Source organism: Carettochelys insculpta, chromosome 5 (assembly GCF_033958435.1).
Source record: "Carettochelys insculpta isolate YL-2023 chromosome 5, ASM3395843v1, whole genome shotgun sequence".
In the NCBI taxonomy this organism is placed as follows: domain Eukaryota; kingdom Metazoa; phylum Chordata; order Testudines; family Carettochelyidae; genus Carettochelys; species Carettochelys insculpta.
The window spans coordinates 55,921,774-56,047,362 of NC_134141.1; the positions used below are offsets into that span (position 1 = coordinate 55,921,774).

Below are 125,589 nucleotides of genomic sequence, written 5' to 3' on the forward strand. Positions count from 1 at the left end.
CAATTAGTACTGCTGTGTGTAGTATTATTATTGCTGTTTCAGGCCCAGGATAAGACAGACAAAATGGGTGAGGTATCTGTTGAAACAACCGCTACAGGTTGAACCTCTCTGATCCAAAACAGTCTAATCCAGCAAACTCTAATCCGGCATGATTTTAGTCAGCCTGATGACCACTTTTCGGGTGTGGCCAAGGTTCCTGTGACTCCATGATGTTTGTTTATAACCACTAGTCAAGGCTCTCAATGTTCCGTGCTGTTATTTGGCTGTAATTTACCCCTAAATGTTTAAGAGGCCAGTAAGCAGTGTAAGTGTTGGTAATGTGCTAGAAAATATTGACTTTCCGTCACCCCACAAATTCTCTTTTCTGGCCACCGGTCAGGTTCTGCAGATGCTGGACAAGAGAGGTTCAACCTGTATTAGTGAAAAGTACATGCTTTCAAGCTTAAATGGAAGTGAAACGGAAACTCTATAATGCTCAAAAGCTTCTCTCTTGCACCAACAGTAATTGGTCCCATGAAAGATATCACCTCACCCACCTTCACCAATTACACTACAACTAGTTACTCCAAGAAATTACACAAAAAATGAGATGTGAGGGTTGCAAAGACAAGCACTGAAGATGTAGGAAATGCCAAAATCGAGGGTCCCCTTCTATGTATGCATTATGATTCTGTCTTTAATTACATAATCCCTTACTCTTTTTCCACAAAGCACCCCTAATTTACCCACTGCACAGGATGCATTCTGCTCTGGAAATGAGTAAGGCTGTTGTATAGAGGATCATTTCCTTAACTGATGGAGGAATTGAAAGCTGTGCAGTGAATGAGGCAAGGGATCGCAGGAAGTGAAAGGATGGTCTTGTAGTTAATGTCACCTTGGACAACTGAATTCTATCCCTGCTTCTGCCAATGAATTCCAATGGGATAACGGACAAGCCACCCCAACCAAACTTTTTACAGCTAGCCACTAATGGTGTGATTTTTTTTTGAGCACACAAAGTGACAGAAGGACCAGACACACAGATATGCTGAGCACACAAATGCAACTCAAGTCAATGGAAGATGAGCACTGAACCTATTAAGAGCTACAGCAACCCTAAATATCCTTAGAACAATTTAGAGCATAGGTGTCTCAAGCTGAGTCTCCAAAATTACTGGTCAATTGGATATTTTGGCAACCTGTGCTTCAGTTCCTGCATATATGAAATGAGGGTAATACCACTACTCAATCCAGCCTGGAGATTGTGAAGATGAATTCAATTATCTTTATGAAGCTACTCAGATACCACCAGTAGGGCTGTGATACATGGCCAGAAAAATTTAAGCAGCTCACAGGAAACTGACCCATATTTATCATTTACAGACATACTACAAGAGAATGTAAACAGTACTTAGGGATGTTGTGTCAGACAATAACTTTAAAATGCAAACCTGTATAATTGAGAATTAGAGGTAATACTACTTGTATCTATCTACTTCTATTGTGTTAGAGGTTAACCACAAGGACAGTTCCTGCTTATTAGTCAGCTGTTGATTCAGAGATCAAAAGGCAATATTAACAGATGAATCTTGGGTGAAATAATGTCATTGTCTATATGTCTCTGAAGTTTGTGGTAAACTGTATATTAACTGCTTAATGAATAGTCACAGAGAGGCAGCCGTGTTAATTTGTATCTTCACAAAAACAAAAAGCCATCTTGTAGCACTTTAAAGACTAACAAAATGATTCCAGAGCTGAAGAAGTGGGTCTGTCCCACAAAAAGCTCATCGCCTAAAAAAACCATTTAATTAGTCTTTCAAGTGCTACAAGGCTGCTTTTTTATGTTTTGCTTAACGAATGTTAGCATTAATTCAAAGAGCTATTAATCAATAATGTTTAGAAAATACAGTAAACTATTTGATATCCAGCATTCAAACAACCAGACTTCACTATTAACTGGCATTCCATTGCAGCCTTCACTCACACCAGAGCAGGACCGAACTGCCCAGAGCATATTGGAAACTCCTGCATATCCAGCATATAGGAATATCCAACAACCTCCTAGTCCCAGGGTTGCCAGATATCAAAGAGTTTACTGTAGAAGGTTACTTTAAAAACCTATTTACCCAGGAATGCATGGTCGAGAGGCTGCTATAAAAGGCTTTTGAGACCTGATCCTTTCATGTCAGACCTTTATGATAAAGGTGATACTTTATGCATGGGGAGGTTGAGTCTGTAAAATGGTCACCTCCAGTCACACCTGGATCACCCTAACTATGAACAATGGCCTATCAATTACTGACTAATTCTAAAAGAACTCTTTGCAACCACAAAGCTCACCACCTCTACTATGAAACTGATATCAGAACTGTAGTGCTGTCTGCAATATTCACTCTTACTTAATGAATTTTAATTCAGTCAATAAGAATTAGCCATAAGCATGTATTCGGGTAAAATCTTGAGCATTCATTCACTTGGAAGGTAACATGGACTTTCATATTTGACTTGGCTGCCTGGGTTGTTTTAAGAAACCTGTGTTTTGGGGCCCAGTTAACCAATAAGGTATTATAAAAGCTGTTTTATGCTAATTTGGTAAATAAAAGTATTGTAATATCCACCAGCTTTTGGGAGTTGTCTGCCTCATTCTTTACAGCTTGCCCTCAGTAACCTTGGGTGGCCCATCCCCAGGGTCCCTGGTCACAGGGCAATACAGAAACATACAGAAAACAATGGGAGCAGTGTAGGGCAATGGTGGGCACCCCATGTGGCCTACTGGGGCACCGCCTGCAGCCCAGTGACCCTCCCCCACTGTGCCTCTTGCGTCCTGGAGCCCCATACTTCCTACTTCTCCTTTTGGAGTGCCACAAACTGCCTGATTCATGCTCTGTCCCTGCCTCTACCACTCTGTCCCAGATCTGGAATGCCACAAATCATTGAACTCTTTGCATTCTGAAAGTGCTGGACGGGTGGCAAAGGAGGAAGAATTGGGGGGCTCCGGAGTCCTGGTATGGAAGCGCATGAGGCTGGGCAGCAGACAGGGGTACACAGGCTGCAAGTGGAATCCCAGTGGGACAAGAGCTGCTGCAGCCCACTGAGATGAAGGAGGGCCATTAATACAGCCCATTCACTCTTCTTAACTGCCCAACCATGGGCAGGGTATGAATCATAGAATGCTAGGACTGCATGGCAAGTGTTAAACACCACCTGGGCACACTGAACAAAGCAGGTAGGGGTCCCATGGAAAAAGGCCACCCACAATCATATAATTCAGGACTTGTGAAAGTTCCAAGGGTGCCATCTTCATCAATGGTAGCTTACTTAAAGGAGTCACATATTCCTCAATAACGTCCACCTTCTCACTTTTGCGCAGCTGACACATGCCATAGAAATTTATGGGAGTTCTCAAAACCTTCCATAAGGGAAATATAATGCATGGCAGTACATTGAAAATTAATGCCCCAAATTAAACTATGAACTCTACACAAGTTAGCCTTAGATCAAACATTGCATGTTGTCTCTTTCCTACAGTACTGAAAATTAAAACAATTTACAAACTGTATGTAAACCATTAGCAAAGTGCAGCCATCACACCCAAAATTATATAGACAGTAAGGCTAGGTCTACACTATAGCGATCTATCAACAGAAGTTACTATCAGAAGTAATCTTCTGACAAAACTTTTGTCGACAGATTGCAGCCACACATGAAAGAAGATTGCTCTATCGACCTGCTCTATCGACACAGAGCAGCCGGACTACTTGGCCTCTCTCTCAACAGAATGGACAACTGGAAACACAGCAAACAGGGCTGCCTGGTGTCCCAGAAGTCCAGTCTGTTGACAGAGGGTCCGGCTGGATTGCCCACACTGGCTTTCTGTTGACAGGGCGTTCTGCGTTCTAGGGGTACGGCAGAAGGCTGCTGACAGAAGGGCCGTGTTCTGTCAATTTGCTGTCAACAGAATGCATTTGTAACATGGACGCTCTGTGAGTTTTGTTGACAAAACTCTCTAAAGTAGACATAGCTTAAGTGAAGAACACTATCAACGTGAAACCAAAGGGGAAAATGTAGATCTGTAGAATATATTTAGTAATGTCACAGCGTAACAAGAAAAAGTTAATATTCCTTACCTAAGCCAAATTGATTGTTAGCATTACAAAGGACAAGTGATCAGAGACACTCTATGACATCCCATCTGAGTGATTCCACCACCAAACTTAACACAGGACCATTTATATATATATATAATGATTATGACCATATAAACTGTCCCTCCCCATCCATAGATTTCAACTTACCACTAAAATGAAAACTGATTCTGAAACAGTTAAAAACTTGGCACAAGTAAGACACAATAAGTCTCTAGCTTTGTGTAAAGAGGGTTAGCTTTCAAAATGTTAACTGATATGGTTGTGTAAAACAACTAGCTCTGATGGGAGTCAGATGCCCCACTCCTCCCACTGAGCTGTTGAGATTAAATCCTAATGTTAAGACTGGCAATACATAGCTTGAGATTTCTTCAGAATTGGTCAGCAGTGGAAAAAGCTAACAGTCCACTGCTCTTACATGTAGTGACAGATGTTAAGAATGAATAGAAAAGCAACTAGTTGCTGTCATGACTTTAGAGTGAGGGAGGGAAAAAAGGGAAATTAAAATCCAGTTGTCTAATGCCTCAAATGCCTTCTGGTTATCAAAACAAACAAAAAAAAAAAAACAACACCCAAACTTAGCAGGTGTCCCAAATCCTACCCTCCCACTATTTCTCACTCAGCGGTCCAAATATTCAGCTATTTTCTCTCTCTCTCTGACCCCAGGTCTTCAGAGCCATTTTAAAATGTAAAATTTGTATCACACACAATTGGAAGCGTAATACGATGAATTTAAATATCAAAGCAAAGTTACTGTCTTGAATGAGAAATGGGAAGCAGGGCAACAGCGATCTGCTCCATAATTCAAAGGTCACTGGTATAAGATATGACACCATATAAGATGTTAACGCATTAAAGATTCAGGAAGAAGCATGGTTGTAATCAACAGAATTTTCTTTTCATATTTCCCTTCAAAAGAATAACAAATTGCAAAAAAAGACACTAAAAGGCTACTGAGGTTGCATTTTTAAGTTTCCATGCACAACCTGCATTCTGCATTTCCTGTCTTTTAAATGCTGAACTCTGCAATCTTCATAAATTTATATCTTGTATGAAAGCTGCAATACAAAGTCAGACTACTTTTGATATCTACTTCATTCCAGATAAACACCATGAACTAAATGGACACAAGTAGCTGTATTAGCCTGTAACTTCAAAAACACAAATCAGGCCCGTGGCACCTTAGAGCAGGGCTGCAAAGGCCACTGATCCATCAAAACAAAAACAAAACAAAAAACAAAAATCAGTCAGGGGCCAAACAAATGAGAAGTTAAAAAACCCCAATCCTCGCTGACATGGTGCCCAACTGGTGGGGGGGAACTCCCCTCACACCCAGACCTAGGGGGGCAAGGGCTAGTACTTATGGTGGGCCCCTCCAGACTCTGGGGTGGGGCCAAAAGTGAGGGGTTCAGTGTGGGAGAGGGTAGCCAAAAAGTTTGCTTGAGGCATGGAATGTGGGTAGGAAGGAAGGCGCAAAAGCAGGCTGGGGGTTGGGAACTGAGGGTTTGCAGTGGGAGGGGGTGCAGAAGCAGGCTGGGGGTGGGGTCTGACCAGGAGGGTTGCACGAGGGGTGGGGGAGCACGAGTGGTCGAAGAACACAAGGTCTGAGCAATGGAGGTGCAGCTTACTTGTGCAGCATCCCCACAATGCATATGGCTCTGCACCCACACCCTCTGCTCTTAGACACTGTCAGAATTCCAAGCAGAATGGAGGAACAGCAACGAGCAGCAGCAGCATTGAGTAGAGCTGCTTCCTGTTCTCCCCAGCCAGCGCTCCATCAGAGCCCATGGGTCAGAGCTGTCCCTGGCTTCGGCCTGCGAGGCTCAGGCAATCCCAAGCCTCAGGAGCTGGATCCAGGGAAGCCACAGTCTGGATCTGGACCATGGGCTCCCCACTCCTGAGTTAAAGACTAGCAAATTTATTAAGTCATGCACTTTCGTGGGTTTACAAAAGGTAAGTCTTATAAAATGAGATAAGTCTTCCAGCTTTTGACCTTGTGCTTTTAATATGCCAGTATTTTGTAACAATCACTTGCAGCAGTTTTCCACTGCACAGCCTTATGCCCGTGTATCTGGAATAGTTACAGTAGACACTTTCATATTTTGCAGCTCAGGGAATGGGAAGTTGCCAGATATTCAAATATTCTGGTAAATAGAGAGGTATACCTAGCAGTGCATAACACTAAAGAAAAGCAAGATTAGATATTAAGATACAAACAAAAATGTACGCAGAGTACTTTATATGCCAACCACAGTAGTACTGTGTGCTGAAAACTTACAAATAAATGCAGCACACACAGTATATGTACTTTCCTTATACTGTACTTATAGAAATTATTAACTAAAATGTACTTATGGTTAAAATATCAGTTATTTGAGAGTTTTGGATGATATAATGGCTGATATGAAAGAGAGTTTACTGTATATTGAAGTTATTCATTTGAAAAAAAGACACACCATGTCCAAAGCGCACTTGCTAAAGACAAGAGAGAATAAACTAAAATGTCCGCAATAGGTTTAAGAGATAAAATGGACAGAACTTTTTATTACTGCAGGATCAGCAACTTATTTGCGTGGACTGGAATGCAAGCTCTGCATTTCACTGGGCCCTTTCAACAAAGAGCTGGCAAATGAAATTTGATCACTGTTCTAAAAAGTGAGTGAGCTTAATTAACAAGAGAAACAATTACAAAGCTTCCATTTCATACTCTTTTCCCTCGCCCTACCACCTGACACATAAAAAGCTCAAGGACCAAAAAAGCCAGGCGTTTACTAACAGTACACATCCATCGCTATTCTGACAGAGTAAGAAAGCATCACAAACTTGGCTGCTGAAGAATGGATTTTTTTTTTTTTTTTTTTAAAAAAAAGGCTAGAGGTCAATGAACTACTTACAATAGCGGTGCTCGTTATTATCTCATTTAATTTGCAACCGAAAGAGTACAGTAAAGATTTTACGGACCCAATTTAGTGGGCTTTGGGAACAATGGAAGTCCACTGGGATCTGTAAAATCCTAAATTCCACCAGCCCCCCCCGCCCCCCCCAAATGTTAAGGAGCTTACCGCTACCACAGCTGGGAGGAGCCACTGCCTCCGCTGCTGAAGCTGCCCCGTGTGGCATGCAGGTAGATGGCACTTGCGTACACGCTCCACCTCTCGTGGGAGGAGTGCACGGCAGCTCCAGCCACGGGCGGTGGCTCCTCCAGGCCACATGGCAACCACTCCAGCCACACAGTGGTCTCCAGTGGTTCCAGAGGCAGCAGCCCTGGTGAGTCGCTTTTTTTTTTTGGGGGGTGGGGGCGGGGGCAGACCGGGGATGGGTGGGCAGTAAACCCTCTTAACAGACTTTCAGGAATAACAGACACCCCTCCTGCCCATTAATCCATTCAGTTGAGGGTTTACTGTATTCTGGATTCAGAAGACTTAATACTGAGCTATACAAGACCAACAGCTAACAGACAAATGGACTTATGACTGACATTTGCTTTACAAACTGCTCACTTCCAAGTGAGATCCACAACAAGTGGTAATTCAAAAATAAAAATTGAGAACTAGACACAAAGGAAAAAAGGCAGCTGATTTACAATAGTACACAAATACAATACATCTCAATTCAAACCACCAGAAAACATTGAGCATTAAAAATATTGCACAAAACTTTGAAGCCAAAACCAAGAGAGAGAATTTTAGTAGCGCAAGAACTCAAGTCTCAGCACTGGCCAAAAAAGGGGTCAGCCACCTCCAGCACAGGTACCAAGAGTAACATGTAAGTCAATTTGCAACAGCAGGCAAGGTGGGAGCTCAGCCCTGCCACTCCTTCCCCATGCAGCTGGGAGCTTGCTCAAAGCCATGCTGCCTGTAGATTAACAGAAGACCAGTTAATGCTACCAACCACTGCCCAAACAGTAAAGCCTGCATCTTAATTTACAGTAGGGTCTCAACATTCACAACGGTTCAGAATCCTCACAAATGTTGATTTTTGCAAATGGGGGGGTGATCCCCACCCCAGAGCAGCAGCGGTTACCAGTGCCCCCGGACCCAGAGCAGGGGGGAAATGGCAGCTACAGGCACTCTGGCCCAAAGCAGCAAGGCCATTCACGAATAACTGAATTCATGAATGGTGAGACCCCACTGTATTTATTAATAGATCGGCTGTAAGAAGGACTATTAGTGACTTTAAGAAGTATCACTGGCACTCAGACCATACATAGAGGTTAAAAGCTCAAATTTCAGCACACCGCCTCAGAAATTATGTCTGAAAATATTCTGAGTTTATATTCAGGTTTTACATGTTCCAAGAAAACTCTTCACAAGCATTGTAACAAAGAGATAGCCATGTTAGCCTATAGTCTATCAAAACAAAAAAGGAGTCCAATAGCACTTTAAAGACTAACAAAATAATTTATTAGGTGAGGCGCTTTCGTGGGATAGACCCACTTCTTCAGATCATACCCACACCAGAACAGATGATGGTCTGAAGAAGTGTATCTATCCCATGAAAGTGCCCCACCTAATAAGTTATTTTGTTAGTCTTTAAGGTGCTACTGGACTGCTTTTTTGTCTTCACAAGCATGTTTTTCTAGTCTAACTAATCTACATAAACTAATGTAGATCAAGCTATCATAATGAAAATTGCACATGAACACTTTAACCCTGATACCAGAATCGGTCTTGGCTGTTGAAGCACTATACTGGGTCCGGTAATAGCCTTTTAGTCAAACTACATCCTGGCAAGGCTCCAAAGACCCTAATTGCTCATTAAGAAAAAGTTTGGATTTTTGACAGCTTACCATGAACCCCACTGTTAGGAATGTCTCAATGTTCATACAAATCAGTCACTTAAAACCCTTCAGAGTGCTGTTCTTAATCAGCTGATTTTTCAAGTAAGATACACTGGTAGTCAATAGCTGGACTGCAAACTAAATCTGGACTGCCAGACACTTTAACAACAGACCCCAAAATTTTTTTAATTACTTATCATCGTTATTACTGTTTTCTCTGGAGTCTGGATCTTGACGCTACACATAGAAATACTTCCTGAGCACTGAAACAAAGCCCAGAGTGCCACTGAAGATTGTCCCACCAATCTGAGCTTGTTTCATGGCACCGGAACTGGTGCTCCACTGTGCACAAAATACTGAGTGGAGCCAGTATCTCTAGTTCCTTCTCCCCAGTGTTTCACACGCATATACAGTCTTCCCCCGCCTTACGACGGTAATTCGTTCCTGAAAAACCCCTCTTAGGGCAAATTCTTGTGAGTCAAAAATGTAATTACCATTAATTTCAATGGGAAAAAATTGTATGCGTTCCTGACCCCCAAAATTTACACCCATTTATGCTAAAACACCACCAAATCTGGTGCAAGCGGGTGGGCAGGGCAGAGCAGGGCTCGAGGAGGTAGCCCGGCCTTAGCGCAGCTTAGGTTAAGCGGGTAGTGGGGCACTGCCAGGGGCTGGCTGCATGGGGAGCTAGGCAGGCACACGGGGCCCCTGGCTGGCGAGGGGCAATGCCTCACTTGTGTGGGGCTGCGTGGTGGAGAGGCCCTGCCAGCGACAGCCAAGGCGGCAGCAGCGGGCGAGCCAGGCGCTAAATGGGAGGGAGCACCACAGAAAGCGAGCAGCACCCAAGGCACAGCTTGCAGGGCAGGCAGCGGTGGCCCCCTAGGTGCCCAGGGGGTGAGCGGCAGTGGCAGAGCCGGGATGGGCTGCGCGCCCAGCATCCATGTCTCACAGAGCGGCATGATCTACTGCCAGGACTCGGGCGAGTCTATCTCCCCACACCAGACCACTGCCCTCTCGCAGGGCGCTGCCACCCCACTGCATGGCCTCTTTGTCAAGACCAATGCAGCTGACTCCTTCCCCTCAGCGCTTGCCTACCAGAACCGCCAGCCTCCAAATTGGTCCTCGTAAATAAGAAATGCCTTGTAAGCTGAAGTAGGGGTATTAAACGAAACTCCTTGTAAAGTCGAATTCTCATAACTTGAATGGGCTTATCCCGGGGTATGACTGTATGTCCTTGTCCTCTTTGGAGTCTTCATGGCTCTGAAAGTTGCTTAGGCTCTGCACGTACTGCAGGACAATGTGTGACGTGCTCACAGTCCTTGCCACAACAGCTCAAAGCTCTGCAGGTTCCATACCAGCCCTGTAACGGAGTCTACATGGATATGATAATAGGGCACAAAAACACTTTTTGCCATTACTTTTCAAAGGAGGGGGAGGAGACAAGTACGCTATGGGATGCTGATGAGACACTCCCAGAACCACCTGTGACTTTTTTTTTTGCCCCATCAGACACTGGGACAGAAACCCACAATGCAATGGGGCAGCACAAACTGTGGTATATGTACCCACTGTGCATTACTAACAAAGTTGAAGGTGCCCCCCTTAATGAGTATGCAATCAACTTCACGTACCAGTGTGAACATGCACCCTTGACTTTACCAAATAGGGTACTACAAAATCAAACTTGACAAATTTGACCTAATTTCCTAGTGTAGACATGTCCTTAGAGTAACTGTCATCCACTTCTCTTTGACAACATGCTAATTTAGTTCCCTGTAATCTAGCATGTGCCAGAAATTCTGTCATTTTGATTTAGCAGGAACTATCTGGAAAAACTACTCACATACACCCTCCTTCCTTTTTCCTCTTTTTTCTGGTGTCAGGGCCTAATGGGCTCTCTGTTTTCTCACAAAGGGTCTTTCCAATATTCAAGCAGCAGGAAACATCCAGGGACAAAGCAGAGAGAAAAGATACCTTAGAATAATAGAACACTAGATTTGGAAGGGACTGCAAGAGGTCATCAAGTCCAGTCCTCTGCCCTCATGACTAGATCAAGTACCTTTTAGACCATCCCTGACAAACGTCGATCTAAACTGGTCTTAAATATCTCTAGTGATGGAGACAGGCTTCTGAAAACCTGATCATAACCCACTCCTCGTTGATCAGGACCTATGCATCTAAGGTGACTAGAGTACAACAGGAGGCAAAAAGTTCCTCAACCTCTTCAAACAGGATAGTCCTGGCACAGATGTCTCCCAGTAAAAGAAATTAGGAAACGTACTGAATGGTGACAAGTTTCAGAGGAGTACATTTTTTAGACCATTTCAGCAAAAATGAGGAGTCCTGTGGCACCTTACAGACTAACAAGATTTCATGGGCTAGAGCCCACTTCATCATGAGGTGCCAAAGAACTGCTTGTTTTTAGGAAGCATACAATCATCCTCTCTGGTGGTCCTCACAGCTACTATATTTGGAATCATAATGCCTATTACTGCAGGGGCCTCAGACACTGGCATATCCCCTATTGCACATAATAGGTTTGTTTCTTGTGGGTTGTAGTACATTGATCTAATTCAATGGGCAATCTACAGGCCATCGAGGTTCTATGCCTAATGTGTGAAACATTTACTTTACCATTATCCACACACAGGGTTGCCAGATTCTGCTTGTTTCCATTCACATAGGTTTTTTTCTATGGTATTACTAAAGTGACACACGCATAAAGCGTGTGCTGACTACACACAGCACTGACTTGGGGAGCCACATGCTCTCTTTGCACATAAACAAATCTCTGCTTCAGTTCAACTGACACACCTGCAAATTAAGGTATACAAGCACAATTAGCAAAACTACCCTCTCTCAGGAAGCCCGCTTGGATTACGAGCTGGGTATGATCTCCCTTCCACGAGCAGCTCCGCATGCCTCCCCAGCTGTCTGAGGGACTTCCTTTTCCCCTGCACAGCCACTTATACCCAATTGCAGCACTTCCTCTGGCTTAAAGAAGTGCTGCAGCCATGCTACTTTCAGAGCTGGACTCTGACGATACCAGCTGTGGAGCTTACAGTAGTCAGGAGAAGTTGGGTCCCAAAGTCACAAAAGGTCCCAAAGTTGGGTATGATCTTTCTCATGGCCTCAAGAATGACCCAAGGAAAGTCCAGTTCCTCCCCAGCCTGGCTGAAACGAACAACTAGAAACCTCCAGCTGGGGTTTTCCCAGAAGCTTGGAGGAGATCAGACTTGGGATGTAAAATCCCATTTAATGCATTTAACTAGTTAAATGCTAGGGTAACCCTTAAATGAGTGGTAGGGGGAGGTGAACCTGCCATGGACAGGAGCTGCTCTAGCTGGGCTGGAGCGACCCTGCCCACAGTGCAGCAGGGATCAGGGCTGCTCTGGCCTGAATGGAGGTGCTGCTGGGGGGTGGGGATGGGGTCACACACTTCAGAGCAGCCAGAGCAAGGTCTGCCCAAGTTGGGCTGGGCCCAGCCTGCCCCAGGTAGGGGCACTCCAGCCGGGCCCGACCTGCCCTGGACATAGGCATTCCAGCCAGGCCCGACCTGCCCTGGACATAGGCATTCCAGCCGGGCCCGACCTGCCCTGGTCTGCCGCAGAAGGGGGCTGCCCCTGCCATACTGGAGCATCCCCCACCTGCAACAGCCTGATGGGGCTGAAGCAATTCGCTGCCCACTCCAGGCAGAGAGCAATTCCAGCCCCTACCAGTTACCAGTAATCATTATTTAGGATAAATTATAGACTCATGGAACACTAGAACAGTCTATGTCCAGTCCCCTGCCCTCACCAAGCACTGTCTAGACCATCCCTGATAGAGGTCTATTAACCTGCTCTTAAATATCTTCAGTAATGGAGAGCCCATGACCTCCCCAAGCAATGTATTCCAGCGTTTAAACACCCTGACAGTTCAGAAGTTTTTCCTGATGTCCAACCTAAACCTCCCTTGCTGCAGTTTAAGCCCATTGCTCCTTGTCCTACCTTCAGAGGCCAAGGAGAACAATTTATCTCCCTCCTCCTTGTAACCCTCTTTTAGGTACTTGAAAACAGCTATCATGTCCCCTATAAGTCTTCTCTTTTCTAAACTGAACAAGCCCAGTTCTTTCAGTCATTCCCCACAGCTCATGTTCTCTATACCTTTAATCATTCTTGTTGCCCTTCTCCAATTTCTCCACATCTTTCTTGAAATACAGTGTCCAGAACTGGACACAATACTCCAGTTCAGGCCTAGCCAGCACTGAGTAGAGTGGAAGAATGACTTCTTGTGCCTTGCTCTCAACACTCCTGTTAATGCATCCCAGAATTACATTTGCTTTTTTCTGCAATAGCATCACACTATTGACTCATTTAGCTTGTGGTCCACTATGACCGCTAAATCCCTTTCCGCAGTACTCCCTCCTAGACAGTTGCTTCCCATTCTACTTGCATGAAGATGATCGTTCCTTCCTAAGTGGAGTACTTTGCATTTGTCCTTATTAAACTTCATCCTGTTTATCTGAGACCACTTCTCCAGTTTGTCCAGATTACTTTGAATTCTGACCCTATCCTCCAAAGCACTTGCAACCCCTCCTAGCTTGGTATCATCTGCAAACTTGATAAGCCCAAGGCTTAATAAAATGAGGCTTACCAGTTAATTGTGAACATCCCTAGATGTGACCCAAATCTGGGAACCTCCTCCAGCTGGAGTAAACTCAGTAGCTGCTACCTTCAGAGTCCAGCTTTAAACTTAGCAGAACAATGAAGCTTTGTGCAGCTAGAGGCGGGGGTGGGAGAGTACCCAAGTGGGGGTCTGATGTCCCAGAGAGTGATAATGCACAGAAAGAGGAAGTTCTGTCTCTCTCCAGCCCAGCCGGGCTTAGTAGCTGAAGCCCTTGCACAGTAGGAGCCCACAGCTGTGTAGAAGAGACTAGACCCACCTGCCCCAACCTCCAGCTACAGGAAACTCTATGATTGCTGCATTCAGAGTCCAGCTGTGAAGGCAATGCAGAAGACAGAGTGACAATTTCACAACAGCAGCTTTGAAACCCCTCCAATACCCACTAAGGGGTTGGAGCCGTGCAAGGTTAAAATACCATAAAATTTCAGATGTAAACATCTGAAAACGTGAAAATAATTTTAAAACATTCTGGCTGTGAAGTTGACTAGTACTGAACCTTATTTTGGTAGAGCCTTAACTATTAGCTTCATGGGAGCCTTGAACAGTTGTGAACAAGCATCCCCTTCTGTTCCTCGTACAGGAATGACTGGGAGGAAGGCTATAGACTACAGTGCAGAGGTACAGAGCAGTAGGGTGCTGCTAGATACTTCTTAGTAATGTCTCCTGTGACCTGAAGAGCAGTACCAGAGAACACAGATGCCAGGCAGAGAACCTCAACTTTGAAGATGACATCAAGTACTTTGATAGAAAAGCTGCTCTGCCAGACTTAATAGAGAAGAATTGAGCCTGAACTGTTCAAGCAGCTCTAGTACCAAATCTTATCATTCAGTAGTCTTTACCAACTCAAGGTTTAGTTTAGCTTCCAGGAGTTTCCCTTCAAAGTAGTCAAAGCCAGCTCAGTATCAATCACACTGTAAACTCTGTGCTCAGGGTGACACTGCGCTCTTGAGCATTTTGGTCCATCTCAAGGCAGACAATGCAACAGTCACGTTTCAGTGCTGTTCGGCCACAGACAAGGTTTAAACCTCATTTAAAATTGCACGACTAAGAAGAGAGATGTGCTGTTTACCCTTACCCGGAATTATGTGATAGCACCAATGTAGGCATGATATGAACAGAACAGTTTTCATAAACCAGTTGCTCCTGGGCTGTTGAAAAGTCCATGCTGATGCACAGAAAGAAAAAAAAAAGCCACCCATTTCGGGAGTGTCAATGTACAGCCAGTACCAAAACATTAAATACTGGCCAAAACACAGTTTATTAATCCCAACCCCCCAGAATATATCAACCACTACTATAGTGCTCCGAAATATACAGAAACCTAGAACTCAACACACCATATTTACAGATGCACAGTTCACTTTGTATAAGAAACTGACAACATTCTTGGTAACCCTGTGTCTAAAGCTCATCTGTACCCCATGTGCTTAGAGGCTACAGAACTTAAAGCAGCATAAGAACTAATAGATAAAAGAATGCTGAACTTCCACATCCACACTGTTCTGGCAGGAGTTCTGCAACACTTGTCACTTTTTGTGTCTTTCTGCTCCCATAAACGGTTCATATTCAACTGATACTCTGCAATCTGAGTATAGGACCTACAAAAGCTTGTGATCAACTTCATTATTTAGTAAAACTAACACTCTTCTTCTAAGTGACGTTACACACATCAAGTGTCTTTTTATTTAATGAGATCTTTAAATCCTTGTGCTGTGTTCCAACATCATCCAGGCTCACCTCCAAAATGCTAAAAAGACAACCTCAAATGTTCGATGTCACTACTCTCCTAAATTATTTTGGCTCATATACATGAAACACTCAGTTTCAGTGCTATTAAGAATAATTTCACTGCATTTCTTCCAGAAGCATGGCAGCTTTCAATGAAAAGCCGAGTACACAATGAAAAAGATTTAACCTGTGCATTGCATTACCAGTTGTCTAAACAATTTTCAACAGAACATGAAAATAAAAACCATGAAAGTTATAAGCTAAGTTTTACAGCAATTTCAGCCCTAGCTGTTTCAGCTATTGCTAGACAATGGTACAATTTTGTTTCCAACTTAACTGTTTTAATTTTGAACCAAAGTAATCACGAGATGTAACTGGACTTTAATATACCCTCTTTAAAAAGTTACAACCAACAGATCCCCGGAGAAGGTAAGAAGCAGCGAGGGAGCTGGTGGAGAATAGCCCAATCCTACGGTTAGGGTCGGAAGAGCCAGAAGTCCAGAGGCCTGGAGACAGATCGTCAGACTCACTGGGTGACCTGGGCCCAGTCCCTTACCCTGTGTGGGAAGCGAGGAGAAGGCGGGCTCCTGCCCACTGCAGTCTAGGCGGGCCGACAACGTGCTGAATCGCTCTAGAAAGGCCAAGGGCCGAGTGCCCGCCACAGGCCAGAGCAGCGCCCCGGGCACACAGCTGCTGCCGGAGCGGAGACCCCCGAGCTCAGACAGACCCGGCGCCGCACGGACCCAGGCGGCAGCCGCTGCCAGCCTTACCGCAGAGACACCGCCACACACTCTCCCGCGTCCCGGCTCACCGCCCCGCTCCAGCCCCGGGCGGAGCTCAGCTGTCTCCCGCCCACCCCCATACCCGGCTGCAGTGGGGCTCCGGCCGCCGCGGCGCTCTCGGCCTGCAGGACCTTGCGCTCTTTCTGGGACTCTTTCTTGCCGGCGGCGGGGCCGGGTCTCTGGCCAGCCCCGGGCTTCCTGCCGGTGGCGGCCTCATCGCGCTTCTTGCGCTGCTGCTGGCGGCGCTCGGCCTCGCGGAGGACGTCGAAGGGGTCGGACTCGTCGTCCAGCAGCTGGTGGAAGCGGTTGGCGACGGCGCAGCCGAAGCTCTCCTGCATGGCGGCGGCGGCCACCGGGCTGCCCAGCGCCCCCTTCATCATCGCTGCGGCCGCCCCGCCAGCCCGGGCGGCCGCTGCGGACGCAGCCAGGGCTCAGGGCTCAACCGAGCCGCGCGGCAGGGAAGGCATAAGGGACGGGCACAGCGCCTGGCCCGGCTCAGCGGGGCCCACACAAGCAAACCATCACCGCTCAGCCCCGCCCCACACCGACGCCTAGAACGCCAATGGCCAACCACCGCGCCGGCTCTTCCGGCGACCGGGATCGCAACCAATCAACGCTTTTGGTCGCGCCCTCCCCCTCCTGGTTTAGACCGCCAATCCCAGCCGCGGTAAGCATAGTAGCCAATCACTACATACAGTCCCGCCGACAGTGGCGTGAAAGCCAATCAAATCCCTGGGAAGACATCCAGTCAGTCGCACGCCACCGACATAGCGACTGTGTCGTCACCGCAGGTAACTTTGCTTCAGCCCCGTGCGTGTGGCTCATAACTGTTTCCCTCCCCCGCCCTGCGGGGCAGCGTCTTATTAATTATTTGTGATGCTATTGACTATGCATGAGCAGAGGCGGCCGGACCCAGAGCCCAAGTGGCTAATTTTGCGCCTGAGGCAAAAAATATACAGTTGCGTCTCCTTGTGGGTTCGCAGGGGTCCCTTGGTAGGGATAGGGACAGTGCATCCATAACAGTTATAATAGCAACGTACTGCTTGCGGGGGCGGGGGGTGCCCAGCTCTGGGCAGGAGTGGGAGGGCGTTGTCCTTCATAAGCATTCTGAAAATCTGGCACCCTTAGAGTAGCCTGGCTTCCCACGCAGCTGCTGGGGTTGCCCAGGGGCTGAGACACTCCTTAGAGCTGCCCAGCACAGACACAGGGTAGCCCCAGCCAGGCGCCACCATGCGCCTCGTGGTAGCCTCATTTAAGTGGTTGCTACTGGCCTATTCCCCCCAGGGAGTGCTGGGTGGGCAGTAAATACACCCAGCTTGGCTGTCAGTGGGCCAGGAGCCCTGCAAGTTTGCTCCCTTGCACCTGCACTGCAGTTGGGTGGCAAGGGTAGCCCATTCAGAGCACCGTGGCAGTGGGAAGGTGCTGGGTGTACACACAAAGGTCAGAAGGGATAGGAAGCTGTTACCACCCCTCACTTAGCCCTACAGAGGCCAGACTCTGGGGTTCAAACCTGCAAACTCCTCCACTTTCTGTGCCAGCTGAGCACTTAGGCCTCACCTAGGACAGATTCAGATACCATCCAACCGATTAGCAGAGTGCCCAATGCCACTCCCAGCTGGCAGCATGTGTTTCTACTGGTGGTGCATCCACACATGCCCCTGTACACAGCACCGCCACACTCCCTGTCCCAATGCACAGCACCATCCACACACCTTGTCCCCGAACAGTACCACCACATACCCCATGCCCCTGCAAACCCACCCGCCCTGCCCCTGCACACAGCACCATGCACACCATCCCCTGCGCACAGCACCACTTAGACTCCCTCATCACAGACACACAGTACTACCAGATGCCCTGCGCCTGTGCACAGCACCACATTCACCCCTGTGCCTGCACACACTTCCACTGCCACCAGCACACCCTATACACAGCATTAGCAGTGCTCACACACACACTGCCCCTACACACAGCATCATTACCCACATCTATCCTGACACAGTGCCACGAGCACACCCTGCTTCTGCACACCCTCAATCTCCACTGCCTTGTGGGTTATCCTGGAAAGGAGCAAGGCTAAGGGAGTAAACCCTGACAGAAAACCCAGAGGGGAGTCCTAAGGCGGTTCTGTGCCAGCTTCTGGCATTGACCCAGCAACTCCTGCAGCTGAGCTGGTACCAAACGTAGAGGTTATCCTCTCCTTTGGACTATATCAGTAAAGCCGAGAGGGGAACACTGGCGTCTGGGCAGCCCAGGATCCCAATGATCACCCAAGCTCGCGCCTGGAGAGGTACTCCAGCATCACTAACAGCGTTGAACCAACACGGGAGGTAACAGATACCGGTTATAAGCTCTTGCTTGATTAGCATAGAGAACGAGCGCCGGGGTTGCCTCCGACGGTGGGAGAGATCCTCGCATCTCACTGGACAGTCACCGACTGCCTCAAGCTGGGCAGCCCCCAGCCAATAGGGTACTGTCCCGCCACAGTTCACCTGCCTCACTGGGTGCGTGAAGCTTAAGGTTCCCAAACCTGACAAGTGACCTGAAAGCTGAGCACCAGGCAAACCAATAAGAAAATCAACAAGAAAAGGAAACCATCAAAGTTTTAAGCTTGCTTGCTGGAATGTGCGGACCATGCTGACCGGTTTGACTCAAGATCTTCAGGACATCAGCGACACCCGAAAGACCACTGTCATCAATGAGGAACTGAAGAGGCTCCAAGTTGACATTGCTGCTCTGCAAGAGACACGTCTCGCAGATTTGGGATCTCTAAAGGGAAAGGACTACACCTTTTTCTGGCAGGGTAAAGCCCGAGAAGAACCCAGGGAGCATGGTGTTGGCTTCGCCGTCAGAAACACCCTTCTACAAATGGTGGAATTAGTCATGGGTGGATCAGAAAGACTCCTTCAGGTCATACTTCAAACTCGCGCCGGTCCTGTCCATCTGATCAGCGCTTACGCCCCAACCCTGTACGCCACACCAGAAGTAAAAAACAAGTTTTATGACGTGCTTAGTGCTGCCATAGCACAAATACCTGCTTGCAAACAACTGTACATTCTGGGTGACTTCAATGCGAGAGTTGGAGCCGATCGTGACTTGTGGCCTTCCTGCTTAGGCCACTTTGGTGTGGGAAAAATGAATGAAAATGGTCAGCGTCTTCTCGAACTTTGCACGTCCCACAATCTGTGCATCACAAACACATTTTTCCAAACCAAGCCACAGCACAGAGTGTCATGGAGACACCCACGCTCAAAACACTGGCACCAACCAGACGTGGTCATCGCTAGACGTGATAACCTCAAAAACGTCCTTCTGACACACAGCTATCATAGTGCTGACTGCGATACAGATCACTCGTTAGTTTGCTCCAAACTCAAGCTGATTCCCAAGAAGCTGCACCGCTCCAAACCAACTGGAAGGCCCCGCATTCATGCCAGAAAGACGGCTAACTCAGAGAAAGCTGAAAAGTTCAGAGCAGCCCTCAAGGAGAATCTGTGCAGCAACCCTGTGGGTGCCGATGTGACATCCAGATGGCAGCATCTGAGGGATACAATGTACAACACAGCCTTGTCGGTGTTTGGAAGAAGAGCTAGAAACACAAATGACTGGTTTGAAGCTAGCTCCGATGAGATGATTCCAGCCATCGAAAAAAAGCGCACTGTGCTCCTGGAGTACAAACGTTCACCAAGCCAGAATACCCTGCAAGTGCTCAGAGCAGCCAGAAAAACAGTACAGGAGACGGCCAGGCACTGTGCCAACAACTACTGGCTCGAGCTATGCAGCAGCATCCAGACCAGCGCTGACTTTGGTAACCTCAGGGGAATGTACGAGAGCATCAAGAAGGCATTAGGACCCACCCAGAACAAGATGGCACCTCTGAAATCCAAATCTGGTGAAGGCATCACTGACAAAGCCAAACAGATGGAGCACTGGATCGAGTACTACTCCGAGCTGTACTCACGCAAGAACATTGTGATCGACTCAGCCCTCGATGCCGTTGAACTCCTACCAGTAATGGACAAACTGGACCAGGAACCAACCGTGGATGAACCGAAGAATCCCATGGACAACATTGCAGTAGGAAAGGCCATGGGCCAGAATGGTATACCACCAGAGGTAATCAAGTGTGCCACAGACACTCTCCTGGAACCCCTACATGAGCTACTGTGCCTGTGCTGGAGAGAGGGAGGGGTTCACAGGACATGCGCGATGCTAACATCATAACCTTGTATAAGAACAAAGGAGACAGAAGCGACTGCAACAATTACCGTGGAATCTCCCTCCTAAGCATCACTGGTAAACTGTTTGCTCGCATCATCCTCGGCAGACTCCAGAAGATTGCTGAGAGGGTGTATCCTGAATCACAGTGCAGATTCCGCACAGAGAGATCTGCCGTCGACATGGTCTTCTCCCTGAGGCAGCTGCAGGAGAAATGCAGGGAGCAGAGGAAGCCACTCTACATTGCCTTCATCGACCTAACCAAGGCCTTCAACTTGGTCAGCAGTGATGGACTGTTCAAACTGCTCCACAAGATAGGATGTCTGCCACGGTTACTCAAGATGATCCAGTCTTCCCACGAAGACATGAGAGGAACCGTCCAATACGATGGCACATTATCGGATGCTTTCAATATCAGGAGCGGCGTCAAAGAAGGATGCGTCCTTGCTCCGACATTGTTCGGGATCTTCTTCGCACTCCTCCTTAAACACTCCTTTGGATCTTCAACAGAGGGCGTCTTTTTGCACACAAGATCTGACGGGAAACTGTTTAATTTTGCAAGGCTGAAAGCTAAATCTAAGGTGCGGGAAGTCCTCATCAGAGATATGCTGTTCACAGATGACACTGCTGTTGTGTCACACACAGAAGACCAGCTTCAGAAGCTGCTGGATCGGTTCTCCAAAGCATGCAAGGACTTTGGGCTCTCCATCAGCCTAAAGAAGACAAATGTACTTGCTCAGGACGTTGCTGTTTCTCCATCAATCAGCATTGACAACTATACGTTAGAGGTCATCCACGAGTTTGTTTACCTCGGGTCCACCATCACTGACACCCTGTCCTTGGAGACTGAGCTAAATAGGAGGATCGGTAAAGCAGCCACAACTCTGTCCAGACTCAGCGAGAGAGTGTGGAATAACAACATGCTGTACACTCATGCCAAAATGCAAGTCTACAGAGCCTGCATCCTCAGCACCTTCCTTTACAGCAGTGAGACTTGGACCCTGTACGCCCACCAGGAAAAGAGGCTGAGCGTCTTCCACTTATGCTGCCTCAGGCGCATCCTTGGAATATCGTGGAAGGACAGAGTGTCCAACACTACCGTCCTTGAGCAAGCTGGAATCCCAACTATGCACACCCTCCTCAGGCAACAGTGGCTCCGCTGGCTTGGCCACATCCACAGGATGAATGATGGAAGGATCCCAAAAGACATCCTGTATGGCAAGCTAGCCTCTGGCAAAAGACCTCCCGGATGCCCCCAGCTGTGCTACAAAGATGTTTGCAGGAGAGACCTCAGAGAAGTAGACATCAAGCCAGACAGCTGGGAGGAGCTGGCAGACGATCGCAGCTGATGGAGGCAGGAACTATACAAGGGCCTTCAGAAGGGTGAGTTGAGATCAGACAGCTAGCAAAGGAGAAACGAGCCCACAGAAAGCACAGCAAGGACCTGCCAGACACCCATTACATATGCAGCAGATGCAGCAAGGACTGTCACTCTCGTGTGGGTCTGCACAGTCACAGCCGATGCTGCAAATGAGGATGCCAAACGGAACTACAAAGGGCGCGATCCATAGTCTATATAGACTGAAGGATGCTACTACTACTACCATCTCCACACTGTTCCACTTCCACATACCCTGCTCTTCTACGGTGCCCCACCTTCACACACCCTGTACCTGCACACACAGAACCACCAGCACTTACATACACCCGCCTCTCGGTACAGCACCGCCACCATTTACACCCTGCCTGTGCACTCTTCACTATCGCTACACAGAGTACCACCAGCATCTACGCACACACTACCCATAGGCACAGCGCCATCATACACGCCCACACACACACTGCTTGCACACAATACTACTAGTACCTCCACACATACCCTTGGCCCTACTTAGTGCACCACCTCCCACGTTACTGGGCTGGCTATGCACACAGAGCCATCAGCAGCTCCACCCACCCCCTGCCTGCCCAACATCCTGCATGGCCCCACCACAGCCTGCCGTGAGTGGCTGCTGGGGGGTGGACCCCACTAAGATGGAGGAAATGGGGGCACAGCGGATCCACCACACACAGCTCCTCTGCCAGCAAGCCCAGGGGAACCAGACACAGCCCTCACCCTGGCTCTGCCTGGGCTACCCCCACCCCCTGAGTCCAGTGTGGGTACAAGGAAGCAGATCTGCAGGGCTCCTGGCCCACTCGCAGCCAGGCTGGGTGCATTTACTGCCTGCCCCGCACTCCCCAGGAGAACAAGCTGGTAGCAGCCACATAAACAAGTCTACCCCCAAGGTGCACGGAGGCTCCCAGCTGTGGCTCCCTGTGGCTGTGCTGGGCAACTCTGAGCAGTGTCACTCACCTCGGGGATCCCAGGGAAGCCAGGCCACTCCAGGGGTGCCATATTGTCAGAATAATTATGAGGTGCAACGCACCCCCTTGTCCCAAAACCAAGCACCCCAGGTCCCTGTTCTAACTCCAACCTCCTCCCCTCCCCCAGCTCTTACCCCAGTCCCCCTCCCCAACAGGCAGACACCCTCAGCCTCCTTCTCTAGCCCCAACCCCACTCCCCTCTCCTTCCCAGAGCCAGACACCACCAGGCCCCTGCTCCAACCCCAGCCCCAACCCCCATCCCTTCCCCCAGAGCCAGGAACCCGCAGCCCCCTGCCATAACTCCAGCACCATCACCTCCTGCAGTGCAAGACACCTTGAACTCCAACCACCCCTTCCCTCCCCCTGCTCTATCCCCAATGCCCCCACCCCCCCAAGCCAGGCACTCCCAGCCCATCCCCCCCAACTGTATATTCTGGCAACTCACCGGAGCCACCACCAGTGCAGTCGAGGACAAAGGCGCTGAGCCGGGCCTGCCACCCCAAGCCGCAGCCTCCCAGGCACAGGCAGCATCGGGCTGCAGGGGCCATCTCTTTGGCTGTCACTGCTCCTGCTTGTCCCACCATGTGGTGGGATTCGTGCATGGAGCAGCAGGAGGGGCACCCCACGTGTGCGGCTCTTCTGGCACCGCGTGCCCAGGGGCTGGGTCAACACACAGCTGGACAGCACATGGCTGTCCAGCACAGGCTTGTGCTGCGCTGCATCCACTGCCTGCCCACAGCCGAGCCCCACTCCCCACCAGGACCTGCCCTGTGGCCCCATGACTGGGGCTTAGGGTGAGGGAGACACTTGCCTGTGCCCCTTCAGTCCTGCACCTGAGGCAAGTTCCTCACTCACCTCCCCCTTGTTATAGCCCTGCGGTTGCACCTCTAGAACGGGGGTCTGCAACCGAAGTAGTGAGAAGAGCCATTTTTCAAATTCAGTTACAAAATCAATACTTCACAAGCCACAATGCATGTGAATACGAGACAGTCCTTAATAAATAACTGCAAACCGTGCTTTTTGTCACCCCATTATAAGCACAGCGCTTATGCAGTTAGAAAGTTGTTACCCCCATCTCCAGGCTTTACCCACCTCAGCCCCCCAAATCCACCCCCATCCCCAAGCTTTAACCCCCATCCACAGGCTGAACCCCTCTGAGCCCCAAATCCACCCCCACCACCCCCAGGATTAACTCACCTCAGCACACGCAGCTCCTCTGCAGCCGCCAGCTCCCCCCCACCTCCCACTGCTGCTCCCTGCCACCTTCTTTTCTCAGTGCAGGCAGGCCAAGCTGCCTCTCCCGCTAGCTCTCCTGCCAGCTTAGACATCCCCCATATGAGGCAGTTCCCTGCCCTGACAGCTTTCTTTTCCAGTGCTCTCTGAGCTGTCTGCTCAGCAGCTCTGGAGGCTGCCACTGCTTAAACAAAACAACCTACATTAAGTTGATTTAAGAGCGGACAACTGAAGTTAGTTGTTTTGTTTAAGCGGCAGCCTCAGGAGCCGCAAGACGAGTCAGTGGCAGCAGCACTCAGAGCTGCAAGTCGCTCCTTAAAACCTGCATGCCGCTCTGGAGGCGCAGGTTGCCAACCCCTACCATTGGGCATGGTGGAGAGTGCCTAAAACTAGGTCAGTGTCTCTCTCCATCTCTGGGTTGTTCCCAAAGCACCATAGGTAATTCCAGTCCTCAGTGAGGTGGCATGATGAATTCTTCCACCCACCTTTGGAGTGGATGGTTATTATCATGCAGCAGAAAATCCCCTCCAGGGCTGTAGTAAAACATCTGTATTACAGCACACCACCAGAAGTGGGTCACTCACTGCTGCTAGTCCTTAGGGCTGGATTTTCAATTAGGTGCAGCATGCACATGCCTAGAGGTGCCTAAAACTTAGGGTTACCATATAAAAAAGAGGACACCCTTAGAGGGAGTGTATCTGAACCAGTATCTACCAACTCACGTTGTATTAATGTGTTATAGTGTATATATAGTACATTAATACAATGTAAGTTGGTAGATACTGAAACAGATACACTCGCTCTCAGGGAGGTCCTCTTTTTCGAAAGGTCAGATGTGGTAAACCTACCTGTGTTTGTCTGTTTGTATGTTTGAAAGACCAGATGCTAAGCTGTTTATTTGAAAGACTATGTGCTGAGGCTGGCAATTAGGATTTGAAATCTAGAACTCTGTGTTCATTGTAAAGCTGTAGTTGGGGTGGGGCTACCAATCAGGAAGGCCAGAGCTGTATAAAGCCTGCTAGCAAGGGAGCACATGAGCTTGTGAACAGGGTGATTGCAAACAGGAGGGAGTTTTGAGAGGAGTGTTGAGAGGGAGCTAGTTACTTTTATACTAAAAATTATATCCCAAACTACCGAATTTGAGTAATAACCCAGTATATAATCTAATTATCCATAGAAAATGCAGACAGAAGCCCACCAGCAGATTGGGGGCTATCTGTTTATTGCATCCAATGTAACATGTATGATTACCTGCCCCACAGTCAGGTGGCCTATGTATGCAAGGGCCTCCTGGCCCTCTGAGACAGAGTGCAGGGTTTGGAGGCCAGGTGGCTGAACTGCAGGAGCTGAGGGAGGCAGAGAAGTATGTTGATGAGGCTTTCTGGGACACTGTAGAATTGTCCCACCTCCAGTAAGACAGCCCCTGCACTGTTAAGGAAGATGCAAGGCTCAGGGAAGGAGAGCAGTCAAAGGAAGCAGAGGGAAACCATCCCATAGTTGGAACCCTCCTTTCAGATGATGATGTGGTATCCCCCTGCACTGAGGATGCCTCTCTGGAGGAGAGAACTCCAGTCTGTAGGAAAAGGCAGGTGTTAGTAACAGGACATTTGATCATTAGAAACGTATCTGGGAAAACCATATGGTGCCTGCCTGGTGCAAAGGTTGCAGCTCTCTCAAGGCATATAAAGAGACTTGTAGGCTATGTCTACACTAGCACACTACGTCAAAGTAGCGTATTTCGAAGTAAGGACATCGAAATAGGCTACTTTGACGCGTATCGTCTACAAGTCCTCCAGGGGTGGTGCCATCGACATTCAACATTGAAGTAGCGACAGGGAACATCGAAAGGAGCTGCCCCAGAAGGAAATGTGGAGCGTCCACACACGCAAGCGCTCCCCGTCAAAATAAGGGGCCAGCAAAGCCCCAAGCCACTTCCTTAAAGGGCCCCTCCCAGACACACTTGCCCTGCGCAGCACAAGATTCACAGAGCTGACAACCGGTTGCAGACCCTGTGCATGCAACATGGACCTCCAGCTGCAGCAGCAGCAGCCAGAAGCCCTGGGCTAAGGGCTGCTGCATGCAGTGACCATAGAGCCCCGCAGGGGCTGGACAGAGCGTTTCTCAACCCCTCAGCTGATGGCCGCCATGGAGGACCCCGCTATTTCGAAGTAGCAGGACGCAGATCGTCTGCACATGCCCTACTTTGACGTTGAACGTCGAAGTAGGGCACTATTCCCATCTTCGGATGGGAATAGCAATTTCAACGTCTCACCACCTAACGTCCATTTTTAATGTCAAAATAGCACACGGTGCGTGTAGACATGATGTGTGCTATTTCAACGTTGTGCCAGCTACTTCGAAGTAGCTGGCTAGTGTAGACGCACCCGTAGTGTTGGGGAGGAGCCGGTGGTCATGGTACATGTAGGTAACAGTGACATGGGGAAGGGTAGGAGAGATGTTCTGGAGGCCAAATTTAGGTTGCTAGGAAAAAGACTGAAATCCAGGGCTTCTGTGGGGCATTCTCAGAAGTTTTTCCAGTTCCACGTGCAGGGCCAGGTAGGCAGTCAGAAATTCAGTCTCAGTGCGTGGATGAGATGATGGTGTAAGGAGAAGGGGGTTAGATTTATTAGGAACTGGGGAAAATATTGGGATGGGGGAGCCTATATAGGAAGGACGGCCTTCACCTAAACCAAAGTGGAACCAGACTGCTGATACTTACCATTAAAAAGGGTTTTAGAGCAGTTTTTAAATTAAGATATGTGGGAAAGCCAATTGGTGCAGAGGAGTACATGGATTGGACAGAGACTTCTCTTAGAGGAGAGTCTGTTGGTACAGATTTTTCTAGGTTTTAGTCAGGAGGAGAAGATGGAAAAGGATAAAGTATGGGATGGATCAGAAAAGGAACAATTGCTTGAAAAAGAATCTAGTGCATCAGGAAAGGGCAGACAAATAAATAGTGACAAGTTTTTAAAGTCTTTATACACAAATGCTAGAAGTCTAAATAATAAGATGGGTGAACTAGAATGCCTTACATTAGAGGAGGATATTGATATAATAGGCATCACAGAAACCTGGTGGAATGAGGACAATCAATGGGACGCAATCATACCAGAGTACAAAATGTATCAGAAGGACAGAACAAGTTGTGCAGGTGGGGAATATTACTATATGTGAAAGAAAATATAGAATCAAATGAAGTAAAAATGTGAAACGAATCAAAATGTTCCATAGAATCTCGAGGGATACAAATTCCACGTTCAAATAAGAATGTAGCAATAGGGATGTATTATCGACCACCTGCCCAGTGCAGTGATAGTGACTATGAAATGCTGAGGGAGATTAGAGAAGCAATCAAAATAAAAAACTCAGTGGCTATGTTGAATAGTCAGTGGCTATGGTTACACTGACCCACACCACTGGCAGCAGTATGCAAATGAGTGGTTTCAAATATGCAAATAGTCACTTATTTGCATATTTGCTCACCGGCTGATGCTGCTGCTGGCACAAAAAAAGCTGTGTAAATGTGGTTCTGCTGATTTTTTTCCAGGCATAAGAGGCTGCCAACAAAGGGAGGGGGGGTTGATAGCAGAACCACGTTTACTCAGCCTTTTTTGTGCCAGCAGCTGTATATGCCAATCAGTGAATATGCAAATGAGCAACCATTTGCATTTTTGAGACTGCCCATTTGTATACTGTTGCTGACAGTTTGGGTCAGTTTAACTATAGGCTATAATAGTAGGGGATTTCAGTTATCCCCAAATTGGCTGGGTAAATGTCACCTCAGGATGACATGCAGAGATAAAATTTCTCGGTACCTTAAATGTTTGTTTCTTGGAGAAGCTGGTACAGAAACCCACAAGGGGAGAGGCAATTCTTGACTTAGTTCTGAGGGGAGTGCAGGATCTGGTGCAAGAGGTAACTGTAATGAGACTGCTTAGAAGTAGTGACCATAATGTAACATTTAACATTCCTGTGCTGGGAAGAACATCTCAGCAGTTCAACACTGTGGCATTTAATTTCAGAAAGTGGAACTGTGCAAAAATGAGGAGGATAGCTAAACAGAAATTAAAAGGTACAATGACTAAAGTAAAATCCCAGCCAGCTGCATGGTAACTTCTCAAAGACACCATAGTAGAGGCCCAACTAAATGTATACCCCAAATTAAAAAACAGAGAGACCCAAAAAAGAGCCACTGTGGCTGAACAACCATGTAAAAGAAGCAGTGAGAGATAAAAAGGCATCTTTAAAAAGTGGAAGTCAGATCCTAGTGAGGAAAATAGAAAGGAGCATAAACACTGCCAAATGAAGTGTAAAAATATAATAAGAAAAGCCAAAAGGGAGTTTGAAGAATAGCTAGCAAAAAATTCCAAAGCAATAATGAAGTGTTTTTTTAAGTACATCAGAAGCAGGAAGCCTGCTAAGCAACCCGTGGGCCCCCTAGATGACTGAGATATAAAAGGAGCACTCAAAACCAATAAAGTCGTTGCAGAGAAACTAAATTAATTCTTTGCTTCAGTCTTCACGGCTGAGGATGTTAGGGACATTCTGAAACCTGAGTCATCCTTTGTAGGTGACAGATCTGAGGACTTGTCCAAGACTGAGGTGTCATTAGAGGAGGTTTTATAACTAAATGACCAACTTAACAGTAACAAGTCGCCAGGACCAGGTGGCATTCACCCAAGAGTTCTGAAAGAACTCAAACGTGAAAGTGCAGACCTCTTAACTGTGCTTTGTAACCTCTCCTTTAAATCAGCTTCTGTATCCAAGGACTGGAAGATAGCTAACATAACGCCAATATTTAAAAAGGGCTCTAGAGGCAATCTCGGCAATTACAGACCAGTAAGTCTAACATGGGTATCAGGCAAACTAGTTGAAACTGTAGTAAATAATAACATTTTATGTCAGATACATAAAAGAACATAATTTGTTGGGAAGAAGTTGAAGGCTGTGTCTACACATACCAAAAACTCTGAAATGGGTACCCGTCTGGCTTTATCCATCTGTTTCCTCAATTCCTTAGGTGGTATTGTAGTTTGAGGAAAGCTTGGTAAAGGTCTTGTAGATATTTGTCTCTGTCTGATGGATCAGAGCAAATATGGTTGTACCTTAGTGCCTGGCTGTAAGCAATGGAGCGTGTAGTATGCCCTGGATGGAAGCTGGAGGCGTGTAGATAAGCATAGTGGTCCATGGGTTTTCGGTATAGAGTGGTATTTATGTAACTGTCGCTTATCTGCACAGTAGTGTCCAGGAAGTGAATTTCTGGTGTCGACTGATCCGGGCTAAGGTTGATGGTGGCATGGAAACTGCTGAAATCACAGTGGAACTCTTCAAGAGCTTCCTTCCTTGGTCCAGATGATGAAGATGTCATCAGTGTAGCACAGGTAGAGAAGGGGCACTAGGGGACGAGAACTGAGAAAGCATTGTTCCAGGTCAGCCATAAAAAGCTTGGCATACTGTGGGGCCATGTGGGTGCCCATAGCAGTGCCACTGATTTGAAGGTATAATTTGTCCCCAAATCCAAAATAGTTGTGGGTGAGGACAAAGTCACAAAGCTATGCCACCATTTGTGCCTCGGTCTCATCAGGGATAATGTTCCTAACAGCTTGGAGTCCATCTTCATGTGGGATATTGGTGTACCCAAAAGCCACCTGCTACAAGATGGGCCTCGCAAGGAAAACAAGAGAATACCACTGACCGTCACATACAGCCCCCACCTAAGGCCTCTCCAGTGCATCATCAGTGATCTGCAACCCATCCTGAACAATGATCCTTCACTCTCACAGATCTCGGGAGGCAGGCCTGTTCTCACCTACAGACAGCCTGCCAACCTTAAACAAATCCTCACCAGCCACTACAAATCATAAACCAGTGGCTCTAGCCCTGGAACCAGCCCCTGCAACGGTTCTCGCTGCCAACTCTGCTCACATATCTACACCAGTGACATCATCACAGGACCTAACATCAACCATACCATCAGGGGTTCCTTTACTTGCACATCTACTAATATATTATATGCCATCATGTGCCAGCAGTGCCCCATTGCAATTTACATTGGCCAAACTGGACAATCTCTATGTAAAAGAATAAATGGACATAAATCAGACATCAGGAACAGTAATGTACAGAAGCCGGTGGGAGAGCATTTCAATCTCCCTGGACACTCAGTGGCAGATTTAAGGGTGACAGTTCTGAAACAAAAATATTTCAGAAATCAAATGGAGAGAGAAATCTCTGAGCTGCAATTTATTTGCAAATTTGACTCCATTAACCATGGATTAAACAGACTGGGAGTGGCTCGCAGCTTACAAAGACAAAATCAAAACAAAAAGCAGTCAAGTAGCACTTTAAAGACTAGCAAAATAGTTTATTAGGTGAGCTTTCGTGGGTGTTGATAGCTCCCCATTAGATGCTGACAATGGCTCACATCCCCCTGTCTGATCTGACTTGTTTTTTCCTCTTTTGATAAGTACTGTTGATACTGGGCCATTTCCACCTTGCTGAATAGACCTTGTCAGCTCTGGCCCTCCCTCTTACTGGGACCCCACTCTTTAAATACCCCTCTGAAACCACCCCCCCACTCATGCATATGATGAAGCGGGTCTTTGCCCACGAAAGCTTATGCTCCAAACTGTCTGTTAGTCTATAAGGTGCCACAAGACTTTTTGTTGTTTTCGAAGCTACAGACTAACACGGCTACCTCTCTATAAAGTGAATAGGGTTTAGAACGGTTCCCATAAGAAGAGAGATTAAAAGACTTGGACTTTTCAGCTTAGAAAAGAGGAGACTAAGGAGGGATATGATAGAGGTGTATAAAATTATGAGTCATCATCATTATCATCAATAACCGTGGGCTCAGCACCCGTTCGTGTCTGATGCCTCTCTCACTATTTCCTTCCATCTCTCCCTATCCAGTGCAGAGTGGCTTAGTTTTTGTAGACTAGCTCCACACCAATCTACTATGTCATGTATCCATTCTCTGTGGGGTCTGCCTCTCCTATTAGAACCATCCATTATGCCGAATACTAGGGTCGTGATTTTTCATTTGTCGTTCATTCTGCAAATATGTCCAAATAGTTGTAGCTTCCATTTTATAGCCTTCCGTTTTGCTCTCGATCCTTGGGGGGAGATATCTCTTTCAACTCTTCAATCAGTCTCTCTGAGACACTCTGGTCCAACTGTGCTTTGTATAGATCAGTACAATATCTCTTCCATCACTGCACGATATTCTCCCTGTTCATGAGCACTTTTGTTCTCATCTTTGATCGCCATCTGTCTCTGTTGCCATTTCCTATTAATTTTCCTAATTGTTTTATACTCCTCCCTGGTCTTACATTCTCCATAATACCTCTCAATATCTTCACATTGCTCCTCTAACCATTTCTCCTTATACTTTCTGGCTGCTTTCCTTACCTCATTGCATTTCATCCTATATTGCTTTCCTGCCATCTCAGAAACACCTCTTCTGATCTTCAACGCTCTTTTCTCTTGAACCAACTTCAGTGTCTTCTGGGTAATCCACTTCTTATTTATCTTTTCTTCTTCTGGAACAGTCTGCTCAATTGCCTCTTCTATAGCGATAGCCAGCCCTGTGACTCTCTTATCTAGGTCTTTCTCCATGGTGATATTCTTAATCTTCTCTTTGAGCGCTGTTCTGTATGCATGCCCTGTTTCTTCCTCGCATAGCCTCGCCATATCTCTTCTTTTCTTAGACTGTGTCTTACATTTTCTTTTGAGTTTTATCTTGATGTTTGCAATCACTAGACTGTGGTCTGAGTCTATATCCACTCCTTGGAAAGTTTGGTACTGCTGTACTGATGTTATCCATCTTCTTCTTATCAAAATCATATCTATCACGTTCTTGAACGAGAAAGTGAAAATTGTTCCTGTAATGTAAGAACTAGGGGACACCAAATGAAATTAATGGGCAGCAGATTTAAAACAAATAAAAGGAAATTCTTCATCACACAGTGCACAGTCAAAACAGGGAACTCCTTACCAGAGGAGACTGTGGAGGCTAGGACTGTAACAGGGTTTTAAAAAGAGCTAGATAAATTAATGGAGGTTTTTAATGGTGCATTGTAGGGGTTTGAGTTGGGGCTATAGGTGATGACAAGTGGTGTTCTATTACTGATCTTCTGGGGCATATCTTGAAGTAGCTGGTTTCACTTGTCATCACCTGTAGCCCCCAACTTAAACTCCAGCAACGCATCATTAAAAACCTACAACCTATTCTAAATTGTGATGCTACACTCCAGAAGGCCCTAGGTGACGGGCCTGTCCTTTCCTATATACAGCCTCCTAACCTAAGAAAGATTCTCACCAGCAATCACAGGCTACACCACAATACTAATCCTGGAACTTTTCCTTGCAGCAAACCCCAGTGCCAACTTTGCCCATATATTTATTCTGGGGATACCATCACTGGATCTAACCGTGTTAGTTACAAGATCAAAGGCATATTCTCGTGCACTTCCAGCAACATTAAATAAGCCATTATGTGTTATCAATGCCCTGCAACTATGTACATTGGACAGCGTGGGCAATACCTGCACCAAAGCAAACATCAAGAAACTTAATAGACATAAGGCAGACAGTGAACACTTCAATGGAGTGGGCCATTCTGTTAAAGATTTTGTGTCCTAGAGCACAGAGGATTTAAAAACAGGTTATAGCGAGAAATTTGTGGATTGGAAGTCATATTCAAATTTGACATTAACAGTTGGTATGAACAGAGACATCAATTACCTCATGCATTACAAGGACTGCTTCCCTTCCTTTGATGCTTATAGTTATCTCAGGCAGGTTACTTAATATTCCCCACCCCCCTCCTCCAGTCCTATGTACCTGATCTGTCAATTTTATTGCAAATTTTTTTTGGTCTTCTGTACTTATAAATGACAATCTGCATTGGAAATGGGATTGATCTGCTGAAGTGGGTCTGTCCCATGAAAGCTCATCACCAAATAAATCATTATGTTAGTCTTTAAAGTGCTACATTTCTGCTGTTTTGTTTTGTTGGAGTACAGCATAACACGGCTACCTCTCTGTTACTTTCCAAAACAAGTTCTCTCCTATCAGCTCACCCTGGTCAGAGATCCTGTGGTGTTCAGAGGAAACATTAAGAGGACTCAGAGGAAGTGTATCTTAACAAAACTGATGGGGATATCACAAGCTGGGAGGAACAAGTCACCAACCAACCCCAATGTCAATTCCATCAGGCAATGGCCCACTTTGAGGATCGGTGCCTTACCCTCAAAGCTGAAGAGAGAGAAAGAAGGAAAGGAAAAGGAAAAATCTTTCTCCTAGCAGGTAGCTGACCTGCCACAAAATGTCTGTACCTACTGTGGGCAGAGTTGCAGGTGCAGTATCAGACTCCTGCATCACCTCTGGTCCCATACTTAAATCCATGGTAGAAATTATACTCAAAGCGAGGGATCACCAGTACCCCGTGTAATAATAATTAGGCTGATACTAAACTGATGCTGCTCATCTTATAGTACATTATACCCTCTTGTATTGCTGTCCTTAACATCTGTAGTAGATATTTGCTTTAGTTCAAAAATTATGTCTGTAATATGTCATAGATAAAGTGGGAAGGGAGGACTCACCTATGCAAAGACAGAAGTTTCCCTGGTACCCTTTCATATTAGGTAACAAAACAGTACACATTAATTGAAGTCAGTGGAGTTATGTTTGATTGTGCTATGGCTGAATTTGACTGTAAAACTTTTACTATTCCTTCTTACTTACACCTGTTGAATATTATGATGCCAGAAAATCCACTTACAGTGCATTTCTTGATGAGTTTTTCTTTACACAACAATCTCAGCACACTGACAAATGTGCAGACCCAGCCAATGAGAAAATACTACTTCAGGTTGCACCTCCCTTGTCTGGCATCCTCAGGACCTGAGCAGTCCCAGATGAGGGATTTTGCTGAATGTGGGGTGGTCAATGTCCTTGGGGCTCCTCTCATATCTCCCAGCCCCAGGCACTTTCAGGGCTTTCCACTGGCTCCCTGACTGCAGTGGCTGCCATTTGGCTCCCTGTCCCCACAGTTCCCTGGCTGCTCCCTGACCTGTGACTTCCCAGGTCCACAGCTGGCTCCATGCCCTCCCCTCTCCTGCCCCCTGCACAGTTCCCTGGCAGCTCCCTGGCCTCACAGCTGCATAGCTGACTCCCCAACAGCACCCTGGCCGGCTTCCTATCAACTTCCCAGCCAAGGTGCTCCCTGAGTTCCCCAGCTCACCACTGTCTCTCCAATCACCAGGGCCCTCTGTCTTCTGCTCTATCCTTCTGTGCAGGCTCAACAGAAGCTTCCAGCAGGGGCTCTAACCCCAGTCCCACACTCCAGCAGAGGCTCTACCCCACCACCCTTTGCTGAAGCAGGGCCAGTGGGGGCTCTGGCGCAGGCCAGGCTGCCAGCCTCTGCTATGGCCCCAGCCCCTGCCCCACTGATGCATGCCGTTTCCCAGCCCTGGGACTCTCTGGTCCTGCAACATACATGGACATGACAGACAACGGATGGTGCCAGATGAGAGAATTCAAATTTAAGAGGTTGAACTTGTATTATTACTCAATAAATCAGTCATTTTGGTTAGAGGGTGGTTGGCAGAATCAGAGAAAAATAGAATGCTTCAAAGTTGCTTCAAGCACCTTTGAAATCCTCTGGGTGTCTTAACACAGTAAAGACAACTGAAGTGCTGAAAGTAGAAATTAAAAGGAAAATATAGGGATTCCTAGTAAATATTCTGAATGTTTCTTCTGCCTTTTGTGTGATGAACACACAGGGCTTGTCTTGGCCTAGGTAATACCAGATTGGAGACTTATTTGCAGTTGAGAACAAGAAGTCTTGTGGCACCTTATAGACTAACAGATATTTTGGAGCATAAGCTTTCATGGGCAAAGACCCGCTTCATCAGATGCATGAGTACAGGGTGTGATTTCAGGGGGGTATTTAAAGAATGGGGTCCCAGTAAAAGGGAGGGCCAGAGCTGACAAGGTCTATTCAGCAAGGTGGAAATGGCCCATTATCAATAGTAGGTATGAAAAGAGACAAAAACAAGTCAGGTCAGACAGGGGGATATGAGCCATTGTCAGAGTCTAATGGGGAGATATTAACACCCAGGGCAGAGAACCTGCTTTTGTAAGATGCAAGCCACTCCCAGTCTCTATTTAATCCTTGGTTAATGGAGTCAAATTTGCAAATAAATTGCAGCTCAGAGATTTCTCTCTCCTTTTGATTTTTGAGATCTCTTTGTTTCAGGACTGCCACCCTTATATCTGCTACTGAGTATCCAGGGAGATTGAAGTGTTCCCCCACAGGCTTCTGTACATTACCATTCCTGATATCTGATTTATGTCCATTTATTCTTTTACGGAGAGACTGTCCAGTTTGGCCAATGTAAATTGCAGTGGGGCATTGCTGGCACATGATGGCATATATTATATTAGTAGATGTGCAGGCAAAGGAGCCCCTGGTGGTATGGTTGATGTTAGGTCCTGTGATGATGTCACTGGTGTAGATATGTGAGCAGAGTTGGCAGCGAGAACCGTTGCAGGGGCTGGTTCCAGGGCTAGAGCCACTGGTTTGTGATTTGTAGTGGCTGGTGAGGATTTGTTTCAGGTTGGCAGGCTGTCTGTAGGCGAGGACAGGCCTGCCTCCCAAGGTCTGTGAGAGTGAAAGATCATTGTTCAGGATAGCTTGATCACTGATGATGCACTGGAGAGGCCTTAGTTGGGGGCTGTATGTGACGGTCAGTGGTGTTCTTGTTTTCCTTGCAAGGCCTGTCTTGTAGCGGGTGACTTCTGGGTACCCTTCTGGGTCTATCAGTCTGTTTCCTCATTTCCTTACGTGGGTATTGTAGTATGAGGAAAGCTTGGTAAAGGTCTTGTAGATGTTTGTCTCTGTCTGATGGATGAGAACAAATACAGTTGTACCTAAGTGCCTGGCTGTAAACAATGGATCGTGTAGCCTGGATGGAAGCTGGAGGCGTGTAGGTAAGCATAGCAGTCCATGGATTTTTGGTATAAAGGGTGGTATTTATGAAGCTACAGACTAACACAGCTACCTCTCTGATACTATTTGCAACTGGCATCTCAGAATTGCTTTCTTTCTAAACATAATAATAACTGAGTTTTCTACATAGAAAAATTAACGAGACTTGCTATGGGATGTGAATTGATATAAACTGAAAAAAAAAGCCCTTTCTGCTATGTGTCTACATATGGAGCTATTCTGGAATTGCACTTTAATTTTCCCTCTTGGAGATGAATAAAATAAAATCTAATACCGGCCCTGGGTCTGTAACACAATCTACTTGTATGGATTACTGGATTCATATGGAGTTAAATTAACTGCGGTGAGAATCTTCTGGAGTCTAAGTGCCTATGCTAGCAGATCCCAATGTGGTATTAATTGTAAGGGATATGTTGGATATATGTTGGAAATTACAGTGTAAATGAGTAGATCAACCAGTTTTTTAAACAAGTGTAATGCTGTTTTGTTCAAGAGTAATTCCACTGTCCAGCTTCAGACAATTTATTATAATAATTCAAATCAGATGCACCTTTCTGATATTTTAGGTAGTACAGAATCATGCACTCTCTTGTAAAAATGGAACTTGTTACTGTATTTCCAAACATAAATTAGTCTGTACATTGTGCATGTGAAAGGCAAAGATCCCAAGTACTTTAACCATTGCTGGAGCACTTGTATTCAAAATGACATATGTTTCATGTTCAGGACACATCTACTTATTACTCCTTATTGTGATGTCTGAGTAAGTAACTGAATTAATACATTGGATTAGAACCCGTCAATACATTGTGTTACTGGGGAGATATGTCAAATGGACAAATACCAAGAAATTAACTGCAGGCTGTTACTTGGCAAAATGGCACTGGAATAAATTGGCTGTATGCCCTAAACTCTTTAAGCATCACACAGTGAAACTCATCTCTACATTGACTGTTAGAAAAGTTAACTGACTCAGCAAATAATTCCCTTCATATAGAGTACAAATGGTCACCTTTGCACACATGAAATGGTTAATGTGTAAGGAAATTCAATACTAATGAAATAATATTGCTGTTATGGGTTCCTTCTGACTTAGGTCCAGATTTCTGAATCATTTAGGATTAGGTCTCTAACTACGCTTAAACATCCCAGTGGTAAGCTGTCCCTGAGGTATCATGATGGCTTGTTTCTGATTTTTGAAACTGACTTGTAGAGCTTTAGAAGCACATTACTTGAAACAGAGGAAGACAGGACGATCTGACAAGCCTGATGGAGTATGTAGGAAATTATCCTGACTGGAGCTTGTAGATGCTATTGCAATATCAGGAACACATGAAAACACAATCTCTGACTGTTGTGCAATATTTGACTTTTTAAAAGCATAGGTGAGGTTTTTTCGGTATTTTGGACACTTGAAAAGTACACCGTGGAAGCATCCACAACCGGCCTGGGCAGTTACCATTAATGTATATTGATGGTATTAATGTATATTGATGGCATTTACTCAGCTAATTAACATTTTTAATCGTAAACGGGACCATGGCAGCCTTGGGAGGCGCACCCTCTGTGTCTCTGAAAAACAACATTAACAAAATCCCCTTCCTTAGGAACTGTCTTCTAGGCAGAGCGGGGAAGTCCAGCAGTTCCGCCCCGCTCTGGGGCCCAGGGAATCATGGGAGGCTCAGCGCCCCTTTTCGGTAGCCGAAGTCCGCTTCATCCTTGCGGGTTGCAGACCGCCCGCTTTGCTACAGCGCCTGCTGGGGGGTGCTGGCCATGCTGCCTGAGGCCCGAAGCCAACAGATCCCGCCGACCCTCCCAATCCGCAGCTCAGGACAGGCCTGTGGCAAAGTTCATCCTGGCGTCCAGCCCCGCGCAGGACAGCCAGGCTACTCTGGCAGCCGGTGTAACCTCGGACCCGAGCGGGAGTCGGGGGGAGCTGAAGGGGTGCACCGAGGCAGGTTGGGAAGGAAGGGCGGGTAAAACCGTGGTGGGAAGGGGGAGGAGAAGGAGACGGTGCCGACACACCCCCAGCTGAATACCACAGGAGAGGTGAGAACAGGCAATGTGACCCCGTGCGCTGCCGCCGCCTACCCCTTTAAAGTAAGCAGGTGACACTCTCAAAGAGACGTCACAAATGCTTGAAGTGCGCGGGAAGATAGCGCCTGCGTCTATGATTGGTTGGGGGACCAGGACTACAACAGCGCGCGCCAAACTAGAGGACCAGCCCGGTCTCTTCAGGCCACATTAGCCCCGCCCCTTTCCTTCAGCGGCCCAATCAGCACGCGACCAGCTTCCCCGTGAAGGCGCAACTAGTGCTGGGCGTGGCTCACAAGCTCTGGACCGCGACGCCAAGAAGTTTCGAATTCTGTGAGCTAGAGAGCGCTCCAGCCAATAGGGGGGCAATGATGTGGCGGAGCCCCACCCACGCCCCGCCTCGAGGGGCGAGCCCGCCCTCTTTCTCACAAGCGATTGTCTACCGCAGCTGTCACTCCGCCATGTATCAACGGGAATCCGTGATTGGTTCCGCCCAGGCGCGAAATGTAACGCGGGAAAATCTTGGGCTCGGTTGGGGCCGGGCTACCTGCAGCTTCGGAGGAATCGCGGCGGCGGCGGCTCCGGCTGTATTGCGATCTAGGCCAGGTGGGGGACCCGACACCGCCGCAAACGAGAGACGCGCACGTGCGGCCGCTTCTCCACGAGCTGCTGCCATGGCCGGCGGCCACCGCTGACACGGCGGATCTGCTGTTCGGAGGCCGGAGTGGCAGGGGAGATACCGAGGCCCGGAGAGGACCAGCCGCCGATGAGTGGCTGAGGAGGATCGGGGGCGACAGGCGGCTTTGGGGTGAGATCACCGTGCCCGGAAAAGTGGGCCTGGGCCGCCGCGGAGGTTTCCCCGTCCCGCTGCCTGCCAGAGGCTCGCGATGGCGGAGAGGCCGCCCCAGGTGATCTTCTGCCAGGACTCCCCGAAGCGGGTCCTGGTCTCCGTTATCAAAACCACCCCGATTAAACCGTCCCGGGGCGGCGAGGAGCCGGCGCCCGCCCCGCCCGTCCCCACCAGTCCCGGCTTCAGTGACTTTATGGTGTATCCCTGGCGCTGGGGGGAGAACGCGCACAACGTGACCCTCAGCCCAGGTAGCGCCGCCACTCCCTCGGTCCAGCAGCCCCGAGGGGCAGCGATCAGAGCCGCCAACGGGGAGGACGAGGAGGCGGGCAGCCCGGATAGTGGAAGCGGCAGCAGCCATCTGAAGGTGAGTTTGAAACGGCAGCGTGCCGGGGACCCGCCTTCATAGCGTGGGGGGAACAGGCGGCAATGCTAATGCTGGGCCCTTGGGAGCACCGGGAAGAGCGAGCGTCTGTCGAGTTTAAAGGGTGAATCTGTGGCTGGCAACCTTCCAGATTTAAAGTGAAGTCACTTCCGGATGCGGCTCCTGCGCTGGTGACGACACCTTCGGGCGCCAAAATTATACCGGCCGGGAGTTCGTTGGTCTGTGTCACGTGTTGGCTGGGAGGGGTGGCACAGTGTAGTGGCTCTGCTGTGCGCAGGCGCGGGGCGGCTTCTGTGGAGGGCGGGGCGGCTGGGCCACCCAGCGTACGAGGGGAGGCGCTTTGTGGAACGCTGTCTGTAGGGTGTCTGGAGCTCCTCTCGGCAATCCCTGTGGCGTTACAGACCTTCACCTGCGTGCAACTCGCGGTCCTCCGCAGAGCCGCGCGCCCCGTGACGTGCCTGTGCAAGGGCCCCGTGAGGCGCCAGCCGTGTCTCCCTAATCCCGGGCCACGCGCTCTGTTTCTCCAAATGTTTCTGTGAGCTGCTGCCCCGCAAAGTCGGCCTAGCCCAGGAAGCCCGGCTGTGCGCCTTACTGCCGTCTCAGCCCCGGAGGCAACTGATTTCCCTAGAGGGGCTTAAGGAGCTCGCCGTTGCGGGGACCCAGGTCAGGTGCCCGGTATGAAGTGCGTGCGAGGAGGTTGGTCACTTGGTCACTTTCAGACTCACTCCAAACTACTGGTTCCAGTTGATGGAATGTATTTAAATACGTGAGTCCTACATAAATCAGGTAGCTGGCTGAGTTCTTTTAAGACCTCTCTGACACAGTGTTTTCTTTTGTGTGTCCCAGTGTTAAAATAGGAACCATCCAAAATCATCATTACTAAAAATGTGGATTACTGCCACAGTTCTCAAGCTGTGCAGTTTGACCCCAAAGGGGGCTGTAACCAGGATTCCATCTAATTTTTTGCTGTCTGGGATGGAATAAATGTTATGTTCTCCAAGGCATGGGGGGGGAGTGTACTACCAGCATAAACATGTGCTGCAGGCACTCTGCTAATCAGCTGCATTGCACCCTCTTTCTTTGTCAGCTACCCAAGAACTCATCTTAGAACAGTGCTTGTGATCCCATTTTAATAGGGTTGCTTTGGCTGGTGTGAGGCTTGCTGGAGCTCACAGCTGAAGCCTAAGTCTGAGCCCCCTGCCTAGGACTGAAGCCTTCAAGCTTTTGTGCTTCTCAAGGTGGCAGGGCCCTAGCATTGTCACCTCCCTCTTGCCCCCATCTAGAGTGGTAGGGTTCACACTTTGGTCCCCTTTTGTTGGGTCATATACTATCTTTTGCCTGCAGAAAGGGGTTGTGGTGCAAGGAAGTTTAAGAAGGCTTGGATTAGTAAATAAAAATTTAGCTGTGTAAGTCTCAGTAAGCTGATTAGCAGAGTGCTGCAGCAAATATTTATACTGGTCGTACACCCTCCCATCCTTAGGTGCATATAACAGAACTTATTCTATCCCAGATGGCAAATGTAGTCGCACACATGCCTTCTTTTCTGGATCTGAAGTTTACAAATATGCTCAAATGGATTTGTCAGCTAAGAGTGCTGTGGAAGCAAACCCCCATTTTCTCATGGACTCAGATTACACTGACACCAACTGCTGTCAGCAGTACGCAAATAGAAGGTTTTGAAAATGCAAATGACCGCTCATTTGCATGACCACACCCCAGCAGAGGCTACTGCCAGCAGAAGAAAATTGTGTAAATGTGGTTCTGCTGGCAACGCCCGGCCTTTGTTGGCAGCCTCTTATGCCTGGAAAACATCAGGCATAAGAAGCTGCCAACAAAGGGGGGGGCGGCGGTTCACCAGCAGAGCCACGGTTGCACAGCTTTTTTTGTGCCAGCGGCAGCGTCTGCTGCTGAGCGAATATGCAAATAAGTGGTCATTTGCATTTTTGAGACTGTCCATTTGCACACTGCTGCTGGCAGTTTGGGTCAGTGTAACCACAGCCTTGGAAAGCATAGGATCTGTGGATTTCTGTACATGGACTAAGGGTGACCTGACCCCATGTATGGCTCTCAGGATTTGGCCCTCGGGATTTGTCTGGAGGACTATGCACGATGTGGTAGCTCTCCATCTCTGAAAAGGAAAGAGAGCTGCTCAGTCCTGACAAATGTTGCCTCTTGTTTTGTTATGGGCTGTCTGACTGATCTAGAATTGGAATGACCTTGATGTACTTTGCTAGAACCTTAATTTCATGCTATCAGTACTTAAGGAATGGAGAAGTTTAGCAGGAGGGGATTCTCATTCCTGACAGTCCCTGCAACAGAAGCTAGGTGAATTAGCCCACTATATTTTAAAAATGGGGAAAAAGGTCTTTCCAAAACCTAGGTTATGTAATGATCTTGTCTCTGCCAATGGGATAGTGCTGTGCAAGTAGGTTTCACCATGCTGGTTTTATTTGCACTATATTAGTCATTCTCTGAGCCAGCAATACTCAATCACCACACAAGCAATCTTCTTTTTCTGGAATTTAAGGCCAAAGCACCAGTATCTGTTTCCCAGGGAGCAATTCTGCCCCAAGAATTTACTTCCTTAAAGAGATTGAGGAATAGAGCAGGTTCTGCTGCTGTTTGCAGGAGCTACCCCAAAAAAGAAATTTCATCAGAAAATTAAGAACAAATATGCAACACTTATTTGAAGGTTGAGCGGTACTTCCATTCTACGGAAAACATTTTAGAACTATGTAATAGGGTCATTTGGTGGCTTTTGCCATAGCAATGTAATTTGGGGTGCCATTCATACCTAGACTTCGTATCTGCTATGTTTTCAAGGCATACTTATTTTTAAATAATTATTCATCATGGCTACTCAGACACACTAGTTCAAGAAGGAATGATGTAACCATTGGTCCAGCTTTTTCACTTCTTCACTACATGTGTGTATATAAAATTTGCATACTGTGGTGTTTATGTAAGAACACATTTCTAGAACCTGCTTACTTGTGTTCCTTAAAAATGACATTTAATTTGGAGCTTTGTGAAGAATTTATTTACTGGGAAGAACAGTTGCTCTGATTGAAATCGTCTCTTTTGTTTTGCTTCTTGGTGAATGATTATGAGGGAGGAAAATAAAGGCTATTACAAAACTGTATTTTCTTGATGTGTTGGTACATAATTATTTTGAGAGAGCTGCTTCTGATTAGAAAAGCTTCCTGTGAACTGCAAGTACTGTATTAATTAGAAAAAAAAAAAAGCAGTTTCTTAACTGTGGATTTTTAATAGGATGGTATTAGACGTGGCCGACCAAGAGCAGACACGGTGCGAGATCTAATTAGTGAGGGAGAGCATTCATCCAGCCGAATCCGTTGTAACATCTGCAATAGAGTGTTTCCACGAGAGAAATCTCTACAGGCACACAAAAGAACTCATACTGGTAAGTGAAAGGAATGTAACCTTGTGCATAGAAAACATATTTGAATACTTAGGATTTTAGCTTGGAACTTCTTGCATTCTTGCCGTTAGTATTGTTGGTTAGTTACTGAGTGGACTGCTTGTCTCCTTGAGGTTTTGTTATATGGTCAAAAATTTTTAAAAGTCAACTTTGTGTAACAGCCTGTGTTCATACAGGAGTAACTGTGGCAGAGTAACCTGCATTGCTGGGGTAAAAGGAGACAAATCTCTCTGTGCTTCCATTTGCTTCAGTTACATTGCATTTAGTAACTGAAAAAGACAGTGGTTTTTTTTTTTTTTCCTTAGTTTTACTCTGTGTAGCTGATACCCTTCCGGTGTTGTGGGAAAGACCCACAACAAGTGAGATGTAAGTGTAATGAAGGAAAATGTTCGTCTCTAAAAATTGGCAGGGGATCACCTAAGACAGGTATAACACTTGGGGGCGGGGGGGGGGGAGGGAAGACAAGATTCAAGTAGCCCCTGCCCCCTCTCATTTTCTTCATCACCTCCCGTTCTTTTTGTGTTTTCAGTTGACAAGAAAATGCAAGTGGGTTAAATTTTAGGATAAAATCTGTTCCTAGGAGCAGTTATATATGATGTTAACATCCACTTACCTTAAGGGAGAGCATTTTTTTTCAAGCTTTTCTTTATCTAGAAGCTGTTTTGCTTATTTCTTGCTTCTGTGGAATGGGTGAACTGCTGACTATCTTGATGCAGATTTTTGATTGCATGAATAGCTCCTAATTGCATATTTTGGAGGGGGTGATGTAAGAATTATAGAAAATAGTTAATCTTCTAAAATGTATATTGGCAAACGAGACTTCTCTTGTTTCTGAAAAGCAAGATGTCATTGTTTCCCTATATTAAAGATAATTTAACATATTGCTTATGTACGTGAGAGACATATTTTGCCAAAAAATGTCACAATACTCAATAAAATCTCTAAAATAACTTGCCTCCAATGATTTATTTTTCTGGATCAAATAAGATAATTTTGCCTGCCTGCCAATATTAAATAATGATTCCTCTAATATTTTTTGATCACACAAGATGTCCTTGTATTTCATTTTCCTCTATATGTGAAGCTTCCATCTCTAAGTGCCAGACCAGTCAAAGAACTACTATGAATACTGTAATAATCTAGGAAGAAACAAAATTACAGGGAATATACGTGTTGTGTGTTTTGACAGGAAATATCAGAAAATAACAATGGTATGTGTGCAAGAGTGAGAGAAGAGATGGTGTGAATGGACATGAAGGGCAGTCTGAGTGCATGTGTTAACGAACTCTCTTTAGCCAAGCACTCAGGAGTCTGAGCACTTGATCAGTACAGCAGTGCCCGCAGCTCCCATTCCTGAGCCCAAGGCACCGGTACAGAGGATCCTCGTCACCCCACTTCAGCAGAGACCAATTCAGAGACCCGCCATCCCACCAGCCAAGGATCAGCTTCCCAAGGAAGGGGAGATTCTCTAAGGAAGCTGCTAGCTAAGCGTCTAATTCTGAGAGAGATGGGGATGAGGAGCTAACCCAAATGTTGAGGTGGCTATAGCTTCTGTAAATCTCCCTAGCTCCACACCTGCTAACATAAAATTTAAATGTCACACCATAATATAAACTTCTGTTGTGCTTGTGGAAGTGGATTTCTTCATTTCATCACAGCATAATCACTTTTGTTGTATTAGACACACTCAGATCTCCATTCTGTTGGAAAATTACTTATCTGTTCTTCTAAGTAACACCTAACATTGTTACAACCTGAAAGTTGAGAGAGAGTATTTTTCCCTAGTCACTGTTTACTTTGTGTTAGCTCAGTTACATTTATTATTCCTTTATACTCTCCCTTTTCTGTGTGGGTCTTTTTACATAGTGACATGGGAAAGGGTGTGTCAATTGCAAAATATCATTGTAAGATAGTTCCCTTGACAGTTATTAAGGGACGTGTACTACCTAAGACTGCTTAAAACACTAACTTGGTGAAATTCCAAGTTGATGCTTTTCTGCAAGGAGATTTTTGCTGTTTTGGGGGACTATTATCTTTCTACAAAAAATTCTTATTTTTGTCATTGACTGAGGCAATCCTTAGCAGAGTCAGAGCCATGAACTATCACTAGATGGTGTCCAGACTCTTTAAATGTATAACTTTTAATTCTACTCAACTTTGTGGGTTTTTGTTCTGTTTTGTTTTTTAAGGTGAAAGGCCTTATTTGTGTGACTATCCAGATTGTGGGAAAGCCTTTGTTCAGAGTGGGCAGCTCAAAACGCACCAGCGTCTCCACACAGGAGAAAAACCTTTTGTCTGCTCAGAAAATGGTATGCCCTTAGAAAACAACCAGCAGTACTCAGAACATGGGGAAGTTGGGCAGTAGTATTCAGGGGTGAAAGTAATTCTATTTCTTACAGGTACGGCAGCTCTTTTTGCGGGGGAGGGGTCATCAGGACAGAATGTTTGGGTTGTGGGGGTAGCCATATGACAGTACCTGTAAAAAAGAAAAAAAAAAATTAAGTGAGAGATGAACTGGGGGGGAAGGCAGTCAACACATGGCGTAGGGTTGTGTGGGGCAGTGCTGGGGGATTCAGGGCAGGGAGATGGAGAGTGTGGGGGAGCTGGGAGTGCAGCTGCCCAGTCTGAGGCTGGAGGCACTGTGGCTGAGCCTCTAAGGGGCTGTGAGTGATGGCTCAGGTCCCCTGGGGCTGCAGCCTCATCCCCGCTGGCTGTGACCTCGTCCCCCCCGCAGCTGTGAGTGGTTTGGACTCCTGTTGGGGAGGAGGTCAGAAAGGGGGAGGCATGCTTCCTGTGTCCAGGGCTAGCAAGGGAATCTTCGCCTTGTATGGTGACCAGCAGCATCCATAGCCTCAGCCCCAGATGGCCATTCTCTTACTGGTGCACTGGCTTACTTTCACCTTTTGGTAATACAGCTAGACCACATGGGACTGGCATGCTCCGGACCTGACCTGTCCCAAACAAGTGAGTTTTCTGGACCAGGGGACGTTAATGCTGGCTACTGGGCTATGCTCCCAGCTCCTGCCAGGCTGCTGGCCACCCTGCGACTGGCCCATCTCTATTCCTGGCCCAGCTGTGCTTCCTGCCATTGATTTCAGACTCACAGCCAGCCCCTGCTTCCAGCCTCTGGGCTCTCTGCTTCAGCAATATCTGTGGTCCTGCCAGGCTATGGGTGTAGCCATACCAGAGAGGTGCAAGTTTATTAGTACTACCATTCATATATGCCCTGGATCTGAATTTTAGATACTGTTTTAAAGGTGAAAGTGAAATAAATCTGTGTGCAACTGGCTAAACTTGTATTAGTTAACAAGCAGGTTCTTAAATGTATAGGCAAGTTATATAAGCAATTATTTTTGGGTATATGGTCTTTTGGACAGAATTTTCCAGGTTTTAGAGAGGGGAAGACAGTTAATATAGTAATTACTTAGTTTCTAAAATTTTGGGCTTACATTTTGAGTGACTGCTTTTCTTGATTTATTGTCCTTGCTTTTTTGTTAAGGATGTTTAAGCAGATTCACACATGCAAACCGTCATTGTCCTAAACATCCCTATGCAAGGCTGAAGAGAGAAGAACCCACTGGCAGACTGAGTAAAAAACAAACGGCTGACAACAAAGCAGTTGCTGAGTGGCTAGCAAAGTAAGTTTTCTTAAACTGACCATCTAACATTGATTATTAAGATGCAGATAGCACTAAGGTTTGAAATGTCAGTGGAAACCTAAAACTTTTACACTTGGTATTTTCTGTCATCTCGGGCTATTTTTAAATGTCTCTCAAATTACTTCACATAAGACTGTATAAAAAGTATTGTAATTTCTAAAGACTCTCAGTCATTATTTCTCAAGGTCACGTTCACCTTGTAGTTCTGGAATGTATTGATTTCCTTCACAGCTGTGCCATGAGAAATAGTTAATCTGTCAGAAGCAGTATCCATAGAGTATCTAAAAGAGGATAAAAATGGTAATTGGTATCAATTACTGACTTGAAACTTTTCACTGGCACAATTTACCTCGAATCAAACTCTTTCTTCTGGTGATGTAATTTCTGAGAAGGATTTTAATATTTCCTCCATGGTTACACAGATGAGTGTACCACTGTATACACTATAGAAGCACTGTAATCCAAAGATGGACTGGTTTTTTGTGAGGTTTGAGTTTCATTTCTGACTGCCACAGGCTTCTAAGATGGTCATTTAATCTTAGTTTTTGAGACATTAATTTTTGTCTGTAACAATGCTCCCTTTAATTCCTGTATTTTGTCTTTGGAGGAGTTCACTAATGAGGTGTGGTGGGGTGTACGTCACTAGAGAGAGAGAGAGATTATAGCTTTCCTTTGAAATGAAGCATATCCATTTCAGGGAAGTTCTCTGACCTGTGTTTGTTAAAGAGATCAGACTAGATTATCACAGTGGTCCCTCCAGGCCTTAATCTATGATGGAGATGTGGGAGCAACACATACAAAAGATCTGCATTATAGAAGTTGTGAGGACAAGTAGCCAAGTACTCCCTGATACCTTCTGAGGAGGAAAGCTCTACAGTAAACCCTCAAGTTACCCACGGGGAGTTGTTTGTGTAAGTCGAGGGGAGACAGGAGCCAGGCTGCCACCTGGTTCCCAGCTCCTCTGGGTTTACAGGAGCTGGGAAACTGACCAGCCCACGGGGGCTGATCAGTTTGCTGGTTCTGAGTGGCAGGGAGCTGGGAAACTGGGCAGCCTGGTTCAGGTCTCCTTGCCACTTGTGGAACCCAAGACACTGACCAGCTGGTCAGTGTCCTAGGTCCCACAAGCAGTGGGGAGCTGGGAACCAGGTAGCAGCCTGGCTGCCCTCTGCTTGCAAAGAGAGGATACCGAGCAGGACAGGCAACCTCTCCTGTCAGGGGTGGCAAGAGTCAGGCTGCTGCCCCTGGCAGGAGTGATTTCCTAGTCCTGTTGGGTGGCAGTCCCTTTAACCCAAGCCACAGACACAATCAAGTTATGCATCTCAAGGGTTTACTGTATTTGTTTAAGTACTTAAAAATAAGGGCTGAGAAATTTAACAGTTGGAATAAAATGAATGATCCTATCATATTTAAGATTCTGGTTTGGAAGATTCTTGTCAGCTGTCAGTGAGACTTCTTGTGATGGTTGGGTGATGCTTATAAAATATGTCCAATTTTTGACCTCACAGGTACTGGGAGACTAGAGAGCAGCGCACTACTACTTTAAAAAGCAAAAATGTTCAGAAAGCTGACCAGGAACAGCAAGATCCCATGGAATATCTTCAATCTGATGAAGAGGATGATGAGGAAAAAAGTAGTGCTCCTGCAGCTGCCCGCCGTCGCCTTCAGGAGCAGCGTGAACGTCTGCATGGTGCACTGGCTCTTATTGAGCTTGCCAATCTGGCTGGAGCACCACTGCGACAGTAGCATAGGAACTGAATCTGCCAGTATACAAAATGTACTGCCTGGTGGTACTTAACCAGTTAGATCCTGGGCATAAGCTAAGCACCTTATTTGCTTATCATAGGCTGCTATTCTGTAGAATTTATGAAGAATGTTGTTGCTCCACAAGATGGGGTAAGAGAATTGCACTTTTTTGTATGGTAAAAGACAGATGTAAAGTTTTTAAGTATTTGTAAATATGGGACTGCACAATGCAGGGTCAACAAATTGTGTATTGTGGAAAGTTAGATTTTTTGCAAGGTTAATTCATTCATTTGAAGCAGTTCTCACAGGAAGCACTTTCTGAACATGATACTTGTATGATTAGGAACATTGTACAGGTGGCAAAAGGCTTATTTATCTGACTATTTAAACAAAAGTACATTTAGTACATTTGATAATACTGTAAGCAGTGATGCAACCAAGGCTTTAATGGCAGTATGTTTTATCTAGTATAGAGGAGGGCAAAGCTTCTAATTATGTTGTGGGGAAAGAAGCTGGTTATGTAGAATTAAGACAGTTCAGGATCTTCACTGTGACTGCCCAAAGTACGAGACTGACTTTGCTATCTTATTTTAAACTTGAGATTCAAGTAGAATTTCTTGGTCTGAGTAGCACTTGTTATTCCTAACATGTGATGTTGGGAACTTTTGCACATTGTTGGGCTTGTTTGAAAATGAATGATTAGTCTTGCAAAGTCTAGACATAAAGGTAACAATTGGTAATATTTCTCAGATATTTTGGACCCTGTAATGAGATTTGGCACTTGTTTTGTTAATAAAGGGGGTATTTACAGGGTGGTATTGATTTGTAGTAAACTATTTAGACCTCTTATTAGCTAACACTAAGTTTTAAAGTACTGCTTCTTTATGAATATTAGCAAATAGAAACCTCCGGCATAAAGCCACCTTATTGCTTTACTTCAGGATAAAACATCAAATTTTTGTGTTCACTAAGTATAGTCCAGCTATCAGTTAAACACTGCAGAAGAATATTTGCTGTTCAACTAGAAAATAGGCTTCCAAAAATAGTTGCTTGTTTTTAAGTTGCGTGGTTTCATATATCTTTTCCAAATAAATGAAGTTACAGAACACTGATTAATGATCATCTAGCACAGACAGAAAGTAAGTTTAGCAGTACACCCTCTTCACCTCTTGTTTTGTATTGGGTTTTATCTAACTTACCATGTAACAGGCTCATGGTCTTATTTCGCCGTTCTTTTCAACATCATATAACCAGAGTTGCACAATATGCTAACAGATGACTTTGAAAAATAGTGAATTGGGCATACTCTTGAACTTTAAAAGAAAAAAAAAAAAAGGTTTGGCTGATGGTGCAGTGGATATTTAAAAAGATGAATGCAATTTTCATCTAAATGGATTGACTTCCTCCTTCTGTAGTTCATAGAAGTGCCCAGGCTATAGACTCCTTAATCCTATCACAAGAAAATCAAACAAATGTAGATGTGAAGGGGAGCCATTTTTCTATTGGTGTGAGTGGGAGAAAAAAATAGTTTAAATGACCTGAGAGTAATTTTTTTTTTTTTTTAAACTGATGTGCTGGAAATTTAACACGACCACATCAGAAAACGTAGATCTTCAATTCAGTTTTTCTAATAAATGATGCCTATAATGGCATGAATTTTATTAACCTGGTACATATTTAGAATTGTGTTGGTGTACGTAACCATCGTCAAAGGTGTTTTATTAAACTACTGTTCATTTCCCTGTTTGTTTATTTGGCCTCAAGCTTTTTAAAAAGAAAATAAATAACATACTCTTCTGAAGTCACCAGAGACGTTCTACCTACATTCAGCTACTTAGTGAGTCATAGATGGTAGATGTAGAACCTCTAACAGTGTCGGGCCCTAATCCTTCAATTAGCTGGACACAGGCAGACTCCTATGCCCACATGGAGCACCACTGAATCTCCATGTGAACGCAAGGATCTGCTAGCAGCAGCCAGTTGCAGAATGAGGGCCATGTATAGGGTGAGGTGCGTAGGGGAAGAGGACAGGAACGTTTGCCGCTCAGGACAGTTCCAGAACTGAAAGAAACTTTCTACAAATTATTCAGAGAAAATAGAATGTGTCTACAGTTAGACAAAATTGAAGCCGCTTAACCAGTTTTGTGTAAATTGTAATTTTGCGGAAAATATAATTTTGAGGTGTTGAAGTCTGCTTTTGTGGGGTTTTTAAATGTAATTTTGAAGTGTTCTGTGCTGCATATGTGTCAGTTGTAGTTTGGCATGATTTAACAGCAAAAGAGTAAAAGTGCTGGCATTTTAATAGGTGCGCCAAATAAAAGTTGGTTTAATTTTAAGTTTGAAATCCAAGTCTCAGTAGTGGTAATTCTTGATCGTGTTTTTAACTGTTTTGTGTCAAGCTAGTTGCTCTTGACTACCATGGTCCCGTCACTTTAATGGTTCCTTAACCTTGCAAAAGGTTTAATTCCCTGACCAATACACTGTTGTGAACAGCAGTGGTGTAACTTTTTTCTACTTCTTAAAGGTATGGTTAATATCCTAACTTGAACTTTGTTTTTTGAACCTTATTTACTGTACTTGATGAGTTCAAAATAACTCCTTTGAATAGGAATCCTTACTGAAGTAATTGAGGTAGTCCAGAAAGAATAAGCATGGCGAGAATACATTTTTCTTGAAATAGTTCAAGCAATGTAGTGTACTACTTCATGACCAACAGTTAACTTTGCAGTTGATGCTCTGTTCATTTTTGAGTTCTTACTCCTTGTCAGAAATGGTAGGGATGAAGAGGGTTTATCCACATGTCAGATAAAGGTAAGATGTGCACGCTAAAAAACTGGAGTTATCATCCTATATTGTCCAGAATACTTAAGTGGCAAGAATAGTTAATACCATAAACTATAGTTTCATCAGCCTTCAATACTTGATTCACTTAAGGGACAAAATTAATAAACGTTTTCCTGTCTTGAATGAGGAGAAGGAAAGTTCATGTTATCTTGAAGTAACTTTTTGTAAGTTAATCACAAGATTGGCAAGTGGCATGGAGTCTACCCACCACCAGGAACTAAATGGAGGTAACTGAAGAAATGGATTAGTAGTAACTCCTGTGCACTACTCTTCAAGTCTTTCGCTGAAACAATTTCCAAAAAATGGACATCTGCTTCAGCTTCCTTACCAAAAGGCGGAACCTACCTAAAAGTCTAACCTGGAATTTGGATATACTGCCATTTTCTACTAAGTGCTCTTTTATGAGAATCTTGCATTATTTAATGTCAGGATGTACAAATACAGGAAATTGCAGAATTTAGTCTTATTTGAATGTCAGTGCCACCTGACGAAGAGAGCTCTCTGTAAGCTCAAAAGCCACCCTCCCTCCCTTAGACATTGGTCTAACTAAAGATATTTCACTGACTTGGTCTCTCTAGTACCACTTAAATACACTTGCCCAGGTACAGACACAATTTTTAGCTTTACCCAATGCTTGCTTAAGTGGAGGGATGTGGATGACCAGAGGACTATATGAATGTCATCAGCATATTAATATTCAGATAGCAGAACATCACTAAACAAGATTACATCCACGTGAAATTAGCGAGAATGAAATCAAGAGAATTTACAAGGGGATTTTGATGAAGAGTAAAATTCATGTTACACTATGAAAGTGGTTAAAACAAAAAAGCAGTGAAGTAGCACTTTAAAGACTAACAAAATAATTTATTAGGTGAGCTTTCGTGGGACACACCCACTTCTTCAGCCCATAGCCAGACCAGAACAGACTCAATATTTAAGGCACAGAGAACCAAAAACGGTAATCAAGGAGGATAAATCAGAAAAAAATGATCAAGGTGAGTTCTGATTTGTCCTCCTTGATTACTGGTGCAGCCCCAGCTGAGTCCTAGCCAGCTATGCCCACCCTGAGTCCTGTGCTGCTAGAGCCACCCATCTGAGCTGACTGAGCCCTGCACAGCTGGGGTCAGCCACCTGCCTGTCCAAGCCCTGCAAGCTGGCTGCCTGCGCCCTGCCCCCCCAAAGCCAGGTACCCCCAGTCACCTACTTACTCCATCTCCCACCCCCAACCCCCATCTAACCTCATCCTTCTCTTCCCTCCCCTCCCCTTCGCTCCCCAACTCACACTCACTCCCCTTTGCATGAGGCAGATAGCCCCTACCATTTTACATGGGTGACCCAGCACAGCTGCTATAAAAAAGCAGGCAGTGGGCAAAGACCCACATGGAGCTGACGGCCAGAAGCAAAGGCCTTTTTTTTTTTGGGGTGGGGAGAATGCCTGGGGGAGCTGGGTCACCTTGCATCCCCCCAGAATTTCTTCACACTTCCCCCATGGGCACACATCCTCCAGTTTGGGAAACCATGGGCTGCACTTTGAGATAAAATTGAATTTAAAGGAGTTAGCTCAATATTATGTCATCACTGTCTTCACTGTAAATACCATTAGCTTGAATTAGTGAGCCCTAATACCGATAACAAAATGTCAATATTACCAGATGGATTTAGCATCAATTTTGAATTTAAAATTTTGAAAAAAGTGTGGAAGCACCATCTTGAATTTGAATTTATTAGCCTCCAGAAGTGTCGTATATGCTTCCCACAAAACTATGCCATGACCCTCCAGGTATGGCTGCTTCCTTCTCTGCTGCTTTCCATCCAGCTATGCAGGAAAAAGATCACAGGAAACCTGGGAATTTTTGATTGCATTAGAATTTTCAAATGCCCAGGCCTGCAAATATCAAGGTTCAGATGTGTGGCTGATGGAACTGGGTAGGGGAGGAGAGGGCTGATAGCACAGCTGCCCACCCCTAGGCCACTGTCTGCAGGGGACACCTAGCGCTGGGAACCCCAGCCTGTTTGGGGGAGGTCTGAATTCTGGGATAGCTCTTTGCATTCTGGGATTCGAACATGAAACACCCACAAGCAACTGGGGATAAGGCACTGTGGGACAGGTACCTACACTGCTGTCATGCTCCTGCTGCCAACCTTGCATAGGGCAATGGGGACGTGGAAACTCGACACAGAAAAACGGTGGGTCGAGGTTCACGCCTAGCAGACATAAATTCGAATTCATAAGAACTAGGTTAGAAAATCGAATTTATTGCACAAGGCAGATTTAGCTGTGGGCGCAACCTTTGCCAGAGGAACAAATTCGAAAGGCAAAAAAGCTTCCCCCCCCCCCCCTCAGGTGAGAGGAAACCAATCAGCGGCGCTCTCCCTCCACTCCTGAGCCCGGATTTGATGAGCGCCCACCCAACTTTTCCTCGCTTTTTCACAGCTGGAGCTGCTCCCTCCCCTCCCCCGGGGCTCGGCCCATCTATGCAGGGGCCCGGCCGCCCCTGCCACGCGCCTCCGACCTTTCAGCGGCAGCGAGGCGCCCTACTGCTGAGGGAGGGAGGAGCTGGCTGGCTGAGCGCGATCTCTTCCTGTTTCGCTGCCTTGGCCCCGAGGAGGAGGGGCTGGGGCGGCTGCACTTGCCCGGTGAGCTGAGGCCTCTTCCCCCAGGCTGTGGGCATGTGCAGCAGCGCGGGCCGCCGCTCTCCTGGGGCTGGGCTGGGCTGGGTGGTTCGCGGCACGGGCTCCTGGCACTAACCGAGAGACGATGAGTGCTCGGCAGGCGGAGGAGGAGCCGGCTGCTGCCGTCCATCCGCCGCTGCCCAGGCTACTTTCCGCCGCCTTCTATGGAACCTGCTCCTTCTTGATCGTCCTGGTGAACAAAACCGTGCTCACCACTTACAGGTGAGCCGAGGGGCCCGGCCTCCGTCTCCTCCCTCGTCGCCAGACCCCATCTTCCCCTCTCTGCCCTCAGGACATCGCCACTCGCCCCGCGCGCGGCTTGCAAGCTGCAGAAGGAATATTTATGTCGGCCCCCAGTCCTCCAAAGTGGGCACAGGGGGTGGGGGGAGGATCTGACTCCAATCCCTATCCCTACCCCCTGGGCAGGCCCGTCTGCAAACCCTGGGGCAGGACTAGCCGGGGAGGGTAAAGATGGTGTGCACCACACCAAAGCATATATATGTGGTGTAAGAGTTACATTTCCTTAAGTCAGCGTATGCTGAATCACTCCATAACTTGCCCGTACTTTACACTTTCACCTTTCATCCTGGAGGGTCCTAAAATGTACAGAAGGACCATAAGTGAAATAAATAATGGAGCCACACTCCGGGTGAAGGTCAGAGGCAACCAGCCAGCAAAGTGTGCTGCTACACAGTAGAGAGAACAAAATCAAGTTTGTGTATAGAAAAATATACTAAGATTTTACTTAACAATAGATATGCAACAATTACAGGGCTCAGTGCATCAGTGCCCATAGTAAAAGGGGGATTTGGCAATGCCTTCCCCCTTTAGCATTCACCAGTCACATTTGCACTAACTTCCATTGTGCTGCAAAGGAGGAAATGCAAAGAAATGTAACATTCGGAGGCCTACAACTGGAAGTAAGAATGTGTCGGGTGCCAGACAACTCTGCCTATTTTAATGAGAGATACCAACAACACAGTCTAGGTGGTTATCTACACTATCAATGTCTGATACTGATTCTGTACTGAGCATAAACAGCAGTAAATTACATGTGCTGCAGTAGGAAAAGTCTATATTCTTTGATTTTCACTTATAAGATGCAATTAGTTAAGTTACACAAACAATTGTCTTACCAAGAGCTCTCTCTAGTTAGAAAGGAATCACTTTCCCCATGACACACCATGGTTGTTTCCCATACTATCATAATGTTTTTACTAATGCTTTCATAAATGATGTCTGTAGTTTTGAGTACATTAATGTAGTTGCAATGCTGGCAGACAAGTTGCAAGCTCATGCCTAGGCCTCACTAAACACTTACAAATGCATAGCTCAAAACAAAGTCATTTGCCTGTGTGTTAGCATCATCAAAATACATATTCTTCTTCGAGTGTCCCCGTGGGTGCTCCACCATAGGTGACGGCTTGGCCGGCGCCGCAGATCGGATCTTCCAAGCAGTCTCTGCCGGACCGCGCATGCGCCGGTACGCGCCGCTCCCTGGCGCGCTCCTGGCCATGTGCGCGATCCGGTCCCCGCCAGTTCCTCTCAACCGCCGTCGGCTGCAGACGGAATCCGACTAGGCTAAAGCCACATAGCGTATTCAACGACTTTATTTGTTTTTCTCTTTAAAGTTTTTCAGTTCTTAGGATACCATAAGTAACCGGTTGTTATTTTGCAAAAAAAAAAAAAAAAAACAAACAACAAACAAGCTACGGAGGGACAGCTCAAGCCAGTCCCAGTAACCAGCGCCGGAGGCCGGGAGCTAGGGCCATCAGCCCTCCTGCGGAGGCAGGCCATCGGACGGGGAAACAGCACAAAGAAGTGCTAAGTACCCACAAGCAAACTCAAAGACTCACCAACAATGTCCTCCTCAGGCTTTAAAAAATGTGAGTCCTGCCGAGAGGCGATGCCAGTGTCCGATGGGCACAGTCTATGCATAAGGTGCCTGGGGGAGTCCCATGTGGCACAAAAATGCGCCTTCTGTGCAAAGTTAACGACCAGAGCACGGAGAGACAGGGAGATGAGAATTAAACTGCTGCTTCTTGACAAGGCCCTCCAGCCAGACGTGCCGGAGCGGCCGCAGCAGGAGGGACCCTCCGGGGCCCTTAGAAGGAAAGCTGCCTCCCTCACTCCATCAGCGCAAAAACGGAGGAAAGTTTCTCCAACCCGATCCCTGCCGGCAGCAACAGTGAGCGGGACGGGAGGAGCGAGCAGCCCCCAGCCGCAGCAACAGCTGATCGGCGGCGGCACGGAGAGCCACGTGGAAGCGGCTCAGCCTCCGATGATCAGCCAGCCGCCCCGCACCGCAGGCAGGGCGGCGGCTAAGCAAGCGCCGGTACCAGCGGCACCGCAGGCAGCGGCACCGATCCCCGGGGAACCGGCGGTGCAGGGCGCGCAGGCACGTAGCCTGCAGGCGCACAAGGACTCCGCACGTGTGGCACCGCCCTCGAGCGTGCCTAGCACGGTGCCGACGGGGCCGGGATCCCCCGCCCATCAGGGGGCGGAGTTACCTCCTCAAGGGAGGGGGAAGGCTGCACACAAGAGGAGGCATTGCAGCCCCTCTCCAGACAGGGCTGTGGAGCTCTTCTCTCACAGCCCTCCGCTCATGTTGCAGACTCCAACCAGAAGGCAGGGGCCCCCCCTAGCCTACCCGGAGCCCCCTTCTCCTTTCCTGCAATCAGCCTCCCCATGGCTGGCACCACCCTCGCCCTTCCTGGGATTTGAATCGCTGGACTATTATGCAAAATCGCTCTCTCCAGTGTCTCGACAATCCCCCTCTCCCAGACACACAGGGTACGTGCAAAGGGAATGGTCAAGGTCACCTTCCCAGGAACAGTGCCTATACTACCATGGTCGTCCCTTCCACGCGGGGCATGGACACCATCGGCAATCTACCAGGGAGAGATCCCCACATATTACCTCGTACCCCCGAGGGCAATCGCGATCGGGGACGGAGACTCAAGCATCCCAGGGGGGGCTGGCCGTGGACCCACGAGATTTTCCCTCGCAAACCTCCAGCGAGAGGGCGCACCATCACCATCAAGAACCGGAAGGGTCCAAAGAAATGTACCCCAGCGGTTCCTCGTTTTCCTCCCCGGATGAGGCCACGGCCTTAGGGGACGTCCATCCCAAGGACGATCTCAAACAGTTTCAGGAGCTGTTTAAGAGGGTAGCTTTCACGCAAGGCATCCAGACAGCACAAGTGCAAGAGAAACATCATAAGCTCCTTAAAAATTTGAGCTCCCCGGCCTCCTCCAGAGTAGCAATCCCGCTTGATGAAGCGATCTTGGAGTCCGCCACTACCATATGGCAGACCCCGGCAACTATTCCGCCTGTCCAAAAGAGAGCGGATAAGAAATACTTCGTGCCGGCGAAGGGCATGGAGTTCTTGTTTAGCCACCCCCAGCCAAACTCCTTGGTGGTGGAGTCCTCGCAGCAAAGATTAAAAACATCTCAATTTAAAACAGGGGGAATGGACAAAGATGCCAAGAAGCTAGAGCTGTTCGGCAGAAAGGTCTACTCCTCCTCCACTTTAACCTTGCGAATGGCAAATTATGCAGCGCACTTGGCGAACCATAATTTCGACAACTATGCCAGATTAACTTCCCTCATGGACTCGCTTCCAGAGGACAAAAAGCCGGTCCTCAAGGCCATAGTGCAAGAGGGCTACGCGGCTGCGAGGATGGAAGTTCAGATTGCTTTGGACGTTGCGGACACGGCAGCACGTTCCACAGCAACTGCAGTGGTGATGCGACGGGAGTCCTGGCTCCAGACCTCGGGCATACCGAGAGATCTGCAGGCGAAGATAATCGACCTTCCCTTCGACTTGCAGAAGCTGTTTGCTGAATCAACTGACTCGGTCCTTCATTCCAGTAAAGACTCAAGAGCCACACTCAGGACCCTGGGGATTTACACCCCTCCATACTCAAAGAAAAGGTACTACCCACAGCAAAGGCGGTACCAATACCAGCAACCGCGCCCCCAGTATCACAGGGGTTACGAGCAAGGGCGGCATCAGCAGCACCAGCAGTACAGAACCCCCAGGCGACGCTCACAACAGGGCCGTACGTCCTCGGGGCGGGGCCAAAGGCCACAAGTTTGACATACAAATCCAGGGCTGCGCCATCACCACCATTGCACAAGATCATCCGAAACGACTTTTTCACCATCGCCTCCGACCATTCTACGACCAGTGGCAAAAGATCACCACAGACAAATGGGTGCTGGAGATCATAGCCACGGGGTACGCCATCCCCTTCCAGTCGCTCCCGCCGCCGCGACCCCCGCCCAAGCCCCACCCCCAGGAGGCCTCCCATGTAGCCAGGCTCAGGCAGGAGGTGGCCCACCTAGAGTTCATAGGGGCGGTGGAAAAGGTGCCGGAGCAACTGCAAGGGAAAGGGTTCTACTCTCGGTATTTCCTGACGGAGAAAAAGACAGGAGGCTGGAGGCCCATCTTAGACCTTCGTGGCCTCAACAGGTATCTGCGCAAGCAACGTTTTCGGATGATCACTATTGCCTCCATCCTTACAGCACTGGACGATGGAGACTGGTTCGCAGCCCTCGATCTACAAGACGCGTACTTCCACATAACCATTCATCCGGCTCACCGACGTTTTCTCCGGTTCATGGTGGGCAACGAACACTTCCAATACAAGGTCCTACCGTTTGGCCTTTCCTCGGCCCCCAGAGTCTTCACCAAGACCTTGGCAGTGGTGTCAGCCTACCTGCACAGACAGGGGGTGTTTATTTTCCCGTATCTGGACGACTGCCTGCTCAAAGGGACCTCGAAAAGGGAGGTTCTCCGCATGATACGCGTCACAGCAAACACGTTCTCCGCACTTGGCCTGGTTATCAATATGGCAAAATCAAAGATAGACCCCTCACAGGACATAGAGTTCATAGGGGCTCGCATAAACTCGGTCTCGGCGAGAGTATACCTTCCAGAGGCTCGCTTTCGAGCCATCGGTTCCCTCGTGCAGGTCATCACCTTCAGCCCTACGGTGCCGGTCTTGACGTGCTTGCAGCTGCTGGGCCACATGGCAGCGGCTACGTTTGTGGTACAGAACGCCAGATTGCACATGCGCGGCATGCAACATTGGCTGGCAAGTGTATACAAGCCGGCAGTACACACCGTTCACAGGGTGGTGTCGCCCCCACCTGGGGTGCGCGAATCCCTGCAATGGTGGGTAAACCCCGGGAACTTGCTAACAGGGGTACCCTTCCATCAGCCGCAAATATCGGTTTTCCTCACTACGGATGCCTCCCTCATAGGGTGGGGAGCGCACATGGGCGAAGAGGTGGCTCAAGGACTGTGGTCACCCACGGAACAGTCTCTGCATATCAATGTTTTAGAGCTCAGAGCAGTGTTCAACGCCTGCAAACACTTTCGAGACCGTATACAAGGCAAAGTCGTCGGGATCAGTACAGACAATACCTCCACCATGTTTTACATAAACAGGCAAGGAGGAGCTCGATCCCGTACCTTATGCGCGGAAGCAATCCGCCTATGGAACTGGTGCATCGCCCACGATATAATCCTGAGAGCCTCCTACTTGCCGGGCACGCACAACGTGAAGGCAGACCAGTTGAGCAGACGTTTTGCGCTCACCCACGAGTGGCAGATCCGTCCCGATCTACTACGGCCTATTTTCCACGCATGGGGGTTTCCCCAAATAGATCTGTTTGCCACTCAGCACAACAAACAGTGCCCACGATTCTCCTCCAGAGCAGGGCTGGGCCGGGGGTCCCTGGGGGACGCGTTCGCGATCCCGTGGGGAGGCCCCCTGCTTTACGCGTTTCCCCCCGCAGTGCTGATCCACAAGGTTCTGCAAAAAGCCAGGAGAGACAAGGCTCGGATGATCCTGATAGTCCCAACATGGGATCGCCAACCATGGTTCCCCCTACTCCTGCGCCTGTCGGACCGCCCACCGATGCCTCTTCCGGTGGCGCCGGACCTGCTCACGCAAGCCCAGGGGTCCATAGTGCATCCGCACCCCCAAAGCCTGCGACTGCAAGCGTGGCTAATCCATGGCTCAGCTCCCTAGAGAGCACATGCACAGTGGAAGTACAGCAAGTCCTAGAAAGTAGCAGGAGGACTTCCACTAGGAAAACCTACAAACAAAAATGGACTCGCTTCATGGCTTGGTGTTCTACCAAGCAGCTGGCCCCCCTTTCGGTGCCTATACCTACAATTCTAGAGTATTTACTGGACCTCAAGAGAGCAGGACTCTCGCTATCCTCGTTAAAGGTCCACCTGGCCGCCATCTCGGCGTTCAGACATGAGGAGGGAGGGCACACGGTGTTCGCCCACCCTATGGTTACCAGGTTCCTCAAAGGGTTGGTAAACCTATACCCCCCTCGGAAACCGATTCCACCTTCGTGGAGCTTGGACCTGGTGCTTACCACACTCATGGGACCACCGTTCGAGCCCTTGGCCACGGTTCCCCTTCGCCTCCTTACAGTAAAGACGACCTTTCTTCTTGCAATTACGTCAGCCCGTCGGGTGAGCGAGCTTGCGGCAGTCATGGCAACGCCACCCTGCACTGTCTTTTCCAAGGAGGCGGTAACCATACGGCTGCATCCAGCCTTTGTTCCCAAAGTTTCTTCCGAGTTTCACATCAATGAACCTATTGTTCTACCCTCGTTCTATCCAAAGCCTCATAACTCCAGCGAAGAGGCGCGCCTACACCTCCTGGATGTGAGGAGGGCGCTAGCCTTCTATGTAGACAGGACCAAGTCCTTCCGAAAAACGGATAGACTCCTGGTCTCCCTCGCTCCCAAATCTAAAGGAGAAGGTCTCTCATCGCAGAGAATCTCAAAGCACATTGTATCTTGCATAAAAATGTGCTACGAGCTCAGAAAGACTCCTTTGTCGGCCACTCCCAGGGCTCATTCCACCAGGGCGGTGGCAGCATCAACAGCCTTTTTCAAGGGCGTTGCATTGAAAGACATTTGCAGAGCGGCGACCTGGTCATCCTACGACACGTTCGCCAAACATTACGCCCTTCACAGGGTATTCCAAGAGGATACCCGTCTCTCTGCAGCGGTCCTCTCGGGGACCAGCTGCACATAATCCGATTACCCACCACCTATCTGGGTTACTGCTGGGTAGTCACCTATGGTGGAGCACCCACGGGGACACTCGAAGAAGAAAGAGAAGTTACTCACCGTAGTAACGGTGGTTCTTCGAGATGTGTCCCCGTGGGTGCTCCACTTCCCGCCCATCCTCCCCGCTTCGGATCTCTGTTAGTGTTTTGCAGGGGCAACCGAGGCGGTTGGTCGAGGAACTGGCGGGGACCGGATCGCGCACATGGCCAGGAGCGCGCCAGGGAGCGGCGCGTACCGGCGCATGCGCGGTCCGGCAGAGACTGCTTGGAAGATCCGATCTGCGGCGCCGGCCAAGCCGTCACCTATGGTGGAGCACCCACGGGGACACATCTCGAAGAACCACCGTTACTACGGTGAGTAACTTCTCTTTATGTTGGTAAGATACTGGGTATTATGTATTTCTGCTTCACAAAGTGATTGCAGGGTACCCCATGTATTGATCTCACTTGTAATCTCTAGCCCATGTGGCAAAAGTATACTATATCAGTGGCCAGGGAGGGGCTCAATCACACTCCCTCTATGTGGAGTCAATCCAACTTTAAATTGGTGCATTTGAAATGACATCATGCTTGTGGCGTCCTACTTACCTGAACTCAACAATGATGCAGGGGATTTGTTGAGCAGACGCTTTGCACCAGATCACAAATGGGAACTCCACAACAAAGTTGTCTGCTCCCCCTTCCAATGTTGGAGCATTCTTCTCACCCCTCTGTTGCCATTACTGTTCCAGAGCGGGAATGGGGCACGGATCAGTTGGTGACAAATTCTTAAGGACGTGGAAGGACCCTCTCTTCTACACCTTTCCTCCCACAGTACTCATCCCCAGAGTATGTCACAAGGCCAGAACAGATGGGACCACCATGATATGATTGTCCCCTACATGGGCCCAGCAACACTGGTTTCTCCTCCTACAGTGAATGTCGCCATACCCTCCATATCCTCTGCCCCCTCTACTGGACCTTCCAACTCAGAACCAGGGAACCCTACAACATCGTCGGATACACACCTTACAGCTTGTTCCCTATGTGTTTCAATGACTCTGAACTCCTCTGCTCTACAAAGGTCAAGGAAATCCTGGAGTTCAGCAGGAGGCAAAATATTAGGACTACTTACTTTTTGAAGTGGTGCAGATTCACAGTCTGGTACTCAGTATAGCACTTAGAGCTGCTGACATCTCCCCTTCATGCCCTCTTGGACAACGTGTTGCGTCTAAAAGATTCAGGATGGGCACTAACCTCCCTAAGAGTGCATCTTGCGGTGATTACAGCATTCAGAGGGCACATAGACGGGTTCTCAGTGTTCACCCACCCGATCACTGGAAGGTTTCTCAAAGGGCTCATGAACATGTACCCTTCATGCAGACCGTCTCCACCCCCATGGAGCCTGCACCTAGTACTTTGGGCATTGATGAGGCCACCATTTGAACCTATGGCTACTATCCCTCTTAATGGGAAAATATTATCTAGAAGAATCTAGATAATCTAGACTCTAGAAGAATTCCACAGAGACTTCAACAATCTGCACCCCACCATCAACTTATGCCTCCACTGCTCCACATGAGAGATACATTGCCTGGACACTACAGTACAAATCAAGGATGGCCTGACTGGTACCACACTCTACCGGAAACCCACTGATCGCTATACTTACCTACACGCTTCTAGCTTCCATCCTGCACACATAACTCGATCCATTGTTTACAGTCAAGCCCTTAGGTACAATCGCATTTGCTCTGATCCTACTGACAGAGACCAAAAACTACACGATCTTTATCAAATATTCATAAACCTGAATTACACGCCGGGGAAATAAAAAAAAAAACAAATCGACAGGGCCAGATGAATACCCAGAGACCAGCTACTCCAAGATAGGACCAAAAAAGCTAAGCCCTATAGCCCCCAACTCAAACCAATGCAACACATTATTAAAGACCTACAACTTTTCCTTAATCAGGATGCCACACTCCAGAAGGCCCTAGGTGACAGGCCTTTTCTCTCCTACAGACAACCTCCCAAGCTTATGAGAATGCTCACCAACAATCACAGTCTATACCACAGGAACTCCAGTCTTGGGAACTTTTCCTTGCAACAAAGCCCATTGCCAGCTTTGTCCACATATCTATTCTAGGGATACCATCACTGGACCTAACCAGGTTATTCACGGAATCACAGGCACATTCCCATGTTCTTCAGCTAACATCATATATGCCATTATGTGCCAACAATGCGCAGATGCTTTGTATATTGGACAGACTTCAAACTCTCTTAGATAAAGAATTAATGGGCCCAAAACAGATATAAAAACACTTCTGATCCACAAACCAGTCAGCCAGCATTTTAATGGAGTGGGCCATTCTGGTAATGATCTGAAGGTTTGCATCTTACTGAAGAGGAATTTTCACAACAGATTGGAAAGAGAGGCTGCTGAACTCTCTTTTATATTCAAATTGGACACATTAACACATGGTTTGAACCGGGATGGGAATTTTTTAGGGCATTATAGGGGCTCTTTTGCATACTTGGTTTAATCTAATTCTTGACCCCCCTCCACCTTCTGCCCCTCTACTCTCTGATTTGCCCACCTTGATAATATTTTTCTTATTTGTCAACCTTGGTTACTATTTTTGGTTCTCTGTGCCTTAAATATTGAGTCTGTTCTGGTATGGCTATTGTCTGAAGAAGTGGGTCTGTCCCACGAATCCTTATCACCTAACAAATGATTTTGTTAGCTTTAAAGTGCTACTGGACTGCTTTTTTATTATCCCTCTTAGGTTACTTACCATGGAGGTAGCTTTCCTTGTAGATATCACGTATGCCTGTAGAGTCAGTGAGATATCAGCCTTTATGGCATGGCCTCCATACATGATCGTCACCAAGGACAGTGTAACCCTCAGACATCATCCAGCTTTCATTCTGAAAATTTGTTCAGATTTCCATGTTAATGAACCAATAGTACTATGTGCATTTTATCCTAAACCGCATTCATCGCCACAGGAAGCAGCACTGCATACTTTGGACATGCACAGGGCAATCGCCTTCTATATAGACCAAATGAAAACATTCCAGAAAACAGACTGGTTCCTAATTTTGCAAGTGGAGCGTTCCAAGGGCAAACCTCTGTTGTCGCAACGTATGGTCACATCATCACTGCATGCATCGTCCAGTGCTATTCTTCTAGCCAGACACCTCTTCCCAACCAACGGCAAGCCCATTCCACAAGAGCAGTGGCGGCATCAATGGCTTTCCTGAAGGGAGTTCCCTTTAGAGATGTTTGCACAGTGGCTACATGGACATCCCATGACACTTTTGTGAGGCACTACGCTATCTAGAACCAATGCGGTGCAGATTTTTCACTAGCCTCAGCAGTCCCCTCCACATCAATTACGTGGTGACTCCTTTCTCCCTCCTCCTATGTCATGGGGAACTGCTTGGCAGTGGCCTACAGTGGAACACCCATGGGAACATCACTCGAAGAAGAAAGAGAAGTTACCTACCTCAGTGCAGTAACTGTCATTCTTCGAGATGTGTGTCCCTGTGGGTGCTCCACTAACCACCCTCCTCCCCGCTGCAGAGTCTGTCTCGTTTGCTGCGTTTTCAGAGTCCGGAATGGGTTCGAGCTGGCTTGCATGCGTGATCAAAAGAACACAAACAGAGCCATGCAGCAACCATGCACGCACAGACTGACTAGATACAGCTTGAAGGGTCTCCAATCTGTGGTGCCGGAATGAGCCCAGCATGTACAGTGGCGCATCCACAGGGACACACATCTCAAAGAATGACAGTTATTGCACCGAGGTGAGTAACATTGTTTTGTGTCTCCACGCTCTTGATACAATAAATGAAAGCTGGTATTATGTAGGTGAATACAGACCGTGTACCCATATAGGGATGAACATAAAGAACAGAACTTGTAATACATACTAGAAGACCCATTGCAGCTCCGCTTGCAAGTGGAAGTTGTGCTGGAAAGAAGTTTTAGACAGAAACTTATTGTAGTACACATCCAAAAGTTTATTTATCATCACAATGTAAAGAAACTGATGCTTGGAGAAGTTAGAAAGCAGTGTTCACAAAATGTCATGATAGATTACATTCTGAGTCTTATTATCTATGCTGTAAGGCTGTGCAAAGCGTATGTTGTCTGGGATGCCAACACAGGAGGCAGCAACATAGATTTAGCTGTGTGTGAAGGCAGGGTAGGTAGACCCCAACTCTCTGTAGTGTCTGCCCCAACCTTTGTTGATGGTCATGGCAAATGTGAGCTAGATTGGGAATTTGGCTTTGCCACACAAATGGAAATGTATTGTTGATAGGTTGGAAACAAAAAAGCGGTCAAGTAGCACTTTAAAGACTAACAGAATAATTTATTAGGTGATGAGCTTTTGTGGGACAGACCCACTTCTTCAGGCCATAGCCATACCAGAACAGACTCAATATTTAAGGCACAGAGAACCAAAAAAGTAATCAAATTTGACAAATCAGAAAAAAATTATTAACATTTTCTGGGTCATTATCGGGGCTCTTTTGCATAGTTGGCTTAATCTAATTCTTGACTCCCCCCACCCCTGCCCCTACCCCTCTACTCTCTGGTTTGCTCACCTTGATAATTTTTTTCTGATTTGTCAACCTTGATTACTTTTTTGGTTCTCTGTGCCTTAAATATTGGGTCTGTTCTGGTATGGCTATGGTCTGAAGAAGTTGGTCTGTCCCACGAAAGCTCACCACCTACTGAATTATTTTGTTAATCTTTGAAGTGCTACTTGACTGCTTTTTTGGTTTGATTGTATACAGACTAACATGGCTTTCTCTCTGTTACTACTGGTAGGTTGGAGTGTGATGTGTGGAATAAGTGTGGTACATTTTGTTCCTGCAATAGCCTCCAGGAGCTGTCCATTCACCCAGAGATGGGTGCCATTGCAAAGACGTCATGTGGTGCTATGTTCCATAACAGCATCATCATCATACCTGGTTTGATGTGTAGGATGTTCTAGAACCTGAAGAATTTGATAGAATTGTGTGGAGCCTTGTAAAATGTCATAGAATTTTCCAGAATCTGGTGGGAAGAACATGGTAGAACCTTGCCCAGACAGACGGATGGACTCATGAAAAATAACATATACTGTAGGCCCTGTAGCATCTCTGCTTGCAAGCGGAAGTTGGGCTGGAAGAAAGTTCTAGACAGCAACTTGTAATATGCATCCAACATGTATGGGCTGGGCCCCAGGCTGTGTGGGGCTGGCATGATGCAGGAGAGGGCTCCACTGGGAGGTTTGGGCTGAGCCCTGTGCTGGTTGGGGAAGGGGAAAGCTAGGGCTGGTGTGGTTGAGGGAGGGCTCTCTTGGGGGGCTGGACCAGGTCCTATGTTGAGTGGGGGAGGGACTGGCAAGGAGCGGAGGGGGGGATCCTTCGTGGGACTGTGCCAGGCCCTGCGCTGGCCAGGGAAGGAGCTGGGTCTGCCACAGTGCGGGGGAGGTGGGGAGGGCAGGGGGCTTCGTTGTGGGGGCTGGGCCAGGCTGGGCTGAGCTGGGGCGGGGGCTGACACAGTTTGTGGGGAGGCTGTTGGAGAGTTCTGGGCCGTGCCCCACACTGGAAGGGAAAGGGGCTGGGGTGGCCATATTGTAGGGGGTGCAGGGGGACATGGCTGAACCTTGTGGGGACAGACAGACGGACAGACTCAGCAAAAATAATATATATGATGATACCAGTAAATACCTTGTCTCTTTCTTTCTGTATTTTCAGAATCTCATCTCTGTTTCCCAGAATTGTTCTCTTTTCTGCACCTTCTTGACCCACTCTTTATATTCGTGGTGTCCAACATGCTTTCTGTTCACCACATGGTGAAATGCAACTCCTTCGAGGGGGAGGCTGTGGCAATCACTAAATTTCTTTTGGACACCACAGCTTTATAATGTGATTGAGTGTAGTTATGTCATTCTTCCTGCTCTGTTCATACTGTTTCTATTGCTGACCTGAGGTCATTCAGCTGAGAAGAGTACTTCTTCACATGCTCGGTGGTGCTGTATCAAGTTGTAGCAGTCTCCGTGATTCAGGATCACGTTGTCCTGGAGTGCTGGATATAGCATACCTGCACATCTACTAAAGTTTGCCAAGAAACCAGATGCTTGCTTTCATAAACTACATGCAGCGTTGCACCAAAATAGAGTTTAATCCATGTGTTTTGCTTTTCTGTATACCAGTCTCACATAGCCCTGCAACCCTCATGCTGACCAATCCTGTGAATTGTTAAGTGCCTTATGGAGAAGCGAGGGAGCTTAGCACTTAACAAATCTGGGCCCACAGATTCTTCCTGTGTTGCTACGGGATACGAAGCATCTGTAGGTCTAGCAACAAGTTCCTATCTCCCAGCATCAACACACCCATGGAGAGTTAGTCGTCATCGTCATCATCATCAATAACTATGGGCTCAGCGGCCGTTGGTGTCTGATGCCTCTCTCGCTATTCCTTTCCATCGTTCCTTGTCCAGGCGGAGTGGCTTAGGTTCTGTAGACTAGATCCACACCAATCTACTATATCAAGGGAGAGTTAGTGCCTGTGTATATTTGCTTTGGACTGAATCAGATCATCATATGATGGGGAAATAGGCTTTTATAGAGCTGTATGTTTCTGTAATGTTTGTCCTGCCTGTGATGTATTGCATTTTGGTGTGAAAGGGGTGGGGTGGAGGGAGATGGAAATGCCTAATATATTGCAAAATTTGAGTGGAAATTGCAGGTTGCTCAGCAGTTTTTGAAAATTTAGCCCATCATGGATTTTGAAAGACAGCTGTTTTTGATAACTCCATCTAAAGAAATTTTAGAAATCCTAGAGCTTCCTTACACTTTTGTTGTTATTGTATGTGTGTTTATTGTTCTCCTTTTCTTTTCAGATTCCCATCTCCAGTAGTCCTTGGAATTGGACAGGTATGTTCAGTAATAAAGTTAGTACACTGAAGTTAAGGCTGATAAAGATATTAGGTGCTTTCATCTTACAGTGCAGTAATACTGTAACACTCTTCCTCACAGTTTCTCTCTCTTAACTACTCTGAGGAAGTTAGGATCCAGTTCAAGCCTTACATGGAAAAACTCATGTTGAGGACTGGAAATGCCATAAACTGTCTCTTGCAAACTTCAGTTAACAAAACACCCCAAAATCTACTACTTCTCCCATGATGGATATGAATCCATGTGGATCCACTGAAGACCTGGCATATATGTGTGGTGGCATTAGCATTCCCTCATAGCTCTCTGTAATGGTAGTCCATCAATCCGATGATGACAAATCTGTGCAGATCATCTGTTATTGGTCTTATGGCGTGCCCTCTGGTGACTGTATAAGCCAGTTCTAGAGGTGCACATTTGCTCTCCGTACTTCTCTTGCAATTTGCCAGTAAGGATCCATATAATTTTTGTTTTTTGCCAACAGATGCAGAGAAGACAGTAAAGCTGAGTGCAATAGTATAGCAAAAGGGGAAAATCTTTGTTGAAACTGGTAATATTTGTGTACACTGGAAATAAAAAAAGTTAATAATTCAATGAAGAATGGGAGGGCAGAATAGAGTCCTATGGGGAAGCCTTATTTGTTATTAATTTAAACAATTGAAGGGAGAGCTGTAATTTTTCTTTTAAATGAGGGAAGGAAGATGCTGAGTTCTGAGACCAAAAGGGAAACGGTGGACCACAAACTCTTCTGTTACCATCCTTTGCAAGTAATACTTAAATTATATGCAGTCTAGTACTTGTAAATGAACTTGTCTTGGGAGTGATTTCTTTATGTGTAAATGTAATTAGCACTTGACACTTACCTTGTGGCTTGCTTTTCTTTTCTTTTTTAGATGGCAACCACCATACTTATTCTGTATGTGTCAAAATTAAATAAGATTATTCATTTCCCTGATTTTGACAAAAGTATCCCTGTGAAGGTAAGGAATGTCTGGGTTTTGATACAAGAAGGAAAATTTTATCTTTGTTGATTTTCTTCTTACTGTGGATTGTCAAAAATGTTTTCTTTGGAAAGTAGTATAATGAAAAAATTGTAAACATTCATTTTTCCAGATGTTCCATCAAATGTTGATTTTTGCATTATTATTTTATTAACCTGTTGTAAGCAGGTTGTTATAGTGAAATTAATTCTTATCTTGCATTTTATAGAGATGGAATTAAGTTGTGGTTTGATTAAGTAGTTTGTGTTAGGCATGAAAGAAAATGCATTCAAGCTTATACTGTCTAACAATAAAATTCTCTTCTCAGAGCAGCCCCTGTTTGACTGCCAGTATTCTGTAGTAGGAAAACACTCTTATTATTTTATTATAATTTGTGTTTATTATGTGGAAATAGGACCCATTTTACAGCATGTGCTATATGCATCTAGTAAAAGCATATACATTTGTAAAAGGCAAGACAGAGCATAGAGGAAAGGATTTATTATCTCAGTATGTCATACTGGGAACTGAGGCACAGAGTGAATAATGTAATGAAATGCACATAGGCAAATGCATGCAACACACCTTACAACTTGAGATCCTGATCCTCTGAGCCCTATAAACATGGAATTTCTATTGAAATCAGTAGGACTTCTGCATATAGAAATCTTGCAGGAACAGCTCTAAAGTCAGCTGTGGCCGTACGGGCCACTTATATTTGTCCTTAATGTGGGCAGAAGAGTTGCAGTGTGTAGGCTGGTATGTAAGGGATAGTGGTGCAAGCATATTGGATCCCTGAGACTGCCTTGTTTCGCATCCATTCGGTCCCCCCACATACATTTTTCCATTCTGTTCTCTCAGGATATGTTACACAGCAGTGTTATTCCTGAATAATCTATTCCAGAAGAGGTATTCCAAAATAGTTTATTTCCAAATAGCACAGCTACACCCACAATGCATTTTGAAATAGTGTTCAGCTATTTTGAAATACAGCAGCTACACGTAATAGAACCTATTTTGAAATAAAGCCTATGTACACACTAAGGCTTACTTCAAAATAGGCTCTATTCCCTGTCTACACAGCCCCTATTTTGAAATACCTATTTTGAAATACCTATTGAAATACCTATCGGCACTATTTGTCATAGAATGAGGTTTACCAATTTCAGTATAAAGCATCCACTATTTCAAAATTATTTTGACATAGCAGTTGCATTGTGTAGATGCTTGCATAGTTATTTCGAAATAGCAGCCGCTATTTTGGAATAACTTTGATGTATAGACCTATCCTCGGTGCCAGGCATGTCCTTTTATATTTTTCAATAGTAACACTTTGGAGATTTTCTGGAACTATGTCTCAGACAATTGGTGTTCCAGCATTTCAGCGGTTATGTACCTACCGTATTACTGGATTTTTCTTGTCTAAGCACTTCAGTTGCAATTTATTTGTTGATTCTTTTACCTTGTAAAGCATATTTAGGCTGTAACTAACTGTAGCACAGTTAGATTCCCTTTCAGGTTCTGTCTACACTGTGAAATAAATTCGATTTTAATAAATTTGATTATTTAACCTCAATATTATGAATTTGAATTGTGTCCACAAAGCTTTTTGAAATTCAACCCACTTTTTTTCCGTATTGACTTTCTGCGTCCCTATTGCCCTGTGCAAGTTCAACAGCGTGAGCATTGCATCGTGGGTAGGTACCCAAGTGCCTTAGCCCCAGTTGGTTGTGGGCGTTTCATGTTTGAATCCCAGAATGCAAAGCACTGTCCCAGAATTCAGAGCACCAGTAACCATGCAAAAATGAACTGGAGATTGCACCATTTCCTGCTGCAGCATTCCAGCGCAAGCATGGATCCCCAAATACTTCAACTCATAGCACACATAATTTCGGCTGTTGCTCAATTTTGTCTTCGGTTACAAAGTTCAGTGACAGTTCAGTATCATAATGGTGCTACTGCTGCTGATGACGACAATGGTTTGGAAGAGCACATCTCCCAACTGTGGTCCACGAAGTGAGAGCTGCTGGCTGCCTTGGATGCAATAGTGACAGTGGAGTGGTGGTTTTAGACTTGTGAGACCAGCGCACGCTGGTGGTACCACATTGTTTTGGAGTCCTGGGATGACCAGCCATGGGTGCAGAACTTTCGCATGTGTAAGTCCACTCTTACGGAACTTTGTGATTTGCTGGCCTCTCCCCTGAAGCGCAGCAACACAAGAATAAGGCTGGATTTAATGGTTCAGGAGCGAGTGGCAATCGCATTGTGGAAGTTTGCAATGCCCAACAGCTACTGGTCAATGGCAAATCAATTCAGTGTGGGCAGATCTACAGTGGGGTCCATGGTGATGCAGGTGGCCTGTGTAATCCGTTGGCTTCTCCTCAGGAAGACCATGTTCCTAGCTGCTATGGGACAATAGATGGCACGCACATCCCCATCGTGGCCCCAGTCTACCTAGCCTCTAAGTATATAAACCGAAAGGGGTACTTCTCACTTGTGTTGCAGGAGTTGGTAGATCACAAAGTTTGTTTCACTGACATCGGTGTTGGCTGGTCAGGGAGGGTTCACGAAGCACTCATCTTCCAAAATTCTGGACTGTGCAGAAAGGTCCTGAATGGGATTTTTTTCCCAGATTGGAAAATCATTATTGGTGAAGTGGAGATGCCTGTTGTTATATTGGGCAGCCTTGCTTACCCTCTGCTGCCTTGCCTTATAAAGCTCTACACAGGAGCCGTGGACCCCAGCAGGGAGGACTTCAGTCACAGACTCAGCAGGTGCAGAATGGTGATGGAATGCACCTTTGGCCGTTTAAAAGTGAGGTTCAGATGTTTATTGACTCGTTTGGACATTTCTGAAGCTAATGTGTCCCCACTGTTATTACAGCGTGCACTATTTTGCACAACGTATGTGAATCCAGGTGGGAGACTTTCCCATCCATCTGGAATTCTGAAGTTGAGGCCATAGGCAGGGCTTAGTCGCAGCTGCCTACACCACCATCCACCATTACCACAGCGAGGAAACAGCAATAAGGGAAGCTTTAAAAAATAGCTTCATGAATGATCTGCAATGCACATGCTACCGATGTATTTCTCTGACATAATGCCAGTAAATCATAACCGTGTCTTAATGAATGAATGCTTTTACTTGGTGGGAGGGGGTTAAGTTGCAGTAAGTACAATGCACGTGGTGGGCAGCTGTGCCTTCCGCCCGCCCCGCAACCTGCCTGGTTCCCTCAGCTGTGTGTCCACAGTGGACCAGGGAGTATCAGTGGGCAGCTGTACCTTCAGCCCTCCTCCAATCCCCACAATAATTTATGTCCCCCCCGTCTTCCCCACATTTCTGCACACCACAAAAATCACACTGAGCTCAAAGGAATGATTTTATTTTCAGAGGAGGAGAGGTTTAAGTGGCTGGGAAAAGAAGCCTTCTCAAGGGTATGTGACTAGCCTTTTGCAGTGGACCCTGTAGCTGGTGCAGCAAGGCTGTCCTTGACTTCCCTCCCCGTGTGCAGGGAGCACAACAACAGGGGGTGGGCGACATCTCCTCAGGGGACTCCCGGCAGCAGGTATTGGCTCTTGCACTGTTGTGTTGGGAGGCCCTTTTGAGCTGCAGCAGGGAGCGAAGGACCTCTGTTTGCTCGGTCACTGCTGTTACGAGCTTTGCAGCAACCTCAGTCTGCTTTGCCGCTTGCTGTTGCTGTCAATCCACCATTCTCTGATGCAATTCAGCTTGACTGTGATGCCACTAAGCTGTACTGTAACGCCGCTGAGCAGTGTCCTTTGTAAGCTTGGTGTGCTCAGCTTCATTCCTCTCCATGTGCTGTAGGATGACATCCTGCTTACACCTCTTTCTCCTTCTGTTCTTAATTAAGACACAATTCTCATAATATGCTATGAAATGAATGGGTCTCTGTGTCTACTGTCAGGGAAAGTTGTCTTTTGAAGGCCACTGAAGGTTTATTAAGGATGGGACAGTAAGCATGCATTTCACAATACATCATTTGCCATCACTTATCCAGCACACTTCTTTTTGGACATGGTAAGCTATAAGCAATTGTCTTCTTTCTGGGGGGAGGGGAGGGATGCAAAGTATGAGAAGCCACCAGGGGATGTCCTGGGGCAGGGAAAAAAATTTTTTGGCTGTTCTTGGAGCAGTCCTCCACAATGATCAAGCCACATAGAAGGGATAGTGGGGAAGGGTTTGATTACAGCCACATGGATGGCTGCATGGGGAGGGTTTGATGTACAATAAAAGTAATGTAAAGAGAAAAAATAATCCAACGAAAGCCTGGGTATAAAGGGATTTGGGAGGGGAAACGCCCAGCAGAGCACGGCGGCTGTGTGGCACCACAGAGTCCTGAAAAAGTCAAATCAAATGCTCGTGGAAAGGGACATGGCATGGGAAATGCCCAGGAGAGCATGGCAGCCACATGGTGCCAGGAGTCCTGAAAAATCAAAAGAAATGATGATGGGGAAAGGGACATGGATGGGGTGAGAAGCCCCACTGAGCCTGCAAACCGCATTGGGGGTTGGGGAATGGAGCACCCAACTGCTGCTGCAGGCAAATGTAAAAGAGCAGGAAGCATATTTAAAAAAAAAAAACAGATGCAAATCCCCATGCTTCTGCAGGTTGCCAATCACCCTCCTAAAACTAAGAGATACAGAGAAAGAACACCTACTCATGCTGTGTGACCAAAAGCTTGGAAAATTTGCTAAAATGCTATGTGTTGCCGTGACACCAGATTGCTATCTGGTTACTTGGCATGGCCAGGTGTGCTAATGTGGAAGCTGCGACAAGTCAGGCCTGCCCAAGAACCTCATTAAAAAAATACAAGGGGATCACGCGCATGACTGGAGCGCTGTCATGAAAGGGTATAAACTGTTCAGGAAGAACAGGCAAGGGAGAAAAGGAGGAGGAGTTGCACTTTATGTAAGAGAGCGCTATGATTGCTTGGAACTCCAGTACACAGAGAGAGGAAAACCTGTTGAGAATCTATGGGTCAAGCTTCGCGGTGTAGGCAGCACTGGAGATGTGGTGGTTGGTGTCTGCTACAGGCCGCCAAATCAGGATGACGAGGTAGATGAGACTTTTTTTGGACAACTGAGAGAAGTTTCCGGACCACCGGCTGTCGTTATTGTGGGGGATTTTAATTACCCTGGCATCTGTTGGGAGACCATTATGGCAGTACACAAGCAGTCCAGGAGGTTTCTGGAGAATGTTGGGGATCACTTCTTGGTACAAGTGCTGAAGGACCCGACCAGAGGTCGTGCATGGCTCGACCTGCTGCATACAAACAGGGAGAAACTAATAGGGAAGGTAGAGGTGGGTGACAACCTGGGAAGCAGTGATCATGAGATGGTAGACTTCAGGATCCTGACCAAAGGAAGGAAAGAGAGCAGCAAATTACACACCTTGGACTTCAGAAAAGCAGACTTTGACTCCCTCAGGAACCTGATGGGCAGAATCACCTGGGATGCTACAGTGGAGGGAAAAGGAGTCCAGGAAAACTGGCAGTATCTTAAGGAAGCCCTATTGAAGGCACAGAAAGAAACTGTCCCAATGCACAGCAAGAGAAGTAAATATGGCAGGAGACCAGACTGGCTTACTGGGGAAATCCTGGGAAAAGTTAGGCACAAAAAGGGAGCTTACAAAAAGTGGAAATTTTGACAGATGTCGAGGGAGGGGTATAAGGGTATAGCTCAAGAATGTAGGGGAGTTATCAGGAAGGCGAAAGCGCAACTGGAATTGCGACTCACGAGGAATGTGAAGGACAACAAGAAAAGTTTCTATAGGCATGTTAGCAAGAAGAAGGTGATCAGAGAGGGCGTGGAGCCCTTACTGGATGAGGGAGGTAACCCAGTGACAGATGATGTGCAGAAAGCTGAAGTACTTAATGCTTTCTTTGCCTGTGTCTTCACGTACAAGAACAGCTCCTGGACTAATGCGATAAGTGATGGATTGTGGGATGAAGGTGGACAGCCTTTGGTGGGGAAAGAACAGGTTAGGAGTTATCTAAAAAAGCTAAACGTACATATATCCATGGTCCCAGACCTAATTCATCTGAGGGTTCCGAGGGAGTTGGCATATGTCATTGACAAGCCCTTGGCCATTATCTTTGAAAAGTCATGGAGATCGGGAGAGATCCCAGATGACTGGAAAGAAGTAAATGTAGTGCCCATCTTTAAAAAAGGGAAGAAGAATGCTCCAGGGAATTATAGGCTGGTCAGTCTTACATCAGTCCCTGGAAAAATCATGTAATATTCCTCAAGGAAGTCATTTTGAGGCACTTGGAGGAGGGGAAAGTGATCAGGAATAGTCGGCATGGACTTGGGAAGGGCAAGTCATGCCTGACCAATCTGATTAGTTTCTACGATGAGATAACTATCTCTGTGGATAGGGGAAAATCAATGGATGTGATTTATCTTGACTTGAGCAAAGCTTTTGATACTGTCTCCCACAATATTCTTGTCAGCAAGTTAAAGGAATGCGGACTGGATAAATGGACGGTAAGATGGATAGAAAGCTGGCTAAAAGGTCAGGCCCAAAGGGTAGTGATCAACGGCTCGATGTCAGGATGGCGGTCGGTTTCTAGTGGAGTGCCCCAAGGTTCGGTTCTGGGTCCTGTTCTGTTCAACATTTTTATCAGTGACCTGGATGAGGGGTTGGATTGCACCCTCAGCAAGTTTGCGGATTACACTAAGCTGGGGAAGAGGTAGATATGCTGGAGGGTAGAGGTTAGGGTCCACAGTGACTTAGACAAATTGGAAGACTGGGCTGCAAGAAATCTGATGAGATTCAATAAGGACAAGTGCAGAGTCCTGCACTTGGGCTGGAAGAATCCCAAGTAGTGTTACAGGCTGGGGTCTGACTGGCTGAGTAATAGTTCTGCAGGAAAGGACCTGGGAGTTGTAGTGGATGAGAAGCTGGACATGAGTCAACAGTGTGCTGTTGTAGCCAAGAAGGCTAATGGCATATTAGGTTGCATCGAGAGGAACGTTGCCAGTAGATCCAGAGAAGTGATGGTTCCTCTTTATTTGGCTTTGATGAGGCCGCATCTGAAGTACTCATTCTAGAGGCCAGGTGCTTTCAGTTGGCATGCAAGGAGCCCGGCAGTTGGCCTGATTGGACTCACATTTGACATGGAGAATCTTTGAACTTTTAATTTAATTTGAACTTTGAAGTTGAGACCCAAGCTTGCAAACTGCTGATTTCAGCAGGAGTCCTCAGTACTGGGGTCTTGTTGGGCAAATTTTTCACTGGCCTCTAGGATTGTGGTATGTGAGTTACAGTTGTCTGTGTTTTTTCACCATTACAATAAGTGAAATTATATTCTCTCTTCCATTACACTCAATTGCACCCCTATAGCAAAAGTTCCCTTTCTCAATAAAATGCTGCAGCAGATGGTTGTTATTACCAAATGTTTGTATGGTCATTTTATGGGAGATTTATAGGCTATAAATATTTGTTCACTCCTTTCCGGCTGTCACTTTTGTTCTTCCCTTCCACTTCAGAGCAAATATGGTATAATTTTAAAAATAAATAAGGTGTTTCTGTCTGTATGTTTTTGTCATCTAGAGTTTTAAAGCACAGAATTCGGTGTCTCTTGGGGAACACATATAGCAACACCAGGATGTGGCATGCTTTTTTTTTTTTTCTTTTCTTTTTACCACACATGGGCTACGTCTACACGTGCAGCCAACATCGAAATAGGCTATTTCGATGAATAACGTCTACACGTTCTCTAGGGCCAGCAACGTCGATGTTCAACTTCGACATTGCTCAGCCCAACATCGAAATAGGCGCAGCGAGGGAATGTCTACACGTCAAAGTAGCACACATCGAAATAGGGATGCCAGGCACAGCTGCAGACAGGGTCACAGGGCGGACTCAACAGCAAGCCGCTCCCTTAAAGGGCCCCTCCCAGACACAGTTGCACTAAACAACACAAGATCCACAGAGCTGACAACTGGTTGCAGACCCTGTGCCTGCAGCATAGATCCCCAGCTGCCGCAGAAGCAGCCAGAAGCCCTGGGCTAAGGGCTGCTGCCCACGGTGACCATAGAGCCCCGCAGGGGCTGGAGAGAGAGCATCTCTCAACCCCCCAGCTGATGGCCGCCATGGAGGACCCAGCAATTTCGACGTTGCGGGACGCGGATCGTCTACACGGTCCCTACTTCGACGTTGAACGTCGAAGTAGGGCGTTATTCCTATCTCCTCATGAGGTTAGCGACTTCGACGTCTCGCCGCCTAACTTCGAAGTTGGTGCCACTACTTCGAAGTAGCGTGCACGTGTAGACGCAGCTATGCTGTTCCAGCTGTTCCAGAGCCATGCTAGGGCTATGACTCCTCTCTGTTCACTTTGGTTGCCTCTGTTGGCTTTAGACTCCCGTGGTCTTTCTGTGTTAGAGCATGCGAGGAGCCATGTATCCCTTTTCAGGGTAGATGCAATATACTTGCATGTTTACATGATGGTAGGGCCCAAAGGCTCCTGTCACTGTCAGGACCACCTTGTTACAGGTACTGCACTAAAGGGCCTACAGTCTAACTTATCCCTAACCATTTAATTTTTCTTTGCAGCAGTCTGTATAATTTTTATCATTGTTCGTTAGGATTCAATAGCTGTACTTACAATTTTGTCTATACATAGTATTGTAGGCTCCTCTGGGTACTCCACTGTATTCCCACAGATCACTCATGCTTTTCTTCCACCTGCTCAATTGCTTCCTGTCTAAATCTAGGTTCAATGCAAGGCTAACAACCAAGTATCAATTGCACAAAAGTGAAACCAGCCAAGTGCTGAGTACAGATTAGACCTTCCTGGTCCAGCACCCTCATGACCTGATTGGTCCTGAACAAAGGAGTTTGCCTGACCAGGGGAGGTTAGGCGTATGGGCTGGGGTGGGAGTCGGGGGGGGGAAGAGGTGCACCAGCCCTCCCCACTGGGCGCTGCTTCCCAGCTTTGCAGGATCTGCTGTCCCCAGCCCTATGGGCTGCTGGCCCACTGGACCAGCTCCATTCCCAGCTGCCAGCAGCCTCTGACACTGCTCCAAGGGCTCTCTGGTCTAAAGGGTCTCTGGTCCAACAACATCTGTGGCCCTGCTAGACCATGGATATTGCCGGCCCAACAAGTACCAGACCAGAGAGATGCACTCTGTATTTTTTTTAACTTATATTAGGCTGGTTCCTCAGCTGAACTAGGAGTTTTGCTCTGTGGGAGGCAATGGAGTTAAGCCAATGAACACCACTAAGTATCTGACTTAATAAATACAGTGAATGTGGGGATTCCCCCCCCCCACACACTTAAGAGAAAGAATCTCTTTTGGAAATGAAGTAACTTTTCACCTACATCTGACGAAGTGAGTCTTTGCCCCAAAAGCTTATGCTCATACATTTCTGTTAGTCTATAAGGTGCCACAGGACCCCTCATTGCTTTTGCAGATCCAGACTAACATGGCTACCCCTCTGATACTTACACTCGTAAAATAACTTAAGTTCCTCAGCAGTAATTTAAAGCATAGGTTTAATCAGAACTGTGTTGTGATTTTATTGCAGTTGTTTCCTCTGCCTCTGCTTTATGTTGGAAATCACGTAAGTGGATTATCAAGCACCAGCAAACTAAGGTACAGTAAACACAGGTCATAACTAGACCATTTATTTTTATTACTTTCTTCTTGTGGGTACAAAGTATAAGGGTAAAGGTTAATATTTTCAAAGTAGTGCAAGAGCTGCACATTAATTTTAATGGGCGATGTACGACTAAATCTCCAGAACTGCTTTGAAAATCTCAAACAAAGCAGCTGATCAGTTTACAACCTCTGTGCTGTGTGTAGGGGAGACTCCCGCAGGCGGTGCCCACAGAGAGACACTGAATGCAGTTTCACTGCATAGATTCATGTGTTTGTCAAATGTTTTCCTTCCTTGTGAATGGCCAACATTCCCTGGGTAACCCAGCAAGAGGAGTGAGACCGACAAGGGTATGTCTTTACTTACCAGGGGATCGGTGTGCCGCCATTGATCTTCTGGGGATCAGTTTTGCTGTGTGTGTGAAGATGTGGCAAAATCAATCTCTCTGGGCTGAGCCATTGACCCTGGTACTCCACGCTGACACACCGAGTAAGGGATGTCAACGCGAGCTCAAAGAGCCCTGATCTACACCAGGGAAGAAAGTTGATCCTGATACATCCATTCTAGCTATGCAAATGGCTTGGCTAGAATTGCGTATTTGGGATCGGCTTTGATCCCTAATGTAGATGAGACCTAAGAAAAATGCCTTTATACGCCTGTGCATGTAAATAGGCCTGTGTCTACACTAGAAAATAAAGTCAAAATTTAAGTCGACTTTATACCACACGGTTAGAAAGTTGACATAGTGTGTCCCCATTACCTTTAAGTTTGACTGTGTCAGCAGTGCATTGTGGGTACCTATCCCACAGCTCCTGCATCCCTGTTACATGCTGGGTTTCTGTGCCAGTGTGTAATGGGAAAAAATGTGCTGCAGGTGGTTGTGGGTGTCATCATCCCAGAGCGCACTGACCTCACTCCCTGCTCCCATTGAAATCAAATTGCCAGATGAATTTTCCATCCACTTTTCCACAACCTGTCTTGTCACATGCCATTATAAGGCTAGTGGGGCCGTCCTGAGAAGGGTAAAATGCAGAAATAAAAATTTGAAAAGTTTCCATTTGGACCTATTGAAAAGTTGTATTTGGTATTGTTGAAATACTTCCTTTTGATAGTGTTATTTTGAGACATTTCATTTTGACCTGGCAGCCATCTGGTTTGTGGGAGGAGTGGGCACCTGGAGAGCCAAGCAGCCATGTGGTGGTGGGGCAGCTGGAGAGCCTAGAAGCCATGAGGGGTGGGAGGGTCAAGCCGCAGAGCCCAGCAACCACATGGTGCAGAGGGCAGTCGGAGAGCCTAACAGTTGCATGTTAGGGGGCAGCCACGTGGTGCGGAGGGCAGCCAGAGAGCCCAGGCTGATTCCTGATTCCTATTTCCTTCTTCCTGCTCACCTGGAGATGGTCAGACCGGACACACTGGGGGCATTGTGGGATACTTCTGGAGGCCAGTAAAGTCAAATTAAATAACGCTGTGTCTACTCTAGCATTAAGTTGACCTTGTACATTTGAATTTGGTGTTATTCCTCATGAAAAAGTTGGAGTAGGAAAGTTGACCTTAGGATCCTGTAAAATTGACTTGATGACATTTGTAGTGAAGACCGTACATTATGAAATTGAGCTAGCTCCCTTAAAATCGACGTTATGCTCTAGTGTAGACATAGTTTGAGTCTGCCTGAGGGCAGTTACACTTAGTAGAGGCACCTCTGCAGTTTGAGCTAAAAGCCAGCTGGCTCTCAGCTAAGGCTGTAGACAACACTGATTCTTTCTCTGTCAGGTGGTCTAGGTACCATTACGTGGGATAGCGAACAACACATAGACAGGTGTGTTACAATAGCCTTAGTTTTGAGAACTGTGGTGAAAGGCCCTTTATAAGATCTAGATTTTATTATTTTACTTATTTTTTCCTATGTATACAAAAGTCTTGTGTGAGTTGTGTAGAATGGTACAGGGGATTGGTGGAATTCATGTGTAGTGGAACCAGCTTGGTTCCACTGAACAGGAAGGGCAGGCTGATCAGAGGACATACAAATAGTGTTCGTACTTACATTTTCTATATGCCACTACTCCATGGTGCTTTCCTTCACAGCAGGGCTTCAAGTATAAGGATTATTGGCAGGACCAGGATGAGCTGTAGTAGCACTTGAGGCTGTAGTTGTGCTCATGGGGCAATTTGCAATATTATACCAGAAGTTCCCAAACTGTCGTCTGTGGAGCTGGGCTTGCTGGTCCTTGTTTCCGGCCTAGAGAAACAGAGCACCTGAGAGAGGCAACGACATGAAAAACAAAAGAGGAGTTAAATGTTTCTCAATGGAACTAAACATTTACTGCATAGAATACAACTAAAAAGGCACATACATTCCTCAGTTAACTTTTCGATCTGAAGCAGTTAAGTGTGTTTACCACCCACAGAGTAGTGAGATGTCACTGGAAGCAGGAAAGGTCAGTTTGCCTGTAAATGGGCAGGGCAAGAGCTCGTAGAGAAAACCTCTGATAATGTGGACCACAGTTTGAAAAAAACCATGAAAATCCCCATCATAAACCTTTTTGTGTTTTATAGTGTATTAATGGTAAATTACATAATTTAAAAATAACAATTAAAGGGTTCAGATATGTGTTTTGTAAGTTTAAAAGGATTTAGTGGTGTGTATATACATATAATGCTTTTCTCTTTTTGAGATAATTAATGTATTTTCTATAATTTAAAGAGATGAGGGACCTGCTTCTGAAACTCTTTCCTCATGATATGTAGCATGTAGTCACCAATAGACATACTGAAGTTACTGGGCAATTTTCCAATATGACTGATCCTTTTATAACTGTCCTATGTGGCCTGCGATATTGTGGTAATTAATAATTCATTTGCTCATGTGAATTTGGAATTGCTTTTGGCTCAGTAAAATTTAGCAGTGAGTTTTGATGTAGTTTGGTTCACTAGTTACTGTGAAATAAAAGAAATTGTTTTATTATAATTCCAAAAGCAAGACACATTTAGATTTATTCATCACATGCTCCATGACTTCATATCATAACATTAAGGAATACTGCAGTGTTTTACATGTTCATATGGAATTCACCATGCAAATATTCCACCTTACATCTAGTTTGTGAAGGAGTTTGTGTGCAACATAAGATGTAAATGACCTTTGTGTAAATCCAATATTTCAGTGAGTACAGGTTGAAGTCTCTGGTCTTTCACCCTTGGAATTTGACTGATGCCGATGGAGAGAATTTGCCAGACCAGGGGAGGTCAATGTTATCTAGCAGCATTACCAACATTTCCCTGACTTACTGGGCTCTTAGAATACAATTGGGGTAAATTAGAGTTAAATAGCACAGGAAACAGAGAGCCAGGACAGGTGGCTGTAACCAGCTTTATGGGGCCACGGGAAACTTGGCCACATCCACGAAAAGCAGTCATCTGGCTAACTGAAATTATACTGCATTACAGATGTTGCCAAATGAGAGTGCTGTACTAGGGAGGTTCAACCTACAGTAAGACTTCTAAGCCTGAAACTGGGCTTTTTTAACATGATCACTAGTCATTACCTTGTATAAGGGATTAATTTGTCCAGATGGATGCGGTGTCTAATTTCCAAAACATGAGCTGCGAAGGAAATATCGGTAAATCCATAAGACCCCATAATGCATCATTCTTTGTATACTAACACTGTTATTCAAATGCAACAAAATGTATTTAATAGACGGGGTTACTACCATCTTATATGTTTCTAGTATGCTCTGCCTTTTTGCTTATGTCTCATTTTTGAAACTAAAAAACTGTTAGATATTAAACACAGTCCCCTGAATTAGATTTCTTTTATTCATTTACAGAGCTGTATTCACTGGACATCTTTAAACTTTACAAAAAGGTCCTCATTATTTATTGTAACTAAGATTTCTATAGAAAATATTAGTTCATAGGGGCTGCAGTAGGTGGAATTTGAAATTAATGATTTCTATTCCTTTTACTGTTTTTGTACTCTGCGAATTTTGTAGCACGTAGCTGTGACCTGTTTGTTTTGAAAAATTGGCAGGCCTCTTTTTTAGTGATTATGCTATCTAATCTGAGCCTGGAGTCAGCCTGACATTTTTATGTATGGTAACAGGCAGTGAATTCATTCTGCTAACTTCTTAATGCTGGTCTAATTAGTTCATCTGCATAGTGAAGTTAGGTAAAAATGAAATGAATAAAAATGCTTTGCATTTCACAGTGCTTGGATCATTTTTTTTAATTCTTCCTTTTTTTTGGACAGTTTGCCGATGTTTACAGTGCTCAGGAAGTTTACCATTCCACTTACATTACTGCTGGAAATCATCATACTTGGGTGATTTGTGTGTGTGTGGTGTGTGTATGTTTCATTTGCAAAATATCTAAGTATCTTTTATGTTTACCTTTGTCATTACCAAGTGGAGTATTTATGATATTCACCTGGCTGTTTCTCGCTGATTAGAGAAACTCAGAGAAAAGTGTAGAAATTGGTTGGAATCTATTTGTGAGAATTAAAAAAATACATTTTGGTGGATCTAGGACAAAAGCTGTTCACTTTTATTCATATGAGCAAGTCCATTGACTTCACTTCACCTGAATAAGCATGGTTTGGGCCAAATTGTTGTTTGTTGGCTAAGGTCTGCTCTTTTTAGACATCAATTCTTCCAGCTGCTCCGAGCAGGCAGACCCTCATGTCCACGTGGAGCCCTGGTGAAATTAGTGGAGCTATGCAGGAGGCTGCTCATGCAGAGCAGCTTGCTGGGTTGGGCCTCACAGAGTACCTGCTCAAAAAAGGCAAAGTGGGCACCTCCCACTCAATATAAACAGCATTCTTTGGCCAAAATGATTAAAAATAAATCAGTTAGATCTAAAAGAAGGTCTAATAACCATTTCCTGAATCAATAGACCAAGTTATATTGTGAGTTACAGCGAATAAACATTGCATCAGTGTACTTGAGCAGGCCCACCAACTTGTGTGTGTGTGTGTGTGTGGGTATGGAGGGGCAGGTGTTGGGAACTGTTGCCTTTGGCCTTTTAAATCACTGCTGGAGTACCACACAGTGGCTGTTACCACACAGTGGCTCATTAGCACGCAAGCAGCCACAGCACTTTGAAATTGACGCGGCTTGCCACCGCGCAGCTCATCCAGACCAGGCTCCTTTTTGAAAGGACCCCGCTTACTTCAAAGTCCCCTTATTCCTATGAGCAGATGGGAATAAGGGGACTTCGAAGTAGGCGGGGTCCTTTCAAAAAGGAGCCATGCGGTGGCGAGCCACGTCAATTTCGAAGTGCCGCGGCCGCCCGCATGCTAATGAGGCGCTGAATATGTATTTCAGCATTTCATTAGTAAACTTCGAAATGGCCATTTGCATGGCCATTTTGAAGTTTTTGGCTAGTGTAGACATAGCCAGTGTGTTCCATGTAGCTCTTGGGGGCAGGTTGCCATGCTCTGGGCAGTGCAGAGAGCTGGCTGCCCCTTCCAGGAACATGGAACTGCCCCCCACCAGCCCTACACCATGCCCATGGGCCTACACATCTTTTTTTGTCTTCTGTGTACCTGAGGCAGAATATATTTCACTGTCACCAGCACAGAAATGTATTTTTCTTGACTTTACTTTGGAAATTATCTAGTAGCAGAGGACCTTTTGATAACCTGTGACACTGTGGGCTTATCTACACTACCGCCTTCCTTCAAAGGAAGGATGGTAAGTAGGGTGTTGGGAGCTTACTAATGAAATGCTGCTCTGCATATGCAGCACTCCATTAAGCAAATGCCCCCGCCCTGCCCCGGCAACTTCAAAGTTTTAAAACCTTGAAGTACTGGCACGCATCTAGCTGCGGCTCACCCACCGGTACTTTGAAGTGCTGGGGCAACTTCGAAGTTCCTTTACTCCTCAAAATTTCGAATTTGCCGTGCGGGGGAATTTGCTTAATGAAGTGCTGCCTATGCACCACAGCACTTCATTAGTAAACTCCCAACACCCTAATTACCATCCTTCCTTCGAAGGAAGGTGGTAGTACAGACAAGCCATTTATCCAGGTGTGTTTGCAGAACCCAAAGTAATTTTGTTAAAATAACAGTATCTGAAGAGAGACTATATTTGAATTATGACAGCATTGCCAAAGTAAAACTGTAATAAGAATCTGTTGAACTGCAGATTTTAATGATTTATATTTTCACAGGATCGGATCCTGATGGCATTATAGGCAGAACTCTCCTTAGCATCAAAAAGAACAGTGACTGTTTAGTGCCACCAAGATTTGTCCTTTTATTAGTTATTTTCTAAATACTAACTGCTTACGAAGCCTTTTAAATGGACTAGAAGCTTGTTAGTTTCTTTTCTAATATTCTGATTATGAACATTTCTAATTTTTGTCTACAGGAAACGATATTCACTGAGTATTATGATCAGTGTATTTGCCATCATTCTTGGGGCTTTCATAGCTGCTGGGTAAGGCTTTTGTTTGTTCTCATTAAGTAGTATCTGAATTTTTTTTCATTGCTATTAAGGGGCCAATTTTCCCCTAGATGGGTGTAAATCCTATTAAATAAATTAGAGAAGAGATCCGCTAAAGTGGATGGGGTCAAAAACATATAAGGGCAAAATCTAGTTCTAATTGAAGAATGTTTTTGTAATCTAGATTTTTACTAGATTTTGTATGTATGCGCTAATATAAATAACACAGCAAGCAAGAATATAAAAACTCAACTGTTTTTCTTTAACAAAACTCAATGGCCATGTCTGTATTACAATGATCTTCCAAAAGATTTTCCAGAAGAGATCTTCTGGAAAATCATCTTTTGAAAGATTGCTTCCGTACACCAAAAGTGCATCAATCTTTCAATCTGCTCTTTCGAAAGCATGTGGCAACACAAGCCTGGACGCTCTTTGGAAAAAATGGGCCAGGAAAGACCGTGCACAGGGTCGCATGGCCAGAAAGCCCTTCTGGGAGCACCAGCCATGTGTTCCCTTAAAGGGCCAATTTGGGGCTTTGCTGACCTGGGCTTCCCCCACTGCTTTGGCGCAATCAGTGGCCCCCACATTGCCATCTGAGCCCTGGACCACAGTGCCGGCCACTATGTGAACCACAAGGGCTGCCATTCTGTGGTGCTGCAAGTCCTGCTGAACCATAGGGGCTGTTCCATGGACATTTATGTGGCCTGGTTGGGCTGGGCCCATGACTCGTGGGTCTTCAACAACTCCAGCCTCTGCCAGAGCATGGAGGCAGGGACCTACATCCCCCCGTGGAGCTCACACTAGGGGACATCACCATGCCCCAGAGCATAGTGGGCAACTGAGCCTCTCCCCTGCAGCCGTGGCTTGTGTGGCCATACGCAGGCCACCCCAACCCCTCCCAGGTGCTGTTTAACAGCTGCCTCACCTGGGCATGTTACCTGGTTGAGTGTGCCTTTGGGCACTTGAAGGCAAGTTTCAAGTGCTTCCTCATGTGCCTTGATGTTTGGGTGCAGAACATCCCCCAGGTAGTGGGGGTGTGCTGCGTCCTCCACAACCTCATGGAGGCGAAGGAGGGGACCATCCCTGCAGGTTGGGTGGTTGAGGCCAGGCCAGTGTACAAGCAGCCCACTGCACCACAAGACTGTCAGGCCCACCGTGACAGACTCCACATCTGGGAGGCCCAGAGGGAGGCTTTCACACATGAGACCCAGTGACCCCGCCCTGGACATCCCATGCAGTCCCTGCTGGGTTGCAGCTCCACCATCTTCCCCCACAACCTCTCCTGCCCAGCCACCCCACTAGTAAGGGACATGGGGGTGTTTGGACAAATAAACTATGTTGTAAAATACGCAAGAAAATTTTCAAACAGTTAAAGACTCTAGGAACTACAGCTGGGGGGAACTAAGTACAGTAGAGGAGCCTGGGACAGGGCCTGGGGGCGCCTGAACTGGGAGGGAAGGATTGGGACAGAGGGTGGTGGGCCTCAGTCTTCAAGGGGGTGGAGGGCTAGAAGCCCCAGTGACCACAGAACCCCTCCCACCCAGGTGTGGGGTCCTCAGTGTGGCTGGGATCACAGGGAGGTAGGGATATGAGGGGGGAGCAGGGGCTCAGTGTGGGGAGCTGCTGTGGTAGTCCTCCTCTGGCCATGAGTTACTTCGTGAGGTCCCACATCATAGCAGGAGAGAGGTCAGGTGGGAGCAGAGCAGTGAGGGCAGTCGGGGTGGGGGGGCTGGTGGCTTGTTAAGGAGCCTACATGTGGTCCAGAGCATGTCTACAACCTCGCCCCAGTCCTCCCACTGCCATGCCAGGTCAGTGTTGTCCATTGTCAGCCACTACTAGAGCAGCTCGTTTTGCTCCTGGAAGGCAGCCGTGTAAGTAGCAGCCTTGTCATCCAGCTGTGGCGATGGTCCCTCTGGGTGTGGGCCTGCCCAGCCACTGGTGGTGAGGGTGGCCTGGCCCTCTCAGCCTCTGTGGGTGGACTCTGTGGCTCCAGGGAGGCAGGGTGGAGAGGGCTCTCGCTGCTCTCAGACAGCACAGCTGTAAGGATGGAAGGGGAGAAAGAGATGGCACATCAGTCCTGCAGCACAGCCCTGAGTGCCATGCCCCCCACCCCCGTGCTGAGGGATGGGATGTTCCGGATGTAGTGGCATGTGTGCTGTGCATGGCAGGTCCTGCCTCACATGGCTCCTGGGAATAGGCTAGCAGGCGATGGGGAGTGTGTGGCCTTGGAGGGGCCCCAACTGGGTCACGGGTGAGACAGCTGCAACCAGGCCTTTCCAAGCCCCCACTATGTGCATAGAGCCCTCAGCCTGTCAGCCAGGTCAGGTGCTGAGTGCCTCCTGTGGGCATGCCTCCATACTGGGGCTGCACTCCTCACTGGGCCGTCTAGGGCCAGGCTGTTGCTTGTGTCCCACCTTGGGCTGTGGCAGGGTCGGCCACCCCGCCCCCACCCTGTGTGGTGCAGGGCACTGGGCACTTACCTGGGGTTCCAGGGGATGTCTGGGGACACCCAGCTGGAGGCCACCTGGCTGGATGAACCTGTCGGGATCACAATGATATAGGTCCCATCAGATGACTTGCCGTCATCTGAGGGGCCCACGGTCTCTGGCCCTAGGTTGCCAGGATTCATGGAAAGTCTGGATGGCCCTGGCTCCTCCTCAACTGCAGCTGCAGGGGACTCTTCAGCTGCCATGTCAAGGATGGCATGGGGGAGCTGTCCCCTGCCCCTGAGTGAGGGTGGTGGTCAATGGGCATAGGCGGGAGCGTTCCTCCATTTGCTGGTGGTTGTGTGGAGGACGTCCTCCTGCTGCTAGAGATCCAGGAGGTCCTTGATCTCTGGCTCTGTCCAGGAGGGCACCCTCAATCTGGAGGCTTAGTGGGGGTCACCTGAGGGTAATTTGGGAGCTATCTGGTGGCCATGGCATGAGTCCGGCTGCAGGGGGTGGCTGTGAGGTCGTGTGGCTTCTGGCTTCTGCCTTTGCTGCCAGCACACTCTCAGCTTCCTGCCACTGGGTTTCTGAGTCCCTGCGACTTTAACCATGGCCAGATGCAGGGAGCATAGAGCTCTGGGAACGCTCACCAGAGCATCTCTGTGCCCCAGCTAGCCAGTGCCATGGTGGACCCCTCTTTTGAAAGAGGGACCCATGGAGCCTCTACACACACCTTCTTTTGAAAGTCTTTCAAAAGAAGGTGTTCTTCCTCATCCAGGAGTGAAAGACTGCATTTGTGGACGCCCTGCATGATCTTTCAGAAAAGGGCCTGTTTTTCCGAAAAAAAACTTGCTATTGTAGATAGGGACAGTATAATGTAGTTATACATAAGAAATGCCCTTCCAGCTCTTCACGGCGGGGGGGAAAGCAGTCTGTTAGTTTTCATGTACTCAGCAGGGCTGACCGCCAGTGCCAGCTTCGCAAGGTGCAAGGCCCAGGGCAGAAGGGGTGGGGCTATGGGCAGTCAGTCCATGGCACCACTCTCATCGTGGTGCTGGGCACCCCCATCAGATATGTGCAAAATAGCAGAGTAGCTCTGCGGCGGCATTTCAAAGGGGCCCCATGCAACTGTCCTCTTTGCTTCCCCCACCCCCATTGACAGGCCTGCGATCTACATCATTTCTACAATTTTGCACAAGTTTAAATTTGAGACGGATAGTTTCGGAGAGCAGGTGTATTCTATTGTCTCCTCTGCATTTCCTGTTAGAAAGTTATTTTATTCATAGAGTCATGGAATTCTAGGGCTGGAAGAGACTTTAGGAGGTCATCTAGTCCAGCCCACTGCGTAAAGCAGGATCAACCATAATTAAATCATCCCAGCCAGAACTTTGTCAAGCTGGGACTTCAAAACCTTTAGGGATGGAGATTCTACCAGCTCTCTAGGTAACACATACAGTGCTTCATCACGCTCATGGTGAAAAAGTTTTTCCTAATATCCAAACTACACCTCTCCCACTGTAAATTCAGACCATTGCTCCTTGTTCTGCCATCCATCACTACTGAGAACAGCCTCTTTCCATCCTCTTTAAAGCTCCCCTTCAGGAAGCTGAAGGCTGCTATCAAATTGCCCCTCACTCTTCTCTTCTGCAGACTAAATAAGCCCAACTCCCTCAGCCTCTCCTCATTGGTCATGTGCTTCACCCCCCTAATCATTTTTATTCCCCTTCTGCTGAACCCACTCCAGTGCATCCACGTCCTTTCCATGCTGGGGGGCCCAGAACTGGATGCAGTACTTCAGATGTGACCTCACCAGTGCTGAGCAGAGGGGAATAATAACGTTTCTAGATCTGCTGGAAATGCTTCTCCTAATGCACCCCAATATGCTGTTAGCCTTCTTGGGTACAAGGGCGCACTTGTGACTCATATCTAGCCTCTCATTCACTGTAATCCCCAGGTCCTTTTCTGCTGCACTGCTACTTAGCCAGTTGGTCCCCAGCCTGTAATCGTGCTTAAGATTCTTCCATCCCAAGTGCAGGACTCTGCACTTCTCCTTGTTGAACCTCATCAGATTCCTTTTGGCCCAAATCTCCAATTTATCACGGTCACTCTGGACCCTGTCCCTACCATCCAACATATCTACCTCTCCCCCTAGCTTACTGTCATTTGCATATTTGCTGCGGGTGCAATCTATCCCCTCTTCCAGGTCATTAATAAAGATGTTGAACAATACTTGCCCTGGAACTGATCCCTGGGACACCCCACGTGAAACTGACCACCCACCAGACATTGAGGTATTGATTACTACCCATTGGGCTCAACCATCCACCCAGTTTTCTATCCATCCTATAGTGCATGTATCCAGTCCATACTTCGTTAACTTATGAGCAGGAATGTTGTGGGAGACTGTATCAAAAGCTTTTCTCAAGTCAAGGTGTATCACATCCATTGACTTCCCCATGTCCACAGAGCCAGTTACCTCATCATAGAAGCTAATCAGATTGGTCAGGCATGACTTGCCCTTGGTAAAACCATGTTGACTCCTCTCGATCACTTTCCCCTCATCCAAGTGCTTCAAAATGGATTCCTTGAGGATCCCGTCCATTATTTTTCTGGGGATTGAGGTAAGGCTGACTGGTCTATGGCTCCCTGGATTGTCCTTTTTTCCTTTTTTAAAGATGAGCACTACGTTTGCCTTTTTTCCAGTCATCCCGGACCTCTCCTGATCTCCCCGAGTTGTCAAAGACAATAGCCTCAGTAGAAAATTTTTGTAGTATCCTTGGATGTATTTAAATCCAGACCCATAGATTTGTGTGTGTCTAGCTTTTCTGAACAGCTCTTAACCTGTTCTTTCCCCACCAAGGGCTGCCCACCTCCTTCCCATGCTGCATTGCCTAGTGCTTTAGTCTGGTAGCTGAAACTGTCCATGAATACTGAGGCAAAAAAAAAAGCATTGAGCACTTCATCTTTCCCATATCATCTGTTACCAGCTAACCTCCCTCATCCAGTAATGGCCCCACACCCTCCCTGATCTCCCTCTTATTGTCAGCATTCCTGTAGAAACTTTTCTTGTTGCCCTTCACGTTCCTTGCTAGCTGCAGTTCCAATTGTGCTTTCGCCTTCCTGATTACTCCGTGGTATTCTCCAGCTATATATTTATACTCCTCCTTCTTTAAAATACTGCCTCTTCTTCTGGATTCCTTTCCCCTTCATATTAGCTTCGCAGGGGATCTTGCCCATCAGTTCCCTCAGGGAGTCGAAATCTGGTCTTCTGAAATCAGGGGTCTGTATTGTACTGATCACCTTTCTTCCTTTCATCAGAATTCTGAAATCTACCATCTCATGATCACTGCAGCCCAGGTTGCCATTCACTTCTGTTTCTCCTACTATTTCTTCACTGTTGGCGAGTAGCAGGTCAAGCTGCACACAGCCCCTCGTCAGTTCCTTTAGCACTTGTACCATGAAGTTATCCCCAACATTCTCCAGAAACTTTCTAGATTGTTTGTGTGCTGCTGTATTGGTCTCCCAACAAATGTCTGGGTGGTAAGTCTCCCAGGAGAACCAGGGCCTGTGATTTGAAAGCTTCTCTTAGTTGTCTGAAGAAATCCGCATGTACCTGATCTGGTGGTCTGTAGCAAACACCAACCATTCAGTGGAATTCCATTGAGAAATGGACCATATTTGGTTACCTGCAAACAAAGTATAAAGCAGTTAGGTGTAGCTGAGTGAATAATTACCATCTGGCATGAACTTAATAGTACCACCCAACAAAACAGAAGAGAAAGTTTTTTCCTGTCAGTCCGCTTATAAACATTTATTAGATTTCAATCCATAGTTATTGCTTATGTGAAAAAGTTCGGTAACTATTGGACACGTTGTCAGGATTGAGGTAGGAAGAAAAATTGTGCAAAAGTAGACTGGAACAGTACTGACAGGCCTTTATTGTATGAATTTCTGTGAAGAGCTATCCTGCTTGTAATAATGACGTATTTGTGGAAATGTAAAATAATTCAGCATACCAAAAAAAAAACAAAAAAACCCAAAAGACTTATGGCAAAACCCTGAATTTGCTGGGATTTGCATGGTTTATATTCTTTTGTGTGTATATTTTTATATATCTATAGCTATATAAAAGCACTTTTTTTCCAGGTCAGATCTCTCTTTCAGTTTGGAAGGCTACATCTATGTGTTGCTAAATGATATCTTCACAGCAGCAAATGGAGTATATACTAAACAGAAAATGGATCCAAAGGTAATTTTGGGGTGATCAGGCTGTACTTAGTCATTTTATTCACGCAATAAGGGAAAGTGTGTGACTTCTTGAGTATGAGTTCGGTAACACCAATCTGACAAACAGTCAGTTTTATTTGCCTTCATGTTCCAGTTAAGATATGTGTTTTTAATATAGACTTGTTTAGGGAAAAGCTATTAGGAATTTCTCAGACTATGGAAGGGCGAATAACATACTTGATTTTCACCCAAATAAAATTTTGAGGAAGAGGGTAACATCATCTTGTTTTATTAAAGAAGGAAAAATAAACTTCACTTTCTCAAAAAGTAACTCTTTTGAACTCTGTTCAAAGGCTAGAGTAAACACAAAGTTTGTTTGTTATCATGTGTATCCAGAGGAAAACAAGTTTTTGATCACAAATTATTATATAAATGAGCTGGGAGTGGTGATATTCTCAATTTAATTCTTAGTAACCTAGGATTTTACATCACTACATATATCAGCATCACCGTAACAGGTGGCGTTAGAGAGCCCAGGATTGACTGCATGGAAAATGAACCATCTTGCACCACTAGGTGGTTCGACAAGACCATGTTTGAAGCAGTAAGTAAGGGTTTTGTGGAGGATTGCCTCTTTCCATAGCTGGGTGATATTGGGACTCCCATTAAGCAATTTAATATCACAGTTTGACAGTCCCCGCCTCCCCCAAACTAACAAATTCTTTAAATTTTACCCTGTTATTTTTAAGATGAAGCCATGATGGAGTTGTAATTCTTGTTTCCTTCAGTTTTTCTTGTGTTTTTCCAACACAGAAATGACAAAAACAAAATGATGCAGGAATAAACAAACACAAAAAGAATAGATTATGAAACAATCTCTTATATTGTCAAGGAACAGCTCTCCAAAATATCAAGAGCTATAAAGCAGGCAGTCTTTATAGCCTGAGACACCAAGTGTTGAACAGCTGGTGTGAAACCCAGGCAGTAATGAAGTAGATAGGAGTTTTTCCATTGACTTCATTGGGGCCAAGATGTAACACCTACAATGGATGTATGTTCTTTTGTAATCACAGAGCTCAAACTGAACCTCTTCCATGTGTTACCAGCAATTCTTTAAATTCTGCAGAAATAGATGGGGCCATTAAGCTATCATTTTAAAGCAAAAATTAAAGCCCAGATATTTAGCAACAGTCAAGGACTACACTGTGTAGCTAAAATGCCTTCGTACTACTCTGATTCGTGGCTTCCTCTCTGAGAGGCAGGGCCGGCAGTAGGCAAAAAGGCACCTGAGCAAGTTCACATTTTGGTGCCTTTGGCCCTTTTGGTCATGGTGCCCCAGTACTTGTCATCCCCATAGGCTCCCTAGTCTCCCCAGCCACTCTCACTTTCCACCTCCCTTCCTGCAGTGTCCCCCTAACACCTGCATCTCTTTCGTATGCCCCAACCCCTTCACTGTGGCATCTTCATTCCTCTTCTCCCTACCACCTGTACACCATCCCTGTACCCTTCACTCCTGCCCCCCTGCACTGTGCCCATTTCACTCCAACCCCCTGAATCCTCCTGTGCCCCTGTCCTTGCACTGTACTTCCTTCACTTCTACATCCTGCTCCCCCAGCTCTTGCACCCACCTGGGGAAACTGAGCCAGCTGGATGCACAAGACAGCTGGCATTGCTGTAGGTTCCCACACTGGAGGGCTGCTCCTTTGCCCCAGACAGACCAGGGGATGCACAAGGAGAGGTAGGAGAATGTAGCTGCTGATGCCTCAGCACAGCCTAGGTGGTGAAGTGACCTGAGGTAGGGAGGCCTGGTGTTGTGGAGTGGAGTGGAGAGAGAGTGTGCATGCCTGATGAGCATATGCATGCACTGTCTCTTGAAGAGAGCACTCAAGGCCAGGAGCCTGAGGGCTTGTGTTCAGACACAACCAACCAAAGGCAGCAGCAGCACACAGATTCCCACCCCGTCCCATCTCCCCAGCTCGGAGGGGTCACCCTGACATCAGCCTCTCACCACCTTCTGTTGCCTCAGACAGGAGAGTCCCAGGCCAGAGTGGCTGGGGAGGAGCCAGGAACATCAATGGCTGCCCACAAGGAGCAGGGGGTGGAGGGGTACCCCAGTCCGGAGGTCTTGGCTGGTTGTCCAGCTGCCTCCTGCAGCTCCTGTCTCACCCCTCCCAGCTCTGCTGCTTGCCTGCCCGCCGCCTTTGTCAGCTCATGTGCTCTTGGCTCTGCAGGTCAGGTTGGAATCAAATCAGATCGTGGAAACGGCACCCCCTTCACAGCCCTCCTCAAAGGCCAACCCTGGTGGCAGGCCAGTCCATCAACAAAATATCCAAGAGCCTCAGGATTGCTCTGAGTTACATCAGTTGCCAGTGACTTGAAATGCTCTGTGTTACTACCCAAGGATCGTCCCTTTTCTCCTCATCGCTACACTGGTGCTGGGGAAGTAATGTTGGAGCCAGTGCTGCACTCCTAAAAATTTCCCCTATGCCTCATTTTTTTTCCCATGGACTGCTATTGCAGGCTAACGCTTCTGCTGTATGATGCAAAGCAATTAAAGATACGGACCTAACAGAGTTTCTACCTGTATTGTTAGAGCCATGTATGTTTGAATGTGAGCCAAGGAGGTGCTGCTTTACTGAATCTGCAGGCAGGCTATGCGAAATGGTAGTTCAGCTCAGTGTTTAGTTTTGAAACCTAATTGTAACAAATTTGTCATTTAAATTATTTTGCATGAAGCTTTGCACATTCATAAGTAAATTGCCTGAAGGGATATTACAGGAATGTTGGTTGATATCAAATGGTCCAGGTTTCCAAAAGGTGTGTTTCGTTTTTCACAGGAGCTGGGAAAATACGGAGTCCTTTTCTATAATGCTTTTTTTATGTTGATACCCACAATGTTTATCAGCTTCTCCACTGGAGACCTTCAACAGGTGAGTTATTTTACTGTCCCTAGAGTTCCTTGGAACAAAATGCTCTAGTTCTGTTCTCCAAATTTAGGGCCACAATTTGTCCTTAGCTATATCCCTATGAAATCCTGTTAATTTTGCTCAGTTTGCACAGGGCCCTGCTGTGTTTTGACCATGAATTCTTCAGATAACTAGGAAGACTTTTTTTTAATGTAGTGAAGTTTAATGACACAAAGTGATGAGCAATAACATTGTAATTTTTCCTTCATGAACTAATAAATCTACCCTAATTAGCACAATAGTCTTCCCTTTTGTTGTTTTCCCATTATGGTTAGTATTATGAGATGCCTGCTCCCAGTATCTCTCATTTTAACTTCATGGGTTTTTACTAGGCACTATCTAATGTGTTTTGGGAGGTCATCATTTGGAATCCATCCAAACTGGGCTTTCTCTTCACCAGAAAGATCCTGCAAACCTCTTATTATAATCAGTGATCCTCAGCCACATTACTAGTCCTGTTTCAGTCAGTGTATAGAACTTACAAGTGGCTAGGGAATAGCAGATGGAATTAGTTTGCCCAAAAAAGGTCCCGGCTGTGTTATGTGATTTATATGAGCTTTCAGTTTTGCTAAATGCCCTAAAATGAGGCTGGGATTAGCCAAAGAAAGCAACTTCCATGCCATCTCTTCTAGCACAGAGAGAATATTCAGATTCAGCTAGATGCTATTCCCATGTGTGCCCTCTACATACCGCTTAGTTTTAACCCCAAGGACAGGTCAGTTGGCCCTTCATAGCTAATCAGTGGAGGCAGTATTTCATAGAGCGCCAAATACCGATATCGTGTTCCTGGCTCTGCTGATGACCTGAGGTAAGTCACGTCATCAATTTTCTGTGCCTGTGTTTTGTGTGTTCATCTGAAATGGGGGTATTGGGGGGAGGCTGATCAGACTTGCTGGGGCCTTGGTGAAGGCTGGGGGTGGCCATCTCTGTGCTTCGAGAAGAGGCAGGGAACAGCCAGCCCTCAGCACTGCCTGGGGTGCATGGTGCTGCCTTCCCTCCCTCAGCCCCAGCAGCCCTCAGAGCTGTTGTAGTGCACTGTGCAGTGTTCTGTTAGCAATTTAAAGGGCCTGGGCACTTCTGTTCCTGTGGTAGTGGAGGCAGCCAGGAGCCCTGGCCCTTTTGAATTGTTGGACTCAGGGGCAGCTGTTCCCTTTGCCCGTCCGCTCCCCATCCATCGGCAAGCCTGGGGACAATGATATTGACCTGGATAGTAAAATACTTGGTGATCTACTGCTGTAAAGTGCTGTGTAAGAGTTTATACGTTGTTATTATTTAGTTCCTTATTGTAAGTTGTTGCTCTTAGTTTTTTGTGACGTTTGTACTGGTGTGTTCCTAAAATTCTGCAGTTACCTGGAACATTGTCACCCAGTAAAAATACATTGTTGCTTAGTTTAGGTCTCTCTGTGAAACATCATCTTGTGGCTTCAGTCCAGCCCATGGAACCTGTGTCCCTGTCACCAAAAACATACCTGACTCCCTGATCGGCAGTTTCAGTGGAAGCTAAGCTCGTGTGCTTATAGAGATTAAACTGTTCTGTCACGCTTAGATGTGATCCCTGTAGGGAGGGTTGAGGCATTGTGATGGGCACAAAAGAGAAAGTTTATTCTGCTGTTGTTTGCAGTCTGTTCTGTGAATAAATCAAGGTTTCATTGTCAGGGCTGTTGCTCTGGCACCTTTCATAAGTAATTTCGTCCACACTTTATTTTTAAAAAGAGCCCCCGACACACCCCCGCGTGCGCACACAAATATATCATGGCTATTGAGAACACATATTTGTAATTATTAGAATTAAGTCCCATTTCTGTGAATATGAGACACTTTTATAGCTGACCCAGCTTGATGAATATTTACTATGGAAAATGCCAATGTAATGTAGAAACATTAATGAATGATGTGCAAATCAACACAGATGTCTGTTTTTACCTGCTTGTCATATAGCAGAAATTTTTGTGGCTTTGGTGCTATGTGACAGGGATTTTCTGCTGTTACCCAACACGGGCACTGTGCAGTATGTGACCTTTAATGACAAGAGACAACCAACGTATTTATTTTCAATCTGTGTGAAATGGAAACATTTCCTGTTACTCCTGTCTCATAGATCCGGAAGAGTAAGGTATCCTGTAGGCTGTCTATGAGGAAAGGGTGATCTAGGAATGTCTGTCCTTAACCCACCTGGCTGATTATTAGTGGACATTGTCCCTGGTTTATGAGCTGCCAAAACAGAAATGAGGTATCTTCAATGACTGTAACAATCATGACTCCAGTTTATCGTCCAAGTTCATGCAGATGAATCTTATTGGCACATTTAGTAGTGACTGATGTGTGAATTTTTCGTTTAGTTGTTTCTTCCCAGGAGTAGCCTTCCAAAGTGATGTGTGAGCCTTTTGTTTGACTGGATAAGTACGTTTTTTCCAGTACAGTTGTCCTGCCCTTGCATAGTAGGAACAGATCTTGTTAACATAAGCGAATGTTCTGATTTCACTCCCCACCTCTCCCACACAACTGCATATTTTTGGGAGCAGTGTAAGGCTTCTTTTCACTGTGAAGGCAAAAATGTGTGTACCTCCAAGAAAATATTACCCAGCACCTAGATATGAGAGTAGTAGTAAAATGAACGTTCAGGGTAGCTGACCCTCCATTCTACACAGCTGCGCATAACGGGTGTTGAAAGAACAGAAGCTCAGGCAAACTGTTGTTAACCCCCAAAACAGCTAAGAATCAAAACAGCTCACTTGGGTTGGATTTTCAACATGTAGAGGCCCAGCTGCAGTCCTCTTTGCATGCACATTTACCATCTGTGCCCAGTAAATGGGGAACTGCATAAAAACAAAGCTAGGAGAAATATCAAAACAAAAAGCAGTCAAGTAGCACTTTTAAAGACTAGCAAAATAGTTTATTAGGTGAGCTTTTGTGGGACAGACCCACTTCTTCAGACCATAGCCATACCAGAACAGCTGTCTGGTCTGGCTGTGGTCTGAAGAAGTGGGTCTGTCCCAAGAAAGCTCACCTAATAAACTATTTTGCTAGTCTTTAAAGTGCTACTTGACTGCTTTTTGTTTTGATAGTGTATAGACTAGCACGGCTCACTCTCTGTTACTAGGAGAAATATGAATTCTTGTTTTGCAGGCAACATGCAGTAAGAGTGCTTGTAAAAGGTGCGGCTCTTAGTGCCACTTATGAAAACTAAGCCCTGGTGTACATCTATAAAAGAGAGTGGGTTATTTTAATAGTTGAGGAAGTTTCCAAAGGTAAAGTTTCTCCACCCCTCTAAATTATATCTTAACGTTTTGTGCTGCTGTCAATCCTCATCTCTGCGTGGTAGGTGATGCAAACGCTTTCTTGTATGAGTAGTCCCATTGAATTGTCAGTAGCCCTTACCAGCATGGAGTAGAATGGGTCTAACAGAAGCTACATCAATGCTACGTCTACACTAAAAATGCATTCTGTCGACAGTAAATTGACAGAACACAGCACTGTTGTCAACAGACTTCTGCCTCTTCCCCACAAGGCAGAACACTTTTTTCAACAGAATCTGTGAACAAAAATGCTGTGTGGGTGCTCCAGAGGCGCCCTCTGTTGACAGACAGGATTTCCAAATCACTGGGCAGCTCTGTCTGCTGAGCTGCTGGTTGGCCATTCTGTCGAGAGAGCAGCTGGGCAGTCTGGATCCTTTCTGTTGACATAGCGGATCGCTTTTTCAACCCACTTTCATGTGTGGCCACAATCTGTCAACAGAAGTTTTGTTGGAAGATATCTTCCAGCAGTAACTTCTGTCGACAGATTGCTGTCATGTAGACATAGCCTAAGTGAATAAATATAGCTTGTATGATTGAGGCTATTGTCCCTTCTAGTCAAAGATCTCCAGAAAAGACCCCTGTAAAATGTAAGAATTGTCATCCTCAGCTGTACAGTGATAACCTGAGGCCCAGGTAGGTTAACAGAGTTACGCTGGGTCACATCAGAAGCCTGTGGCAGAGAGGGGAGTAGATCCCAGAGCTGCTCTCAGCTAACCTCATGTTTGAAAACCTTCAAAAAGACAAACTCATTTGTAAAATCTCACTGAAACGAAGGATTAGGGGTTAGATCCTGTAATATCGGTAGCAAAGGTGCCTTTATTTTCACTAGGTGCAGGATTAGGCCTGAAACTTGTAAGTAAGCAGTACATTGGTATGGACTAGGTATCTTTTCTGGAGAAGATTTTATTTCTCTATCCTTTCACTAGTTTTTTTAGTTTGTTGCATAATAATGATTTGCACTGTTAGTCAGGAGCATTGGTGAGAGTTCAGATCAAAATTCTGGATAAAGCGTTATTTATTGGCTGCATAGTGTTTGCAACATGCCATCTAATGTATCTTCTCTGTACACATTGGTATAATAGCAGATAAAAGTGAAGACTATGTTACAAGTTAATTGTACTGTTAGTCCCCCATTTGAATATAAAACCTTCATAATTCTAACATTAATTGTAATCAATTGTTTTTTATTTTGGACATTTTCATGATCACAGTGTTTCTATACATGTATATATTTAATGTATTTAATTGCATATTTCTTTCTTTTTAATAGGCCAGAGATTTCAAGCACTGGACAAACTTTTTATTTCTATTTCATTTTTTTCTCTCCTGCTTCTTGGGGTAAGGAGGCAGTGACAAATCAAGAGGTTTTGGCAACAATTATATTTCATCTGTCAGAGATATAGTTGGGCAGAAAAAAGTAAATCCTCAGGGTAGTTTTATGAGAATTTCTAGCAGCTAATACTTCACTGAAAAGTAAGATGTTAAAGCTCAGGAGATTTCTGAGAATATGGGTGACAGAATATTATTTGCATTTGTTGTCTCACAGCGGTGGTCAGAAACCTCATTCTAAAATGTCACCCCACTCAACTGTATCTGTCATCTTTCCAGGCCCGTTGAAGAGTGGAGGTGGGGGAGCTGGGTGCAGAGGGGGCAACTGCCCTACGGCCTAGCAATTCAAAAAGGCTTGAGGCTCCTGCAGTCTCCATTACTATGGAGCAGTGACAGCTGGAGCCTCTGGCCCTTTAAATCACCTTTTGAGTGCTGGAGCCCCTGGGTGACGTGTGGGGAATAGCATGGTGCTCTCTGGGCAGCGCTGAGGTCTGGCTGTCTCAGCCCTGCCCCTTCAGCCTAAAGCCCACCCCCTTCCTGAGTATTTGAAACCCTCTCCTGACCCTACAACTTGCCCACAGACCCCGCAGGTCTGTTCTCTCCACTCTTTCCAAGTTATAAGAGGTTATTTCACTAAAACTCAAGTTCAAGAGATACACCACAACAGTGACCAAACTGGGACTGAGATTCAACACGGAGCAGCTGAAGGATTTAGAGACAGGAGCCAGTTTCCAAGTGGAGGTGTCCACAGATGTGTACCTCTGGCAAACCTCATCCCAAAAGGTGCTACCATGGAACAAATTTGGGAACACAGGGCCTGGAAAAAGACCTGTGGTAAAACATTGGGAAAACGGACAAGGCGTCACGAAGAATGGATCACAGCAGAAACTCTGAGAAATGCGAAAGAATGAAAGGACAGAAAAGCAGCAGTCAACCAGCGCAAAACAAGAGCAACCAAGGCGGAAGCTCAGAGACTGTATTTAGAACCCAAGAGAGAAGTTAAAAAGGCTGTAAAATGGGAGAAGAACAACTTTGTGGAAAATCTTGCATAACAAGTGGAACAAGCTGCAAGATGGAGTTACTTGAAAGAACTCTAACGTCACACGGAAGCTAGCTGGGTCACAGTGTACAATGGACCAGCTAATACAGGATAAGGAGGGGTGTGTGCTAACAAACCCAAGTGAGCAGCTCAGTAGATGGAAGGAACACTTTGAAGAGCTAATGAATCACCCTGCCCAATGGAACCTCACAAGTTACCATGTGCAAATATACTGCTGCAAATTAACAGCAGCAGACCAACAAAAGAAGAAATCAGAAAAGCCATTGCCCATCTGAAAAGTGGAAAAGCACCTGGTCCAGACAACACCCCCACAGAAGCAATCAAGGCAGGTAGTGAAACACCAGTCAACATGATGTATAATCAATTTGGGACCTTGAAGAGATCCCACAAGACTGGAATCATGGCTACCTTACCAAGCTTCCAAAGAAAGGCAACCTGAAGGAATGCAAGCATTGGAGGGGCAGTGTGTTACTGTCTATTCCAGGAAGAGTGTTCCATAGGAAATCGATAGACAGCGCAGGGAAGAACAGGCCAGCTTCCGAAGCAAGAGATCCTGTACTGACCAAATAGCAACTCTCAGAGTGATCATAGAACAGTCACTCAAGTGGAACTCCCCCCTGTACATAATGTTCATAGACTTTGAAAAAGCCTTTGACAGCATTGTTGGAGACACTTTTTCTAAATTGCTGCAACACCATGGTATACCATCCAAAATTATTAACTTGATTTGTTCAACATATGAACCCTCAACATACCAAGTTGTTCACAATGGTGTCTTAACAGAATCCTTCAGCGTACTGTTGGGGGTGCAACAAGGGTGCCTATTGTCACCTTTCCTGTTCTTGATCATAATGGACTGGATTATGAACAGGACAATGGATGGCCATCAACGAGGCATTCAGTGGACACTTTTCAAAGAGCTAGAGGACATTGATTTTGCTGATGATGTCGCCCTCCTTTCACACCAGCATGAAAGAAAAGGTCACAACACTAGACAAAACTGCCTCAGTGACTGGACTGAGAATTAACAAGGGAAAAACCAAGGCAGTGAGGACCAACCAGTCCAACAACTCCACCATCACACTGGGAGGGGATGACCTTGAAGATGTGGAACAGTTCACCAACTTGGGGAGTATTATGGGCATAGATGGAAGAACAGATAAGGATATCAGTGCTAGGATAGGGAAAGCAACAGCTGCATTCAAGACTGTCCGTCCCACATGGAGTTCACAATAATATTTGCAAAGACAAAACTGCAATTCTTCAACACAAATGTGAAGTGTGCTCTTGTATACACGCAAGACCTGGTGTACTAAAACATTTAACAGATCACAAGCTACATTTATTCATAAACAGATGCCTGAGGTTCATCCTTCACATCAAACTGCAAGACTTCATCACAAATGAGGAGCTTTGGAACAGAGCAGGGCAAGAAGCAATTGTCATTGAAATCAAGAGAAGAAAGTGGGGCTAGGCCACACTCTCAGAAAACTATCACCCAGCATAGTTCACCAAGCTCTCACATGGAACCCGCAAGGAAAACACAGAAGAGGAAGACATCGAACAACATGGAGAAGCTCTACTGAGATTGAAGAACAACAACTGCGGTACTCTTGGAGCCAGCTTGAAGTTTTGTCCCAAGACAAAATGAAGTGGAGGAGACTTGTAGATGACCTATGCTCCATGCAGAGTACAAGGGTTAAATAGTAGTAGTATTTCACTGAGTTTTTAATAGGTTGCATGCTCTTCAGGGTAAGGAGCATGTCTGTTTATAAGTTCTTTAAAGCAATTATTTAAACAGGTTCTTTAAACAAGGTTCTTTAAATAGTTTGAGTGTTGTGAAAACGGTGAATAGTAATAAAACAAAAGCCTTTGCTCTAGTTAGCAGAGCAAACAAAAACATAGGAAAGTGAACTGGATTCTATTCGGTCTCACAACATCACCAACTAGTATCAGCTAAATAGAAGTAACAAAGTTAGCGCTACTGGTCGTGATTTAAGAGGCAGAGAAGATGCAGCCTGACTTACATCTTGGACATGGCTTGCACAATTGACATTTATAAAAATCATGTTTAAACATAATCTGAAATATTAGAGTCATTAAAAGTATCTAAAAATTGTAACCCTACAATCAAGGACACCAACTTCCTGCATTTTTGGTGTGTAGTCAACCCCCACTCCACCCCTTTCACCAAGCCTCCACCTCCTCCTGCCCCCACTCCACCCCCACCATGTCTCTTTGTGCCCTGTTTCATCCCCTCCCTTACCTCTTCCTGTGACTGCTTCTCCTCCTCATCCCTCCCAGTGTCTTTTGCACATTGCTGAGCAGTGGATCATGGTGAGGGAGATGCTGGGAAGAAGGGGAAGATTCCGATGGACAGGTGCACTGCTGGTTGGGAGGTGCTGAGAGGAGGAGGAACTGATCCACAGGGCTTCCAGTGGGTGCTGAGCGCCCCACAAAGTTGGCATCTATAGCTACAATGTTGTCTTTTTAGAGTTGCTTGTTCTCCTTTTTTGTTTCCTTTTCTGAATATAAACGCATTTAAAAGGAACTGATGGGTTTGAGGACCTCAGTAAGCCCTTGTTCACGCAACGTCCTGAGAACTTTGAAGTGTTACTGAGCATCCTTGACTCCTGTTGATACTAATGAGAGAAAATGATGCTTAGCACCTCTTAGAAGCTGTCAGTGCTTTGAAGGATCGGGCTTAGTTTAGTTTAGAGCAAAGCTTTTTTCCCAGTGGAATGCAGAGGAAGTTCCGGTACCTTTTTTCCCAGGGCTGCCATTTTTGAAAGGTGGCTGGACAGCTGAGTTGCTTGTGGCTCTTTAAGCAACCTCTTGCGGTTCATGTTGCTGCTGCTTTGCCTCCAGCTCCCTGCCTGCCGATGAAAGAGCAGGACTCAATTTAATTGGTTTAACAGCTGGCGCCAGACATTAAATCAGTTAAATTGAGCACCGCTTTTTCAGTGCTGCTGGTGAGGGAGCTGCCCCTGCCTCACTGTATGTGGGGGAGCCAGAGGGCTGTGGGGAGCCACGTAGCCACGCAAAAGGGAACATGGTGGTTGGCAAAGGAGCAGCAGCGTGTGGCGCTCCTTTTGAAATGTAAGTGAATCCTGGGTTGGGGAGGGGCAGTTTGGGAGGGATTAAAGGTTGGGGTTGGTTTGGGGCCATGGGGAGTGTTCAAAGGCTGGTGGCAGGTTGGGGCTGCGAGGGAGCAGTGGGTTAAGGTTTCGGTGGATTGGGTCCAGTGGTGGCAGTTAAAGCCTGGCTGTGGGGTAGAGGGGTTAAAGCCTGTCTTGGGGGGGGCAGGGGATTAAGACTGGCAGTGGGTTGGGGCTGCAGGGGGATTAAAGTCTCGTCACTGGGGGGAGGGGGGGTTAAGGCTGGTAGTGGAGGGGGTGAGGGTTAAACCTGGCAGCAGGTTAGGGCCGTGGGGGTACTAGGGTTGGTTAAGGATGTGGTGAGTTGGGGACGGAGGGGTGGGGGAGGTTAAGCTTGGTGGTGGATTAGGGCTGCGGGGGGGAAGGGGTTAAGACAGGGGGTTGGGGGCAGTGTTCCGTACCTTTTTTCCCAGAAAAAAAGTACTAGTTTAGAAGCAGTCCACAAACCTATGGACAGAGATAGAAACACAAGCTCTATAAATGAAGCTATAGCAGAATTTAGCACCAGAAGTACTATTGTAAACTATCTGGGTCACACTGAAGTGGGGCCATGCTGTATTGTACTTAATATAGCTCAGTGTCAGGCTTGTTTTACTTTAAAAGTCATAAGTCTTTTACTTAAGATTAACTGGAATACCACTATATAACACTGAATTGTTTAATAGAGTCATGTGGAATGAATGTACTAAGATTTGTTTTTTTGTTTTCACCTTAGTTTTCTCTTAATGTATTCTACAGTCCTGTGCAGCCATTACAATTCTGCACTTACGACAACAGTGGTTGGTGCAATAAAGGTAAGTGGTAGCAGGGGAAAAGAGAAAGAACTTTGAAACAGATGGTGAAAAATACATCAGGCATCTTGGTGATGTTGTAAATGTTTGTATGAGCTGGAAACTCAACAACAGGCTCCTATGTGTTGGGATGGTGGTGCTAGATTTGTCAGTACCAGAGTTCTTCACTGGGAGAAATTACATTATTCTCTAAAGACTAACTGAAGCTCAGACATATTGTAGAAATTAATCCTTGTCTACATGATAAAGCTGCACCAGTATAAATTTTAAACTGATTTAGTTAATCTGATGCATGATCCTGCGTGAACACACTTATTTCAGATTGAGTGACTTTGGTTATTTTAAATTACTTTCTGATTAATTTAAACTTTCTTTAAACCAAATTAAGAACGTCTGCATCACTGTATGTATCAGTTTAGCTGCACCAAATTAAAGTGGCTTAAGTGCAACTCCCTCATATAGATAAACCGTAAGTGTTCGTGATGAGGTAAATGAATACACATGCATCTCTTACCACCCAATTCATAGAGGAGAACGCAAGAGTTACCATATGAAGGAAGAATACTAGGTTTTGGTTTTTGTTTTTGTTTTTTTTTTAAAGCTCAATAAAATGATTCTCAGTCTGAACAAAGGACAGAAGATCCTAAGCATCTCCTCAAGAACGGTCTTGGGCAGATTGGATACACAAGTATAGAGAAGCATCCTTGGATAGCTGAGGGAAATAGTGCCTCCAACACATTTAAATTTATCACAGAAAGACTAAAGTTGCTGTCATCTGAATGTTTTATGATGGTAGCAAGTATTAAAGTGGAAACCTTATTTTTTCATATCTGATCCATCTCTTGTTGTGAACATGTGACTGAAACATCTAGATAGAGCACATTACAATCCAGAAAATAACTAAATAAATGCAGTTCATTGTAAATGCGGAAGAATCAATGCTATAGACATGCTTTTCCACACTGGTTCATATATGCCCATCCTAAATTTGCAGTGACACATGAATCCTTTTAGGTGTCCCAACACGTTCAAGGAAACAAGGATCTTCCAATATATGAAGACCCAAATAGCATACTGAATTTTCTGACTTAAATCTACAAAACCTTTTTGGCTAGCACAGCAGAACCGCTGAATACTTGGGTTTTCTCTGGAAAATCAATGGTGAGCAAGGTGGAAGGATGCCAGTATTCTAAACAAACAATTAAGAACCCAACCAAAGACTCTTTTGGCTTTTCATTCCCCTTGGAAGTATGGTCCACTTTGAATCACACCCACATAGCAGATGGCACATGATCCTACCTTCCCCATAAATGGGGACTGAGATGCATGCCTGTTTATGGCTGTTGAAATGGATTTCATACCAGGGAAAACAATAGATATCCCACATGATCTTATCGTGGTGAAAATCTGCCATCCGCTCTGTCACCTAAAGCAATTAGTTGAATTGTCAACTCAACCAAGACTTGGACTTGGACATTTCTGTTTTTAAGCCCCACAACAGAAGACAACGACTAAGTAAAAATAACATAACTAATTTCTGAAAAGCTTATTTTTTTAATTTTGAAAGGCGCTTAATTATTTCATTGACTGTATTAGACATGCAGACTTGTGAAACAACAGTGTTGGCAAAATGAGCACAGTACATAGAAACCTTTCCTTCTGTCTTCAAGAATTTTTTTTCCTTTTGTCTTAAACTTAATTTTTTTTTTATTAAATAGTGTGTCCGTGTTGACTTTCAGCCAAATGGCCCGGCTTTCTTTTAATTCTGCAAAGCAAAACAGTGAATCTTGTAGGAAAACCATAAATTGTTTTTTAATGATGAATTTTACTTTCCAACATTTTTTTCCCCTTGTTGGAGAATGTGAGACTTATTTTCAGTGAACTGGACGTGAAATGAATCTTAGAATATGTTTTCACTTTGAGAAAGTTAAGTACACACCATAGGTTATCTAATCCAAGTCAAATACAAGTCCAGTTAAAATGGCTGTGAAAACAGCAATTAGTTTTCAACTTAGGTTATCAGGACGAGTTAGAGGCTAAAGGGCAGGAAAGGGTTGAATTTGAACTTCTAGCCTAAATTAAAGGCTAAGTTGTTGCACCTTTTTGCAATGAAGAGGAACTCTTTTGATATTGCAAAAAGTAGCATGGGGGGGGGCGGGGCGGAAGCTGGTAAAGTTTGTTTCTACAGTGGAAGAGCTGGGTACAAATCTGAATAGCTGCACTTCTACACAATTGCAGACCTAAATTAAGAAGGAATAGACACAGTTGCTGATATTTTCACCTGAAAGAGAGAGGCTGAGCTCAGCTGAAAATGTGCGCTGCAAAGACGGTACATAGAAAAGTGTTAAATAGTCTTTGTAATGTTTGGTCCTTCAAAAACTTTCTGCCTGAATCAGCTTGTAGTAAATTCTTAATGTAGGAAAATGATGCATGTTTACTATACATGGTTTTTGTGTTACCACTAAACTCACCACACTGTGAAACTGATTCGACAAATAGTTTTGAAGGGCCAACAACTAAAAATGTACAAAAGCAAATTAACTTGGTGAGACACAAATTCTCAGAGTCTGAAATGGTTTAGTAAATAAATGGCTTTTGCTTTCTTTTCAGAATATATCCATCGCTTACATTGGAATGTTGGTTGGTGGAGATTACATATTCTCTACATTAAACTTTATAGGCCTAAATATTTGGTGAGTGGAATTTCAATGGTCTTCATTTGGTAAGACTTGAGAAGCTATTTCTTAATGAGGACTAGTTTTTGTTTTATTTTTATTGTTGTTGTTTTGTCTGGCTAGTTTGACCTAGGTAGTTTTGAGATGCAAGTCTGGGCAAGTGCTCCATGTTGCCTCAGGAGGTAAAATTCATTAGGGTTGTTGATGTTTGTTTCAGCATATTGATTTCGGCATGTCAAGATTATAATTATGAAGACATGCCTGCAGTTTTACTACTAGGAGCTGTAGCTCATTATTTTTTATGAGCAGAACTGGGCCTTGTCAGTTTGAGGATGAGACATCCAAGGAAACTCCAGGTATTGCAGGAAATGGGAATTTTGCTTCAGTGAAATGTGCTCCTCCCTGTGACTTGTCACTGAATCTGTGTGCCACAATAGTGCATGTTCTTAAAATCTTTTATGTTACCTGAATCCTACCCCATATGGGCACCAGAGGGTGGTTTGTTGATTTCCCCTCCTCCAGTCTGTTCAAGGCCAGATTCTTAGCTCATGGAAATCGGTGTACTTTTAAGCCAGTTGTAAGCAAACTTTTTACGTCAGGCCCCACTTCTTGTCCCTGCAGTTAGCAGGGACCTACAACCTGTCTAATGTCATCGATACCAATGGAAATTTCAGTTATGTTCGTACAGAAAAAATACCCTTTTGGCACGAGTAAGAAAATAAGTCTGTAGAATGTAAAAATGTTATCAATCGCTATGTAAATGCGAATACACATCCATAAAACCAGTAATGTATTTCAACATTTTAATTAAATGGATGAGCCTGAGACCCAGCAGCCAATCATGCTGGGCCCTGGGCCCCCTTCTGAAATTTCACACCCCCTTGAGGGGGCCCGCCCCCCACTTTGCTCATCCCTGCTCTAAGCCATACAACTGTACACGAGATGATAATCAGGCTCTGTTTGTCTGTTAAGCACTTTGAAATCTTCTGGAAGGCAGGTTGTTCCATGCTTGCTGTCAAAAATTGTGTATGTACCACTGACACCACTTCTGCTCTCTCTTCTTTAGCATGGCAGGAGGACTGAGATACTCGTTTTTAACATTACGAGAAAACAACAAGCCTAAGCAGCCTGCAGATGAAGAAAACATATGTCTTCATTCAAAGAGCTAGCAGAAATGAATAGCGTGAAAGGCAGTGAAGATGTAAGCTCTCTAAACAGCACTGTTGTGGAGTCCATCAAGCACAGGCAGCAGGAATGCATCTGAAATGAGAAAACTACCTCAGTTACTGGCTCAGAAGTGTTCTGACACATAGGCTATGTCTACACCTTGAAATAAAATTGACTTTTAATGAATTTGATTTTAACCTCGTTCTTATGAATTTGAATTTGTGTCCTCAAACATTTCAGAAATTCAGCCCACCGTTTCTCCGTGTCGAGTTAACATATCTCCATTGCTTTATCCAAGTTCAACTGCATGAGCAATGCCTTGTGGGTACCTATTCCCCAGTGCCTTAGACCTGTTGCATTCTGGGGGTTTTGTACAACTGAGTTGTGGAGGAAAAAATTTTCCGCAGTTGCTTGTAGGTATTTGATGTCACAATCCCAAAATGCAAAGCACTGTCTCAGAATTCAGAGCACCCACTAACCGCACGAAAACGAATGGGTAATCATGCCATTTTCTCTGTCACAGTGCTAAAACAAGCATGGATCCTTCAATGCTTCAAGTCATTGCACAGACCATCACAGCAACTTCCTGGAATGTTGTACACTATTTCTTTTGACTACAAAGGGAGATGGTTGAGAATGATGATAATAAAGATTTTGAAGAGGAAATTGCTCAACTGCATTCCAGGAACTCAGAATTGCTGGCTGCCCTGGATATATTGTTGACAAGAGTGGAGTGGTGGTTTTGGACTTGTGAAACCAGCACACGCTGGTGGGACCACATCGTTTTGGAGTCCTTGAAGGACCAACAGTGGGTCCAGAAATTTCACATGTGCAAGTCAACTTTTATGGAACTTTGTGACGTGCTGGCCTCCACCATGAAGTGCAGCAACACAAGAATGAGGCTGGCTTTAACTGTTCAGAAACGAGTGGAAATTGCATTGTGGAAGTTTGTATGCTGGACAGTTACTGGTCAGTGGCAAATCAGTTTGGGGTGGGCAGATCTACAGTGGCATCCATGGAGGTGCAAGTAGCCAGTGCAGTCTGACAGCCTCTCCTGAGGAAGACCATGACAAGCCACAGTGGATGGCTTTGCCGCCATGGGGTTTCCTAACTGTGGTAGGGCAATAGATAGCCTGAACATCCCCATCATGGCCCTGGACCACCTGGCCTCTGAGTATCTAAACAGAAAGGGGTTCTTCTCAATGGTGTTGCAGGAGTTGGTAGATCACAAAGTTCGTTTCAGCGACATCAACGTGGGATGGTCAGGGAAGGTTCATTGCGCGCACATCTTCAGAAATTCTGGTCTGTACAGAAAGCTCATGGAAGGGACTTTTTGCCCAGATTGGAAAATCAAGATTGGCAATGTGGAGGTCCCCATTGTAATATTGAGTGACCCTTCTTACCCTCTGCTTCCTTGCCTCATGGAGCCCTACATAAACCATGGCTTTCACAGAAAGAATACTTTTACTTGGGGAGAGGGGGTTAAGTTGCAGGTAGAAGAGTGGATGTAAAGGGAGGGTTATTTTCACCAAAAGTTAAGCAGCTGTGCTATCAGCCCTACCTCCTGGCACCGGCTTCCCTGTACTGTGAGTCCTCTGCAGACCTTGACTTAGCAGTGGGCAGCTGTGGTATCGGCCCTCTCCATACCCTCCTGGGTCCTTCTGCTGTGTGTCTTTTGTAGACCTTGCCATTGCAGTGGGCAGTTGTACTATTGACCCTCTCCACCCCTGCCAGGGTCCCTCTGCCACGAGTCCTCTGCGGACCTAGCCATAGTGGTGGGCAGCTGTGTCATCATCCCTTTCCATCCCCACAAGTTGCCTCAATGATTTGTTCAGCCCAGCACACATGGATACCAAAAAATCACACAGTGGTTGTCATCAAAAGCAGTGCTGTGGAGGGAATCCCACTGCAGCTCAAGCATGGAGCACAGGACCTCGGTTTGGTTGCTCATTGCCATAATGAGCTTTGCCTCATCCTCCCTCGGGTGTGCCATTTGCTCTCTCTTGAACTCAAGCACAGTCTATTGCCACTGTGCTGTGCCTGCTATGCTTTCAGTGGCTTCTGCTTGAGCCCATTCCATGTGCTGCTTGGACCTTTTGCACTTCCTCGCCCTGTTTCCCACACTGGGGATGCCGGCTGCAACGTGAAGGTCAAAATTGAGATATGTTACGCTTACAAGAAGCACTTGGGATCTTTTCAGGGGGATAAGGTAACATGCCGCATATATTAGTAATATAACAAGTAGCATATGTTTTGCATATACACACACCCTGCAGATGTTATAATTACCAGTGTGTTGCTCACCCCAACTTACTGATCAGGTAAGTCAGGTGCGAGGAGGCAGAACAGGACTCTTCCAGTCTGGGCTGGCACTTTAAGTCTTAACAGGATGGATCCCAAAGAATAATACAAGACACCCCCAACTCTTATAGGGATTTCCTTCGTGCAAGCCTATGCATTTTTGCTGTCGGGCTTTAATCAGTCACTTAGCATCACAATCAGTCCTTCTGCAAGAACAACTTTATGTTGCAGTTATCTGATATCAGTATGTGGGCGACCCTTCCTGGGTGGTGTTTTCTGGGAAAGTTGTTATCAGTTCCCTATCAAGGGGTGCTTGTCCCTAACTTTGAGGCTCATCAATCTGCCAGGTCCAGTCTTCCCAGTGCAGTTGTCTTAGTTATTTGGTGTCCCTGAGTCTTCAGCCCCACCTCTGGTCATCTCGTATGCAGTGGTCTTTATGCCTCTCTCTGTAGAAGCATTTCTCTCATTCACACCAGCACCACATTTACATAAGTGTAACAGGGAACGGAGAGTAACAAAGTTTTTTTCTAACACTATCATCACTATGCATTACAGTTTAACATTAAAATACACCAATATTACACAGAGCAGGAACTAAGTTAACAAAGCTGCCTGGTGCTAAGGCGTAAGGCCTGCATCATGTAGGTAATTAGTGTCGCAACATACACCCATTATAACTAATTTATTGCCTGCAAAACTATAATGTTACATTGTTTATATTGATTATAACTAATTTATTGTGCATTATAATAAGATACAGATACAGTTCACACAAAGCGCTTACCCATGAAATGGATGGGTCTCTGTCTTTACAATCAGTGAAGCTTTCTTTTTGCAAGGCCGCTTAAGGCTTCTTAAGGATGACAAGGATTCAAACTGTGCATTGCACAAGCCATTGCTTATCCATACTGTTTCATTGTGGACATAGTAAATTATTGTCTGTTTAACGAGGGGTGCAAAGCAGGGGAAGCAGCCATGTGGCAAAGGGAAATGGTTCGATTCCAGCCTCCTGGACAACTAGGTGAGGAGGGATCCATGTACAGTGAAAAGAAAAGTGGGGGGAGAGGGAAGTTTTCCAGCAGTATGCTGGGGGAAAAAATGTTTCTCAGCAGTCACTAGAGCAGTCCTCACTGGTGGGGAGGCCATGTAAAGCATAGAAAACCAGTGCTGGACATGTTGCATGGTGAGGAGGAAGGGTTGCATTCCACCTGCATGGATGGCTGGGTGGGGAGAGATCCCTGTAAAGTGAGAACAAATGTGTGGGGTGAAGAGCGTTGAGAGGAGAGAAGGCCTGGAGAGCCTGCCAGCTGAGCAGAGCGGGGAAGACGAAGCCCCTGACAGCCATGTGGTGCACCAGTGTGTTCCAGGGGAATGTGAAAGGGCAGGCTGTATTGCAAAGAAATCCAATCCAAATTCCCATGCTTCTTTAGATTGCCAGCGAAGACATCACCCTCCTAAGAAAGATAGCATAAAAGAAGAGATGCTTATCCTGTGTAAGCACAAGTATGGAAAAATTGCCAAAATGTTGTGTGGTGCCATGATACCAGATCGCTATCTGGTTGCCGGGATGGCAAGGTGTGCTACTGTGGAAGCCACAATAAGTCAGGCCTGCCCAAAAACCTTGTGAAAAAATATAAGTACCTGGATGAGGCCTTCCTGGAGAACTCCAAAAAGGATAAGCACTGCATCCCCGGAAATGCTAACATGCTGTTCTGAGGGGTGTAGATCCATAGAAAACCTATACCCATACCTAAACCTAGCTGCAACCCATTTGTAGTGTTCAGAAAAAAATACTCACCAGAACAGCTGGGCTCCTGGGGTTTGGGGACTGGTGTAGAGGGAACCAGCCTAGAGAGGACAGGCTCCAGGTCTATGCTGAAGAGCTGCAGGCTGTCGGGAACTGCTTCCTTAGGCCCCTGCTGGTTGCCACCATCCTCCTCTCCATTGGCCTCTTTATCCTGACCCCTCAGCTTCTCTTGGCTCACCATTTACTTCAGGAGAGGTGAAATTCAGAACTGTTGAAATTCAAAATGGGCAGTGTGGTTGGGTTCTCCCCAGGAAGCATGTGCAGCTGTTCATAATAGCAGGTCTTTGGAGATGACCTGGACTGCCAGTTGGGTTCCTGGACTTTGTGATACACCTGCCAGAGTTCTTTCACCTTCACCTGGCATAGCACTGAATCCCGAGAGCTAACCTCTGGTGCTCATCCTGCATGACATCGTCTCCAATAGGTCCTCATTTCTCTTTGACACTCTAAGTCTACTTAACACTGATTCCTTGCCACAAACTGCATGAAGATCCAGAATCCTCCTGATGGCTCCATGCTGGAGCTCTCTTTCAACCCTGAGAACTAAGCAGACTACTCATGATTGTAGTCTGGAGCTAAGGAGGAGTATTAACATGTAGCTGGAGAATAGCGGGGAGTAATCAGGCAAGTGAAAGCCATATTGGAACTGCATCTGGCAAGGGATGTGAAGGGTAACAGGAAGGGTTCCTACAGGCATGTTAACAATAAGCAGTTTATCAGAGAAGGTGGGGGGCCTTTCCTGGATGAGAGAGGTAACTTAGTGACAGATGAAGTAAGAAACGCTGAAGTACTCAATGCTTTTTTTGCCTTCATCTTTGTGGACAAAGACAGTTCCCACATTATGGTGCTAGACAATGCAGTGTGGGAAGGTGGAGGGCCACGATCGGTGGGGAAGGAACAACTTATGAGCTATCTAGAAAAATTAGATGTACATAAATCCATGGGTCTGGATTTAATGCACCCACGGGTACTGAGAGAATTGGGAGATGTTATTGCCAAGCCTTTGGCCATTATCTTTGAAGGCTCTTGGAGATCGGGAGAGATCCTGGATGACCGGAAAAAGGCAAATGGAGTGTCCATCTTTAAAAAAGGAAAGAAGGACAATTCAGGGAACCATAGACCGGCCAGCCGTACCTCAATCCCTGGGAAAATAATGGAGGGGATCCTCAAGGACTCCATTTTGAAGCACTAGGAAAAGGGGAAAGTGATCAAGAGTAATCAACATAGATTCACCAAGGGAAAGTCATGTCTGAGGTAACAGGGTCAGTGGATATGGGGAAGTCAGTGGGTGATATAACTTGACTTCAGCAAAGCTTTTGATACAGTCTCCCACAACATTGTTGCCCATAAACTAAGGGAGTGTGGGTTAAATCCATGGACTACAAGATGGATAGAAAGCTGGCCCAACAGGTAGTGGTCAATGGCTCAATATCTGGATGGGGGTTGGTTTCAAGCAGTATGCTGCAAGGCTTGGTTCTGGGGCCAGTGTTGTTCAAACTCTTTATTAGTGACCTAGATGAGGGACTGAATTGCACCCTCAGCAAGTTGATGGATGACACAAAGCGAGGTGGAGACATAGATACATTGGAGAGAGGATCCAGAAAGACCTGGACAAATTGGAGGATTGGGCCAAAAGAAATCTGATGCAGTTCAAAGAGGAGAACTGTAGAGTCCTGCACTTGGGACAGAACAATCCCAAGCATTGTTATAGGCTGGGGACCGACTGGCTAAGCAGCAGTACAGCGGAAATGGACCTAGAGATTATGGTGGATGAAAGGCTGGATATGAGTAAACAGTGTTCCATTGTAGCCAAGAAGGCTAATGGCATATTGGGGTGCATTAGGAGGAGCATTTTGAGCAGATCCAGAGAAGTGGTTGTTCCCCTCCATTTGGCACTGGTGAGGCCACATCTGGAGTCCTGTGTCCAGTTTTGGGGCCCCCAGTATAAAAAGGATGTGGAAGTGCTGGAGCAGGTTCAGCGGAGGGCAACAAAAGTGATTAAGAGGCTGGAGCACATGACCTATGAGGAGAGACTGAGGGATTTGAGCTTGTTTAGTTTACAGAAGAGAAGACTGAGGGGGTGATTTAATAGCAGCCTTCAAATTCCTGAAGGGGAGCTTTAAAGAGGACACTGAGAAACTGTTCTTAATGGTGTCAGCAGAACAAGGAGCAATGGTCTGAAGTTACAGAAGGAGAGGTGTAGGTTGGATATTAGGAAAAAACTGGAATGCGTTGTCTAGAAAGGTGGTGGATTCTCCATCCCTTGATGTTTTCAAGTCCCAGCTTGACAAGGTCCTGGCTTGGATGATTTAGATGGGGTTGATCCTGCTTCAGGCAGAGGGATGGATTAGATGATTTCCTGATGTTCCTTCCAGCCCTATGATTTTATCATTATCAGAAATGGCTACCAATGAGATGGCTACTAATGCAGTGTGATGGGTAAAAGAAACTTTTAGTTCTGGGCACTCCTTCTATATTCCAGGCTTGCTGGTGAAGAACTCAAATTTGCAGATTTTCTTTTGCCTACTTGCTGCACATCTGGGCTACGTCTACATGTGAAGCCTACATCGAAGTAGCCTATTTCGATGTGGTGACATCGAAATAGGCTATTTCGATGAATAACGTCTACACGTCCTCCAGGGCTGCCAACGTCGATGTTCAACATCGACGTTGCGCAGCACCACATCGAAATAGGTGCAGCGAGGGAACGTCTACACGCCACAGTAGCACACATCAAAATAAGGGTGCCAGGCACAGCTGCAGACAGGGTCACAGGGCGGACTCAACAGCCAGCTGCTCCCTTAAAGGGCCCCTCCCAGACACACTTGCACTAAACAGCACAAGATACACAGAGCCGACAACGAGTTGCAGACCCTGTGCATGCAGCATGAATCCCCTGCTGCAGCAGCAGCAGCCAGAAGCCCTGGGCTAAGGGCTGCTGCACACGGTGACCATAGAGCCCCACACGGGCTGGAGAGACAGCGTCTCTCAACCCCCCAGCTGATGGCTGCCATGGAGGACCCCACAATTTCGACGTTGCGGGACGCGGATCGTCTACACGGTCCCTACTTCGACGTTGAACGTCGAAGTAGGGCACTATTCCGATCCCCTCATGAGGTTAGCGACTTCGACGTCTCGCCGCCTAACGTCGAAGTTAACTTCGAAATAGCGCCTGATGCGTGTAGCCACGACGGGCGCTATTTCGAAGTTAGTGCCGCTACTTCGAAGTAGCATGCACGTGTAGACACAGCTCTGGAGAGCAACAGAGATGGAAGCGTCCATACATAATGAGTAACCACATAAGTTTTTAAGATGCATATGGGACACTTCTAGAGGCTAATAAATTCAATTTTAAGACATGGCACTTCCTTACTGGGCCTTATTCGAAGTTTTAAATTTGAAAGTGCCACTACACGCAGCTGGTTTTGACAATGTTATATCGATATTAGTGCTCCCTAAAACCAAGCTAATGGTATTTACAGTGAAAACAGTGATGTTGTAATATTGAGTTAACTGCCTTAAATTTGACTTTATCATGTAGTGTAGACACAGCCTTAGTGTCTCAGCTTATTTTTGTTTTATTCTTTTACATAAAGACTGACATGTGGGAACATCTAGTCAAAGTAATTGGCTACTTGTGAGTCTCTTCAGTCTTCATGTCACTGTCAATGTTTGTACTCAACCAAACCTTAAACTTCTTAATCTGTTTTTATTGGTCCTTGCAAGACAAAACTCCCATTGAAAACCCTAGGGGGCTTGATTCACTTCTGTCTTGTACCTTGTGTACATATTTACTCCTACAAGGAGTGTGTACAACACTACCAAATCAAAAAGGTTTTACGCCTATTTTGCACTAGTGTAAATGATTGCACCACTGGACCCTGGATGTTTGTCCTGTATAAGGAGTCAGAGTTACCCTTACCCAAATGCAGAATATGCGGTTGCACAGCGCACCTGAAAATTTTGCAGCACCATTGGGTGTTAGTATCCACCCATTTCCTATCCTCGTTCTATGGCTCTGCTTCCTCTGGAAGGAATCTAATTCAGCGGTTCCCAAACTTTTCTGCATCACACCCCCCTTTTGATTTTTGAGGAACCTTCACACCCCGCACCCCCCCTTGACAAAAAATTCAATTAGTTATTTAATATAAACACAAAAACTTGACATAAAAATGTGATTTAGCATTAAAAATAAGCACAAATAGTTTTTCTGGGCCCCTGGCAGGTGCCTGGTGCAGTCCCAGCTGGCCAGCTGCCCGAGCCCGAGGTCAACTGCCAGAGCTGCCCCCACCAGCCGCCTGCCTGCCTGCCTGAGACCTGTGCTGCCAGAGATGCCCACCCAAGCCCCACACCTCCAGAGCCAGCTGCCTTCTCGTCCTCTGGCCACTTGAGCCCCGTGTTGCTGGAACAGCCCTCGCCGTGGGCCAGCCACCCAAGCCACCCACCCAAGCTGGCCAGGGACAGCTGCCCACCTGCCTGCCCAAGCCACCTGAGCCCCATGCTGCTGGGGCCTGCCGCCTGCGCTGCCGGGGCCAGCTGCCTAAGACCCACACTGCTGGGGCCAGCTGCCCGCCCACCAGCCTGATCTCCCCAAGCCCTATGCTGTTGGGGCCAGCTGCCAGCCTGAGCCACCTCAGCCCCTGTGATGCTGGGACCAGCTGCCCAAGCCCCAGGAGTCCTGCAAGCCAGCCAGCTGCCTGAGCCCCACAAGCCCTGGGAGCCACCCACCCAAGCCCCTCCCCTCCCACAAAGCCAGACACCAGCAGCCTTCTGCTCTTACCCCACCCCCCTCACCTGAGTCAGGCACCCCCAGCCTCCCCATCTAACCCCATGCTCCTCCTCCCCCCACAACCCACACTCACGCCCCTTTGCAGGAGGCAGCTAGCTCCATGTGGGTCTTTGCTGGATGCCTGGCTGTTACAGCGGCTGCGCCTAGTCACCCACGTAAAATGGCAGGGGCTGAGAGCCAGAAACAAAGGCCGGGTCTTTCTTTGTATGAGAAGAATGATGTCAGGGGGCGGGGGGGGGCGCTGGGAAGCTTCATGCCACCCCTGGAATTTCTTCAGGCTCTTGCCCCCCAGTTTGGGAAACCATAATGTAGATAAAAGTGAAAAACCCTACCAGGCCTATTAGCAGAGCTGTGACAGAGCTATTCAAGAGGCAATGTAGCCACTCACCAGGCATTTGCCAGCCCGTCAGTTTCTGAATTTACGGAGTTAGTCTATAGGATGTTAAAGTAAAATTTGTTTTTAAAAAAATTCATTACTATGTTGTTGAAGATTATAAAAATCACATCTCTAAAAAATCTTCCCCCATCCTGGCTGCCGTCTCGCACAGGGACACTAGTTTAATAGTATTGTGTAGGGTCCTATAAATCCTAAGGCCTGTCCTGTAAGTAGTGATTGAAAAATGAATAAGAAGTCCTGTTTGCACCCTATAGACTAACACATATTTTGGAGCATAAGCTTCTGTGGGCAAAGACCTGCTTCATCAGATGCGTATGGCACTCAGAGTACAGCCCAGTATGTTTTGAATAAGGAGTCCACCTCTTATCCTACCAGTCTCTGCTCAGTCCTTCCAAAAAAACTGTCATTCCCTAGGATATCAAAGTCTGTTGCCCCAATCATGATTTTTTTGTCTTTAATGGATTATTCTGACTTGCTTTGTGATAAATACAAGGAAGAGCTGGGCAGTGAGAGAAATATTTATTGTTTGATGAGAAATAATATGATTGATTAGCCAGTGCTATGTAGAAAAGTATGAGAGAGACCAGACAGGTAAATTAGTTTCTGCGCAGTTATGCATACTTTGATATCAAAGGTCACCTTCTGCATTGAGGAGTAGTCCACTGAGGAGTACACAAAGAAACTACAGCATCTGCTCAAGACCCTCCCTACAAAAACACAGGAACAAAATCTAGACAAACACACCCCTAGACACCAACCAGGTTTATTCTATCTACTACCCAAAATCTGGGGAATCCCAGATGCCCCATCGTCTCAGGCATTGGCACTCTCACTACAGGATTGTCTGGATATGTGGAGTGTCTACTCAGACCCAATGCTACCAGCTTTCTTTGAGATACCACCAGCTTTTTTAGGAAACTACAATTCATTGGTGACCTTCCTGAAAACACCATCCTGGCCACCATGGATGTAGAGGCCCTTTACGCCAGTATCCCATATGAAGATGGACTCCATGCTGTTAGGAACATTATCCCTGATGAGACTGAGGCACAAATGATGGTGGAGCTTTGTGAAATTCTCCTCCTCCACAACTATTTCAGATCCGAGGACAATTTATACCTTCAAATTAGTGGCACCATTATGGGCACCCTCATGGCCCCACAGTATGCCAACGTTTTTATGGCTGATGAACACCGCTTCCTCAGCTCTCATCTCCTAATGCCCCTGCTCTACTTGCACTACATTGATGACATCCTGTCCTGGGGGGGATGGTGGGGGGGGGGGTAATGAGGGGCAGCAGGTGGGGCGACGGGAGGCGGCAGCTTGACCCCCAGTTCCTGGTATGAGGCCACAATGTCATTACAAGTGTCCATGAACTGCCCCCATGCAGCCCGGCACCAGTTGGCCTCCCCCTCCTCTCAGTGGAGGTGCTGCTCCAACAGTTCCACCTGGCCCTGGAAGGAGGCAGCTGCGTGGGTGTCCTCCACTGGCTGCCCCGTCCCTGCTTCACTAGGAACCATCAGGGCACTGGTGGCTCCTCCAGGTGGCTGCCATCCAGTGCCTTTGGGGCACTGTCTGGGACCACAGATGTGGTGAGACTCTGCTGGCCCTTGGATGGTGTGGCTGTGGAAATGGGGGTGAGTACCAAGCCCAGACCCATGGCTCAAACCCCTCATCCCCCCCGTTGGGTGCTGGGTCCCTGTCCCCTGTCCATGGGCAGGGTGGCCCTGTGGGTGGCCCCTTGGTGTGGTCTGCCCCCCCACCCCACCTCACCCCACTCCAGGGGGCAGGGCACGGCATGGCGCTGTCTATGGTAGTGGGTGCTGATGGGCACTGGCAGCCGTGCTGCCATCCTGGGGCCGTGGTCTGCCTGGGCCCTGGTGGGCCAGGGTCTACTGGGGGTGTGGGAGGCCCCCAGTCACGTATGATGCCCCTGCCCATGCCCCAGGTGTGTGTGCCGTGTGGGGTACATAACTGAGGGTCCAACGCTGTGGTCAGGAGACACCCTTCAGGCGGGCCTGCGGGAAGAGAGGTCCAGCACCAGCTCCCCCTCCTCGCTCGACCACTGTGTTGCCTCGGGGTCTAGTTCCAGCTGTGGCCCTGGTAGTGCAGGGCTGGCCTCAGGTCCCAGCTCCAGCTCTGCGACCTGCTGGGGCTCCTTGGCTGCAGTGTCAAGGATGGCTGCGGGAAAGGAGGTGTCCTGGAGGCCCAGGATGGCCCTGAGCTCCCGGTAATAGGGTCAAATGGTGGGGCTGGCTCCCAACCAGCTGGCCGAGTCCCACGCCCAGGCATATCCCTGCCACAGCTCCTTAACTTTACTCCTGATGTGGTCAGGAGTGCAGGCAAGGTAACCCCAGGCGGTCAGGCCCTCGGCCAGCTGGGCGAATGCAGCTGCGTTCCACCGCTTGTTCCCCATTACTCAGAGCACCTCCTCCTTGCCCCAGAGCCCCAGCAGGTTGTGGAGCTCGGTGTTGGTCCAGGAGGGGCCCTGATTCTTCCCCCCACCCTAGCTGGAGCTCTGGGGGGGCTGGCCTGCCTGGGTGCTGGCCATACTGCTGTCTGCCGTGCTGGGGGTCGTGTCGAGGCGTACAGGGACAGCTCGTGTTGGGGCTGCTGCTTGCACACTCTCAGCTTCCTGCCATGGGGTTTCCTGGTCCATGCAGCTTTAAGAGCCTCTGTGCGCAGTGATCATGGAGCCCTGAGGGACTGGACAGCACATCTCTGTGTCCCAGCTGATTGCTGCCATGGCAGACCCTGCTATTTTGAAGTAGTGTGGCACGGATCATCTACACACGTCCTACTTTGACGTTAGACATCGAAGTAGGGCACTATTCCCATCTTCTCATTGGAATAGCGGTTTCAATGTCTCCGTGCCTAACGTCGGTTTCAACTTCAAAGTAGTGTGCGGCTTATGTAAATGCAACACGCGCTACTTCAAAGTTGTGCTAGTAGTGCTTTGAAGGCTAGTGTAGACAGAGCCTTGATGTTCACAACATCACATTAACTGCTGATAATGGGTCACATCCTCTGTGACTGAACCGACCTTGTCAACTGTGCCCCTCCCCTTGACTGAGGCTCCCTCTTTAAACCCTCCTCTGGAACTCCCCACTCTTGCAGCTGACGAAGTGGGTCATTGCCCACGAAAGCTTATGAGCCAAAATATCTGTTAGTCTATGTGGTACCACAGGCCTTCATATTGCTTTTGAAGATACAGACTAACTACCTCCTGATACTTCTGCATGTTGTTTGTTAGGGGTTACATTGGAACAATGCGCAACAGATGCTACTACTGTGCTGACTGGTAAAGAAAAAATCAGTGGCACACTGAAGACAGACTTTATGCAATAATATTTCCTTGATGCAGACTTGTTGATGTCCCCTAGTGCACGTAATGATAGCTGAAACCACACAGAATTCCTCTGGGTTTGTTCTGTGTTAGAGATGTAAAGTCCGGCTGGAGCGTCCCGGCCACTACAGGTAGGGGGCTCTTTGGTGTAGCCACAGCAGCCTGGCCTGGAGTGCCACAGGTAGGGGTGCTCCAGATGGACAGGAGCAACCTCTGTCCACAGCAGGGGAGTTGTTCCAGCCTGGCTGGGATGAAGCAGGCTCCCCAGCATGTCCTGTCCCCTGGCTGCCACAGAGAGTGGCTGCTCCGGCTGTGCTGGAGCACCCCCCACCTGCAGCAGCCTTGTGGGGCTGAAGCAACCTCCTGCCTGCCCCAGGTGGGGGCCTATTCCAGTCCTTACCAGTTAACTGTAACCAGTAAATCTCATCCATTTAGTATTATAATTTTCTGTTGAAGTTATGAAACATGCTGAAGTTTCACATGGTTTTCACATGGACTCTGATGGATCTGGATCACATTGATTGAGTGTTTGTATTTTTTTTTTTTTTGAGATTTGGGATTCAACTTTGGCAAAACTTGGGGTGTGTAAACCCATGTGGACCTTAGGAAGTCATAGTGTGGTGAGCACCAATGTCTGTCTAGTCTGGGCTCCTCTGTGACAGTGGCTATTCCCAAGTGTTTCAGAGGAAGATGTCAGAATCCCACAGTCTGCAAATGTGGACTATCTGATAGAGACATTGGCTTAAGCACTGAAGCACAAGATTCCAAAATTTTTGTGGTTATTAATTATAGCTCTGGATATTCTCGGTAGTCAAATAATTATTCTCTCTCCTTTTGGCCCTTACATTCTTGACCACAGTGGCTTCCTACAACAGGAAGTTCCACAGCTTAGTCACATGTTGTGTGAAAAAAGTATTTCCTTTTATTGGTTTGAATTTTCACCTTTTAGTTTCATTCATTGTTTCTTTGTTCTTGTGTTGTGAAACAGGGAGAACAGACACCCCCAATCTATCTTTTCTGTGCAGCTCGCTCTTTTAAACAGTGTAATTCCAGTTACCCCCATACTCTTTTTCTGAACATCTTAGTTAATCTGAGTCAACAGCATGGCCCCCATGTAGCCCTGTGTTTATGAATCACCCTCTAGTAAGTTCTCAATTTGTCTCTTGACACTTGCTAGCATTCTCCATAGCTTTGTATTTGTACAGTGGTTCTTAGTAGTTATCTGCATTTAGCAAGAGCTAACCTTGTTTCTGCACCATGGCAGGACAATGTTTTTTAAAAAAATTTTTTGGATCTCAAGCAGAGGTGAGAAAAGTACCCCAAAAGTTACTTAAATAAAAGTGCAGTTGCTCTCACTTCTGAATACTTAGCTACTTTCACTTTTGGATGCTTGAGTGCAATCAAGATGTGATGTGTGCATAGTTTTCCAGAGGGGCACTGTTAACTTGTACTTAAGTACCACCCCCACCCCCTGCCAGCAGCTGTACTTCTACTCATGTAATTTTTGGTGTACCTCTCCCACCTCTGATCTCAAGCAGCACGTAGAGATGCTCAAAGTCTTAAGCCTGGCCTACACCTAAACTGTAGGTCAACCTAGCTGCATTGTTGAAGGCTATTGAAATGTTCATGTCTTCAGTACCACAGTTAGGTCAACTTAACCTCTGAGGTGGATTGGCTAGGTCAACAGAAGATTTAGCTTATCCAACTACCTACTGCCACTGGGTGGGTAATGACAAAATTAAAAAAAACAACAACCCTTCTATTTCTATAAAACATACCCATACTCTGTCACTACCATGTCTACCTGCAGCACTGTAGCTATGCTGTGGCTGCAATGTGGACATCCCCCTAGAAATATCAGCTTTACTCCCTTTGTTCCCTGTATTTCCATTTCTGCGAAACTGCAGCTCAGAGTAGCATTTCTGTTTATCTGAACAGAAATGTTTTGGATATCCCTAAGCCATTCAGATAAATGGGAGTGTAGGGTATGCTTCCTGCTCCCTTCTGTTCATTTCCTTTCTAAGGTCTGTGTGGCTCAAACCAGAGGCAATGTTTGTATGAAGCTTTGTGAAGTGAAATCAATGCATTTTGAACAGTTCAAAGATTGTCTACTTAGTTATGCCAGTAAAATTCCCTATGCTGGTGTTATTAGAGTAGCCCACCTATACCAGTAACTTTCCTTGTGCAGAAAAGGGCTAATCCAGAAAACAGTTTGTGACCTTTCCAGCTCCCATTTGGGAATCACTAAAGAAAAGGAGAACTGGTATGTCAATGCTCTTTTATCATTATGATGATTGAACATCAGCCAGGTACTTCATTAGAATTAGCAGATTGTGTATTTTAGATGTAAATTTCAAACACCCTGAAGTTTGGGGGCATTTGTTTCAATTTTTTTTTTTCATCCTTGAACAATGGAGACCTTTTGCAAAAATTAGAGCCAGGTTTGAATTCCAAATACCATCCCAGGAGTTGGGAGGGGTTGGGAGTAATAGATGCAACATTTGGACTCTGGTCCAGCTCTAGTCAATGTTTTTGATTACTTCATTTAAAAATATAAGCTGTGCTGTTTGATTGTTGTACTCTTATTTAGAACATAAGAATGACCATACTGGGCCAGAGCAAAAGCCGAGCGTCCTGTCTTCTGACAGTAGCCAGTGCCAGGTGCTTCAGAGGGAACGAACAGAATGGGTAGTCATTCCGAACGTCTGGCAAACAGGGTATTTAACTTGTCGATTAATAGTTTTTAGCACAAAACTGAAAATCTTCTCAAATTCTCACTGTTACTGAATAACCACTTTCTGTCAGCCCTACAAATAGGAGACTCTTGCAGATCAAGTCAAGTCAGAAAGGTCATATTTTGTTGATTATCTGGTTAATATTTACAGAGTTTTATGTGGATGAACTTAATGTGGGATGTCAAATTTATCAATAAAAGATTAAATCTTAAGTTCAAAATCTAATCACACCGTGGAAAATAACCTTAGTATTCTCTTTTCTATTCAGAAAATTTTGTTTCCTAATTCTAATGTTTTTCGTTGCTAAAAGATTTAGATCAGTTAAAGTTAGGAATGTCAGGAAGTATTTAACCAAATATAATTCTTAGAAATTTAAACAATTATTGTATTATTGAACTTTTAATTACATTCAGAATTCTTTTGGTAGATAATGGTAACATTACATGCCCCACCCCAAAGTACCCATTGATTAAAGAAAAAATATTTCTAATGCTTCTTGCAATATTCTAGTAGGTAAGCCTAATCTTCATTTTATATAAACTTTTAGGCCTCACTGCTCCAATCTTCCTCCTCTTGTAGGTAGGTCAAGATGTTAAAAATAAGTGCCTCATTTTAGGCTTCTAAGTCCATTTTTTAGGTATTACGCAAGTAGCCTGATTTTTCCAAAGTGTTGAACAGTCAGTAGCTCCTTTTGATTTAATGGGAATTGCTGTCTGCTTAACACATCTGAAAATAAGGTCCCACAGTTAGCAACAGTTATGATCAGAGTAGAATAGGGAACATAAGATTCTGTAAACAGGGCTTGGATAAGTAGTGATTGGGTAAGGCAGGATATAATTGTACAAATTGTAAAGATCAAGGATGGAAAGGAATTGATTGTCATAGTACTAGCAGTAACTGGATGAGAGTAAGAAAAGGAAAACTGATGCTGAATATCAGAAGACACTTTCTGACAGTGCAACCAGCACAGTTGTTAAGTGAGTTCCAGAAAAGGAAAGGCCCCAAAGTCACTTTCAATCATTGGAAGAGGTGGAAACAGACCCTGACACTGCATTTACGTGGCCCCTCCCTTTCGGAAGGGCATGCAAATACAGCCAACTGGAAATGCAAATTAGGCACGGATTTAAATATCTCACACCTCATTTGCATATTCCCACATGATCCGGCTTCCAGAAGAGCCATTTGCAGAAGGCAAAGCAGCCATGTGGATGGAGTGCCTTTGAATGGAAACCCCCTTTCGAAAGTACCCTTCTTCCTGAAAAAAAAGTGGGGAGAAGGGTGCTATCAAAAGTGGGGTTTCTTTGAGAAAGAACCTCATCCACACAGCGGCTTTGGCTTCCGGAACTGGCTCTTCCGGAAGTCAGATCACATGGGAATATGCAAATGAGGTGCAAGATATTTAAATCCATGCCTCATTTGCATTTCTGATCAGCTGTATTTGCATGCCTTTCTAAGGCAAGGGGCTGTGTAGATGCAGCTTAAGGGTCGGGTTCATATTTGATATATTACAGTTCAGAAATAGTGCATCTCATTAGAACATAGTGCAGAAAAATATCTGCTTTGGTAGGAAGATGGTCTTGATAACATTTTTCAGGCTATTGTTATGAAAGTTCTGGCTGAGACTCCACAGTCGAAGTTGAATTGAGATTTTGACTTAAGGGATTTAACCTCTTTGTTCTGTATGAAGAACACTGTATCTTCCCCAAACTTACAGCACTTTGTGTACACAATGAATTTCCTGAGATATTTTCCAGTATCTTTTAATAATTTTCAGTTAGAATTACTTAAAATGAGCATTGTACAAACTTTAGCACTCAGATTGGTTTGTGTCCTGAGTGAACTTAGTCACGTAAGAACACAAATATCAAACGTTCTATATTGGTAAAACTCACTGGAATCTCATGCACAGTTTACCTTTGAAGAAAGCAGGTTGCGATTAAGTAAAATTATGAATTATTAATTTAATTAAAAACTGATAGCTTCTGCAATGAGACCACTGTGCTAAATCACTCATTCTGCAGTTCTGAGCCGAGCTGAGTCTGCACGATATGCATGTGCCAGGATTCCTGAGTCATGGATTGTCTCAAAGTGAAAGTATGTAGTTCAGGTAAATGAAGAACTTTTATTCTGCCCTAAAATAAACCTATGATAATACACTTTCTGTATTTTCTGGTCTCTGCTTAGATGAAACTGACATTTAAAGATTGTTTTTTCATTTCCTTGTTGTTGCCACAGAATAGAGTTAAGGTCACTTGAGTGCTTCAGTTGTGCAGTTCCATACTGTAACATATGGTTTTATTTTAAATACCACCCAGAATTTCTTATGATTCTACTGATTCTTCTGGGGATAATTGCCATATTTTTGTGTATTTGTTATTCTGAAGTTACTGATACATGTTCTCAACCTCAAAAGCCGTTTAAAATTGAGTTTTTCTCTGAGAATTTAGAGATGAGCCCAGGCCAGAGTTGGATTTTAATTTGA

The 125,589-nt window shown here is 46.2% G+C and overlaps 3 protein-coding genes across 6 annotated transcripts in view; 2 read left to right on the forward strand and 1 right to left on the reverse strand.

The window, feature by feature from the left end:
- Nucleotides 1-16,622, reverse strand: part of HABP4 (hyaluronan binding protein 4) — a 44,870-nt gene extending 28,248 nt beyond the window's left edge. For both annotated transcript variants that reach the window (XM_074995108.1, XM_074995107.1), the window contains exon 1: nucleotides 16,162-16,622. In XM_074995108.1, coding sequence (XP_074851209.1) covers nucleotides 16,162-16,459 — 298 coding nt within the window. In that variant the 5' untranslated portion in view covers nucleotides 16,460-16,622. The remainder of the gene's footprint in view (nucleotides 1-16,161) is intronic.
- Nucleotides 16,623-38,479: 21,857 nt separating this feature from the next.
- Nucleotides 38,480-50,361, forward strand: ZNF367 (zinc finger protein 367). The gene is made up of 5 exons (XM_074994167.1): nucleotides 38,480-39,161; nucleotides 42,453-42,603; nucleotides 44,811-44,930; nucleotides 46,121-46,259; nucleotides 47,786-50,361. Exons 1-5 carry the CDS (start codon nucleotides 38,835-38,837, stop codon nucleotides 48,021-48,023), a joined length of 975 nt encoding a protein of 324 aa, XP_074850268.1. The 5' UTR covers nucleotides 38,480-38,834; the 3' UTR covers nucleotides 48,024-50,361.
- A 3,045-nt stretch (nucleotides 50,362-53,406) lies between these two features.
- SLC35D2 (solute carrier family 35 member D2) lies at nucleotides 53,407-107,932 on the forward strand. 3 transcript variants are annotated; one of them, XM_074995110.1, is made up of 12 exons: nucleotides 53,413-53,765; nucleotides 67,536-67,569; nucleotides 68,481-68,567; nucleotides 78,120-78,187; nucleotides 82,441-82,512; nucleotides 84,560-84,628; nucleotides 91,210-91,312; nucleotides 94,128-94,220; nucleotides 98,823-98,890; nucleotides 103,815-103,893; nucleotides 106,501-106,583; nucleotides 107,632-107,931. In XM_074995110.1, exons 1-12 carry the CDS (start codon nucleotides 53,629-53,631, stop codon nucleotides 107,732-107,734), a joined length of 996 nt encoding a protein of 331 aa, XP_074851211.1. In that variant the 5' UTR covers nucleotides 53,413-53,628; the 3' UTR covers nucleotides 107,735-107,931. The 3 variants fall into 3 exon arrangements, with proteins under 3 accessions (XP_074851213.1, XP_074851212.1, XP_074851211.1); XM_074995112.1 differs by lacking the exon at nucleotides 98,823-98,890 and having other exon boundaries at nucleotides 53,407-53,765; nucleotides 107,632-107,932; XM_074995111.1 differs by lacking the exon at nucleotides 82,441-82,512 and having other exon boundaries at nucleotides 53,412-53,765.
- The last annotated feature ends 17,657 nt before the right edge of the window (nucleotides 107,933-125,589 follow it).

Coding starts and splice junctions, on each gene's coding strand:
- SLC35D2 (XM_074995110.1), top strand. CDS start 53,629: ATGAGTGCTCGGCAGGCGGAGGAGGAGCCGGCTGCTGCCGTCCATCCG. Junction 78,188..82,440: donor TCAAGCACCAGCAAACTAAG/GTACAGTAAACA, acceptor TTTTTTGGACAG/TTTGCCGATGTTTACAGTGC. Junction 106,584..107,631: donor TTTATAGGCCTAAATATTTG/GTGAGTGGAATT, acceptor TCTCTTCTTTAG/CATGGCAGGAGGACTGAGAT.
- ZNF367 (XM_074994167.1), top strand. CDS start 38,835: ATGGCGGAGAGGCCGCCCCAGGTGATCTTCTGCCAGGACTCCCCGAAG. Junction 44,931..46,120: donor TTTTGTCTGCTCAGAAAATG/GTATGCCCTTAG, acceptor TTTTTTGTTAAG/GATGTTTAAGCAGATTCACA. Junction 46,260..47,785: donor GTTGCTGAGTGGCTAGCAAA/GTAAGTTTTCTT, acceptor TTGACCTCACAG/GTACTGGGAGACTAGAGAGC.